This window comes from Vipera berus (assembly GCF_964194415.1).
Source record: "Vipera berus genome assembly, chromosome: 1".
Lineage (NCBI taxonomy): Eukaryota > Metazoa > Chordata > Lepidosauria > Squamata > Viperidae > Vipera > Vipera berus.
In genome coordinates this window covers 28749578-28893756 of record NC_138202.1, presented here as the reverse complement: position 1 = coordinate 28893756, position 144179 = coordinate 28749578, and the positions used below count along the sequence as shown (strand labels likewise).

General features: G+C 40.3%; 1 protein-coding gene across 1 annotated transcript; it reads right to left on the bottom strand.

Moving 5' to 3' along the window:
- Window positions 1-27908: 27908 nt before the first annotated feature.
- PRKCH (protein kinase C eta) lies at window positions 27909-130982 on the bottom strand. Its single transcript, XM_081313807.1, has 14 exons — window positions 130047-130982; window positions 101339-101402; window positions 94669-94819; window positions 92048-92082; window positions 90506-90594; window positions 87541-87670; window positions 85414-85541; window positions 83285-83428; window positions 82030-82203; window positions 75182-75336; window positions 52874-53012; window positions 51753-51941; window positions 31057-31200; window positions 27909-29722 (listed from the first exon to the last, which is right to left on the bottom strand). The coding sequence occupies exons 1-14, from the start codon at window positions 130404-130406 to the stop codon at window positions 29576-29578; spliced, it is 2049 nt and encodes a 682-aa protein (XP_081169933.1). The 5' UTR covers window positions 130407-130982; the 3' UTR covers window positions 27909-29575.
- Window positions 130983-144179: the final 13197 nt, after the last annotated feature.

Below are 144179 nucleotides of genomic sequence, written 5' to 3'. Positions count from 1 at the left end.
AAGAAGGAGAAGCTGAAGCAGAGTTGCCCAAATCTAGGCTTGGTTAGGTTCTGAAGCCAAGAGTTGCAAATCAGAACCTTAGTCACAGTGCTAGGCCAGCTCAGCTGGGACGTGACTTGTTGTTATACTGTATGTCGGTCACATGAGCAAGCTTAGCGTGTGTCATCCCAAAGACTAGGACATTCAAGGAGAAGATTAATAGAACACGATACTGAACTTCATTTGCACACTTCACAATTATGCCAACTAAGCTTTAGCAAGATCCACCCAACGCTGTCTGGAAGAAAAATCCAATTAAACCTTCATTGACTTCTGCCTTTAATCTATAAATAATGCTTTCAACTTGAACCAACAGAGATTTATCAGTGGTTGCTACATTTCTCCTCCCCAGCCCAAATTCATATTTCCACCCATTAATGTTTGGCGAAACCAACAAGTTGGACACAAAATTAGAAAGTCAAGGAGGTAGGAGGAACTGAATGACATTTTATAGAGGAAGGTATGGCCAACTGGCAAAAACGTAATGAAGGAATACCCCATGCTATAATATTTTATTACAGTTTCCATCCATCACCTGTGACTTTTTCATATGAAATTCAGGACTAATTGAAGAGATTTCCATGGCACCTCTGTGCTAGAACATTTTTTCTGTAAGCAGAAAAATGTTTCAAACCCAGAATGAATAAATTTTTTTATTTTTTTTTTAATTTTAATTCCATTTATATCCCGCCCTTCTCCGAAGACTCAGGGCGGCTTACAAGCTTAGCAGTAGCCTTCATTCTATGTGTATGCCTGCTTATTAGGGCTTTCACCCCCCCCAAGCGGCATTATTACAAAGTCAGCTTGATTGCCCCCAACAATCTGGGTCCTCATTTTACCTACCTCGGAAGGATGGAAGGCTGAGTCAACCTTGAGCCTGGTGGGATGCGAACCTGCACTAATTGCAGGCAGCTGGTGTTACTGAAGGAGGCATTAGCCCACTGCTCCACCAAGGCTCATTTTAATAAGGCTGTCATCTTATAAATGATCTGCTTTTATATTGATTTCCACCTTGCTAGGTAAGATTTTTTAAAAATTTGGTGTTATGTTAATGTCTCCATTTTACAAAAACCCAACCTGTTGCATTGATGTTTTCTACAATGCCAAGAGACTCTAATTGCAGGGTGAAATACCACAGAAATCAACTCCAAGTTTTCTTTCCGCTCCCATTTCCACCCAGTTTGCATTGTAAATACTTGCACTCTCATCATCTTTTGCTCCCAGCAAAAGAAAAAAATGACAGGCTATCCATGGAAAGAAATGTTGCTTATATTGGGTATAATCCAGAACCATTTTAAGCACGAAGAACCTTGCCACTGATTTTTAAATAGAATCATGAATTGCAGCCTTTATTAATGGCTGTTTGTTTGCTTGATTACATCAGTCGTAACCTGCTTTGACATCAAAACGCACAAGGCAACCAAGAAAAATATCTTAGAACCAAAAAGAAAACCAGCAAATAAAGCATCATAAAAATAAAACAACTGGCCAATTGGACAAATATATGTGTCAATAATTCAGTAAGTGGAGAAGAATATATTAAAGGTACATTGTAAAACAATATTCACCCTTTTTAAAGAAAAATTAAACATGATTTTTATGATATTTTGTAAGCTGCCCAGGATTACAGTGGGCAAGTAGCCATATACATTTGTTAAACAAAGAAATAAAATAAATTAGTTAGAGAACTAGTTTGGTGTAGAGGTTAAGGCACCAGGCTAGAAACAGGGAGTCCATGAGTTCTAGTCCCACCTTGGGGGGGGGATGATCACTCTTAAAGTCATTTAGGAGTGACTTTGGGCCAATCTTAACCTCTTAACCTTAGAAAGAAGAAGTCAATGGCAAACCATTTCTAAAAAAAATTGCTAAGAAAAAACTGAGGGGCTTGTTCAGGCAGTTTCCAAAAACTGGACACAACAGGGGGAAAAAGTCTTGGTAAAGTTACGTGCAGCATATCATATTATGCAAACTCAGCTCACTTGATGAGTTTATGTTTATGATGCAATGTATTATACAAGTCCAGAATTGAATTAATTCAATAACTAACAATCATCTTGAGTAAATGTGACTACTTGGACATACATTTCCTAATCTGGCAAGGCCTTTCTTACTAAATGAACTTTTTAAACAGTTCAAAAGGTTTTGTTGAGGCATCTCAAGCACAGCAGGCTAAGCAGAGATATCCATGTCACCAAACTGACAATATGAGTTCAATGATACACAAATGCCACAATTACATACATGTGTTGGGACATCTGACACCAATACAGATCTCTCAGTAGTTTATTACCCCTCAGTAATTATTGGCCTCCCAACCCCACAACAAGAACCCAAGAAGAATCTGCATTCCAGGCGATTCTAACTTAGAACCAAGAAACACAAAACAAAGCCAACTTCCTAGTCCTAAAGCATGCAGAACACGGATGATGTGTGATGAAACTTCAGAAGCCAATGAGCTTTTGTACAGAATGCACTACTTTTAAGTACAAAATGCTCCCAAGTAGGCATGTTTACAGCCAACAGCAGCATCAGCAGGCCTCTGTGATCAGTGAGAGGAGGCTTTTATTAAGAGTCTGATAAAAACATTTACTGAAGACCCTCCCTCCATGCATTATTTTCTCATTGTGGTTTATTTTGTGGGGAAGATGGAGGGCAGTACATTTTGTGGGGAAGAAGGAGGGCAGTAAATGGATACGTGGAAAAACTTGAAATATCAATCTCTTTGGATTGTATTTTACTGCTGTGAATGAAAAAACATTGATCTATTCGGTCTTTTCAGATACACTGCCATTCTTCTTCCACCTAAGTGAAATGCAGCATGGGAAGCAATTGTAACTTGCATCATCTTTCCCAGCAGCTATTTTTTTCCATAAGTATTGCCTTCACCATGCAAAAATGAAGCAATTGGCACAGACTTGATTGTACTTGATTCATGGATAGGAACGGTCAGATGATGTTCTGGGAAACTTGAATTGCAAGTTACAACAAGGGCCAAACTAAACAATTTTCTAACTGAATTTAAAAGGGACATCTGGAGTTAAAGTGGAAAGGAAAAACAAGCAGAAACAAGTCAAAACATTTTAGTATCTGAGGCAGAACTTTCTGCTGTTATTTCTGCATTCCCCACATAATCTTTGCAAGTAGAAATAAACAGTAGACTGCATCATTAGTATGTATATTCCTTTCCCTCTTTTGACCACTTCAGAAGGCATATAATTTGTATATATTATGATTCTAAATACTCCCGTGTAACACCTCTTCTCCGTGAGCTGCATTGGCTTCCGGTTGCCCTCCGGGTGAGATTCAAGGTGCTGGTAATGACCTATAAAGCTCTAAATGGCTTGGGTCCGGAGTACCTAAGGGAACACCTGCTGCCGGCATCAACTTCCCATCGTCCCGTGCGCTCCCACAGGGAGGGCCTTCTTAGGGTACCGCCGGTCAAGGAATGCCGGCGGGTTATTCCCAGGGGAAGGGCGTTCTCTGTGGGCGCGCTGGCCCTTTGGAACCAACTTCCCACGGAGCTTAGGACTGCCCCCGACCTTCGCTCATTTCGCAGGGACTTGAAAACCTGGTTTTTTGAGCTGTCTGGCCCAGAGTGAGGGGTTTTAATTATTTATTAATGGGGTTTTAATTTAAATTCAGGGATTTAATTTAATCTTAGTTTTAATCGATTTTAACTTTGTATGTTATGTATTTTTAATTTTTCCCTGTAAACCGCCCTGAGTCCTACGGGAATAGGGCGGTATACAAGTTTAAATAATAATAATAATAATAATAATAACAATAATAATAATAATAATAATAATAATAATAATAATAATAATAATATTATAATAATAAATAATGTAGAGAGCAATTGCTACAAGCCCGAAGACACCCCAAAATATCTTCAAGATTTTGTAACCAAATGAATGTGCGTTCCATCCAGGGGGAAGGGGTATAATGTATTGGCCTTTATTATATGTGTAAGTGTTTGCTTATATTGCACTGCTTGCTAATTGCTTGAATTCAACTGCTAAGTGCTAGTTCACGTGTATGCTTGTAACAGTTGCTAGCCGGCCCAGACTGGTTGTCTCCAGTCGGCTAAGTAGGTCTTTGGGCGGGAAACCTCAGCTTCAAACCTATTGGTCGCAGCCTATCAGCCAACCACATAAATAGTTGTGCAGCAGCTCCCTTGTTGCTTCTGTTATGTTCTGACCTTCAATAAAGCCTGTTGCTGTTTTGAACCTTCCATCTCGCTCAATGCCTGCAAAGAACCGGCTACACAACATAAGTCCTCGAGTTATGACTGTTTGTTTTATGACAGTTTGAATTATCAATGGCTTCAGAAAGGGTACTTTACATCCTATAAAGCACTTCTAACTGTTGCAAAATATCAGAGACTCTTTTGTTAAATTTTTAAAAGTCAGCACGCTAGCAGAAAAGGTGTGGAGGTGTTTATATTATATATTCCCCACTCCTCTCTCTTCTCCCTCTTTCTCCATATACACACAAAACACACATTATGAGAAGAGTTCAAGTGGAGATGTGAAATTAGTCAGAATAGTGAAACTGAAATGTACACCATGCTATTCTCTTTCAACTAATTAACTGAAATGTAATACCTGATATGTCTGCATTTCAGTTTAAAATACACTGATTAGTATATTAATACGTTTTTTGTTGTATACATCTGGACTTTTTATTTAATTGCAGTTACCAAAACAAGCAAAACGAGGAATGAGTGTGGGAGAGTGGATTTCAATATACCATATATATCTGTGTTGTGTTATCTGTTTGTGAAATGGAAATTAACTTTATGGAGAAACAGATAAAATGAGCACCGAGAATATTATACCCATATTCAGAGGTACTTACACATCAAGCAATTGTGAACTAGAGCAAAGGTTAGATTTTGGTACTCGCCATCTTTGTAGATAGGAGGCAGAATAAAGTAAAGGGATTAAATTAAAGGATGGAAACTTCTTGATTGTGTGTGTGGGAAACAGCTTGAAAATAACTAAGCAATTAAGCCAATGGCTGAAAGGAATAATGGACCAGAAGCCTTCAACTCCAGTCCCATCTTCTAGGAGAATCTAAATACCATAAAGTGAATAGCGGATTAGGTAGTTTACAAGAACAGAAGTGGACAAATGGTGATCAGCATTTTTAAATTAATTCTATCTCCAAAGGCACAAGAAACATAATAGTAAAATAGTGAAAGCATCAAAAAGCTAGCCATATTATTTATTTGATTGACTGATTGTTTGAGCTATAGTTTGCCTTTTTTATTATTTCTTCATCTGATGGTAATCCTTCATTTTTTCAGTATTGCGCAAATATAATTCTTGCCACTGTTGTGAAATGCAAAATCAAATATAAGCTTTGTTTGTTAGTCTTTTCTGCATTATTCCTAATTTAAAAAAGTTCAGATTTAAAATCTACATATTCTCCCAACATCTTTTCTAGCCAGGTATGTATCTTTTTTTCCAATAATTCTTTACTTTGTCACATGTCCACCAAACATGATAATACATGCCTGACTTATGTTTACATTTCCAACATCTATCTGACATATTTTAAAACATTTCTGCTAATCTTGCTGGTGGCAGTGCCATCTATAGAACATTTTATATAGATTTTCTTTGTAGGAAGTTGACATTGTCAGTTTGTAATTTCTTTCCCATAAATTTTGCCATTTTTCTAACTCTATATTATATCCCAAATTTTTTGCCCCTCTAATCATTGTTTCTTTAAGTTGTTTGCTCTCCATTTTCAGAATTATAGAAAATTATACATTTTCTTAATTAGTTTCTCATCCAAAGTTAACCACATCTTATCAAACAGTTTGTTCCTTGTAAATCCATACAGTTTAACATCTTTATCGTATCTAGCTTGCATTTGTAAATGTGCCTACCATGATAGATTGATGCCCTGACTCTTTTTAATCTTTTTCTGTGAAGTGGGAAAATTAATCCAAGTTCAGAGAGAGATAGAAACTTTGGACCAGTCACTATTTCTGCAGCCAACTTATTTCATCAGATTATTGTGGAGAGAGGGTTGTATATGCTGCCTTGACCTACTGCAAGAAATGTAAAAAAATACCTGATAATTAAATAACTAAATCTGCCATCCCTAACAGATATATCCTAATTTTTGCTTCCTCTACTGTCCTAATGGCAAAAATCATGCTATCCAAAGTTGGTGATTTTCAGTCAGATTTTGGCAGCTTCATCTTGGAAAAGCTCTAGGAACATAAAAATAGAGCCGAGGCCAACCATTTCTGGCCTAATTCTCCAGAGGTATAATTCCTCTTGGTCCACAAAAACAATATGTGATTGGGTTAAGCTGCAAGAATGTGCTATCATTGCAACATTTCTCAAATGCTTTCTCAGTTTGTTATGATTTGCGGATTACTGACCTGTTGCCCAATAACCACCCTAGAAACATAATAGACCACTATTTGCAGTTTCTCTTCACATGCTCTGTCCATGAGGCCTCAAGCTTACACAGATGTTTCTGTTTGTGAAGTTCTCAAAATCTAAATTAAAATATAAATAATTCTCTTTAAACTTGCAGCACTTGTTATTCACATTTCTCCCCCAGTAACATCTGCCCATCCAGCAAGCACGGAAAGATTTCAGGATTGTAAAACTGATTTCATTCATTATAACAATACCAAGACCCTGCCAGAGCTTAATGAAGAATGACTATCTTGAGTCATGCCAAATCCAGGCTGAACATCTGGCTGACTGTGCAATGATCAAAAACAACAACAACAACAACAACAATAGAGTTGGAAGGGATCTTGGAGGTCATCTAGTCCAACCCCCTGCTCAGACAAATGGTTGTCCAGTCTCTTTTTAAAAACTTCCAGTGTTGGAGCATTCACAGCTTCTGGAGGCAGGTTGTTCCACTGATTAATTGTTTTAACTGTCAGGAAGTTTCTCCTTAGTTCTAGGTTGCTTCTCTCCTTGACTAGTTTCCATCCGTTGCTTCGTGTCCTGCTTTCAGGTGCTTTGGAGAATAGCTTGGCTCCCTCTTCTTTGTGGTAGCCCCTGAGATATTGGAACACTGCTATCATGTCACCCCTCACCCTTCTCTTCGTTAAACTACACATACCCAATTCCAGCAACCGTTCCCTATATGTCTTAGCCTCCAGTCCCCCAATCATCTTTGTTGCCTTTCTCTGTACCCTTTCTAGAGTCTCAACATCTTTTTTACATCGTGGTGACCAAAACTGGATGCAGTATTCCAGGTGTGGCCTTACCAAGGCATTGTAAAGTGGTATTAGTACTTCACTTGATCTTGATTCTATCCCTCTGTTAATGCAGCCTAGCACTGTGTTGGCTTTTTTGGCAGCTGCAGCACACTGCTGGCTCATATTGAAGTGATTATCCACTAGGACTTCGAGATCCCTCTCGCAGTTACTACTATCGAGCAAGGTATCACCTATACTATACCTGTGCATTTGATTTTTCCTGCCTAAATGTAGAACATTACTTTTTTCACCATTGAATTTCATTTTGTTAGATAGCGCCCAGTGTTCGAGTCTGTCCAGATCCTCCTGTATTTTAAGCCTATCTTCTGGAGTATTGGCTATTCCTGCCAACTTGGTGTCATCTGTAAATTTAATGAGTTCCCCATCTATCTCCTCATCCAAATCATTGATGAAGATGTTGAAGAGCACTGGGCCCAGAACAGAGCCCTGGGGCACCCCACTACACACTTCCCTCCATATAGATGCAGTTCCACACACTGAGTATGGCCTGTCAGCCAGCTACAAATCCATCTGGTGGAGATGCTGTCTAACCCACATTTTTCTATCTTATCAAGTAGTAGGTTGTGATCTACTTTATCAAATGCCTTACTGAAGTCCAAGTAAATTATATCCACAGCATTCCTCTCGTCCACTAATTTTGTCATTTGGTCAAAGAATGTAATAAGATTTGTCTGGCATGATCTGTTTTTGACAAACCCATGTTGGCTTTTAGAAATGACTTTGTTTGCATCTAGGTGTTTGCTGATTTGTTGTTTGATTATCTTTTCCAGAATCTTCCCAGGTATTGAGGTTAGGCTGCTAGGTCTGTAATTTCCTGGATCTGTTTTTTTCCCTTTTTTGAAGATGGGAACTACATCAGCTCTCTTCCAGTCCTCTGGTAGTTCCCCAGTGCTCCAGGATCTTTGAAAAATATAGTTCAGTGGTTCTGAGATCACATTTGCCAGTTCCTTGAGAACTTTGGGGTGTAATCCATCTGGTCCTGGTGATTTGAACTCGTCTAGGCTGGACAGGTGCTCACTTACCATTTTCTTGCCTATCTTAACTTGGGTTTCTATTCTGTTTTTTATGGCACTGGTTTTGGTAGGTTGGGCTGTTTTTTCCCTTTGTGTAAAGACAGATGCAAAAAACAGATGTTATGGAAGTGGTTTCATTTTGCTTATCCCTCCCACCCCTATCATTCACCCCCCCTCCCTAACCCCCTAAAACAACCGGCTAAAAAACATAGAGGGGCTTATTAATCCGCTTCAACCAACAGCCCCTATCTATGCCCAACCACCTCTCAGGGTCCCAACAATTGGGCCCGTCCTCAAGGGAGATAGAACACAAGACGGTAGGTTGTGCCCAGGTGGCAGGGGCTCTCCTAAGGGCATATAAGTCCGCAATAGAATAATATAAGCGAACCATATGCCAGAATGTCCGCATTGGGCTATTTGTAAGCAGCTAGATGGTCTCAGGGTTGGTGGTTGAGTTCCCCAAACTTATAGTTTTGGGTGACTTCAACCTACCATCCCTGGGGGGATCATCTGAGTTAGCTCGGGAGTTCATGGCTTCCATGACGGCCATGGACCTGAAGCAGGTTATTCTGGGCCCAACTCACGGGGGGGTCACACGCTCGATCTGGTTTTTCTATCTGGACGGTGGTTAGATGATCTTGGGGGGGTTCCCCAATTAATTCACCCCTGTCATGGACCGATCATCATCTCCTGCGGATGGTCTTCCATTTTGCCACTCCCTGTCGTGGGGTTGCTGAGCCAACAAGATGGTTCCGCCCTAGGCGCCTTATGGACCCTGAGCGGTTCCAAACGGCGCTTGGGCCCCCACCTGCCTCCTTTGCTCACAGCTCGGTCGATGCCCTGGTGGAAGCCTGGGAAAGGGCAGCCACAGAGGCACTCGACCAAGTTGTACCCATGCGGCCCTTGACCCGACGCAGATCCCAACGGGCCCCATGGTTCTCCATGGAGCTCCGCGAGATGAAGCGTCGGAGACGGGGCCTAGAGAGCTGTTTGGAGGTCCAGCCGATCCGAATCCGACCGGTTACGACTAAGGTCGTTTACGAGAACTTATCTCGCAGCATTGAGGGTGGCTAGGTCTAACCACTTTGCCACCCTCATTGCGTCCGCAGATAATCGCCCGGCCGCCCTGTTTAGGGTGACTCGCTCTCTCCTTAATCAGGAGGTGAGGGAGGAACCCTTGCAGGGTTGAGCCGAGGAGTTTAGTCGATTTCTGTCGGACAAAATCGCTCGGATCCGGACCGGTTTGGACTCCGACTGGGCAGAGTCTGACGAAGAGGATACGGGCGGTCTTGTTGATTTAATCTGGGAAGAGTTCGATCCTGTGACCCCTGAAGAAGTGGACAAGATCATGAGGAAGCTGAGCTCCACCACGTGTTTGTTGGACCCGTGCCCCTCCTGGCTGACTTATGCAGCCCGGGAGGGGACACGAGGCTGGCTCCAGGCAGTGATTACTGCTTCTTTGAGTCAGGGTAGTTTTCCCGCCGCCTTGAAGGAGGCGGTGGTGAGACCCCTCCTCAAGAAACCTGCCTTGGACCCAGCAATTTTAAACAACTATCGTCCGGTCTCCAACCTTCGCTTTTTGGCGAAGGTTGTTGAGAGCGTGGTGGCGCATCAGCTCCCTTTGTTCTTGGAGGAAGCTGACTACCTAGACCCGTACCAATCGGGTTTCAGGCCCGGGTACAGCACGGAGACGGCATTGGTCGCGCTGGTGAATGATCTCTGGCGGGCTCGGGACAGGGGTTGTTCCTCTGTCCTAGTCCTTTTAGACCTCTCAGCGGCTTTCGATACCATCGACCATGGTATCCTGCTGCGACGTCTCAGGGGGTTAGGAGTGGGAGGCACGGTTCTCCAGTGGTTCTCCTCTTACCTCCTGGGACGTTCGCAGTCGGTGTTGGCAGGGGGGCAGAGATCGACCCTGAGACCTCTCATTTGTGGAGTTCCTCAGGGGTCGGTTCTCTCGCCTCTCCTGTTCAACATCTATATGAAGCCGCTGGGTGAGATCATTCGTGGTTTTGGAGTTGGGTATCACCAATATGCTGATGATACCCAACTTTTTATTTCTACCCCAAACCACCCCAGTGATGCCCTCGACGTGATGTCCCGTTGCCTGGAGGCGGTCCGGGTCTGGATGGGGAGGAACAGGCTTCGACTCAACCCTGACAAGACTGAGTGGCTGTTCGTGCCGGCATCCCGGGAAATTCCGATTATCCCATCATTGGCCATGGGGGGTGAGCTATTACCCCCCGTAGATAGGGCCCGCAACTTGGGGGTCCTTCTAGATTCACAGCTCTCTTTGGAAGAGCATATTGGAGCTGTGACTAGGGGGGCCTTTGCCCAGGTTCGCCTGGTGCGCCAGTTGCGGCCCTATCTAGACCGGGATACCTTGCGCACAGTCACTCATGCGCTCGTGACCTCTCGTCTAGACTACTGTAATGCTCTCTACATGGGGCTGCCCTTGAGGTCCACCCGGAGACTCCAGCTGGTGCAGAATGCAGCCGCGCGAGTCGTCTTGGGAGTTTCCCGATACTCCCATGTTACACCTCTGCTCCGCGAGCTGCATTGGCTACCGGTTGCTCTCCGGGTGAGGTTCAAGGTGTTAGTTATGATGTACAAAGCCCTTCATGGCATGGGTCCGGATTACCTACGGCAACACCTGCGACCGGCGTCAACTTCCCTCCGTCCAGTGCACTCCCACAGAGAGGGCCTCCTCAGGGTGCCGCCGATCAAAGAATGCCGATTGGTGACCCCCAGGGGGAGAGCGTTCTCTGTGGGCGCGCCAGACCTTTGGAACAGCTTACCGGCTGAGCTCCGGACGGCCCCCGACCTTCGCTCCTTCCAGCGCGATCTTAAAACATTCTTTTTCGAACAAGCTGGCCTGGTCTGATGGTATGGGGTTGGGTTTTTAAAATTAGTTTTTAACTTAATATGTATTGATTTTATGGGCATGATGTTTAATGGTTTTTTAATGTTTTTTTAATTTTTGTATCTGATTTTTATTATGTATTGCCCTGTTCACCGCCCTGAGTCCTTCGGGAGAAGGGCGGTATAGAAATCAAATTATTAAATTATTATTTATTAAATTAAAGCAAAAGATGTTAAAGAATATTGTTGACGTTATTAAGCCAGGGCGGCAAAACAGAACCATTAAGCCAAGCCAAGCCAAGCCAAGCCGGCTCTACTCTCACCAGAGCTGGCTGCAGATATAAAAGCCATGGCAGTTCTCCCACAACAGATGGCAAATCGATCTGGGCAAAACTTGGCTAAAGACAACCAGGATAAATCCACCTCAGCTGATCTCTCACATCAGGGGGTGGATTGATAGTTAATTGTTCTGCCCTCTCACTGCAGTCAGATCCCGGGTCTATCAGATCCATCCTTGGTCAACGATGTTCTTAAAGTTGTTGCCAAGAAGGCTATTAACATACATTCAGAAAGGAGGATTTACCAAAAGGAAGAGCATATTGAGGAATAATGATTTTAAAACTGAACCAAAAACTCCTATGGCGTGATTGTTATCAATATACCCATCCAGTGTACAAAGACTTACCTCAGAGCTTTAAACCAACAAATATTACTTTGGTGATTAAAGTGGTGTAAAAAAAACTCTTGCACACAATTCTCTCATGCATATAAGTCAAGGTAGTCCTTGACTTACAACAGTTCATTTACTGTTTTTCACCATTTTTCACACTTATGACCATTGCAACATCCCCGTGGTCACATGATCAAAATTCAGACTCTTGGCATCTGACTCATATTTATGACCGTTGCAGTGTCCTGGGGTTATGTGATCACTTTTTGTGACCTCCTGACAAGCAAAGTCAACGGGGAAGCCAGATTCATTTAACAGCTGTGTTATTAACTTAATAACTGCAGAAAGTATGGGTTCAGTTGTGGTCATAAACCAAGGACTACCTGTACAATTTTCTTCAACATATACATACATATATACATGCATGCATACATACACACGTAGAATTTTTGGCTTTCTTATTAGCAACATCAGCTACCCTAGGAGCCTAGGCTACCTCGCTTTATGCAAATTGGCTACCACACAATCATTTTCAATTAAAATTTTGCTTTATGTGGAAAATTTGCAATTTGTGCTAGCATCATCCATTTCTGCCTGTGGTCCGGAAACATACCAAGACTTCTTCCTGCCAAAATTGCTTGAACATTTACCCACCCATCCAAACCCCCTTTCTTTCCTCACTCACACATTAATCATCATGTGCTCTAGCTGTGCATCCTGTCTTCCACTTACTTGTGTTCCTGCAATAGTTACTAATGTTACTCTGGGGTTAAAATGGCCATTAACATCTTGTTCATTCCTCTTATCCAAAAGGAAAAAGGAAAAAAAGCCTCTCCAACTCTAGAAACAAAGTTGGACATATTACGCTGCGCTGAAGCTAGTGAAGCATCTTCAGCCCCAGGCCAAGCTTTCAACCTGAGTGAATCTCTTGTGTGCAACATGATAATGTGAACCAAAATTGTGGTGCTGTGATTCACCTCTTTGTCTGCGATGATAAGCACATGCATTATATATTCAGCTGTGGAAAAGATGAAGAACACATTTTCACAGTATGATAGAACACAACACTGGGGGAAAAAACAGGTATGAGTAACATAGTGTGTAGGAATAATTGTCTAAAAATTATGAGCAAATTTGTCAATGCATTTGATTTTAAAATTTTACACCAATTCCACAACCCCCTTTTTTCAATTAGTTCAGTGTCTTGTTTTACATGAGGCTTTTGTGGAATGTAACCCTGGCATAAAGTGAGAAAGTAAACTCTAAAAATTTGCATTGGCAGCTGTCAAGAGAAAAAAATAGCTTGAGGGCGCGTTGGTTTGGTTTCCTTCGACTACTTCCTTCTCTGTGTCAAGAGGATCAAAGAGACCCCACCTTAACATAGTCATATGTAACATAAAGTGGGAGCCACATGACACATATGTGATTTTCAGGATTCTGTAACCCAATTTGTGTTTCCATTCAATAAATCTGAAACATGAGAATGTGAGAATACACCTTTCTAGGTTGTGAGCAGCTGGCTGAAGGTTTGCTGTATTCTTATTTATTTATTTATTTATTTAATTTATATACCGCCCTTCTCCCTAGGGACTCAGGGCGGTGAACAGGGCAATACATAAAAAACTAGATACAAAAATTAAGATTATTAAAACATAATTAAACAATGCCCATAAAATTAATACAAATTTAAGATTAAAATTCATTAATTAAAAATCCCACCCCGTCCCATCAGGCCAGGCCAGCTTGTTTAAAGAGATGGGTTTTAAGATCGCGCCGGAAGGAGCGGAGATCGGGCGCCATCCGGAGCTCAACCGGAAGATGGTTCCATAAATCCGGTGCACCCACAGAGAACGCCCTCCCCCTGGGGGCCACCAGTTGGCATTCTTTGACCGGTGGCACCCTGAGGAGGCCCTCTCTGTGGGAGCGTACTGGGCGGAGGGAAGTTGACGCCGGCTGCAGGTGCTCCCCAAGATATTCCGGACTCATGCCATGAAGGGCTTTGTAGGTCATTACCAACACCTTGAACCTCACCCGGAAGACAACTGGTAGCCAATGCAGCTCGCGGAGCAAAGGTGTGACATGGGAGTATCGGGAAACTCCCAGTACAACTCTCGCGGCTGCATTCTGTACCAGTTGGAGCCTCCGAGTGGTCTTCAAGGGTAGCCCCATGTAGAGAGCATTGCAGTAATCAAGACGAGAGGTCACGAGCGCATGAGTGACCGTACGTAAGGCATCCCGGTCTAGATAGGGCCGCAACTGGCGCACCAGGCGAACCTGGGCGAAGGCCCCCCTAGTCACAGCTACAATATGGTCTTCTAAGGAGAGTTGTGAATCTAGGAGGACTCCCAAGTTGCGAGCCCTATCTACAGGAGGTAATGACTCACCCCCCCATAGTGAGGGGTGGGATATCCTGAATATCCCGAGATGCTGGTACGCACAGCCACCCAGTCTTGTCAGGGTTGAGTCGAAGCCTGTTCCTCCCCATCCAGACCCGGACCGCCTCCAGGCAACGGGACATCACGTCGAGGGCATCACTGGGGTGGTTTGGGGTCGAAATGAAAAGTTGGGTATCATCGGCATACTGATGATACCCAACTCCAAAACCACGAATGATCTCACCCAGCGGTTTCATGTAGATGTTGAACAGGAGAGGCGAGAGGACCGACCCCTGAGGGACTCCACAAACGAGAGGCCTCGCGGTCGACCTCTGCCCCCCTGCCAACACCGACTGCGAACATCCCAGGAGATAGGAGGAGAACCACTGAAGAACCGTGCCTCCCACTCCCAATCCCCTGAGACGCCGCAGCAGGATACCATGGTCGATGGTATCGAAAGCCGCTGAGAGGTCTAATAGGACTAGGACAGAGGAATATCCCTTGTCCCGAGCCCTCCAGAGATCATTCACCAGCGCGACCAATGCCGTCTCCGTGCTGTACCCGGGCCTGAAGCCCGATTGGTACGGGTCTAGATAATCCGCTTCATCCAGGACCAGAGGGAGCTGATGCGCCACCACACTCTCAACAACCTTCGCAAGAAAGCGAAGGTTGGAGACCGGACGAAAGTTATTCAAAACAGTCTTATTATCTCTCAGTCAGATCCTACAGGATACTAGGAGTAGAGCTACTATATAGGGCTGCCAATATCCCTATAGATGCCAACAGAGAGATTTTGAAGCCATCTAGCAATCATCTTTATTTCTGAAAGTCCTATAGTAGTTCTGTGGGAAAGAAAGCAGTCACCAAGATTAAAAAAAAAGGCACACCAAAGGTTATTTTGCTGAAACGTGGAGGCAGACAGGGGGCAAATGTTAAATGGCATGATTCCAAATGTCTACTCACCCTAATTGCTGAATTGACCATAGGTTCAAAATAGTTCACAGTATACCAACTTACATATCGGTCGGCTTATCAATACAAGATGCAGGTATCTCATGGTGAAATATATTGAAACCTTGAAAATTCTGTCCTGACTGTAATTAAGATGCTGGTGTTAAAACCTAAAATGGCTTAGAGCAGAGCACCTTCCCATCTGTCATTATGAGCCTGCACAGGCATTAAGATCTACAGAAGAGGGCCTTCTGAAGTTGTCCCTGTTGTCACAGAGGTTTACTTCTTTGGCAAGTGGGAGAGGACATTTCCCAGGCTAAGGAAGGTACAGTACAAAGTAATGTTTCTCATCCTTGGCCACTTGAAGATGTGTGGACCTCAATTCCCAGAGGTTTCCAGTCGGCCATGTAGTTGGTCCACACATTTTCAAGTGTCCAAAGTGGAGAAACACCTGTACAAAGAGACACTGTGTTCCACACTTATTTCCTGCCTTTAAGAGTCCTCAAGATCCATCTGCTTCACCTGGCCTTTAATTGTTAATATTTGATTTTGAATTATTTCTTTGAAGTGTCTCTGTGTCTGTCTGTATGTTTGATGCTTTATATTTTATTGGTGCTTAGTCAGCTTGGGTGCTTCAATTACTGGAAAGGCAGAATATTCATCAAATCAAATATATTGAAATAAATAAACAGACTCAGCATATTGTATGAATGCAGCCACAAAATTATCATCTCCAATTACAAATTAGAATCACGGGGAGGAGGGAGCCCTGGGTGGTGGTGGTGCATGACCTATGGCATTCTGGCTTTCTCAGTTTTCTTCTGACTACAGTTGTGGCATTCTCCCTAGAGGTCAATCTCCCACGCAAGAAGAGAAAGCGCAGTCTTTCCAAAAAATATAGCACAGAATCTGGCTCCAGTGCTTAACCTTCAGAATTCATGCTTTCAACCACAATTTCCAGACAATCTTCCTGAAATTTCACTGTTGATTAAGGGACTGCCCCAAGGCAACTTGTGGTTTGGAGATTACAGTTTTACATCATATCCTTCAAATGACACTAGTAGTTCAAGCATAGGTGACTAAACCACTCCTTTTTAACTCTTACTAGACTCTCCTTAGATTGCCATGATAGCTTTTTAGTCTTCTGTATATTTTTACAACTATATTTAGCAGATTACAGCTCTGCTGAAATGCCTGCCAATTAACCACTAATTTATAAAGGAATGTTAGGAAGTGGAGTCCCTTTCTGAAGAGTCCTACTTCACAAAACAAACAGGTAAGCTCTGTAACGTCCTATACCAGGGGTAGGCAACCTCGGCTCTTTTATGACTCATGGACTTCAACTCCCAGAATTCCTGAGTCAGGAATTCTGGGAGTTGAAGTCCATGAGTCATAAAAGAGCCGAGGTTGCCTACCCCTGTCCTATACAATAGACTTGCTTTTTAAACATGAGTTGAGTGTTTTTTGAAAGAGGGTTAGATTTGTGTCCAAAAAAATAGTCTGACTGACAGATCACAGAGGAGGGACTCTGAGGAGTGATATCAGAGGTACTTCCTCTCGATTCACCTAGCATCCCTCTTCTGTTCCTGGTGATATGTCACTGACAGCAATGTACATGAGAACCTGCAACACTCTGCTTATTCTGCAGTGCACTGTAACTGTGATTTGCTGCAAATGAGTGGCAGTGCTAATACCGGATGATCATACTCCAATTCTGACTTGCTTATGGAAAAAGCTTATTAGGGTATGCAAAATGTTGCTGCTGTTCCCCACCCCATTAAAAACAGTCAAACATACGGTATGCAAAATTCATTGTCAACAGAAGCAGCAGAAAATTGACATGGTTGAAGATCTAGAAAATATTATTGAATTCATGGATTACAAACTTAGGGAGAATAGCAAACTTCCTAGAGGGAAGTCTCAAGATTCATTATAATTCCCTATATTCCTATATTTTGAAAGACAATCAAAGGCTGGATGAAAGATGGGGGAACATTTTGTGCATCAATACATGTGAAAATGTTCTGGAGGTCTTAGTGGATTGCCAACAGCACAAGAGCCAATAGTGATGCAGCTGCCAAAATAGGGGGGGAGGGATATTGTAATTCTAGGCTACAATACCAAACATTCACTTCTCTAATCTCTGATGCTTAGATCACAGCTGGAATATTTCATTCCATTCTGGAAGCCACGTTTTGGGAAAGACATTGATAAATTAAAGTGTGTCCAGAACAGAACTATAAACATGATATGGGGCTTAAAAGGAAAAATGTATAAAGACTGGCTATAAGCATAGGCTGTGTTTATTCTGGAGAAGAGAAAACTTCAGGAGACATAGAAGTACCATAGAAGGACTGTTATGTAGAAGAAAGAGCAGTCATCCTCAGAATATTCTCCAGAATATAGGACAAGGGACAATAGGGTTGAGCTGAAAAATGCAGATGTCAGTTGGTCATCTTAAAAAATAACTCCTTATGGTAAAAGCTGTTCAACTATGGAATACAGAAGACAGTGAGTTCTTCTTAGTGGAAGTGTTTAAACAAAGTCTGGATGGTCAGCTATCAGGGATCCTAGCATGGTGGGTTCCTGCAGTGGACAAGTTTTGACTAAAGGATTTCCAAGATCACCTCCAACCTTACATTTAATGATTTTATGAAAATGTATAATGCACTTATTTGGGTGACAGCCAGCAATATGCAGATGGTCAAACTCTGTTTTCTTTCCTGGTTTAAAACAGCTTTCTGAGCAACTTAGAATAACACTATCCTGTTTTTTAAAATACAGCTTTTCAACATTACACTCATATTTAAAAAAAAACAGCTTAAGTATTGTTTCATCAGAGTACTAAATCTGTATATAGAAGAAGCCCATGTAATGTCTAATCTGTGATTTCAAAAGTGATGATCAGTCGCCAGCACTTGACCTCTGGAGGAGGTCAAGTTATTTTCCAAAGCACCAGAAGGCAAAACAAGAAACAATGCATGGAAACTAATCAAGGAGAGAAGCAACCTGGAATTGAGAAACTTCCTAACAGTGAGGACAATTAACCAGTGGAACAGCTTGCTTTCAGAAATTGTGGGTGCTCCATCACTCAAGGTTTTTAAGAAGAGACTGGACAGCCATTTGTCTGAAATGATATAGGGACTCCTGCTTGAGCAGGGGGCTGGATTAGAAGACCTCCAAGGTCCCTTCCAGTTCTATTGTGATTGATTGAAAGCCAGTTGTCCAGTTTATCCTGCAGCCCAAGACAGTGTCCAGTTTGCAACAGTGGAGCATGCTCACAACAGTCTAAAGTAGCCAGTAGAAATTGGGCAGCTCTCACCACTCTGTCATCAATCACAGTGTCAAGGAAGTATGCAAGATAGTATCCATGGCAAAAAAAAATGTATTAGGAGGAAAGTGCAAACCACACTCTAAAACCGGAATAGCTAAATATAAATTTAAGCTGCCTTCACTTTGGGCTAGAGATGAGACAACGTTACACCTTTCATCGCGTTATTTAAAAAATGATTCATGGGCCATCTTCATATTGTGATTCAATGGATGTGAAGTTGAGCCCCAGCTGTTGCTTCATCTTTTCGTCATGAAGGTGTATAGAGATATGTGGAAGCACGTTTATTGCTGCTTCATTTGTATTTATAAGAACCACTGTGAAAAATAATCTTAAATTAAATTTAAGTTAATCTTAAATTAAATCCAAGGCAAACCATTCAATGTCACAGTAGTCCAAGTCTATGCCCCAACCACCAGTGCTGAAGAGGACAAAATTGATCGGTTCTATGAAGACCTACAGCACCTTATAGAACTAACACCAAAACATGATGTCCTTATCATCATGGGGGATTGGAATGGTAAAGTAGAAAGCCAAAAGATAACCGGAATAACAGGCAAGTTTGGCCTTGGAGTACAAAATGAAGCAGGGCACAGGCTGATAGAATTTTGTCAAGAGAATACAATGGTCATAGCAAACACTCTTTTCCAACAACCCAAGAGACGGCTCTACACATGGACATCACCAGACGGTCAACACAGAAATCAGATTGACTATATGCTCTGCAGCCAAAGATGGAGAAGCTCTATACAGTCAGTAAAAACAAGAGCAGGAGCTGACTGTGGCTCAGACCATGAGCTTCTCGTTGCAAAGTTTAGGCTTAAACTAAAGAAAGTAGGGGAAAGCACTAGGCCACTCAGGTATGAATTAAATCATATCCCTGTTGAATATACAGTAGAGGTGACAAATAGATTTAAGGAATTAGATCTGATAGACAGAGTGCCTGAAGAACTATGGACAGAGGTTCACAATATTGTACAAGAGGTAGCAACTAAAACCATCCCAAAGAAAAAGAAATGCAAGAAAGCAAAATGGCTGTCTGAGGAAGCTTTGCAAATAGCTCAGGACAGGAGGGAAGCGAAAGGCAAGGGAGAAAAAGAAAGATACACCCAATTGAATGCAGAATTCCAGAGAATAGCTAGAAGAGATAAGAATGCCTTCTTAAATGAACAGTGCAAAGAAATAGAAGAAAACAATAGAATAGGGAGGACCAGAGATCTCGTCAAGAAAATTGGAGAGATGAAGGGAATGTTTCATGCAAAAATGGGCATGATAAAAGACCAAAATGGTAGGGACCTAACAGAGGCAGAAGAGATTAAGAAGAGGTGGCAAAATTACACAGAAGAACTATACAAGAACGAGCTTAACATCCCTGATAAACACGATGAGGTGGTCACTGACCTCGAGCCAGACATCCTAGAATGTGAAGTGAAGTGGGCCTTAGAAAAGCTGAGCAACAACAAAGCTAGTGGAGGTGACAGTATTCCAGCTGAGCTATTCAAAATCTTAAAAGACGATGCAGTAAAAGTGCTACACTCAATTTGCCAGCAAATTTGAAAACTCAACAGTGGCCACAGGATTGGAAAAGATCAGTTTACATTCCAATTCCAAAGAAAGGCAGTGCCAAAGAATGTTCAAACTATCGCACCATTGCACTCATTCCACATGCTAGTAAAGTTATGCTTAAAATCCTACAAGCTAGACTCCAGCAGTATGTGGATCGAGAACTACCAGAAGTACAGGCAGGATTTTGAAGAGGCAGAGGAACTAGAGATCAAATTGCCAACATACGTTGGATCATGGAGAAAGCTAGGGAGTTCCAGAAAAACATCTACTTCTGCTTCATTGACTATGCCAAAGCCTTTGATTGTGTGGATCATAACAAACTGTGGCAAGTTCTTAAAGAGATGGGCGTACCAGACCATCTTATTTGTCTCTTGAGAAATCTATATGTGGGCCAAGAAGCAACAGTGAGAACTGGACACGGAACCACTGATTGGTTCAAAATTGGGAAAGGAGTCCAGCAAGGCTGTAAACTGTCGCCCTGCCAATTTAACCTATATCCAGAGCACATCATGAGAAAGGCAGGGCTAGATGAATCAAAAGTTGGAATTAAGATTGCCGGGAGAAATATCAACAACCTAAGATATGCAGATGATACCACTCTAATGGCAGAAAGTGAAGAAGAACTAAAGAGCCTCTTGTTGCGGGTGAAGAAGGAGAGTGCAAAAGTTGGCTTGAAACTTAACATTAAGAAAACCAAGATCATGGCATCCGGCCCTCTCATTTCCTGGCAAATAGATGGGAAGAAATGGAGGTAGTGACAGATTTTATTTTCCTGGGCTCCAAGATCACTGCAGATGGGGACTGTAGCCAAGAAATTAAAAGACACTTGCTCCTGGGGAGGAAAGCCATGGCAAATCTAGACAGCACACTAAAAAGCAGAGACATCACCCTGTCAACAGAAGTGTGTATAATCAAGGCTATGGTCTTCCCAGTTGTAATGTATGGCAGTGAAAGTTGGACCATAAGAAAGGCCGAGCGCCAGAGAATTGAGGCCTTTGAACTATGGTGCTGGAGAAGACTCCTGCGAGTCCCTTGGACTGCAAGGTGATCAAACCGGTCAGTCCTAGAGGAGATCAACCCTGACTGCTCTTTAGAAGGCCAGATCCTGAAGTTGAAACTCAAATACTTTGGCCACCTAATGAAAAGGAAGGACTCACTGGAGAAGAGCCTAATGCTGGGAAAGATTGAGGGCAATAGAAGAAGGGGACGACAGAGAATGAGGTGGCTGGATGGAGTCACTGAAGCAGTAGGCGTGAGCTTAAATGGACTCCAGAAGATGGTAGAGGAGAGGAAGGCCTGGAGGAATGTTGTCCATGGGGTCGTGATGGGTCGGACATGACTTTGCAGCTAACAACAACAAAATTTATTTGCAAAACTTTATATTGATCATTTTAATTCTTATTTTTGATCTTCTTACCTTTAGATCTTAATAATATTGACTTTCTTTTCTTTAATCTTCCTAGTAACCGTAAATATGGTTTACTTTTGGGAAAATAAATTGAAAAATTGCTAAATTGCATGTAAGTAAGACTTCTTTGTTTCCTTTTTCTTGATTTATTTTCTAATATCTTTGGAGGAGGATTTTTTCATCTTCCACAATAGCATTATGCAACTTTCTCAAATTTTGAACTTAACTTTTATTATGGACCTTTTATTCAGGAAACCGTTTTAACTTTTTAATATCTTCTCTTCTGTTTTTGATATTGCCTTTATCAGGACGAGTTTAAACTGCAGACATGTCTAAGGTATTCTGAGAAGTATTTATTTTATTTTATTCTTTCTAATAGCAAAGTAGGGCAATTAATAGTTGATATAATACAAATCCCATTAGTTCGGTACCAACAAAATTTATTGGATTATATTGTCTCTTGAATCCTGCCCTGCTTTACTTCTTAATTTAATTGGCTTCTGCCACATCTTCGGATCAGAATTCTAATAGGGTGTCATGTTAATTTTGCAATATCTGAGCAAGAACACGTGAAGTGTTAGTACTGCTTTATAATGCCTTCGTAAGACCACACATAGAATATTGCATCCAGTTTTGGCCCTGTGATATTAAGATACTGCAGGCTAAAACATTTGAAGAACAATTGCAGGAATTGGTTATGCCTAGTCTAATAAAAAGAAGAACTAGGGGTAACATGATAGCAGTCTTCCAATATCTAAAGGGCTGTCACAAAGAAGAGAGAGATCAAGCTATTCTCTAAAGTAGCTGAAAGCAGGACAAGAAGCAATGGAGAGAAATTAATCAAGGAGAAAACTCACTTAGAAATAAGGAGAAATTTCTTGACAGTAAAGACAATTTATTAGTGGAACAGCTTGTCTTCAGAACTTGTGGGTGCCCCATCACTGGAGGCTTTTGAGAAGATAATGTGCAGCCATTTGTCTGAAATGGTGTAGGGTCTCCTGCCTGGGCAGGGGATTGGACTAGAAGACCTTCAAGCTCCCTTACAAATCTGTTATTCTGTTAATTTGTATGCTAGCAATGAAATAAGAAAAAAAACCTGACTTTCTGGATACATAGTAGATCTTCTCAGTCTATGTATACCAACCTTACCTAGGCTAATGTATTCTAGAAGTGTTGGATTACAGCTCCCATCTATTTAAAATAACTGGCAATGATGGTTCATGATCCAATTCATCTAGAGTGCCAGAGTTGGAAAATTCTAAGCACAGGGTTGGATGGTTCACAGGCATGGTTTTCCCCTGTTTCAGCTAGTATTCTGGGACAACTCCTGACCATTAAGAAGCATGATAATAATGCTTGGAAGTATGCATGGAGCAAGGAAAGAACCAAAAATTTATAAAAGTGGATGTAGAGTTTAGTTCATAGTGACCAAAAGTGCCAGCAGGCATAGTTATGAGCTTAAAAGATTAAATTCAGGGTATGATAGATAAGTGCATTGCCTGGAACTGAACTTAAAACACTGACTCATTGTTAGCTGCAATGTTTACTCAACTTTTACTGCTCTCAAACCACACAGTGTACGACAGCAGGCAAATCTCTTTGGTGAGAAATGGTGTTGTAATATTTATGGCAAGATTCAGTAAGAGCTGGTCTGATGACTCTTCTGAGCTTGTGATTTGGAATAAGGGTCACTGAAGCCTTCTTTGAGAGTTGTACGCTGTTAAGAAAATGGGCAGTTCTGTCGCCCTGTTGATTGAACAAGTATTAGCATAGCTATAATGCTTAGGCCAAGTCACGTGAACAAGTACCCCAAAAGCAACAGCCATGAGAGCACTTGCTTCACAGCCAACAGCAAATTTACTCAGTCAGGATGGACAGGCCAAGGAAATAAGGAACAGCTCTCAATGCAACAAAAAAAGTTTTTGCATGCTGCTGTATAATCCATAACCTCAGACGGCGGAAGTAATATCTGATCACTAATTAAGCAATAACTTATGATGGCAGCAGCCAAAAAAGCTAATACAATCTGTGGTTATATAAACAGAGGCATAGAATTAAAATCATATGAAGTATTAATGTTGTTGTTGTTGTTGTTAGTTGCGAAGTCGTGTCCGACCCATCGCGACCCCATGGACAACGTTCCTCCAGGCCTTCCTGTCCTCTACCATCTTCTGGAGTCCTTTTAAGCTCACACCTACTGCTTCAGTGACTCCATCCAGCCACCTCATTCTCTGTCGTCCCCTTCTTCTCTTGTCCTCAACCTTTTCCAGCATTAGGCTCTTCTCCAGTGAGTCCTTCCTTCTCATTAGGTGGCCAAACTATTTGAGTTTCAACTTCAGGATCTGGCCTTCTAAAGAGCAGTCAGGGTTGATCTCCTCTAGGACTGACCGGTTTGATCGCCTTGCAGTCCAAGGGACTCACAGGAGTCTTCTCCAGCACCATAGTTCAAAGGCCTCAATTCTTTGGCGCTCGGCTTTTCTTATGGTCCAACTTTCACAGCCATAAATTGCAACTGGGAAGACAATAGCCTTGACTATACGCACTTTTGTTGGCAGGGTGATGTCTCTGCTTTTTAGTGTGCTGTCTACATTGGCCATTGCTTTCCGCCCGAGGAGCAAGCGTCTTTTAATTTCTTGGCTGCAGTCCCCGTCTGCGGTGATCTTGGAACCCAGGAAATAAAATCTGTCACTACCTCCATTTCTCCCCCATCTATTTGCCAGGAAATGAGAGGGCCGGATGCCATGATCTTGATTTTGAAGTATTAATACCACTTTATAAATCTTTAATAAGACCACACCTGAAATGCTGCATCCAGTTTGGGTCACCACATTACAAAAAAGATTGTTGAGACTTGGAAAAAGTGCAAAGAAGAGCAACTAAAATGATTAAGGGCCCAGAGACAAAAACATATGAAGAACGCTTGCAAGAATTGGGTATGGCCAGTCTAGAGAAAAGAAAAGAGGTGACATGATAGCAGTATCCCAGTATTTGAGGGGATGCCACACAAAGAAGAGGGGGCTCAACCTATTCTCCAAAGCAGCAGAAGGCAAGACAAGAAACAGTGGGTGGAAACTAATCAAGGAGAAAAGCAACTTGGAATTAAGGAGAAACTTCCTAACAGTGGAACAGCTTGCCTTCAGAAGCTGTAGGTGCTTCATCACTGGAGGTTTTTAAGAAAAAACTGGACAGCCATACCTATTGGAAATGGTATAGGATCTCCTGCTTGAGCAGGGGTTGAACTAGAAGGCCTCCTCCATTCCCACTCTATTCTGATTGATTGGATGCATTTAAGGATGGAGCTGTAGTGGTGCAGTGGTTACAATGCAGTATTGCAGGCTAACTCTGCCCAGATCTTGGAGTTCAATCCTGCTTGGCTCATGGTTGAATCAGCCTTCCATCCTCCCAAAGTTGGTAGAATGAGGACCCAAATTTTGGGGGGCAATATGCTGCATTTGTAAATCACTCAGACAGTGCTGTAAAGCACTATGGAGCAGTATAAAAGTCTAAGTGGTATTGCTAAGTGCTATTGCTCAGTGGTGGGATTCAAATATGTGAACAATCGGTTCTCTGTGTGGATGCCGCTTGCGGAAGTCTATTCTGGCCTGGGCAACAAAAAATTGGCTACCGGTTCTGCCGAAGTGGTGCAAACCGGCTGAATCCCACCACTGCTATTGCTATATAAATATATAGAACAGGGGTGGCAAGCCCAATCGCACCTCAGGCCATATGGCGATGTATCAGGAGTTTTTTGCCTTTGTGGCACCAGGGTGGGCATGGCCTGCGTGATCCAGATGTGGCTCACGGGCCACGAGTTTGACATCAATCAAGAAGGTTGATTGTGCAAACAAAATACAGATAGCCATAAACTGCCTGAAAAGGAGACATATCTACGGAGGAATGAATTGTGTTACAGACAAAGTCTGCAAAAGGCAACAGTTTAATCCAATTGTTCTGGGGATAACAGACAGAGATGATTGTTTCATGTCCTGCAGTTACCCAATAGTGCCCAGCTAATGACACAATAACAAATTAATCCAACATAACCGGAGATGGTCCTCACAAAACCTGGATGTAAGTTGAGAGCCATGATCCAGGTTCCTGTGTTAAAAACAGGGTTGTACAGTTTTCTGAGTAAAAGGGAAGCCTTTGCCAAAAATGAAATGAGCATTTTAGTAAACAAATCCACTATAACAGAAATGGTTTATAACGCTTTATCTGTAGAAGATTTGTAGTAAAAATACATGGATACTGTGTCTCAGGGCCCAAGAGAGGGAGAGGCAGGTCCTAAATTAAATTAATCAGGCTACCGTGACCCAATGACATATATGGCAGCATGAAATATGGACCTTGACTTCTGCTACCTTTGACTGCCAGAACTCTGTCAATACCCATGGCAGTTTTAAATACTTCCTCTTGTCCAGCATTTCTATTGTCATAGCAAAGTTGCAATATTTCTTCCCTTATACCAAGGAGAACATAAAAAATGCCATTATGAAACAACTGTCTGTCAGTTATAGAAAAAGGGTACAAATCAGTCTTTAAGTTGCCCTGGAGGTCGCACATCTGAGTCCTGACATATGGATCCTATTGTTGTAATCTAAACCTATCCTTCTTGGCCCCAACCTTTCTGGAAGAATTAGAAGAGGGACAAAGTTGTTCAGAATCAAGTTTACATGATAGTGCATCTGGTAGCTTCTTCTGTGATCCTGGAATATAGATGATGCAAACCACTGAAATTAAAGAAAAATTGCATTGATCCAATCTGACAGGGTATGCGCCCCTGTGTTTTTTGGAAGTGCTCTAAATTTTTGAGATCTATGTGCACTTGAGTGTTTACACTGAGTAGATGCTCTTTCCAAAAAATATCTCCATTAATGGAATGCCGCTTTTATCTCAAGCAGTTCTCTTGAAAATGCCACAATTCCTTTTACCTGGAATCTGGTATAAAAATCTGGAATAAAATACACAAGGCAAGAAATCCTGTCCTCCCTTTGCTGAAGCTTGAAGATCAACCCTAAAATAGCCTGAGTCATCCGTTTGCACAATAAAGGGACAAGAAGGATCCAGCTGTTTGAACAGTGGCTTGGGGAAATAAGATTTTTTTTTCAGTCCTGATAAATTGCTGTTCAGTAGATAGTTTAAATTTATGTCCTTTCTTTAGAAGTTGAGAAAGTGGTCTTGTGTATTCAGCAAAATTGGGGCTAATTCTATAGATATTGCACAGACCAGAAAGATTTGGACATCCTTCGCATTTCTAGATGTCTGAAATGAAAGGATGGACCTTATTTCTGAGGAAACCATTTGTATTCCATCTGTAACCCAAATAATCCAATTGGGGAAGATCACACAATCACATTTTCAACTTAGTAAAATGTTTGGGAGGTGCTCTAAGATATTTATGAGATGGGACTTTGAGGGGGGGGGGAAATCATTTTGTCATCCAAGTACACCTCTACTTATTTGTTCAAAGCACCAGAAAAAAATTAATTCATGAACCCGGAGAAGGCTGCAGGGCAATTAGTTAATCCAAACTGTATTCCTGTCCATTTGAATTTGCCATACTGTTATTTAACATCTGTTAAATATTAATAACCCTCTTTCATTTTGTTCAAATATGTGCTTCTCAAGATGAGCAAAACAATTTTTTGAAGGTGGCCCATTTCTTTACAATCCATTAAGCCAGGGGTGTCAAACTCCTGGACCGCAGGCCAGATGCATTATCCACGCCCACCCCATTGGCAGCAATGGCAAAACTGTCCCGATACATTGTGCGATGTCACGTGACATCACGATTTTGACATGTCTGCATTAAGCTGAAGGTTTACTGTAATTTAGTCTTCTCTCAAAAATGCCAGCTATTAGATTTCCCCCCTACACACACCCTATTATGCAGGAAGTCTCTACATCCTCCTCCTGTAGCCTAAATTGGTGCATTCCAGGAAACAGTTGTTCTTGTAAATTAAATCAGCCAAGTGGGGGCAGTTATCATAGACCTGTAATCAGTCAGATATCTGAGGAAATGAGGGAGCTCTCATCTCACCATTATAAGTTGACCAAGTATAAAAAATGAACTAAAGTTTACACTTTAGCTGTACATTTTCATAAGCTAGCCCTTGAGAAATCGCTGCTATATTGATTTAGGTACAGCGGTCACCAACAACAGATCATCATAGGTGACAATTTATAAAGAAATAACTTACTGAACAACGTGCAAGTCCATTTAAGGAGAGTCCTAATATTAGACAGAATGAAGCAATCCCCTCATATCATTCATTTTAGGTGATTTCATGCTTCCCATTTCAGTAATGTTCAGGGCAGACATGAGATATGTATTGTTGGAAGTAGGAAAGTAATGGAGAATCTCATTGTCAAGACAAAGTATTTTCAATTAAAGTTGGATATAACCCTATTATTTTATTTCCCAAGATTGTTCCTTATGATTTGGTTGGGGGGGGCAAGGGTTGCCTGACACTCTAAGAGTAATTTTGGATACCTTTAAATATAATCTGATTTGAGGATTTCAGTAGTATCATCTTGCTACATGCTAAATGTTACTATATGTTTGTCTTCTGCAGAAATTTAGGAACCCTGTTCTATATTATTTCTTGTATTTTACCAAGCTTCAAACTTCCACTCATCTTTTCAATATTTTGATGAATTCATTGTATTACTTTTATAGTTCAAATTGATTTATAAATAAAGTTGACATCTGGTTTAATTAAAGTGTGGATTGATATGCTTGAAGAGGTATAAAGCAGAATCTGGTAATACCAGGATACTTGCATACATTATTACATGCTTTGAAAATGATAATAGATAGCAACAATAAAAACAGATTAAATTCCCTGACTTGAGCATAACACTCTCAGCTCCATGTTACTATTGAGGCAAAGAGATCACATGATCACAATATGTCAAATATTGTGTGGATTCTCTTAATTCAGGTTTAGTATGTGAATTAAGTTACAAATAGCTTCAGTGTATTGTCCTTCATACAGGTGGACAAATAATTTAACTGCTACATTTTTAAATTTCCATATTTTAAAAAAATGAGCAGCTCAGAAATGCCATCAGTTTGTAAAGGGAATCCAGAGTAAAGTTGTCTTTGGATAAAAAACAGAATCAGTTGTACGTTGTTCTTCAAATTCAAGAGAGAAGAATAAAAGTCCTAAAAAGAAGAAAACCCTAAAAACTAAATTAGCCAAATTTTACAAAACCTCGATATTTTACAAATCTGCAGACAGTATTTTCCACATTCTAATGCAGAGGTAGCAGGTGGATTGATTCTCCTGTTCCTTCACATGGACACATATCCATAGCATGAGAGCATATCATAGTGTTCCCCTTTTTACCTGATTGCCAGTATGTAGTGGATAATGATAAAGATGGGCACGGTGGAGCATCCCACCAAATCCCATACATACAGTATCATCAAACATCCTCAGTAGAATTCAATGCAGAATTCCTTCCTTCCTTCCTTCCTTCCTTCCTTCCTTCCTTCCTTCCTTCCTTCCTTCCTTCCTTCCTCCCTTCCTTCTCTCCAACCCTCCTGCCCTCTTTTCTTTTATTTCCTGTCAATGTGTATAATTACATATATTTGTAAATGGACATCCAAAATATTTCTAACAGATGTGTACTCACTCAGATTTGAGGAAACCTGAACCTATAACCTCTAAGCAAAGTAGTAGCACACATAACCTTTCTCTAATACAGTTCAAATCAGTCAGCCCTATTCTCTTTTTGCTTCCTTGATTGTGGAAGGTAGTTCAGCCAAGTTATTTAATGGGAAATCAGTGCTGCAAAAAGGTAGTTTTGGCTCAGAGTTGATTTTGTTTTTCCAGAAATTCCCCACAGTTACTGCAGAATTACTTCAGTAGCCATTCAGAGCTAACAAGCTCTACCCATTTGTCTTTTGTGCATCATTCATTTACTGGAAGAAATATTTGTTCATGCTGAGCTCCTCAGTTTCATTTTTCTCCTCTTTACTCTGATGCATAGTATAAGTCTGCCTGTTGGATGGTCCAGTTGAAAAAATGACTAGGCAATCCCATATTCCAATCCTTCTTTGTTGCTGAACAGAGAGCCCAGTCAACATGAAGCTAAGACTCTAATTCTGGATCTGAATAAGAAAAGTTTCTAAATTCCTCTTGGTTGATCATGGATAGTATTCCTTCTTCAATGGGAGTCAAGATCGGCTCTTCCTTTAAAAACTCAGGATCAAAGTTACTCACATCTTCTTTTGATTTCTGGAAAATGAAAACAAAATAAATATTAGATGACATTACTTGGAGGATACTATGTTGGCCAAAGTCTATAGTCTGAGCTATAGATAATAGCTTCTTATCTCCCCACTGGAGTCAGGAAATGTGACCCGATACACAAATGTGAAGAGTTCTTCTTGCTGACAGTATATTCTATGGAATATGTTCTGAACTGATGCAGTGTTTAAAATATTGGTCTAGGATCAGGAAAAACCAGATCCCTCACCTACAAATTTTGCTGAGGGCCTTTGGGCCAATTACTCTCTCATAGCCCAATCTACCTCACAACCTTGTTGTTGTCACAAAAGAAAATTGGAGAAGGAACTGCTATGTAGGCTGCCTTGAAGTTTGGGCAGAAAGACAAAATATAAATTTAACTCTAAAGAACAGTTGCAGGAACTGGGTATGTCTAGTCTAGTGAAAAGAAAGGATGAGGGGTGACATGATAGCAGTATTCCAATATTTGAGTGGCTGCCACAAAAAAGAGGAGGTCAACTTATTTTCCAAAGCACCAGAAGGCAAGACAAGAAGCAATGGATGAAAACTAACTAAGGAGAGAAGCAACTTAGAGCCAAGGATAAATTTCCTAACAGCTGTGGAACAGCCTGCCTTCAGAAGTTGTGCGTGCTCCATCATTGGAGGTTTTTAAGAAGAGACTGGACATCCATTTGTCTGAAATGGCACAGGGTCTCCTGCTTAAGAGGGAGTTAGGCTAGAAGACCTCCAAGGTCACATCTAACTGATGACAATAACCAGTGCTTTTTTTGTAAAAGAAAAAGGTGCCGGAACTCACACATGTCATACAACCTGCCTTGCCTACCCTACAAGGTTCCATCCAAAAAAGGTGCCGGAACTCCGTTCTGAGCGTTCTATGAGAAAAAAAGCCCTGACGATAATGATGTGCCAGATGCGCCTGGACCCCTTGTGACCTGACCTGACTTTGACAACTAACAAATAAATAAAACAAACGTTTCTTTCTTTGGTTAAATTCTGCTGGTCATGCAAACAAATGCAAACCTGGTATTTCTCACGTTGGAAGCAGCCAATATGAGTTCTGAAAGTGGGCAGCATCCCAGCCAAAGCACATAAGCACAACTTGGGCAATGCCCATATTCATTAAAAAGAAAGAAAGAAAGAAAAAGAAATGGCCAGGAAGTCACCTCAGATCAAGTAGGTACTAGTCCATTTCTCTACTACATTGGCTGGACCCCGATTGAACCTCTGACATTTTGCATATAATGCATGTATTCCTTTACCGGATGTGATCTGTCCTTGCATGGACTAATATACACACACAACTCACAGTTTTAAACACTTACGATTCGAGGTCGGAAAGGTGGCTCAATCTGGCGCTGGTTTAGCAGGTCCCAATCCAGTGCCTTAAAGTATGGATGCAGGAGAATTGCTTTCTCTCCACCCAAGGCACTGCTGCCTAGTCGCATTTTAGGATTCTTTGTCATGAACTATTAAAAAAAGGAGGCAGAAAGGGGAGAGATTAACTCTCAGCCATGCAATATTTCATTAATATTGACCCAATATCTGAATTCAGGTAGTCCTCAATTTATGGCCACAGCTGAGAGCAAGATTTCTGTTGTTAAGTGAAACATTTGTTAAGTGAGTTTTGCCCCATTTTACCATCTTTCTTGCCACAGTTGCTGAGTGAATCACTGCAATTGATAAGGTGTTAATCCGGATGTTAAGTGAATCTGGCTTCCCCATTGACTTTGCTTGTCAGTAGGCTGCAAAAGGTGATCACATGATCTTTGTGATCACCTTTTGCAGCCTTCGGTCATAAATATGAACCAATTGCCAAGCATGTGAATTTTGATCACATGATCATGGGGGATGCTGCAAAGGTCGTAACTGTGAAAAACGGTCATAAGTCACATTTTTCAATGCCGCTGTAACTTTGTACAGTGACTAAATGAAACTGTTGTAAGTTGAAGACTACCTGCATCGGCCTATCTCATATGCAGATCAAAGCTATTATTAAAGCACATTGTGATAATAATTTGTTCTGAAAGCTGATGAAAGGTTACTGAAATCTGAAATAAAACGAAATGACTTCCTCCTAGGAGCTACAGTACCATGTTCAGAGTTATATTTGTTTCTATTTGCACAACAAAATGATCAAGGTCCATTAAAGACCCAGGGGCTGCATTTTATATTGCAAAAATCTTGACTAGTTTTAACCATAGTTTGCTTTGTGTTAGCACGCAATGCAAACTTAGCTAGATTGTGTTTATGTTTTATGATTCATTGTATACAGGTAGTCCTTGACTTATGACCATAATTAGAACCAGAACTTCCATTGCTAAGTGATGTGGTCGTTAACTGACTCACACCCAGTTTTACAAGCTTTTTTTTGCCACAGTCGTTAAGCAAATCTGGCTTCCCCCATTGACTTTGCATGTTGGAAGCCAGCTGGTGGCAAAAAGGGATCACTTAACCTCAGGACACTGTACCCATCGTAAATACAAGCCAGTTGCCAAGCATATGAATTCTTATCACATGACCAAATAGAGGCTGCAATGACTGTGAGCACAAGGACTAGTTGTAAGTCACTTTTTTCAGCACTTACTGTAACTTTGAACAGTTGCTAAATGAACGGTCGTAAGTTGAGGACTACCTGTAATGTAAACTCAAAAAAATTAGTTAATTCAATAACCATATTGAGTATATGGTACAAATGAAGACATAATATTGGCATGTTAAATCATTAATATATGCAAAGAACAAAAGTGATAAAGATAGTTTAATCCTAAATCCCCTAACACTGTTCTACTGCTTATTGTAAACACTGGAGCTCTTAATGTGCTTTGTGGTACCAAATGAAGCTCTTTAAAAAGCAGTGGCCTATATTTCCAACATTTTTGGAAGCTATCCAAAAGTTTGGTTTCTCCAGTATCTTATAGACCTATGCACACTTTGAAAATGATTGGAAAAAGTACTTTGTGTCTTACATAAATACATTACTCCTCTGCTATTCATAAGCTTTTTCAGACTCTATGCAAATCTGGAAAAAAGTTGCAGCTACCTTAGGAAACTGATTTAATTGTAATCAGTTGAACTAATGTTTTCTGAAGCTCATGAAAATCTGCTTGACACCCATTATTTCAAAGGATGAACACAGAACATTTTTCTCCATGGTAGGGAATAAGGGAGCCACTGCAGGTGTGAGAATGTCGTGTACAGATCAAACTATATACAGTTACCTCCATTACAGTTTTCATGGAGCTTCCTAATCAAAAAATTAAATATATATGGGCCTTTAACTTGAAAAATACTGCCTCATTTTTAAAGGATGTACCAACTAATTAGCATTTATCTACCTGTCTATCTTTCTATCTATCATATTTATATGGCCTCCCATTTCCCAAGACATGACTTTGGGTGGTATACAATTTTTAAAAAGCATATAAAATAACAAATATTCCACAATTCTAAAAAATAATAATATTATGTTTATATTATTATATTAACTCTTTTTATGACCATGTAATTCCTTGATTTAGGGCAGAGTCGGGGCAAGCATTTACTGGCTGGATGCCCTTCCTGATGCCACACAGAGTTCAGAACAGATTTTTTTTTTTGTGCCTGGGAGAGAAACAACTTCTGCTGCTTAGGATTGAACTCTCAACCTTTCAAGTGGGAGGTGAGTATCTTCACTGCTAGGCCACCACACCACTCTGTTTATATTATTATATTATTTTTATACATTATTGAAAGGCTTTAACTCTTGATTCAAAAGAACACAAGACTGAAAATGTAAATATCTAGAGCCAGAAATTTTGCATCAAAGATGTGATAAAGATTCGGGGAGGGGGGGGGGGTGAGAGGAAGAAAAGAAAAAGAAGAAGGCAGGGAGATTATTACAGAGGAGACGTGACAGAGAACAGAGAACAGGTACATCATAGAACCATTTTGTCTGTTCCGAATGGCTTCAACTGAGGCGACTCTATATAATCTGGGTTCATAGTTCCATTTGAAATAAAAAGAAATAATTGGTCTCGAAGCATCATTCATAGTTTGAACTGGAACTGAATATAAGGGTGATGTACTCAGCCTTCATTCAATAGGATGTTTTGAATAAACAAACCACTACTTTTGAAGGATTTCTCAGTAAAATTATCCATTTCTTGATCACATCTCCTTTCGTCATCACTGGTGTCATTCCATTTAACCATCTGTGCAGTTTCTACGTAGCTCTTAATTCTCAGAAGAAACCAATTTCCTTACAGAGCTTACTCATCAGAGAAGGATTGGTTAGTCCCTGCTCTTAAAACAGTACGTTTTAAAAAAGATATTTGACACTCTGCTTCCATACAAACCCAAAAACCAAAAGAACACAAATCTGTACAACAATCATACTGTGTGTGTGTGTGTGTTTGCAGATAGATATTTAAAAATTATAATTATAAATCTAAAATAATAGCAAGCATGTTACAGTGGAAAAGTCTGTGACTGGAATTGCTGGGTGCCTCCTGCTCAGTGTATGAAATGGGTGCCAACTATGGTAGGAAATTTCAGGTCCCTGTTTTTCTTTATTCAGATGCTTCTTGGTGTTAATATCTGAACAGGACAGAACTTCCAGGAGATTATCTTCTACAAAGAGAAGTCCTTCCAAGGGCAGAACTGTTCATTATTTTTTTTTAAAAAGGGGCACATGGCCACCTGAGAGCCCTGAAGCAAAATTATGTCCTGAACTTAATCAAGGTGAGTTTGTCCAGAAAGTGATCCAAAGTAATGACATTCATTCTCTTTTAAACGGCTTCTAAGTTTCAGAAAAACAACTGTGTTGAAAAGGAAGTTCCACATCCACATAAACATTGAGGATATATATCAAGGTATTACATAATTACAACCTCTTGATAATAATAGTTTGATTGCTGAAGGACAGTTGGGAGTGCTGCTTTGTCACATAACTCTCAAAAGTGCCTGATAATTAGAATCTCACCACCAGCACTTTTTGCCAGCCCACAGGTTCCCAGCCCTGGAATCTAAGCCTGCCTTTTAGTCTGCAGTACAAGTCTGCTAGGCATTATTGATGACTGCAAGACAAACCTGGTCCAGCAAGTGCCAGAAAAACCTGCTTCATTTGCTGTTTTTGTCTCTAAGATGAAAGTATAAACTTTTAAGCTTTTTCTGTCTGCTACTTAGCCTTTTCTGCCTTGATGTCTATCTTGTCTCAATGGTGTAACTGCCTCTGGAGCTGACTAACCACTGTGGTTTGTTTGACCTTGTCCTGAGCCAGTTCAGCTATTCAGGGGCTTATCTCCCCTAATACTCCAGATTCTTGTGCAGCCAAAAGGAAAATACAACTAACCATCTATGGATTGTAAGTGCTTTCAAGTAAGCACAGGAAATGTACTGTATTTTAAAAGATGATCACCAGTTTTGATCATAAACGAAACCAGCTTTGAAAAACAAAGATGTTTCCCAACCATTGACTTGTATGGTTATAATCAATACAGTCCAATGTTATGTATTTGTACTAAGCAATACTCACACAGAGCCTTATGAATATGTGTTTTAGGTAACCTGACAACAAGCATATTAATTAATCTTGTTTAATTAAACTCTTACCATAATGCCCAGGCACTGACTCATGTAAAAGCTACCAATTAGACATCCCCCAAAGTTTTCAGAATTCTTAGAAAGGGAGGAAATTAAAGGATTCTGAATTGATTAGATAGAAAGAGGCAAAGCTTAATCACAAACATTTCTTCCTGTTTTAATATTTCTGAAAAACAGGTGTTTGATGTTCAGGGCCTTTTTATAAAAAAAAGTATCCTTTGTATCAAATAGTGACCCAGAAAAAGAAGAGAAAAGGTTTAGTTACTGATATGCAGGTTCTGAGGTTTTCCTGGTAAAAAATACAGGAAACCAGAAGTTGCCTTCAAGCTTTACGTTTTTATTCAGCTGAACAAAAAACGGGCTCCTCTAAAAGAGAGCAGCCCCAAAAGACAAGAAATCCTTGTATTTATTCTTTCTTGTTACATAAGCAAGCCATCCAGCAAAGCTGACATGCATACAATAAAGATTTTCACCCAGTAAGTCTGGCATACTATAGATAAGAGAGCAGAAGTAACAAATATGTTCCCTTTTGGGTGTTTCCCTAAAGATATTGTATGTTCTCGGGTGGGTTAGGACATTGGGTGTTTTCCTTGCTGGCCTTTCATGTCCCTGCATCCAGGACTTTGCAAGAGCCGAAAGACAGTAGGGCCATCTGTACATCACAATTGATATTTCCTATACTGTCCCCTAATTCCGGGTCAACATAATCCCCCCTTTTCATACTTAGAGCAGTGCGCAAAAGTATGAACACGGGATAGGCTTCCGCAGTATGCGGGCCACATTGTTGAGGACAGGCAGAGGTGAACAGGGGCAAGCAGTGAATGACACAACAGGATACAAGAACAAGGAATACTACAAAGAGTACCAAGAATAATTCCCTAAACCATCCCTATACAGTATCAGTAGAAATCTTCCTTCCTCCATGAGATGAATGGTATCCTTATGTTGGATAATATGAACAGAGGGAAAGATAATCCCTATGGTACACATACCAGATCAGTAAGCTGGCAAAGACTTACAGGCAAACCAACCACAAAGGAACCACCAGTCCGGGTGTTAGCAAGATAAATGCCTGGTTTGCCTTCCAACCCCTTAGGCATATAAGCTCTAACACCAGACATATAAATCATGAGTCCCATTGCTGCAAACGAACTACAAAGAGCAGAGGGGACCATCTTGTAGTCAAGGCCAGAGGTCTGATGACATCTAGGCCAACCATCCCACATGCCAGTACTGACCTCCCGTGTGACTGTGCAAGGTGTATAGATCCCTAACTTATCTCTGGAAGAACTTTCCTGCCCCAAACAAAGAAAGAGCCCAGCCCCTTGTTGAATTAGCCATGCTGAACATGAAGGCTTCCAAGGGTGTAGTTTCCATGGCCAATCCATGTATACCAGTGGGGGATATAAGTGCGCAGATTCACCAATCTGTTACATTCAAAAGCTTAACCCATGTTTGCATATCTAGTATATGGGTGTTGGAGCCCCAAGTCCCAAAGAGGGCCTGGGAAATTGGGGAGCACCTCCCATAATTGAACCTGACCACCGCCAATAATTCCCCCTGCAAAAGAGACCATGGAGTAGGGAAAGAAAAATAAGACAGAGAACCACAAAAAGAAAGGATTTAATATTTAATTTAATAATTTGATTTGTATACCGCCCTTCTCCCGAGGGACTCAGGGCGGTGAACAGGGCAATACATAGTAAAAACCGAATACAAAAATTAAAAGCGATTAAACCATTATGCCCATAATAATTAATACATCTTAAAATTAGAGCTATTTATAAAAACCCAACCCCATCCCATCAGACCAGGCCAGCTTGTTCAAAAAAGAAGGTTTTAAGATCGCGCCGGAGGGAGCGAAGGTCGGGGGCCATCCGGAGCTCAACCGGTAAGCGGTTCCAAAGGTCTGGCGCGCCCACAGAGAACGCTCTCCCCCTGGGGGCCACCAATCGGAATTCTTTGATCGGCGGCACCCTAAGGAGGCCCTCTCTGTGGGAGCGCACCGGACGGAGGGAAGTTGACGCCGGTCGCAGGTGTTGCCGTAGGTAATCCGGACCCATGCCATGAAGGGCTTTGTAAGTCATCACTAAGACCTTGAACCTCACCCGGAGAGCAACCGGTAGCCAATGCAGCTCGCGGAGCAAAGGTGTAACATGGGAGTATCGGGAAACCCCCAAGACAACTCGCGCGGCTGCATTCTGCACCAGCTGAAGTCTCCGGGTGGACCTCAAGGGCAGCCCCATGTAGAGAGCATTACAGTAGTCCAGACGAGAGGTCACGAGCGCATGAGTGACTGTACGCAAGGCATCCCGGTCTAGATAGGGCCGCAACTGGCGCAGCAGGCGAACCTGGGCAAAGGCCCCCCTAGTCACAGCTCCAATATGCTCTTCCAAAGAGAGCTGTGAATCTAGAAGGACCCCCAAGTTGCGAGCCCTATCTACGGGGGGTAATAGCTCACCCCCCATGGCCAATGATGGAATAATCGGAATTTCCCGGGATGCCGGCACGAACAGCCACTCAGTCTTGTCAGGGTTGAGTCGAAGCCTGTTCCTCCCCATCCAGACCCGAACCGCCTCCAGGCAACAGGACATCACGTCGAGGGCATCGCTGGGGTGGTTTGGGGTAGAAATAAAAAGTTGGGTATCATCAGCATATTGGTGATACCCAACTCCAAAACCACGAATGATCTCACCCAGCGGCTTCATATAGATGTTGAACAGGAGAGGCGAGAGACCCGATCCCTGAGGGACTCCACAAATGAGAGGTCTCAAGGTTGATCTCTGCCCCCCTGCCAACACCGACTGCGAACGTCCCAGAAGGTAAGAGGAGAACCACTGGAGAACCGTGCCTCCCACTCCTAACCCTCTGAGACGTCGCAGCAGGATACCATGGTCGATGGTATCAAAAGCCGCTGAGAGGTCTAAAAGGACTAGGACAGAGGAGCAACCTCTGTCCCGAGCCCGCCAGAGATCATTCACCAGCGCGACCAATGCCGTCTCCGTGCTGTACCCGGGCCTGAAACCCGATTGGTACGGGTCTAGGTAATCAGCTTCATCCAAGAACAAAGGGAGCTGCTGCGCCACCACGCTCTCAACAACCTTCGCCAAAAAGCGAAGGTTGGAGACCGGACGATAGTTGTTTAAAATTGCTGGGTCCAAGGCAGGCTTCTTGAGGAGGGGTCTCACCACCGCCTCCTTCAAGGCGGCGGGAAAGCTACCCTGACTCAGAGAGGCCGTAATCACTGCCTGGAGCCAGCCTCGTGTCCCATCCCGGGCTGCATAAGTCAGCCAGGAGGGGCACGGGTCCAACAAACACGTGGTGGAGCTCAGCTTCCTCATGATCTTGTCCACTTCTTCAGGAGTCACAGGATCGAACTCTTCCCAGATTAAATCGACAAGGCCGCCCGTATCCTCTTCGTCAGACTCTGCCCAGTCGGAGTCCAAACCGGTCCGGATCCGAGCGATTTTGTCCGACAGAAATCGACTAAACTCCTCGGCTCGACCCTGCAAGGGTTCCTCCCTCACCTCCTGATTAAGAAGGGAGCGAGTTACCCTAAACAGGGCGGCCGGGCGATTATCTGCGGACGCGATGAGGGTGGCAAAGTGGTTGGACCTAGCCACCCTCAACGCTGTGAGATAAGTTCTCGTAAACGACCTTAGTCATAACCGGTCGGATTCGGATCGGCTGGACCGCCAACAGCTCTCTAGGCCCCGTCTCCGACGCTTCATCTCGCGGAGCTCCATGGAGAACCATGGGGCCCGTTGAGATCTGCGTCGGGTCAAGGGCCGCATGGGTACAACTTGGTCGAGTGCCTCTGTGGCTGCCCTTTCCCAGGCTTCCACTAGGGCATCGACCAAGCTGTGAGCAAAGGAGGCAGGTGGGGGCCCAAGCGCCATTCGGAACCGCTCAGGGTCCATAAGGCGTCTAGGGCGGAACCATCTTATTGGCTCAGCAACCCCACGACAGGGAGTGGCAAAATGGAAGACCATCCGCAGGAGATGATGATCGGTCCATGACAGGGGTGAAATAATTGGAGAACCCCCCCCAAGATCATCTAACCACCGTCCGGATAGAAAAACCAAATCGAGCGTGTGACACCCCCCCCCCGTGAGTTGGGCCCAGAATAACCTGCTTCAGGTCCATGGCCGTCATGGAAGCCATGAACTCCCGAGCTAACTCAGATGATCCCCCCAGGGATGGTAGGTTGAAGTCACCCAAAACTATAAGTTTGGGGAACTCAACCACCAACCCTGAGAGGATATCGAGAAGCTCAGGCAGGGCTGCTGCCACGTGTCTAGGTGAAACATACACCAGCAGCAAGCCCAACTGAGCTCTGGGACCACATCTCAGGAGGAGGGACTCACACCCGACTATCTGGACCATGGTGGCCTCCCGTGGACATAAGGTCTCCCTTGCGACTACTGCCACTCCACCACCCCTACCCTGAGCCCGAGGCTGGTGCAGCACCCGGAAGCCTGATGGGCAAAGATCAACCAGGGGGACCCCGCCCTCTGGGCCCAACCAGGTCTCCGTAATGCAAGCCAGGTCCGCATGCTCCTCCTCAATCAACTCCTGAATGAGAGGAGCCTTATTCATTATGGACCTGGCATTGAAATACACGAGCCTGAGCTCAGGTGGCTGCTCATCCTTGCTCCCGGTACCACGAGCCGAAATCAGAGGGTCGGAGCGCATCACCGCTTGAAGACAGCGGGGACGCACTCCCGGGTATTGATACAGCCCTCTGTTCATACACCTGCGGCCATTCCCTACCGCCGTGGGAATAGGCAATCCCACACCCCGCTCCGGGGCCCCGTAGGCCCCCAACCCAAGCCCCACCACGGCGCGAGCAATCCCCGGCCTGGTCTGAGAAACGGTTGGTGGAACCCCCCCAGTCTCCAACCGAACCTTTTTAGAACCCTCCCCTCTCCCTAACCCCATAAAAAATCGAGATAAAAAATGCACCAGGGGCCTCTTATTAAATTTGTGGTGGAGGCTCCTGTCCTTGCCCTTGCCCAACCATCTCTCAGGGTCCCAGTAATTGGGCCCGTCATCAAGAGGATAGGTTGAAATGAAGGCGGGTTGCACCCAGGAAGGGGGGGCACCCCTGAGCACGAGTAAGTCCGTGTCAGAATAACGTAAGCGTGCCATAACTGGCCATGTGAGTTCGGGAAGTGGCAGTCAGATGTTGAAAGATGATGTCATATCAGGAGGAGTATATGAGTCTAAAAACCGCCAGTCCAGCACCACTCTCACTTGTGCTGGATACCCCAGAAACAGTCAGCAGTCGATCTCTCACCCTGACCTCGAGGCTGATCTGGGAGGCAGATGGAAACCCCATCCAGGGAGAGAGAACATATCCCTCACGGATCTCTCACATCCGGAGAGGTTGTAGATGAAAAGAAACTGAGCCGCCCTCTCACAGTGACTCTTCACCCCGGGTCCTCCTGAGTCTATGGGGGATGGGAGAGATAGCATACAAGAGTCCATCTCCATATGGGCGATAGGCAAGCCCAGCTCAACTTGGAAGCCGTAACTTCAGGCCATGATTGAAAGCTGCCTCAGATCTCTTAAGGCAGCAAGTCTTAATCAACATAGGAGATCAACACCGTCCTGATCTTTCCCACGATAGTCTTCAATGGCTGCTTTAAACCAGCAGTGGGTAGATAGCAGCAGGTAGCAGCTAGGAGAAAGCGAGCAGCTAGGAGCAAGGAGCAAGCGAGGAATCGATGGAATTATCCAGCTCCTCCAACAGCATTCACCCATGCCGCGGTTTCTCCAGTTAATCCGGCCATTTGGAGCCATGGCTCTATCTGCCCCAAAACTAGGGCGTTTCAAGCCATGGCTCCTCCGGCAACAGTCGCTTAAGCTGCAGTTCATCCGGTTCCCCCAGCCTTTCCAAATATTCCAGGCTGGAGCATTCACTCCCTCCGCAGTTCCTCCAGCCATTACGAGCCGTTTCTGGTTAAGTTCAAACAAATACAAGCAGATTCAAGCCGTGGCTCTTTCCACCCCGAAAATCAGCTGATCGGGCGTTTCAAGCCGCAGCGTTTCAAAACGGCCACAATCTCCCGGCAAGACCTCCTCTGCAGTTCCTCCAGCTATTACAAAGCAACTCTGGTCAAATTCAGGCCGTTTCGGTCTAATTCAGGCAGATGCAAACAGATTCAAGCCGCGGCTCTTCCACCCGAAAATCAGCTGATTGGGCGTTTCAAGACGCGGTGTTTCAAAACGGCTACAATCTCCTGCCCAGACCTCCAGCTGCCTCTCGCCGATATGGAGGGCACCAACGCCCCCAAAAACAGGGACGACAAAGCAGTCTAGTCATCCAGCCCTAACGTGGAGGCATTATGCACTCCAAGGGCGCCCCCAAGACCACCAAACCACACCAAACTCACAGAGCTCAGCTCGACACGTCCGCCATCTTAGTTGAGCACCTTTCACATTTGCTCAGGGGTATCACTTTTCTCAGCCCTCTGCATGAGCCTTTATTGCAATTCAGATGACGTTGTACAGCATTTCCAAGATATTCCCGAGGTGTCTCCAAGGTTAGAAGATGATAATGCTCCCAGGGTCTGCATATTGGGACCCCATGTTTTCTGCTAATGGATGAATAACCCAAAGAAAAAAACCAGATGTCAGCCAAGAGAGAGAGAAGCAACGCCTGCGGTGTAAGTAAGCAGGAAGCCGGTGAGAGGAAATCGCCCATGTAGAAGCCCAGTGGGCACAGCTATCACAATGACCAAAACATCCCAGCATACAGATCAGCATTGGCCCCCAAAACAGAAGCTTCAGCCCAAGGTCTTCCTCAGCACCAGGAGCCACAGTCCAAGCAACTTGGTCTTCAGTGTCAGAAGGTGGTGAAGAAGAGCGAAGACAAGTGTGATGAATCCAAGCACAAAGGGGGGGGCACCTCCAGGAAATCCCAGAGTGCGCTCGGTGCCTTCCCCTTTCCTGAGCCTCCCTAGGACCAACCAACCACCTCTCCTGCCTGGCTCGCCAAAAATGATACGCACGTTCTGAGGTTTTGCTGGTAAAAAAAATACAGGAAACTAGAAGTTGCCTTTACGCTTTACATTTTTATTCAGCTGAACAAAAGACGGGCTCCTCTAAATGAGAGCAGCCCCGAAAGACAAGAAATCCTTGTATTTATTCTTTCTTGTTACATAAGCAAGCCATCCAGCAAAGCTGACATGCATACGATAAAGATTTTCACCCAGTAAGTCTGGCATACTGTAGATAAGAGAGCAGAAGTAACAAATATGTTCCCTTTTGGGTGTTTCCCTAAATATATTGTATGTTCTCGGGTGGGTTAGGACATTGGGTGTTTTCCTTGCTGGCCTTTCATGACCCTGCATCCAGGACTTTGCAAGAGCCCGAAGACAGTAGGGCCATCTGCACATTCACAATTGATATTTCCTATACTGTCCTCTAATTCCGGGTCAACATTACTATGCCTGCAAGGATGAGATGATTTAATTTATGGCACTGGTTTATTACACCCAATCCTTCTGGTTACTGTCATACTGTTATGATTCTTACTCATTTGGTATTACAAACAAACACATGTTTTTATTGCTGGCTGAGTAAAGTAAATTGAAAACAGAAGAAAGAAAACTCTAAATAACAGAATCTAACCTGAAAAAAATTCTGATATTTAACTCTTTAACACTATAACATTCAACACTATTACAATGTTTGTATTTTTAAGGTAAAGGTAAAGGTTCCCCCGCACATGCGTGCTAGTCGTTTCCGACTCTAGGGGCCGGTGCTCATCTCCGTTTCAAAGCCGAAGAGCCAGCGCTTTTCCGAGGACGTCTCCGTGGTCATGTGGCCGGCATGACTAGATGCCAAAGGCGCACGGAACGCTGTTACCTTCCCATCGTAGTGGTCCCTATTTTTCTACTTGCATTTTTACGTGCTTTCGAACTGCTAGGTTGGCAGAAGCTGGGACGAGTAACAGGCGCTCACTCTGTTACGCGGCACTCGGGATTCGACCCGCCAAACTGCCGACCTTCTGATCGACAAGCTCAGCGTCCTAACCCACTGAGCCACTGCGTCCCTTTTTTTTTAGGATAGTTTTATTTTTAGGATAGTTTTATTTTTAGGATAGTTTAAATTATAACTAAAGACCCAACATGAATCAAAGGAATTTTGAATTGAGTAGACTTTTTGCATTTTTACTGCAACAATGATACTTGTCGCTTTATGAAATCTAAAATTGTTCTTGTTCTTAAAATAAGCTCTTTAAATGGAATTTGCCATTACCATGAAATAAATCATAAAGACAATTTTAAATAAGCTAAGCCAGGGGTCTTCAAACTTGGCCCTTTTATGACTTGTGGACTTCAACTCCCAGAATTCTTCAGCCAGCACGCTGGCTGAGGAATTCTGGGAGTTGAAGTCCACAAGTCATAAAAGGGCCAAGTTTGAAGACCCCTGAGCTAAGCTATGGCATTGGAAATAACATTGGCTTATAGGTTAAAAGGGGTTTTTTTTAAAAAGTAACACCTTTCTGTGAGTAATGACATCCATAAACTGCTCAAAGCAAAAACACTGAAGTAAGGAATAAGACAAGAAAATTAATTTTAATCTAATTGCCCTTCTAAATAGAGTCACCTTAACGAGATGGGTGGCATAGAAGGCTGATAATAAATTTAAACAAATAAAATAAATAAAAAAGGGATGAAGAATCCAGCAACCTTGTTCATCCAAAAGACTTAAAGGGCTCTTTAGCTAAACTAAAAAGAAGAACCTAATAACTAAATTAGCACTAAAAACAAGAAACGAGAGGGTTGTTTTTTTTTACCCAAAAACTATTTTCTCTTAAAAAAGAATAGTTATTTAAACAAAGCAAAGGCTGTAATTAAAACTAGTGGCCGAGTAAAATGTAAGAAAGAAGGAAACATAGTTCTTCAATGTTCATATGCTAGAAAATGGGAAAAAGGCTGAAAGATGGAAACAGCACATAGTAGTCAAATTTCTACCTGACTGCAAAAAACTGCTCCCCTTAGTACTTACTACCAGAGTTGGTGATGTTGTGGGAGAATTGTGTCAGTTTATGAGAGTTTCAAATGAGGACTCTGGTAGCAAAAATCATTTCAGATTCATTAGATTCACATTAGATTCATATCCTATGATTCCTCCCCTTCAGCAAATGATAGTATACTTCCACACCTTCTCCAGCCTGGTGGCCTGGAAGTTGGAAAGGCACCCAAGATAGCATGACTGGTTCTGGGAACTTATTTAGGGGTGAGTTGAAGGCTTTCCCCAGTTTCACAACCTCTTTTAGAAGCTGCGGTAGTGACACAGATTGGAAAATTTCTTTCCGTGCCCAGTCTCATTTCATGAAAAATGTCTGATACAGCTTTTGGCTCAGTCCTATTATGAAAATGAATGTATGAACTTCGAGAAACAATTGTTTTTTAATTGTCTCTGTTGCTATTTCCACAGCTTTATTGCTGGCCGTTGTTGGTGATGATAGCTTTAAATTATTTTACATTACTCTGGAAGGTTATTGAAAGGCATAATAAAAAAATCTTTAATTATCTAGCCAGTTCCTAGTTGTATTCATTAAATAATTAATTATAGGCACCAGTTATAATCCAAAGAAAATTGTAGCATGTTGCAGTCCTCAACTTACAATCATAATTAAGGCCAAAATTTCTGTGGCTAAGTGAGACATTTGTTAAGTGAGTTTTGCCCCTTTTTACAACCTTTCTTGCCACATTTGTTAAGTGAATCACTGCAGTTGTTAAGTTAGTAACACGGTTATTAAGTGAATCTGGCCTCCCCATTGACTTTGCTTGTCAGAAGGTCACGAAAGGTGTTCACTTGACCCTAGGATGCTGCAACTGTCAGAAATATGAGTCAGTTGCCAAGTGTCTGAATTTTGATTATTTCATTTCATTTCATTTCATTTATTGGATTTCTATACCGCCCTTCTCCCTAGGGACTCAGGGCGGTTCACAGGGCATATATAAATAACTGTACAAAAATTAAAAAAGAATTAAACCATGCCCAATTAAAATACAGCAATAGTAAAAAATAAAACCAATTAAAAACCCATATTCCCCTTCAGGCCACACCAGCTAACTCAAACAAGTGGGTCTTCAACCCGCGACGGAAGGATCGGAGGTCCGATGCCATCCGGAGCTCAACCGGCAGTTGGTTCCATAGTGCCGGGGCACCCACAGAGAAGGCCCTCCCCCTGGGGGCCACCAGTTGACATTCCCTGACCGGAGGCACCCTGAGGAGGCCCTCTCTGTGGGCACGCACAGGGCGGAGGGGAGTTGACGCCGGCAGCAGGTGGTCCTCGAGGTATCCCGGACCCATGCCATGTAAGGACTTAAAGATCATAACCAAGACCTTGAACCTCACCCGGAAGACAACTGGTAACCAATGCAGCTCGCGGAGCAAAGGTGTAACATGGGAGTACCGGGAAACTCCCAAGACAACTCTCGCGGCCGCATTCTGTACCAGTTGGAGCCTCCGAGTGGTCTTCAAGGGAAGCCCCATGTAGAGAGCATTACAATAGTCTAGGCGAGAGGTCACGAGCGCATGAGTGACCGTACACAGGGCATCCCGGTCCACAGGGAAGCTGCAATAGTCATAAGTGTGAAAAATGGTCATAAGTCACCTTTTTCAGTGCCATTGTAACTCTGAACAGTAACTAAATGAACTGTTGTAAGTCAAGGACTACTGGTATTTTTATCATTGGGGAAATCCTGGATTTCAGCCACAGTTTGCATGATAATGGAAGAAGAATGTGTATTGGGAAGACTTTTTAAATAAAACATTTTTGTTCTTAGTTGCGAAGTCGTGTCCGACCCATCGCGACCCCATGGACAACGTTCCTCCAGGCCTTCCTGTCCTCTACCATCTTCTGGAGTCCATTTAGGCTCACGCCTACTGCTTCAGTGACTCCATCCATCCATCCACCTCATTCTCTGTCGTCCCCTTCTTCTCTTGCCCTCAACCTTTCCCAGCATTAGGCTCTTCTCCAGTGAGTCCTTCCTTCTCATTAGGAATAAAACACAAGATCTTTAATAATTATTTCAATGTATCTGGGAAACTAGGTCAATGAGGTCACTGAGTGAGTGTTTTCAGAGGCTAGAGAAATCTGGAAACCAGGTGGGTTTCATTTTGGTATTTAAAGCCTTTACAGCTGCAAATGTTTGAAACAGATGGGAAATCTCTGAGTTCTTAGAAGGCAGGGTACATCCCAAAATAAAATTCTCAGTGGTGGTGAACCAGGGCATCTGTGGTAGAGGTTAAAAAAAAGTCAAGAGGGCACTGCCACCATGCAATATCACTACAGCCAGAGAGAAAATGCAATTAAGAATCCCGAGATTGTAAATGCCACCACTATGAATATAATTTAAAGCACAGACAGCAATTTTAATCATGCATGAAACCAGCCTTATAACAAGCATGATGATAATCAGAACAGTCCAAAAGTTTTTTTTTTTAAAAAAAGGCCTGGGTCTTTGAACATGGTCACTATCCTTACTTTATTGACCCTCCCCAGCTCCATTCTCCATGTGGCAAAGTCAAAGCTTTTACTCTATCCTTCGGCACAATGAGAGCCGCAATTTTTGCATTGCTTATACCTGTAACATCTCTAGATTACAGGTGTAAAGGCCACCTAGCTGGATTGGATCCTATCTTGCATAAAATGTTAATTAAATACATAGAATGAAGGCTACTGCTAAGCTTGTAAGCCGCCCTGAGTCTTCGGAGAAGGGCGGGATATAAATGGAATTAAAATAAAAAAATAAAATAAATAAATAAAAAATGAACTGAGTAGATGTGAAATACAAACCAAGTGAACTTTTTTCTTCTCTGATGCATCTTTTCCCATCTTTGAAATGGCAATATGAATCACCATCTGGGATGAGATCCCAATATTATGAAAGTACAATTCCCAGCAATATTATAATTCTGACAATTATAATTCAGCCCAATTTAGAGGGCCATGAACTCCTTAACCCCGATTTAGAGCATGCTGCTTATAATTGGACTATCATATCACGGAGCATGATGGATGGATCAGGGAGAGGGACATTCTTCTGTTGGCCTATGGGTCAACATTTGCACTACTCAGGTGATCCTGACAACAGAGATAAACCTGTGGGTTCTCTCTGAGCTTGCTTGGTTTCTTGCAGTCATTTTCTTGTAGGTAACATCACCAGTGCTAGTAAGGAGTGCTGTTTGCTGTCAGTTTATATTCTGGTGTCTTGCCTGTCTGTGTGGGTGTGGGTTGTCTTAGGAATTCTTTGATTGGGCTCTTTACTAATGGCTTTTTAGCACTTTCTTGATTGGGGTATTGATTACTTGATTGTTGGTCTGAAGTTGACCTTGGAGCTACTGTATGCTGATCTGAGTGCTGATTACTGGTGGAGAGATGCTGGAGTCTTTTTCTCTTTGGGGCTAGTTGATTGTCTCTTTTGCATAGTCTATAGATGTGGTTAATGTTTATGTGCCTATTGATGGCTGATTTTTTTTTAAATTCCATTTATATCCCGCCCTTCTTCGAAGACTCAGGGCGGCTTACAAGCTTAGCAGTAGCCTTCATTCTATGTATATGCCTGCTTATTAGGACTTTCACACACACCCCAAGCAGCATTATTACAAAGTCAGCTTATTGCCCCCAACAATCTGGGTCCTCATTTTACCTACCTCGGAAGGATGGAAGGCTGAGTCAACCTTGAGCCTGGTGGGACTCGAACCTGCACTAATTGCAGGCAGCTGGTGTTACTTAAGGAGGCATCAGCCCACTGCTCCACCCAGGCTCTTTTACACTTTGTCAGAGTGCCAGGCTTCTAGAAACAGATAAACTTCCAGGTGGCATCAACGACTCTCTAAAAGAATGCAAATGCCCAGATGTCTGCAACGAGTATAAATCCTTCCATTCCCTACCATCCAGTCAGAGCTGAAAAAGCTTCTTGGATGAGAAGTGAAACGTCTTCAAAGGAAAATAAGAAAGTCCAGTTGCCTTGTAAAAAGGTATCTTTGAGATACCTATGGGTCATTGAATTTGAAGAGATCTAGCATAGCTTTAGAACTAGGCTGAAATGGGAGGTGAAGGAGATCTCTTTTGGTTGGGTGGCTGTTGTGGGAGTGCTAGATTCATAATCCTGAAACTGGCAGGCTGAGTTCTCCAGAAATTTCCTAACTCAAAACAATAAATTTCATAGCAAGAACATTTCCAGAAACAATATATATGTATTGACCCCTGTGAATGACTGGAAATTCTGATGATATAACCTACTGGAGTATTCTCATAAATACATTTCTGTTGAGGAAAATCCTTATTAGTTTCCAAAGGCCACTGTGTTACCTTTCTGCATGGGCATTGCTAATTAGGCTAAAAATGCTGCAAATATTTGTCTGCAAACATAACCTCCATGAGGGTCTGCTCAAAAATAAGTCTCATTGAATTCAACTCAACTTATTCCCAGAACCTTAAATAAAAATGACAGCACAAACGTGTTAAGAGGCAAAAAAAATGGCAACTTTGAGAAAGCAGAACAAGCGCATTCCAAAATGGCTTGAGAAGACAAAACATTAGGGTGGCAGTGACAGGTGAGATTTATAATACTAATTTTGTTTTAATTTAATGTTTAATTGATTTACATTATTTCATAACTCAATTGATTAGAACAGATGAGGACTACTAGGCATTTAAATAAGCTATTAACAAATATTAATAATATTAATAATAATAATTACTCGGTGCCTTGGGTGAAATTCCAAAACATCTGGAACATTGCTTGAATGCCATCAGCATTAACAACATTACCATCAATCATGAAAGGCAGCTTTAACTTGGAATAGCTTACACCCTACGTGGATACCTTTAACATCATCAGACAACATCATCTGCCTATCCCAAGTCCTTGGAAAGGACTTGATAGACAGAAAAAATACCAAATCCAGTCTAAACATCTGGCTGATTATATAAATAACACTTTCACATAGAGCAAAATTTATATGTCATTTCAGAAAACAGTGTAAAGACATTTTGTTCCAGAATGAAATTTATTTTGTAAATACTAAACTATAATTTAGCAGGATATTGATTTTGAGCATAGTATATGCCCTTAACATACGTTAGACCCAACTAATTTTAAGTCCACCTATGATGATTATTCAGCCTGACTGACACCTCACTCAATTTTCCAAATTGTTGGGTTCTTTGAAACAGAACAAAGATGAGTAATTTGGTAAAATCTGTTACTTGTGCATCTCTTCTGCAAATCAAAAAGACTAACTCTGCTTCAGAATTTGTACAGTAGTTTCAAAAGGAAGTTTTGGTAAACATGCAGTCTTAAATGAGAAACCATAATTTCAAGATTGAAAACAAGTTAAAACACATTGTAACTACTGAGGAGATAAAAGGAAAACCTTCCCCTGTACTTCCCCAATCCTAAATCTTGTAAAGTTATTCTCCAAATAGAACAAGATGGGTCAAATGAGGCTCCAGGACCTCATTCTGTCTTAAAGTCAACTTTCTGTGACCCTCAAAGCTCCCAACTGAACTTGCAAGTTGGCTCATTTACAGCCATTGTTTCAAGTGGAAGATGTGCAAAAATGTATAAGCCCTAAAATAGGATTCAAATAGTTAAAAAAGAGGAAGAAAGACAGAAAGAAAGAACCTAAAACAAGCCTGGCCTTGTCTCTCTCTGTGTGTGTGTGACATGGTCCCATCTGGTTTGCATAACTGCCCTACCTGCCATACTCCTAGTTTGCAAGAAAAAACCAAGTTCAGAGAACACCAAGAAACCCTCTTTTTCATCCCAGTTGTTATGTATAGCCTTTGGCATCAAAAGGTTGTTCTTCCCTGCAATAGAGCATTATTTCTAGTCCTCACCCTATCCCGGAACAATGGAGTCAAAAGGTTGCTGTAAGGAATGCAAAATTAATTCAACTTCTTTCAGCCACACCCTACTCTACCCTACTGCATTATTGGCCTTGTAAACCCATTACAAATTTGTTCGTTAAAATAAGTCATTGGTGGGAAAAAGCAAAAGAAGAATTTTTTTTAGATCCCAAATGAACATCCCCTTGTCATCACTACTGTTTTCCTCCTGATCCTCCTTTCCATTCAAAGGATCTTGAGAAAGTTATGTGGTTCTAAAGAGAAAATTATTATTTTGTCTCAGAGGCCACCTCCAAAGAACATAACTTTATAGACATCACCTATCTTGTCCTGTCTTGTTTTTGGTTTAGTTCTCATTTTTCATGAGATAATATTCATGGCACTACATGATTTGCATTTGACTTTTCCAGCTTTAACATAATTTGACATTGTCTTAAAGAAGCGGTTCGTAGCTCCTAAATAAACCCTGGGTACCATTCTTTTCAGATTACTGAGATCTCCTAAGAGAATACCAAGATCTCATGAAATATACGATTAGATTTCACTGGTTCTATGAAATTTTCATCATTTTATTATGTATATTATTTTCCTTTTGGAGGTTGGCACACAACATTTTTGGTGTACAAAGCATATCCTTAAAGTCAGAGCAGCCATAAAGATAAAGAAGGGTAGTAGTGTGGTTCAGTTACACAATTATAATTATACTACAGAAATCCTAGATGAAATTTAGCCCAAGTCATTCCCCACATGAGTAGCTGTGCCCATGGAACAGTTATTCTCTCTTAACAAAATGTGTTTCACGTTTTGTTAAATAGGGAGAAGCAAAGAGAGAAGTATAAAATATCCATATAGTGTTGTTGGCCACAATAAGGAAACAATTTGCTCGTTTTCCCAAGTTCATCTCTATAAAATGAAATATGACTCCTCTTGGTAGCACTTTGAGTCAACTATTCACAGGCTACAATAAGGAGTCATAGAAGAAGGGAGGCAGGGGATTATAAACCTATCAGGACAAAAAACCATCTGGAGAAACCTTTTTGAAAATGACCTGTCATTTCAGGGACATTTAGAACAGGACCTTTGTTTGCCTTTATTGCTGCCATTCTACAGAATATATTTCTTCAGAAATGGAAACTGGCCCCAGCACTCTCTGCTTTTGCCCAGCTAAGACTAAGCAATGGGTGGGACCAGTTAAACTTAGATGGAGCTAACCAGGAAATTCCAGGACCGTGAAATAGACTGGAAAATTTAAAAAAAAAACGACAGCAAAGTGTTTTCTTATTGTGGCCAACAACACTATATGGATATTCTATAATGATACCAGGAATTAAGGCCAAGTCGGAGATTTTACCATTATTTTTACTCACTATCTAGCTAAGATAAATCTCTTTCCTAGGCTTTATTTTTGCATTTCTACTACATTGTTTTAGCTTGTATAAGTTTGTGTATTGTCTTAACATTTAAGCTGACCTCAGTGTTTTCATGTCAGTCTAACAAAGCACATTAAGCAGATGAAACTACTTCAGATAAAAATAAAAATAAGGATATACATACGGCTTTCAAGATTGTCACTGCATCTTCCTGGAGCCATGATGGGTAGGCAATTTCATCATTGAGGATAGCTTCAAAGAGGTCATCCTCATTTTCAGCTTCAAATGGAGCATGACCACAGAGCATCTCATAGAGGAGCACCCCCATCGCCCACCAGTCAACATCAGGACCATAAAGCATTTCCTGCAAAATCTGCAATTAAAGAAAGAAGTAGAAATCATTAATGCTCCAAACTCTTCTGAGTCTTTACTATTCTTCACCTGATAACCGCTTTGCTACCTTATGACTTGTATGTGTCAAATACAATAGATAAACATTTCATATTGATTTAGGGATAATTTTACCTCAAGGTTACAAAATATTTTATTTACAGTTGCTTAGTCTTCATTTGATAAATGCAGCATCAAGCAATGACATATAGTAGAAAGGAGTCATCACAACTCTAATTTTCACAGATAGAACTTTTATATCATTTAATTTTCAGGGAAGTCAATTCATGTGACATCAGATATAAGGAAATCAAGAAGTATATGAATGTGTGGGCCAAATGAGAGAGACACATTATAAGGATCAGAAAACCTATTCCAAAATCTGAAATCATACTAACCCAGTGTATGATTTGAGATATCCAGACATAAAATGATATTATATATGCTTAATGTGCTAATATACATATATGTTATATCTAGTGGGAAATCACCTATTCTGCACTGGATTATTACTGTGTTTGTTCCAATACCCAAAGAGATTTATTTCCGCTTATAAATGTGAAAAACAATTCCTTTATGATACATCATCATAAGCCAGCCATATATGGGCTATGTATTCAGAAGTACATGAGTACTCCCATGAATACATCATCTCTACTACTTATATATAAGACATATAAGCATGGACATATACCGGTAAGTCCATGAAAACATATCCAAATGCTTTACACAGCAATTTTAAGCACCAAGTTGATGATAAGTGTACAGATTATGTAGCTATTTGCTTATGTTGAATATTTTATTTTACCACCCTAACCAAGTAGATTTTACAACAAAATTTGTTCAAACTCCATTAAAATGATGGAAATTTGGGTTTTAAAATCCATTAAAAGAAAAAGGGAACCATTCTTGTACCTCTGGAGCAATATAGTCAGGAGTTCCACAGAATGTTGCGGTGGTGATCCCATCATGGATTCCTTCTTTGCACATTCCAAAATCTGCCAGCTTGCAGTGGCCCTCATGATCCAGTAGCACATTATCCAGTTTCAGATCTCTGTAAGAGTTATTGATATTACATCAGTTTGTCAGTGGTAAACTGAGGCAGAAACAAACTAAAATGAATCAACAAATCCAAGTTCAACATGATCACAGCTGCTTAGTTCATGAAAAGTTTTTAAATATGATGTTACTGTATAAATATGTTCCTATGTGCTGAAGTTACATGAACATTATGGAAGTTCAACAGAAAATGGAAATTACTGCCAATATAGAAAAACCAACAATCTCAGCATTCTAAGTAAAAGTACAGTAGATAAATATACCAAACTTGAATACATTACAGCATAGAGTCATGTAGTTAGAGGGCCATATAGATTATCAAACCCATCCAAATCTGAATAACCCATGATCAGAAAGAGTAGAATCCCTACTCCACTATCCTAGCATTCACTAAAATTGTTGATGTTGTTAGTTGCGAAGTCGTGTCTGACCCATCACAACCCCATGGACAATGTTCCTCCAGGCCTTCCTGTCCTCTACCATCTTCTGGAGTCCATTTAAGCTCACGCCTACTGCTTCAGTGACTCCATCCAGCCACCTCATTCTCTGTCGTCCCCTTCTTCTCTTGCCCTCAATCTTTCCCAACATTAGGCTCTTCTCCAGTGAGTCCTTCCTTCTCATTAGGTGGCCAAAGTATTTGAGTTTCAACTTCAGGATCTGGCCTTCTAAAGAGCAGTCAGGGTTGATGTCCTCTAGGACTGACTGGTTTGATCGCCTTGCAGTCCAAGGGACTTGCAGGAGTCTTCTCCAGCACCATAGTTCAAAGGCTTCAATTCTTTGGCACTCAGCCTTTCTTATGGTCCAACTTTCATAGCCATACATTGCAACTGGGAAAACCATGGCCTTGACTATACGCACTTTTGTTGGCAGGGTGATGTCTCTGCTTCTTAGTGTGCTGTCTAGATTTGTCATTTCCTCCCCAGGAGCAAGCGTCCCTTTCAATTTCTTGGCAGCAGTCCCCATCTGCGGTAATCTTGGAGCCCAGGAAAATAAAATCTGTCATTACCTCCATTTCTTCCCCATCTATTTGCCAGGAATTGAAAGGGTCAGATTCCATGATCTTGGTTTTCTTAATGTTAAGTTTCAAGCCAACTTTTGCACTCTCCTTCTTTACCCGCAACAAGAGGCTCTTTAGTTCCTCTTCACTTTCTGCTATTAGAGTGGTATCATCTGCATATAGTAGGTATTCACTAGAATAGGAAACTAACAAGCTTGATAGAACACTGATAGATGATTCTGGCTGATTTCTCTCTCCCCTACATTATTTAAACAAAGCTTTCTCCTGAGCTTCATAATCACTACAATATTAGAAAATTAAAAGTAAATAAAGATAACATAATGACAGCAATAGGACATGCTTGCTGATTTCTCTAAATCCTCAGTGGTATATTGGAAAGAAAATTTTATCTTAAACACTGAAAGCAAGAATTTTCAAAAAGGAAATGTATCATGATAAACAGAAAAATATAAGTAATACTGAGTTGGAATCAAAAGATAAACAGGAAAGTTCAAAATAAAAAGTGATGTTAAGATAAGACATTGTTAGATAGAAACAAGAACATTACAGAAAGGATGTCAGAATAATAAAGGAAAAAAAGTTAATATTAAAGTAATAAGAAAAAAGAAATGAATATTTTTGGAGAGAAATAATGAAGAACCAGTTGACCTCAAGGGAAACATAAGATAGCGGTGTATAAATTTGTCAGAAGGCCTATAGACATGATAAAATGACCTTTCATGGTGCCCCCTCTTTCAGCATAAATTTGAAGTTCTAAATAATTTTTCTAGAGTTATATTCCCGGCGGTATATTATTTTATAAAAATTCTTCTTTAGTAACATTGTAATATTGTAACATCATGTAAATCTCAATCGTTTTAACCGGATGTTTTCCCATTGTTCCATTATTATATTATGTCCAAAGTTTTATTGGACAAAGTTGTGCCCACTTTGTTCTTCTTCCATTTATAGTTAAAGTTTATACATTTTACAATTACATGTTCATTATTTCTCCATAGTTCAACTTCAAATTCTGTTTTCTGCTGCTTAATTTCAAGTGTCTGATTATGTATTTTAAATCTTTCTCTTAAAATTAAATTAAATTAAAATTAAATCTTTCTACAATCGCTTGTTGTCTTGATTTCATCTTTTTTTTCCCCATGTTCCTGTCTAAAGGCATTTGCAGGCACAATCTGGGCTTTTTATCTGTTCCATATTCTCAATAAGGCACTTCTATTATAATGTACTTAAAATCTACATTGAGCTTAACTTTATCATACCATAGAAAACCATGTCATCTAAACCTCAGATCATACAGTATTCTTCTAATTTTAAAATTCTTTTATTTCTCAGCAAACCCAACATTCATACACATTAAGCAGCAGGGCGTCAATCCAATTTTAAATTAGATAAATCCCAATATTTTCCCTCCTTTGCATCTTGAAGTATTTTATAGTCAACTCTTTGTTTTACCCCTTGCTATACAAACTGAGATATATCTTTCTGCCATTATTTAAATCAGGGGTCCTCAGCCCACGGTCCGAAGCTGCATTTGAACAAGTGGTGCGCACATGCATGAAACCATCCATCTCCCCCCCACCTCACCACCGCTGGTCCATGGAGCTAGAAAGGTTGGGGACTGCTGGTTAAATAGTACATCAGTTATCAGAATAGTTATTGTTTGAAACAAAAACATCATCTTGGCAAAACATTTTTACCACATAAATTCTCTCTAGTATTGATAATTGTAATTTCTCCCATATTTACATGTCCTTTTTAATTTCATTCCACGTCTTAACATAATTATTCTGTTATAGTATATAATTCATTAGTCATTGTAATACCAAAGTATTTAAGTTTTTGTCAATATTAAGACAATTTTTTCCATTTGCTTTTCGATGTTCATATTCTTTGTGAACATCCTTCTTTTATTTCTTAATTTTAAATCCAGCTAATATCCCAAAGTCTTAACAGTTTTTCCATTAGTATTTCTACAGAGTAGAGTAGAGTAGACTAGACTAGAGTAGAGTAGAGTAGAGTAGAGCAGAGTACAGTAGAGTAGAGTAGAGTAGAGCTGGAAGGGACCTTGGAGGTCTTCTAGTCCAGCCCCCTGCTCAAGCAGGAGAACCTATGCCATTTCAAACAAGTGCCTGTCTAGTCTCTTCTTAAAAATCTCTAGTGATGGAGCACCCATGATTCCGAAGGCAAGATCCTTCCAGAGGATCTTCTAAAAGTATCACCAAGAAATCAGAAAATCCTCATGATTTTAAAGTTTCTCTTTTAATCTTCACTCCAGCAATTATCTCATCTTGTCTTATATCTCTGTCCCATACTTCCTTTTTAATAATAATTTTTATTAAGATGTACATGTACAAAGATATAAAACTAATATGAAATGTGGAAAACATAAACATAAAAAGTTTTACAGAAACTTTTTCTATTTGTTTTTTATATGTTTCTATATATTTTTAGAAACTAGAAACCATTTAAGAGTTATTTTATGGCCGCTGAATACAGCAGTCATATTGAAACCATCTGTAATCTGGAAGGCATGATTTGATTTCTATAAACCTTCAGTAGTGTGGTTTTTACTTATTCTTGGCTAAGATAGGAATTCATCTGAACAAATGTTTACATTAGACTCATGTAACATTATGATGTACTGCTAAATCACAAAGAAGGCATATCTTTCCATTTGCTCAGCAGTTCCATGATGGACGAAACAATTAAAGAGATCAAGTCTAAGAGCTTTTAGGTCTAAGGACTCTTAACCAAAAGGACACAAGAAATGCTTTGTTAGATTAGACTAGGCTCACCTTGTTCAATAAACAGTCATGGCTCAGATGCTTCCTAATCCACTGTCTCTGTCTGATTAAGCCCCACTGAGAGCCATTTTAGTATAGTGGTTACAGCACCAGGCTAGAAACTGGGAGAGGGTGAGTTCTAGTCCTACCTTAAAGTCAGCTGAGCGACCTTGGGCCAGTCACTACTCTCTCTTTCTGGAAAAGAGGAGGTAATAGCAAACCACTTTTGGAAAAACCTTGCCAAGAAAAACTAGTCCAGGCAATCACCAGAAGTCAAAAACTGACTCAAAGAGACAAAAGAAAAAGCCCAATTAAACAATTATTTGCCTCTTGAAATACTGGAATTCCAGAAATAGCCAAAGAAATTGATGGAAACTCTAGCTCAGTTCTCAAGTTAGGACTTGGAAATCCAATTCAATCCCTGCCCAACTAAACTCTGGAACACTGCTGTCAATCAACAGAGACTAAGAATTAGCAGCACGTGCATTGCAAGAAATCAGTTTAGGCCTGTATTATGGGTATTCTTTTCTTTCCTTCATCATACAGTGGGGGGGGGGGGGGTTGAAAGAAAAAAAAGTGTGCCTGAAAGCAAAAGTAGCATCAGAGGTAAGAGATATCCTGATTCATTTGGGACACTGGATTTGTTACACTCATGGTGCAATTCCCAAGAGTGGCCATTGATCCCCAATATAGACAGTGTGAACTAAACAGGTCAGTGGTCTCTAATGCCTTAAATAAGGATGGGACAATGTCATAGACATCATTTCTTGCTATTTATTAGTAACAACTAATGTGGAACCTACAGATTCAGAGATAATATATGCAGTATATGCCTCCCAGCATACACAAAGGACAGCACAGCAGGAGGCTGATGGTGCAGATCAGCAGAGGGGTTGGACAGCTCCGGGCGATAACTGCTCACTCAGGATAAGCCTAATGACTTAAGCTGTTGACAGCCCCAGGCATGGTCAGCCTGGTGGGAAGCCAGGATCTACACCCATTGTCACCTGCACTGGCAGGAAGCCCAGGTTTGAACTGATTGGATGCCATCCACCTGGGCAGGTACAAATAGACGCCAGGCTTCCCTGTTTCCCCCAGTTCGTTCTGTTCAGAATAAACTCATCTTTACCCCAGCTCTGTGTCCGTCTCTATGTGAAGCACGCGACTTTACAATATATTGCTGAAAGCCAGTTGTTGAAAGATGGCTATTCCGCACTTAAGGACATCCATTGATTGGCCATTATTGGAAGTTTGACATAGGATTATATATAAGAACTCCAATACAGATTTTTGATATTATTCTTTTAATCTGAATTGATTGGATACTTTTTGGATTCAGATAGTGACCATCCAGTCCAGGATACTGTGTTACGAAAGAGAAATCAGCAGTGGTCATCCCTTTTGCATAACTCTGTTTTTCTCAGGTATCTGGAATCTGTGACAGAACCAGGGGACAGAATGGCAATCTGTCTTCTTTGAAAACCATAGGCACTGAGGGCTTAAGTCTAGGGAGCTGAATTAAATAGGATTGGCTTTGCTGGTTCTGTGTCCTATTCTCATCAAAAGGAAGAGGTTTGTTCGTTGGTAATTTGAGAGCTAATTTTGGATACACCAAATATTCTAAATTCCAGGTCACTGGAAAAAATTGCTAAGTGGTCCCAAGGAATCTAGTCAGCCTGAATCCTGGGGAAAAAAAACTAAAAAAAAGAATAGCTGTTTAGTATTACTGGACAGAATGCTGGTAGCTTAATTTTCCAAGGCAGTTCCATTTATTGGAATAGCAAAGAAAATGCAGCTATTGAATTTTTGCTGCAAATATTGTGACATACTGAACAAATTAGGAATGAATGTGTGCTTTGTAAATAGTGAATATCTAGGAAGCAAGATTATTTCTACAGTAAAATTAATTTATATAAATTTAACCTGCTGCCAGAATATTATGGAAAGAATAAGGAGGAAAATTTGCATGGCAAGATACACATGCCATGAAATGTGTATACAACTTCTATAAAAGGTTCTGTTTAAGGTATTGCCAAAACATAGTACGTTATAACAAGATGCAATGAGTAACGTTGAACACAGAATTCTCGTATAGTCTCTCCTATGTTCTACTCAGATTCTACTCAAAAAGATCTTAGATATCTCTGTAATTAGAGACCAATGAAGTTTCATTGATTTTTCAAGTCAAGAATTTTCAACATCACAAGTTCATCCTAACTCTTTTATTTAACTAGAGATTCCACCTATGTATCTAGCCATACTGAGTGTTAAAAACAGGTTCTCTGCTGCTAAAGTATGGTCCCTAACCAAATATACATATTAAACTGAAATTCACTGCCTACCTTAGGAGAAATTCTAAAATTGATATGTTTATACTATATTACAATATTAGATTCATTCATCTTTTCAGGATGAAATATAAAGATGGGCAAGAATATATCACAGAACAAATCTGTTCCTGGGGGAAGCTACCCTTTCCACTGAGGGCCTCTTGTGACACTTCCCAGCAAGCAGAGACACACAAAGCATCAAGAGAAAAATGAAAGGGTGCAAATAAAGAAATACTATTCAGTGAAAGGGTCTCTTTGTTTGCTATCAATTACTTCCACTACAATGAAAAAATATTTTCCCTTAATAATTTTAATAAGTAAAAAGGGCTAATAAACTTGGCTGGCTGAAAGGAGAATGATCTGGGTTATCTAGATTAACAAGAGGGAGGTAAGTCACTCACCTCCCAATAAGAAAACCAGTCCGGTCTAGCAGCCAGAATTGATTTTACACCCTGCTCTTTGTACTGAGGAACCACAGTGTCCCCTACAGCCATCAAAATGGCAAGGAAATTGTCAAACTGACATTAGTACAATTGCTGCTTGTTAAAGCCACACAGTCTTGGCTTCCTTTCCAACTAATTTTTCATAATACCAAGGACCCTTCACGCAAGGAAGTGGTCTAAAGAATTGCTGTGCACCACGAGCAACTGTAGACTTCTTTTAAATGCGGTTTATCAAGGTTTAAATTAGTTTCTTTTTCAGCCAAGGGGAAGATGGTGGATGTTAAAATAACTTGTCAAATATTTTTGGAGACATTTTGTTCAGGATACAAAGATTTTGTCCTTTTCTTCCAGTTTTTTTTTTATAACACATGTTGTTATAATCATCAATCTGTCTGTTGTTGTATAATAATGTTCCTTAGAAAGGAGTCACATTTTAAAGAAAGAATAATAGTTCTTTCATGTAAAATGAGATTTCCCAGAACTGCAAGGAAAATACTATTTCACTGAATGTATGATGAAAATTCCTTCCAGAAAGTTGATGGCATGTTGACTGGGTAAATCTCACGGTGCTCAAACAACCGAAGTCCAACAGATTCTTTCATTCCCCTGGATGGAAACAGTGGAATTTTCATAACCTACTTAATATCCTGTAACTCATTCATTCCTAACAGCACTGCTATTCATAAGATTTGTGGAGGGGGAGGGAGAGAGAGAAAGAGAGAAAACCTTCCTCCTGGAATCATTGATGCAAATGACATTAACTCCAGAGCAAAAGGACTAATGACTCCTAAATGTTTGTTCTTTGGGCACAATCATTTCGCTGCACAGAAACTAGTGGTAGAAACTACTGATCATTTATATCTCCAAATTAAATAAATCCATTTTCTCAGCCAGCTCATAGGACCATTAAGAAAATAATTCAGGTATTACGACCTGATGTGCCCTTCAACAAGAAATTCAATTCACCTCTCAGCCAGTGTCTTAGGAAATCCTGATGCATTGTTACAACTACCTTAGAATATAATAATTGTCTACATATTAGAAAAAGAAGGAATCAGTGTAGTATAATTCCCCCCTCCATTCTAAAACACTGAACAATAGATACCTCTAAAAGGCTGATTTAATTATTCTACCGTGTATCATCTCTTCTAATGACATTGAAGCATGGCCCCATTATACAGTTTGGGAATCAAAAAGGCAGAAGTGTTTTGGACTAATTAAATAACAGCCAAAGTTTGAGAAAATATTTTTATTTCAAACAACTATTAGTTTGGCCTATGTCAGGAATTGTGGGATCTACATGCAGCTTCCTCATGTGAAAATGCTGCAGCTGCCAATGGACTGATATGAAAAAAGGGATACAAATGTTATAAATCAGTTGACTAAGTCAATAAGCAAATAACTGAATAACTGAATAACTTAAGGACAAAAAGGACAAGTATAAAAAGTGGAAAGAGGGACAAATAATCAAGGCAGAATACCAGCATATAATCTCCAAAGATGAAGTCAGGAAATTTAAGGCTCAGAATGATCTAAGACCTGCAACAAATGTCAAAAATAATAATAATAATATTCAGGGTGAGATTCAAGGTGCTGGTAATGACCTATAAAGCCCTAAATGGCTTGGGTCCGGACTATCTAAGGGAACACCTGCTGCCGGCATCATCTTCCCATCGTCCTGTACGTTCCCACAGGGAGGGCCTTCTCAGGCTACCGGCGGTTAATGAATGCCGGCGGGTTATTCCCAGGGGAAGGGCGTTCTCTGTGGGTGCGCCTGCCCTATGGAACCAACTACCTATGGAACTTAGGACTGCCCCCAACCTTCGCTCATTTCGCCAGGACCTGAAAACTTGGCTCTTCGAGCTGTTTGGCCCAGACTGAGGGGTTTTTAATTTTAATTGGGTTTTAGATTTACTTTTGGGGCTTGAATTTAATTAATTGTTTTAATTGATTTTGATTTTTGTATTTCATGGTTTTAACTGCCCTGTAAACCGCCCTGAATCCTACGGGAATAGGGCGGTATACAAATTCAATAAATAAATAAATAAATAAATAAATAAATAAATAAATAAATAAATAAATAAAGTTTCTTTCAACATATATAAAAAAAGAAAAAACTCAAGGAAATGGTTAGAGAAGATGGCAAGGAAGTGACAGTCAGCAGGGAGAAAGCAGAACTGCTTAATTCATTCTTTGCATCTGTTTTCATGCAAAAGGAGAAAAATAGCCTAGCTCACCAAATGCAAAACCATAAAAGACAGACTAGGAATACAAGTTAAAATAAGCAAGAAAATGGTAAGAGAACACCTCTCTACCCTAGGTGTTATGTACTGGGCTCATTAGTAATACCACATGGGTTGCTGGAGCAGCTAATGGCTCTCCAGCAACCCAGACTACAAGTCTCCAGTGCTATAATTGACTATCCCTAGGCGGCAATGGTTACTTCAAACCTATTGGCTGCTGCCTAGGGGCTAGACTATATATTGCAGCTAGTTGCAGCCATTTGCCAGTACAGATTCTGCACGAAATAAAATATGAGTTTCCCTGTACTCAGTTACCTCGTCTTCATTCCTGTGCCAAAGAACCTGCTATTTAACATTGGCGAAGAAGGTGGGATCCTGCTTCACTGAAAAAAAAAGAGTTGAAGTCTATGTGGGAAAGGCAGCGCACGCCGGAGGGAAAAGGCATTTCCCCCTCCCTCTCTCAAGGTCCGTTAGCAAGCTACGCTAGCGACCTTGTGCTCAGTGGACTCATTCCCTGAGCCTGGAAGCAGGATTCGGAAGGAAATGCAGGAACCAGCAAAGAAGAATGCCGAAGGTCGTAAAACTTCGAGAATTCGATGTGAAGCACCCGGAGGAATGGCCATCCTATTTGTCCCAGGTAGAGAACTACCTGAGGGCAAATCAGATCGTGGAAAAAGGACTGAAGGTCACAACGCTACTCTGTGTGTGCGGCCTAGCAACCTTTGACTTGGCCGAAAACCTTTTCGCGCCAACACCGATTGAAGCGGTCTCCTACGCAGACCTCAAAAAGAAGCTAACTGGACATTTCCAACTTAAGATGTCTGAAATGGCTTGGCAGTTCAAGTTCGACCAGACAGTGCAGCAACCTGGGGAATCAGCTTCAGAGTTCATAGCGGGCCTGAGGCAGGCTGCACACCTTTGCAAATTTTCAAATTTAGAGGAGCGACTACGAGACCGGCTTGTCTGCGGCCTATGGGACAGAATGCTTCAGTAGAGACACTTTGCTAGACCAAACTTAATGTTTTCTGAAGCACAAGATGAAGTGATGGCCAACGAAGCCGCCGGGGGCGCCATTCAAACAGTACAGCCTGCCAAAATGACAAAGTTTGAAGAAATGGTCCACCTTGAGGACGCCAAACACACCGTGGAATCTTCCGAGGAAGAAGAGCCCGAAATCAACAGACTCCAAAAGCAACCCAACGTGCAACACTGCAACAGCCTGCAGTGAGAGAACACTTACAAGGCAGTTCTCTTACCTAGATGTAAGGGGTGCGGCGGCAACCATTTTCGCACTGATTGCATATTCTGATCAGCCACATGCAGAGCTTGTGGAAGGACAGGCCACATCACAGTGGTTTGCAGAGCCTGCCAGAGAGACTGGCCACCCAAACACCTGTCGGAAGAACCGACTAGGAGAGGTACTGGGGCCCAGGGTCCAGTTAGTGTGAGGGTTTTCAGAAGCCATAGAAGTGTGTGCCACACTGGGGCTCGACGCCCCCTCAAACCCAAACTCAGGCTCTTGGTAGAGCTACAAGGAGTTCCATGTAAGATGGAATTGGACTCTGGCTCTGGAGTCTCAATTATTTCTCAAGACACTTTTAATTTTGTGTGTAGGCATAGTAACAATTGGGCCAAACTAAGGCCCTCAGATATAATCCTAACCGATTTTCAAAATGCTCACATTAAAGTTAAGGAAGAAGCTACTTTGACGGTAAAATTTAAGGGGGGTTTTGGGCACCTGGATGTCATTGTAGTAGGGGGCCAGAGAACAAGTCTCATTGGACTTGATTGGTTTGATGCCTTAGGTATTCAGATTACTGGCATAAACCAGACACAAACTGCAAACCTCGCTTCAGTATGTGAGGACTATGCAGATGTTTTTGATGCAGCCCTAGGAATATACACAGGCCCGCCTATCTCATTTAAGCTAGATCCCAACGTAGTCCCAATCAGGGTTAAGCCTCGCAGGGTCCCCTTTGCCTTAAAACATAAAATTGATTCAGAAATTGATAAGCTTGTAGAACAGGGCGTGTTACAGCCCGTTGATGGTGGGGAGTGGGAAACTCCTATAGTCACTCCACTTAAAGCCAACGGGGAAATTCGCATTTGCGCTGACTATAAATGCACACTAAATAAAGCTCTCAAACAACACGCTTACCCGGTCCTAGTGGTCAACCACATTTTAGCCTCCTTGCAAGGGGGTACTATTTTTGCTAAACTTGATTTAGCACAGGCCTATCAGCAATTGCCGGTTGATGAGGCCACAGCTGCGGCTCAGACGATCGTGACTCACAGGGGGGCTTTCAAAGTTAAACGCTTACAGTTTGGAGTCAGTGTTGCACTGGGCATTTTCCAAGGAATCATGGAGCATACACTTAAGGGTATTCAGGGCATCTGCCCTTATTTTGATGATGTTCTTATTGCAGGGGAATCCCCAGAAGTGTTAGCCAGTAGGCTCAGGGCTGTTTTGCAGAGGCTTCGCGAAGCAGGCCTCAAATTAAAAAAGAGCAAGTGTAGTATTGGGGTTCCTTCAACAGAATTCCTGGGTTTCCGAATTGATGCTAATGGCATTCACCCTGCTGATTCTAAAGTGAAGGCCGTTAAAATGGCTCCTAGGCCCAAATCCAAAGCAGAGCTACAAGCATTCTTGGGCCTCCTAAACTTCTATCACACATTTCCACCTCATAAGGCCACACTAGCAGAGCCCGTCCACATGCTTCTAGATAAGAAAGCTCCATGGAAATGGACTAACTTACATGAAAAAAGTTTCCAGGACTTAAAAGCGCTATTGTCAGAAAAGTCCACTGTAACTCACTACAAAGAGTCTAAACCAGTATGTCTTGCATGTGATGCATCTCCATATGGGGTGGGGGCAGTTTTAAGCCACGTAGAAAAAAATGGGTCCCTATAGCATTTTACTCAAGAACATTGTCCTCTGCTGAGTGCAGCTATGCTCAGATTGACAAAGAGGCCCTAGCCATTGTTGCTGGAATAAAAAAAATCCATGACTATATATATGGCAGGGATTTCATGGTCTTTACAGACCACAAACCTCTCTTGGGACTTTTCACAACACACAAACAAACCCCCCACATACTTTCTCCAAGAATGCTGAGATGGTCTATTTTTCTATCTGCATACACTTTTAAATTGATTCACAAACCGGGCAAAGAAATGGGCCATGCTGATGGCCTTAGCAGACTACCACTGCCACTAATGGAACCAGATCCGGCTCCAGCTGCTAGAATACTGTCCATACAGGACATACCTGAACTTCCTCTCCATGCAGGGGACATTGCTGCTGAAACTGCCACAGATAAAATACTTAGTAAAGTATTGTCATGGGTATACATGGGCTAGTTGGATAAAAGCCCAGGTTCTGAATTTCAAAACTATTTTGTCAGAAGGCATGAGTTAACTGCCCACAAGGGGTGCATTTTATGGGGAAACAGAGTCATAAATCCCACTTCCCTAAGAGACAGGGTCTTACAGTCATTACATGAAGGCCATCCAGGCATTGTCAGAATGAAAGCTTTAGCTAGAAGCTACCTTTGGTGGCTTGGCCTTGATAAGGACATTGAGAGTCAAGTCCGTGGTTGTTATACATGCCAGCAATCTAGGCCTGAAATGCCACAGGCTCCAATTCACAGGTGGGAGGAAATGCACACTCCCTGGTCTAGGATTCACATAGATTACACTGGGCCTTTTCAGGGACAGCTCTTCCTTATAGTAGTGGATAACCACTCCAAATGGCTGGAAGTAATTCCAGTTCCTAACATGACTACTGCTAGGACCATCCAGGTGCTGAGAAAACTCTTTGCCACACATGGATTGCCAGATGTCTTAGTTTCAGACAATGGGACCCAATTCAATGCTGCTGAATTTCAGGCCTTCCTTAGAGTTAATCTCATCAGACATGCAATGTCTGCACCATTTCATCCATCTTCCAATGGTCAAGCTGAACGCATGGTGAGAACAATGAAGGAATCACTCAAGCGCATTGTCACAGGTGACTGGCATCACAGATTGGCAGATTTTCTACTCTGCCATCATTCTACGCCGTGCACTGCTACAGGCAAATGTCCTGCAGAACTACGTTGGGGGAAGTGATTGATCACTAAACTGGACAGGTTGCATCCAGATAGAGTGGCAGCAGAAGCCTCTCAACCAAAATCCCCAAGGGGGCTGCACATGGGTGATTGGGTTTGGGCCAGGAACTATGGTCATGGGAATCTGTGGGTTCCTGGTCAAATTACCAAGGCATCCGGACCCCTATCTTATGAAGTAAGGTTGGAGGGAGGGCAAGTTGTCTGACGACATATTGATCAGCTCAGGAAATGGTTTCTAGAATGGCCACTAAGTGAGGACTGCATCATAAGTCCCTCCCATGGTCCTCAAACCTGCGGCCAAGCCAGCCCTCACATGGACTCTCTGAACTTTTCTGTCATAACTGAGGTGGAACCAGAGGGAGAAGTGGGGAGTCCTGGAATGCAACATGGAGCCCCTGAAGGAGCAAGCCATCTGAACTTCAGCAACCACTGCACCTACTCTGCTGATCAGTCTGACTCTGGGGTGGGTCAACCTGGAGAGGCCAGCCAGAGAGCATCTAATCCCCTCGACTCAGTAACACAAGGGGACGCAAGTTTACCCAGCCCACTGGGTAAGCTGGTAGACCACAAAGTGAGTGGAACTCCGAGACGTTCCACTAGGGCACACAAGCCTCCTTTATATCTCGCTGATTACGATGTAAAATAAAGAGCTATAATATTGTTGTATTGCTGTTTGCCACTATACTACAGAAACTAGTGCTATAACTGTCTAAATGTGCTATCTTTAAAGCCTATTCATTCAGACGTTGTTTAATAACATTGGGTTGTTGTTTTTCTATTACTTTTATTTTAGTGTGTTTGATAATGAGTCTTTGATAATTGCATTGAGACTAATTTGTATTAATATTGTCTGATATAAGAGGGGAGGGGTGTTATGTACTGGGCTCATTAGTAATACCACGTGGGTTGCTGGAGCAGCTAACGGATCTCCAGAAATCCAGACTACAAGTCTCCAGTGCTATAATTGGCTATCCCTAGGTGGCAATGGTTTCTTCAAACCTATTGGCTGCCGCCTAGGGGCTAGACTATATATTGCGGCTAGTTGCAGCCATTTGCCAGTACAGATTCTGCACAAAATAAAATATGAGTTTTCCTGTACTCAGTTACCTCGTCTTCATTCCTGCGCCAAAGAACCCGCTATTTAACACTAGACAAGTTCAAATCTTGCAATGTATGGCAGTGAAAGCTGGACCATAAGAAAGGCTGAGCGCCAAAGAATTGAAGCCTTTGAACTATGGTGCTGGAGAAGACTCCTGCGAGTTCCTTGGACTGCAAGGCGATCAAACCGGTCAGTCCTAGAGGAGATCAACCCTGACTGCTGTTTAGAAGGCCAGATCCTGAAGCTAAAACTCAAATACTTTGGCCACCTAATGAGAAGGAAGGACTCACTGGAGAAGAGCCTCATGCTGGGAAAGATTGAGGGCAATAGAAGAAGGGGACGACAGAGAATGAGGTGGCTGGATGGAGTCACTGAAGCAGTAGGCGTGAGCCTAGATGGACTCCAGAAGATGGTAGAGGACAGGAAGGCCTGGAGGAACATTGTCCATAGGGTCGCGATGGGTCGGACACGACTTCGCAACTAACAACAACAAAGTTCAAATCACTTAGAGCAGATGGATTACATCCCAGAGTTCTGAAGGAACTGACAGATATTATCTCAGAACCACTGAAGCATATCAGGAGCTACCAGAGAACTAGGCTAGAAAAGTCCAGTTAATCTCCTTCAGCTTTGATATTAAATGCATAGTTTTGCATAAAAAACATGGCAAAAATGGGTGATTTTTTTTCCAGGCTTGATGACTTAGAGCAGACATGTCAAACACAAGGCCCGGGGGCCGGATCCAGCCCGCGAAGTGGTTTCATGTGGCCCGTGAAGCCATCCTGGAAACAGTGAGGGAACGGCCCCCACTGCCTTGGCCCTGGCCCAGAGACCCTCCTTCTGCCAGAGACCCTCAGATCTGTCCCACTCCTGCCCAGGCCCCCATAGGGACCCTTGATGCAAACGATGTATAGTTGGCCATGCTCACCTAGTAGGCCATACGCACTCTAGCCACGCCCACCCAGTAGGCCACGCCCACCCTGGCCATACCCACCCGGCCCCCTGAGGGCAACCGCAGTGCTGATGCAGCCCTCAATGAAATTGAGTTTGACACCCCTGACTTAGAGGCTTAGACTAAGTAATGCAGAGCCATATTTGAGGGCCACTACTTTAACTGACCACAATAGAGACTGTGACACACACACAGACACACCCCTGCATTTCTCCACCCCACCTCATGTTTAGATGAATCTGCAATGAGGGTTGATACGAGAAACCTGGCACAAAGCTCCAGCATTATCAAGTTGTGCTGATTTCAGCAAGGTCACTAACAAAAGCTCTTTCCTTTGGTTCCTGTTTCTTCTTGCCTCCTGTGCAAACCCAATTATATTGCCTTGATGTGGGAAAACATTTAAAGAAAATAGATGCAGTGATATCACCCTTTAGGAGTGCCAAAAAGTGACTCACTGAAATTACTTGCAGGTGGCCATTCAGCTTAGAAAACAATCTGTGGCTACACAAGAAAAATCCCATGTCAGCCAAAAAGAAAAAAAAATCCATGCATGTTAAATTGCAGAAGTTTCTTTTAAAAAAGAGAGAGAGAGGTTTTCTTTTTCTTTTTTTTTAACCCATTAAAACTGCTTCCTATTCTTTGGAGAAATGAGTTTCTGGAGACTGTCCAGATGTTACTCTTGCGTTTCTTGGAATACAAACGGGGGAATAAAGATGGGGAAAAATAATCTGTGACGTACTTGGAAAAAAGATGTTTCACTCTAGCCCTAAAATATAGGCTTGAGCCCTTCAGCTGAGCTACTGTAATACCTATCCTAGGCCCTAATTATAAAGTGTAATTAAAATTATAAATCCTGCTGTCAGCAAAGGCTTCATGTTTAGACATTCAGCAACCTCCACTGGTATTTTGGATTCTGGTTTGGTTATCACAATTGTTTAATTAATGCCTATTACTAGGAGTTCTGCCAGGTCATGCCAAACTTAGCCTTGCCTTTCTGCCTCAAACCTCCTACCCAATATTGTCTACTTTAATTGAAAATTTCACTCAGCATCTTGAAGGCTCTCAAAAGAGTTAGCTGTTGGGAGAGATGAAATACATGTAAATACATATATACTAATATTCTAATATTCTACAGAGCTGACCTTATAGTTAACTTCACAGAAAATTTGATAAGAAAGTCTCCCGGAGTTGCGGGTGTTCCATTGCTGGAGGTTTTTAAGAAAAGACTGGACAACCATTTATCTGGGATGGAATGAGGACTCCTGCCTCGGGCAGGGGGTCGGACTAAAAGACCTCCAAGGTCCCTTCCAGTTCTATGATTCTATTTTTATTTCTATAAATATCTGGGAAGAGAAGGAGGAGCTGGATCAAGAAAAGGGGCATTAGAAGATCAAACACCAAGTTTCATTTCACTGAACATACCGTACAAAGGTATCTTACCCTGTCAACCTAATTCTTCCAGGCAGCATTACCTATTTCAACATTCTTCAGTGTGGGCACCCTCCAGAGGTGTGGACTTTTAACTCCTGGATTTTCCTAAGTGACGTGGTCATTGAAGAAAACTGTGGAAGTTGAAGTCTACATATCTGAAGGCATCCAGGCTCAGGAAGTTTAGAATTCCCTATGCTGGCTGGAGTATTCTTGGAGTGGAAGCCCGCACAGCTTAAATTTGCAAAGGCTGAGAAACACTGGTCCTCAATAACTATCTATGTGGTTCAAGACAGAGAGATAGTAGCACCTGAACATTGTATTTTTATTGCCTTAAATAAGTACTCTATGGCTGAGTTCTGGCCTGACTTAGTGATATCCAGTTCTCAGCAATCACTAGGAGTGCAGTCGCTCACAAGGTTAGGACACTGGGCTGATGATAGGCAGGCTCACATTCAAGACCTGGTTGCTGCCACGGGACGGGGTAAGCTCCCGGCACTCACTCCAGCTGCTGACAACCCAGCAGTTTAAAAGCAGGTGACCCTGAGTAGATAAATGGGCGCCACTTTGTTTGACACCTTTATGGGGATGTGAAAGGAACCCCCGGCGTCCCCTGGGCAACGGTAATATTACCGCTCAATCCTTTCAACTTGGAAGTGTTTCAGTGCTCCCGACACAGCTGTAGTAGTAGCAATCACTGGCTACTCACCTAATGGTTTATTTATTTGTTAGGATTCCACTCTCGTGATATATTTCGTTTTATTTGAAAATTAAAAGAGAGAAACAATATCATGAAAAATAAAAAGACACAAACATAAGAAAGCCCTGGTGGATCAGACCAAGCCCATTTTAATCCAGCGTTTTGTTTCTTGCACAGACAACCAGATACTTCCAGGGAGTCTTTAAGCAGAAAATCCCTCTCTCAGCCTTATTTCCTCGCAACTGATAGTGTTCCCTATGCAACTGGGAATTGTTGTTGTTAGCTGCGAAGTCGTGTCCGACCCATCGCGACCCTATGGACAATGTTCCTCCAGGCCTTCCTGTCCTCTACCATCTTCTGGAGTCCATTTAAGCTCACGCCTACTGCTTCAGTGACTCCATCCAGCCACCTCATTCTCTGTCGTCCCCTTCTTCTATTGCCCTCAATCTTTCCCAGCATTAGGCTCTTCTCCAGTGAGTCCTTCCTTCTCATTAGGTGGCCAAAGTATTTGAGTTTCAGCTTCAGGATCTGGCCTTCTAAAGAGCAGTCAGGGTTGATGCCAAACTTGGAAGAAATACACATTCTACAAATTTTATGAATCAAGAGTAGATCTGTCCTCTGTCACTTTATCGAATCTCATTTTACAGCTACTCAAAAGGGTGGTCATCATCACCAAGAAGCCATCCTCTCAATGTAATGTAGATTCATGCCATGAAAAACTGGCTGGAAGAAGAGGAATGCCTCTTCCTGCCACTATTACTATCAGAATCAGAATAGAGCTGGAAGGGGCCTTGGAGGTCTTCTAGTCCAGCCCCTTGCTCAAGCAGGAGATCCTATACCATTTTAGACAAGTGACTGTCCAGTCTCTTCTTCAAAATCTCCAGTGGTGAAGCACCCACAAGGTCTGAAGGCAAGCTGTTCCACTGGTTTATCAATGTGGGAGTAACTTCTGCCTGGTTATGAAAGGCTAACAAATACCCTCTTAGGAATAAAACTGGGAGCATGAAAGACACTTTCCCACTAAATCTTACTCACATTCATATGTGAGCCAGGGTAAAGATTCTTCAGTCATTTTTACAGGAACTGTGATCATAAGGCCTTAGAGGACAAAAAGCAAAAAACCCTTCCAGTGGAAACTTACATACCTCCAATCCATTCTTCTAGTTGTTTTTTGCCACAGTCATGTTTTCCAGAGTATTTCTTGAAATGCACAGCCTACTAATTGAGCTAATGCAAATTGCTTACCATTGCAGTAAAACTAACACATTCAGAAAGCAATTTTCTGGAAGGAATAAAAATGCATCTTACTTAAGAGAGACAAACCAATTCTATAGACCTTGTACCAACAATCCATTTAGCCTAGTATTAACTTCCTTGACAGCAGAAACTCTCCAGTCTCTTTGGTAGAGTATCTGCCAACTCATTAGCCTGGCTTGAACCCAAGTTGATGTACATGCAAAGAATTTGATTAATGGGCTTTCTCAACCCAATGCTCACAAGTTTATCATGAAAATAATAAGAATTCTTGGTACATTCATAGGATCAGAAATATGGAATAAGATAAGACTAACAGAAAAAGCAATAAAACTGTTAAGAGGTGGCTATCCAGCTTTTTCTTTAAAAAAAAACTTCACGAGATGGAGAAGCCACCATCTCTGTAGGTAGACTGTTCCACTGTTTGCACAGATCATCTCAACAGGACGTTTCTCATATTTACACAAAATATTGTACTTGCAACATATACCCATTATTTCTATGCCAATCAAAATAATTCCTGACCATCTTCTCCATGTCACCCTTTGGTGAACAAGTATGTATTTCCAGAGAGAGCCATTAAAACTTTGTGTAGAACCTGCCCAAACAAGGAAGGATGAGCAACAGTTTTTAAAAAGTAAGGTGAACAATACATAGCTTTGACTTAGAGGATGCCAAGCCTTCAATAGATGTATGCCAAAAAATATGCAAGTATTATGTCTAAACAGAGAAGAAAGGGAGGGGGAATACTGAGAGTGACTTTATTTTCAGAGCAGTAAAACATAAGAGATTCAAGCTGCATTATGTGCTTAATAAACTTCTTTGCTGCAGATCTCTAATTTATCAAGAGGTAAGGAAATCATAGGATCCAAAATTGCTGCTACACTACCAAACGACCATGCTTTCTGCATGCCACCCAAAACGTGACGATACGTGCTTCTTTTACCTAAGCCTCTGATTTAGACATGTTCAAACCTGTGTGTGATATCATCAAGAAACATTAATAGTGAAAACGTTAAGAGCGCTGCCAGCAGTACAATAGCCTTTTATACAAAACAAATCAGTCCCAGTCTGATGCCCACACCAAACTCTCTTATATGACCTATAACATTACACCTCTCACATACACAGTTGAAGAGAAAGATCTGCGGCAATGTTTAGTAAAAAATAAAGTTCAGACTGATTTCAAAGGTAATTTCTGCAGTCCTTTATCCTTCACTGTCTACCATCACAGCAACTAAACCATCCCACACGATGCATGCATCTTGAATTTCCAACATGCCTAGCAAATTCCATTCTCCGCATCTTAAATCTGTTGATAGTTTTCATATCAGAACATAATGAAAAGCTAGCATGCTGCAAAACAATAAGCTAGCTTTTGTTATTTACTTCTAGTTAGCTGCAGCCCTCTGCTTTGTTTGGAATTGTGTCAACCTGCCCAGGAAAAGGATTATTAAAGATGAGGCAGTCAAGAGATTCTTGGGAGACAAGAGGGAATGACAGAGAGCAAGGGTGTTAGCAGCCTAACATTTTGTGAAAATGTCCATCCTATCACATACTCCCTAAATTCCAGATGGGCTCAGGGGTTCATAGAGTTTGGAAATAACAGTGATTCCACTTCCATTAGCATAAAAAATATGTAGCTCAAGACAAAACAGTTGGAATCTTGATGTTTTCTGGCAGAGGTTTCATTATCAGGATGAGTAATGCAACTCCACTCTCCCAGGCACTGATAATATTACCTAGCCTGGTAATGAAATGTCTGCCAGAAAACATCCAAGCTCAGAGAACATCCAGAATCCAAGGATTAGTAAGCATGATTCAAATGCCCATAAATGCATACGTTATTTTGAGTATCTTCTGCCTGATCTTGGAACAAATGGTTTGACTAGAGTAAAAGTATCTTATCTTTGACATCTTTTCTACAATGTAAAAGAATGTCATATAATATGTACCGATTAATTTATTTTATTTTATTTTTAATTCCATGCCAGATAAAAATGATTTGACTACAGACTGTTTCCACAATGTGTAGCAATTCAGGGCTGGGAGAGTCTCCAGCTTCATTCCATGCCCTTGGCCACTCAGCCAGATTTTTTTGTTTTGTTTTGGAGGACTATTGATAAGGAGACATCTTCCTTGAAAAGCCAAAGATGCTTTTTCACGAGGCAACTGGACTTTCTTGTTTTTTCTTTGAAGACGTTTCGCTTCTCATCCAAGAAGCTTCTTCAGTTCTGACTGGATGGTGGGGAATGAAAAGATTTATATTCCTTGCAGACAGCTGGTCATTTGCGTTCTTTTAGAGAGTCGTTAAAGCTACCTGGAGGCTTATCTGTCTTCAAAGAAAAACAAATTCCTGGGAATTTGCTTCATTATTAGTTATTAGCTTTGTGAAGAGTTGCACATTTGTTTTAAATAAGAGATTTAAAGAACAATGTCCAGGTTGCAATACTAATCAGCTAACCAAAACTTTTCTTGAACTTAGTGATGGTTCCCAGTAAACATGCAAGTCTCTCTCAAAAATGTTATATATGGGATTCCAGAAGAGATTGCATTTGTCTTTTGCAACAAAAAGATGATTTAATCAATTCCAAGAAAGGGCTTAGCTGGCACACACTGTTTCCTTATTTCCTTATTTATGACTTATTGGGTATCTTTTTCTTCAATTAATTTTGACTGCATGAAAACTGGTTCTTCACTCTCCTTCATTATATGTTTTCTACATCAAAACCATGATTATTTATGTAAACTAGAGATAGTTCTCAACTTATGACTACTATTGAGCCTAAAATCAATGAATGTCAAGCTCTATAATAAAGTGAAGGAAGAATGCAAGAAAACAGAACTGAAGAAATAGACATTGTGTCAACTCATATTATGCAAACAATTCAATCTGCACATTTGACATGGTTTTAGAACCATCTGATTGACAGAGTCCTGGGATAGATTAGATGCTGAAATCAAAACCTACTACATTTAGGGAGAACAATGAGCAGTTCTCCAACTTTATTACATACAATTGTTCAAAGGTTGTTTCAGTTATGCTGTGTGATATTGCAATATACAATGAAAACAAAAATCATCTTGGCCTGCTAGCATGTAAGGCAGCCTAAGAATCCAGAGAGGTGTCGCATAAGTTAACACACAGGACAACCTGTTCCAGAAGTATTTTTTATTATGCACATGGATCAGAATTCAGTGGAAATACTTTGCATAATTCTTCCACTCAAACATAACATTTTGCTTCCAAATATGCAGCAAATTATTGCTAAGCACATTGGTTTGTGCTTAAATTGTAAGCCGCCCTGAGTCTTCGGAGAAGGGCGGGATATAAATGGGATTAAAATAAAAATAAATAAAAATAAATGTTGTGCCTCATGGTCACCATGTCTCATTTCCCTTCTCACAGACTATGCCATTTTCCCAAAAACGTAGATTTCAAATTGCTACACAACAAGCATTTTTAAAATAACAGTCACCAACATTTGAAGACATTCAAGCAGACCTCCTGAATCTTCTCCCAACTCAGATCTGAACAACTAAAAAAGTTGGGATTTGATTGCTCATGTAGCTGCCCATGTCTGAGCAGCTCCCAATTAAATCCCATCTTCCACAAAATGCTATGCCCTCACTCAATTAAATACATCAAATTTTCTCTTTCAGTGCAACAATAAATACAAAGAAGCCATCTCATTTATCAGCTCCAGCAGGTATTTTAATCACCACTAAGAATCCTCTCCAACAAAAAGCAACTCTTGATTGAACCTAACAACAAAACAACAAATCAAAAATTCTTTTTGCTGACCTGTAAATGATGCCACTCTCGTGAAGGAACATGAGAGCTGAAATGATTTCTGCAGCATAGAATCTGGCTCGGACTTCATCAAAGCGACGGGATTTCTGAATGTGGAACATCAAATCCCCTCCATTCACAAACTCCATAACAAAGAAGAGGCGATCCTGATCAAAAGCAATACCAGATACCATCATCAGTGGAAAGATATTAATTGTATTTCTTTTTCTCTCCCCAAATCTAATTTTTTTAAAAAAAATCCCTTAGAATTGAAAGAGCAGCAAAAACAGCAAAATATTTAGAATTTTACCTTCATAGACCAAACTACCTAGTATTTGACCAACCTAATTCAATCCTTTAATTGGACATTGGAAATCTGGGTTTGCTCTCCTTGCAACCCCAGTTCAGACTTCCTGCCATGCACTCAGAACTTGTATTGACAAAGAGAGGTCAGGTGTCCTGTTTTATTGAAAATAATTCTTTGTTTGAAATGCCACTGGAGGTCTGACCTCTAATTTGAAAGAGGGTTTTATTTGAATAGCTATCAAATGCAAGTCTGGTTTAAAGAAGATAGAACAAATGGTGGTTCTCAACCTGCTAGTCAACTGGTAGCATTTGGTCAGAAGACTAAGCAAGCATACCAGTGGTGAGGTAGTCCCCTCTGTAAAGTGAATTGTTTTATATTTCTATTTTAATTATAACAATGGTGTCTACATACAAAATAAATGCACTTCCCACTTTCATACTGGTTGTTGGTAAATGCAAGAAAAGAAGAGATATCCCTTAACTGTTAAAGTTGAGAGTCAATGAGTTTGTCTGGCCATAAGAGTTACACAATCAATGTGTAGATATGACTAAGTAGTGGCAAAGAAGCCAGGCAATTTGTTCTACAGGGGAATGAAGTACTTATACTGAGATCAAGCACAGATTATATAGATGACAAAGGTTATTCAGCCCTACAAAATGTCATTTGATCCTTTACTGCCTGGAACAGACCATGTGACATGGTCCAACTATAAAAATATTTGTCAGTTATGCCTGTTCTAATGAGAAAACGTCTAATTCTTGTAGCAATTTGCCTTTTCCCAAAAATGTATCTTTGATGACTTGGCAGGACCTAAAGCTGACATTTGACCATTGTCCAGGTCTAATTCCGTTAATTATAGGAAGCAGACCGGATTATTTGTGTTCAGTTGCAGCTCTACCTGGTTATGTCTTCAGTATAAATTAAAAGAGAAGATGCATTTAGTTTAGAGGAAATCGACTACTAGGTAAGCAGAGATACATACACTTTGTCAGCAAAAGACTCACAGAAACCACTTTACAAAATTTCAGTGGGTACAATCCATTGGTGAGTGAAGCCAAAATACAAAGGAATCTCATTTGGGTGGCAAGACTTAGGTACCCATTTCTTCCCTTAAAATTTGCTTAAATTTATCTTTGTCTGAAGGCCCCTAAAGAGACAAGCCTGGTTGACGGAGAAGAGGGATTCTATGGTCTACAAAAAGAAGGCAAGTGAATTATATTTTCTGCACTCCTGAGATAGACAGAAGTACCTGATTTTAAGTGCCACTGAATTACTCAATACATCTAGAAAAAAGGAAAATTTGCTTGTAAGATTTTCTCCCTTAAAATGATATTGCCTTGGACACTCTGCATCTTGACTTCAGGAAAAAGAAAGTATCTCTTAAGCTTGGCATGGATTTGTGGAAAAATGTCCAGATATTTCCTCCAAACTGAGTTATTTTACTTAATTAATATTTCCAAAGAAAATCAAAAGCTTGGTTTGTGTGTGATCTTGGGAACTAGACCAGGAAATGTCTGCCAAGATCTTTCTGGATCTTGAGTTTATCTTCTAAAGTGTTGACTATTGCCCCAACTTGGTGTTGTCTGAAAATTTTATGAGTTCCCCTTCTATCCTCTCAATTAAATCTAAAGCTTTTGAAGATGTTGAAAAGCACTGGGCCCAAGACAAAATCTTGGGATACCTCTCCCCCTCCAGGTAGATGTAGTTCCATTGAGGACTACATGTTGAATGAGGTTTGTTAGTTGATTTTGAATCAATCTGTCTATCTCACATTTTTTTATCTTAACAAGAAAGAGGTTGTGGTTAAACTTGTGGTCAAATGTCTTACTGAAGTCCAAGTATATTGTACAATATCCACAGCATTTTGCTGATTCACTAATTTAGTCACTTGATCAAGGAATGCAATAATATTTATCTGGCATGATCTGCTTTTGAAGAACTCATGTTGACTTTTAGTAATAGCTTTGCTTGCTTCTAGATGTTTGCAGATCAGTTGCTTGATTATATTTTCCAGCACCTTCCCAGGTATTGATGTCATACAGATTTGGTCTGTAGTTTCCTGGATCCATTTTTTTTTAAAGATGGGAACCACATCAGCTCTTTCCCAGTCCTCTGGTAGTTCCCCAGTGCTCCAGGATCTTTGAAAGATACAGTTCAGTGGCTGCGAGAACACGTCTGCCAATTCTTTCAGAATTCTGGAATATAATCCATCTGATCCTGGTGCTTTGAACTCATCTAGGGTTAACAGGTGTTGTCTTACCATTTTCTTGCCTATTTTGACTTCTGTTCCTAGTCTGTCTTCTACAGCTCTGCTTTTGGTAGGCTGAGCTATTTTTCCCTTTCCCATGAAGACAGATGTAAAGAATGAATTAAGCATTTCCACTTTCTTCTGCTGCCCATCACTTTCTTGCCATTTTCTCCTATTAGTGGACTAATCATTTCATTGATTTTTTAATATGTTGGAAAAAAACATTTTTTTCAATTAATGAGTGGTAACTATGTTAACCGGAACATGAGTTCTAGGAGTAACTCTTCTTTTTTTTGAAGGACCTGAATCGGTTGCCAATTGTTCTCCAGACACAATTCAGTTTGTTGATGCTAGTCTTTAAGACTTTAAATGGCTGAAGAGTTGATAATATATATTTTGATACAAATATCTAAGGAAATCCAAGTAATTCTACACTGACCTGGTGAGCCCCATCTATATCCAACTCTGGGAACCACAATTCAGACAGGACGGTGTCAAATTTGATTGAATTCAAAGGAGGATAAGCAAGGTGAGGAATCTGGAAACCAAGTTCTATGAGGATCTGATAAAGGATCTGGATATATTTAGGCTATAGAAGTAATACTAAGGAGAAATCGCTTTACATATGTTCACACAGAAGACTATTCTCTGTTATTCCACAGAGTAGGACAAGAAACAATGAGTTAAAACTATAAAGACATTATGAGGAATGTCTTGACAAAATGAGTTATTAACCAGTGGAACAAGCTAGAACATAAAATGGTGACTTCTCCTTCACTAGAGCTCTTCAAACAAAGACTATGTACGTAGTGATTTGTAAAAGAAGCTGTACTGGAAGAGGAAAGAAGACTGGATGACCTCTGAGGATCGTTCTAACTCTATGATTCTATGATACTTTACAAAATTTGGTTAATGAGCTAAATTTATTTATCATTTGCTATCTGCATAGCTATATAATCTTTTTTTTAAAAAAAAATTACAGAATAACAATATCAGGGTTGGAAGGGACCTTTGAGATCTTCAAGTCCAACCCTCTGCTCAGGCAGGAAACCCTAAACCATTTCAGACAAATCCTTGTCCGATCTCTTCTTAAAAATTTCCAGTGTTGGAGCATCCACAATTTCTGGAGGCAGGCTGTTCCACTGATTAATTGTTCTCACTGTCAGGAATTTTCTCCTTACTTGCTTCTATCCTTGATTAGTTTCCATCCATTATTTCTTGTCCATATTTATACAGATATCTACATATTTATGGACTTTGAGTATGATGAGCATAACACCATAATAATGTTGAAACAGTTAAAACAGGTATCTTGGAATCCTTTTTTTCCTGATAATTGGCCCAAAAGCAAGATTAGACAAAGAGCTTATGCTGCCAATTTTCTAGAACTAATGATATGCAGATTTAAATATATACGTATGACAAGGGCAGAGGAATTAAAAACAAGTCTAGAGGAAATGTCATCATTAGAACACATTGTGCCAACTTCCTAGGCTTGGGCGGTGGCAAGACAAGGACATCATGGTGCTTTGGCAGGAACATGAAAAGTAGTGAAACCGAATTAAAGAGTTACCACTGACTCTTTGCAACTACTGTAATCTCTTTCTCCATTAAAAAGGCCATGTGATGACAAACTGTGCTTTTTCACATGCAGGTACTGCCACCTAGTGGTCACCCTCACTTAAGCCACAAGATTTGAGTGGTAATTTAAAGACAAACCAAAACCTTTTTTACATTGTACATATTTTGTGGATCAGATTCATGGAGTTTAATCTCAAGGAAGGAATATCCTATGTACACTGCTTTATGGGAAGAGCAAAGGAAAAGGAAAGAACAGTAAAAGTTGAGGGGGCAGAAAAAATTCTCTGTAAAGTGGCAACATTAACAACATAGCAGCTGGCTAGATGCAACACCAACAAGCTTATATAAACAGGTTAATAACACGTGTGATAAGAGGTCTTGTTTTGTGCTTAATCCAGGAGATATAGGCAATTCTCAATGCTAATTAGGACTGGGAATTCCGTTGCTAAGTGACACAGTTATAAAGCAGGGCATCATGTTATGGCACTGACTTACGACGGCAGTTACAGCAGTCCTAGTTGCTGTCATTAGGCAAATCCTACACAGCCAAAGTGTCATGCAGTTATAAGATCACTATTTGTGACCTTCTGCTAACTTCCCCTTGATTTTGCTTGCCAGAAGTCAGCTACGAAGGTTGCAAATGGTGACCATGTGATATTGGGACACTGCAACATCATAATTGCCACAACTGAGCAATTGTGGTGCAAAGTGCCCAAACAGAGATCAGATGACCATGGGGACATTGTGCCGACTGCCACTATGAGGACCTGTTGTAAGTCTCCTGGTACAGCATTGTCATAACTTTGAATCGTTGCTGAACAAGTAGCCTTTAAGCAAGAATTGCCTCTGTGCAATTAAATGACCTAACAAATTCCAGATTGGTTGTTTAATTATGAAATTAGTCTTTCTAATCCCTTAGTTCAAAGAAAGCTGTCTTGAGGGCATTGACCTTTGTGTCTCAGGAAACCAAAATGATTCCCACTTGAATAGACACATATACAAATATTCTTTTAAATTCTATAGAAAATGACAAAACCTAGCCAACATTAGCTGATATCAAAAAAGCTAAGCAGGTGAGACCTGGTTGGTGCTTGGATGGGAAACCATCAAGATATCCCAGACCTATAGACTAGACTGGGAAGTCAAAAACTATCCTTTATGCAACAGACAGTTATTGTATTGTTTCTAAGAAAACAGCATGGATATGCTGTCAATAGGACTTGTCTCAACAAAGAAGCTAACATTGTATGCTGGTGAGTAAGGACTGATCAGTTTGTTCAGTGTCTGCATATTCCTTATAATTGATGGCAAGTATCACAATGCAGGATCAGCAGGTCCTCTGAAAATATGAATAATATTCTTTGTAATGATGATGTCAGAGTAGACATAGACACATTACAATCATCATCATTATCATCATCACTTTTCTATTTTGTATAATTCAAGGTGGCACATATAAATACTCCCACTACATGAACAGTGGAAGGAAATGCAGATGCAAACATATTTCCCCTTCTCCTAAGTAAAGCAACCTCAGCTCAGATGGGTTGGATAACATTTTGATTTCAAGGAAGAAACGTTTATCAGAAAGGAAACAATTTTTAAAAAGTTGGAATGAAAGATCAAAGGCCTGGAGACTGAAACATATGAAGAATGGCTTCATAAAAAGAAGAAGAAACAGGGGTGACATGATAACACTATTGCAGTATTTGAGGGGCTGCCACAAAGAACAGGGGGTCAAATTATTCCCTAAAGCACCAGAGGACGGGACAAGAAACAATGGATGGTAACTGACCAAAAAGAGAAACAATCTGGAATTAAGGAGAAACTTCCTAACAGTGAGGACAATTAACCAGTGGAACAGCTTGTCTTCACAAATAGTGGGTGCCCCATCACTAGAGGTTTTTAAGAAGAGACTAGACCACAGGTCTGCATCCCGCGGCTCCGGAGCCGCATGCGGCTCTTTCAGCCATCTCCTGCGGCTCCCAGTCCTCTGCCATGTGCAGTCCCCAAAAAAAAGTGGGACTAAAAAATTTCAACAAATCAATTCAAATATGCAGGGTAGGTGCATATTTCACCTTGGCTCCACTCTTCAGTCAAACCCTGGTCTGCGCATGTGTGCATGTACGCGCATGCGCGCACATTTTTTTGCGGCTCCCAGTTTTTCCTTTTGTGAGGGAACCGGTTCCGAGTGGCTCTTTCACTGTTTCAGGTTGCTGACCCCTGGACTAGACAGTCACTGTCTGAAATGGTATAGGTTCTCCTGCTTGAGCAGGGGGCTGGACTAGAAGACCTCCAAGGTCCCTTCTAGCTCTATTCTATTCTATTTGTATTTTATTCAAAATCTGGGTACATCTGGCAGATACTCCAGCTCAACATTTTTGTATCACATAAGAACTAGTTGGTCTCTAGGGACTCTTCAGTTTGTAATTTCATTTTGATTCTAGAAAAACTGCAGGATCACTGCTTACACAAAGTCTTATGTAAGTCTTTTTTTCAAAAAGTATTTTTATTTTTTGATCATGCTGATGTTTTCAGTGTGGAAAGGAGGGAATGCAAGACTCCTTATTCAGGTCAATGAGAATTCAATGTCTTTTTGATTTGTGAGTTCGTGATTTTCTTCTTTCTACATAAAACCATGAAGAAGGTTAAAAAAAAAGAATTGCTGCAATGATTCATAACTGGTAAGCCTTCACCCCTCCTGAAGTTGTAAGGAATACTTACAGCGGTCTGAAAACAGCAGAAAAGCTGAGTGAGGAAAGGATGCTTTCTTGCTAAAGTCAGGATCCGCTTTTCTGTCAGAGTACACTCCACATCATCATCTTGCAGAATTACATCTTTCTTCAGCACTTTGATGGCATAAAGATATCCTGTCTCTTTTGTTTTAGCCAGCATTACCTAAGTTTGCCACAAAGCAGGATTTTTAATTCAAAGCAAAAGAAAACAAATAATTATGGAAGTATCTCAGAAACAGCAAGACATGCTGTTTCCTGCCAACGGGTCAAACCTAGGTGTACTTGTTCAGAAATTAAGTAGTACTCAACTTACGACTGGTTGCTTAGCAACCGCTTGAAGTTACGACAATGCTAGCAGTTGGGGACTCCCACAGTAATGGGACTGCATTTCAAGCACTCCACAACCGGGCCACATTGATTGCTGTTTGCAGAGTCCCACAGTCACATGACTGCTTTACAGTGGTTTTGCTGAAAACCAGCATTTAATTCAAACCACACCCACAGCAAACCATTGGTTCATTTAATGACTGCAGTGATTCACTTAACAACTGTCACAAAAAGGTCATAAAATTAGGTCAATCACATGGGGGACCCGATTTACAATTGTCACGGATTATGAGCAGGCTCCATTACCATCATAACTCAAGGACTACCTGTAAGTCACATGACATTAGATGGGGCTCTCTGAATAAAAAAACACATTGGCTGAGTCCACACAGGATGCTAAGCTATAAACAAGGGATATGCACCTTTATTTGGTTTGAGGACCACAACAGCTTTTAAATAATGACCTGTTAGTAGTTGCATATGAAGAACAGTTGAGGCCTAAGACTCCACTGAAAACTTAGTGAAAACAATGTAAAACACAAGAATGAAAGAAAACTTCATTTTGATTTAACATTTACTGAAGTTTTAATAACAGAAAACATCTTTACAATTTAAAGGGACACGATACAGGGTCTCTTAATGAATGTTATGCCCTTAATGCTATTTCTTATAAAGGTGGAAGAGCTAAGCAGGTGTCATGGTTCAAAACAAAAATCCTGCCAAGATTTTGTGCTTGTGTTATAAGAAATAATTTAGAAGCTATTACTTTTTAAGACAAAAATCAAACTACAGTCAGAGATTACCACAAAACATGAATGCAGCCTGGTCCAACTAAACCTTCCTTTAATGCAGATTCATTTCAAACAACCAAAGGTAACACCAGTATGGAAACTTCAAATCTCAACAGAAACACTTACCTTTCCAAAACTGCCCTTTCCCAGCACTCTGATGAATATTAGATCTTCAATTTTAAGCCTACTGGCTGAGACTTCAACCATCCCATTGCCATCCTTTGTGCTGTCTTTTTTCTGACGTCTCAGGGTTGATCTTGAGACTAATTTCTGTAAACATTAAATAGTCATGAGTTGCTTTTTGCAAGACAGCACCCCAAATTTTCTCAGTGCCTTTCAAGTTCAGAAACTCAATTTTTTTTTGGGGGGGAACCTGTCTGGGGGGGGGGAGGAATAACACTTTGAACATGGCATGAACTGGAAGTTTTGGACATCAAACCTCATAAATAAATTGGCTTGACCTAATGGGAATTGTAGTCCAAAATTTCTAGTTCACCCAGTTCCGCTTTAGAGAGTAGAACTATTCTTTAAGGGGGGGGAAGCCCAGATATGAGTGGAAAATGTATTGTATGTTTGTTGATCTAAAGCAAGTGTGAAATAAACTGAATTGACTTGAATTACAAAACATATGATACAAGTATGGAGTTGAAGGTTGATTGCTAAATACAATAGGAGTGGTATATGATGGAAATAAACCATGCATGAAAATTAATTGAAAGCTCAGTGAATGCTTAGCTCAATAATGAATAATTAGTAAAGACAAGGGTGCTTGATATCACCTTTAAGGTGTAATGAATTTATGAATAAATGTATAAGGAATGCTTATGGTAACATACTGCTCAAGGACGTAAACGTATATGGATTTGTATGTAGATGATGACTTGTTCTTGGCTGAAAACCTGAATGATTCCCAGAATTATGCACAAATGTATCAAACTGAAAATTAAAGACTGAAAGACCAAGGTAGTAACATTTGGTAAATACATGAAATCAATAATTTCTAATTATACAACAGGTCAAAACCTAAAGCAAGTAAATGAATGTGTACCCTGTACCTTGATAGAATGTTTACTAAAGATGAGGAAAGGAATAAGACATTTTAAGATGTGAAAATGCTGATAGAAAGGCAGCAGGGGTGTGTGCATCCCATTGCAAAGAATGAATGTTTGTTAAAAGAAGTGAAAATTGGTGGGTAGAGAAGAACAGTTTTCCCCACTTTGTCATACAGAGGTGAGAACTGGATATGCCAAGAGAAACACAGAAGTAAGTTGAATGCAGTGAAAATGGTACACTTAATAAATGTGTGTAGTAAAACAAAAAGAGGGAGGGAGGGAGGGAGGCAAGAAGGCAGGCAGGCAGGCAGGCAGGCAGGAAAGAAGGAAGGAAGGAAGGAAGGAAGGAAGGAAGGAAGGAAGGAAGGAAGGAAGGAAGGAAGGAAGGAAGGAAGGAAGGAAGGAAGGGCCAAATGAATGTGGACTGAATATCACAGTGAATAATTACTTAAATGGTTTGTACATATAAGGAAAACAACTAAAGATCAAATTACAAAACAAATAAATGAAGGGAGAATGAATGGGTGGAAAGGAAATTCAAGAAAGTCATGATTAAGAGGGGAAGTTTAAAGAACAACAGGGAATGGACGATGCAAGATTAGTTTCCAAGGATAGAAAGTCAAGGAGAGGGAAAGAAAATAGTCTTGGATTAAACTATATCAGCTATGTTTCCTTTTCCTTTCCTTATTATTGTAATTTCTTAAGGCTACTATTTCGTATTCCTTTCTGTTGCTTACCCTGAAAGGGAATAACATGCTGGGTATGCATGAACAGTCATGATTCTGATCTATCCTGCAGTTCATATCCAAAGTAACATATGTACAAAGGATTTTTTAAATCCAATTCACTGTGGAGAAGAAGAGGAGGGAAAAGCCTTGGTGGAGCAGTGGGCTAATGCCTCCTTAAGTAACACCAGCTGCCTGCAATTAGTGCAGGTTTGCATCCCACCAGGCTCAAGGTTGACTCAGCCTTCCATCCTTCCGAGGTAGGTAAAATGAGGACCCAGATTGTTGGGGGCAATTAATCTGACTTTGTAATAATGCCGCTTGGGGTGTGTGTGAAAGCCCTAATAAGCAGGCATATACATAGAATGAAGGCTACTGCTAAGCTTGTAAGCCGCCCTGAGTCTTCGGAGAAGGGCGGGATATAAATGGAATTAAAATAAAAATAAATAAAAATAAAAAAATAAAACAAAGTCCTTACCCCATTTGGAGAGATATTTCCAGGCTGCAGTCCCATACATGCCAACGTCTTGGCTAGTTCTGCTGCATTCACCCCGCAGTTTGGGGCTACATTGGATTCACACCGAATATGTACATTTATTTTACACACTGAAAAGTGAAAACAAAAGAAAACAAACATGGACATTGGAACAAGAAGTAAATGGTGTTTCTTTCCTAAAGACAGCATGGGAATGCATGAGAGAAATCCAATCCTTATTCCTTCCATTTGAATCACAAATCAAGGTTTCTGCAGAGTGTTCAATCATATCACATGAATCCAAGCAGTTGTGTTTTATTTAATGAGTATTAAACAAAATATAGGATGCTCGCTACACACCAGTTTGATGAATATCATTTTACCTTCCCTGTTTAATAGTGAATCTGCAGCACAAGAGTTGAGTACAATATCCCTCAGCTGCTATTCATCTAGCTCAGGGGTCTCCAAACTTTAAGACTTGTGGACATGAAGGATGGCTGGCTGAGAAATTCTGGAAGTTAAAATCCACAAATTTTAAAGTTGCTAAGTTTGAAGACTCCTAGTTCCATGAAAAGAGACCCCATCACTTCCCCTGAATTTGTTCCATATCTGAACTTCATGTCTATGAAGATTCTCAATCATCATACTTATTTATAATACTTAGTCTGTACATACTTTAAAACCCTCAGTTCACATTTAACATGCAAATCAATATCTACCTTAATTGAACACAATATGGAAATAAAGAAAATCAAAGTCCCTTTCCTTGCCATTTCTATCCTTTATTCTTAAAGAGCAAAGGCATTTCAGCAGTCCCTTAGAGCCCCAGGAATTTAGCAGTAAAATTCGGCAGCATATTGCTGAAAAACGTCAGATGTGATTTCCTGTGCTGGGAGAGGAAATTAAAATAAAAGGCAAACAGTGTACAAGTTTTCATTTATATACCAGTGGGGGAAAACCTAGCTCTACCCAGATATCCTGATATCCCAGCACTCTCAACTTCAGAATAAAAGAGTTGGAAGGGACTTTTTTCTAGTCCAACCCCCTGCTCAAATAGGAACTCCATACCATTTCGGACAATGGTTGTCCAATCTCTTCTTTAAAATCTCCAATATTGGACCATCCACAACTTCTGGAGGAAAGTTGTTCCACTGATTAATTGTTCTAACTTCTGGGAAATTCCTCCTTGGTTCTAGTTTGTTTCTGTCTTCAATATTGTCCTGCCTTCAGTATTGTCACTTTCTGACTGCTCTGCCAAATAACAGTGTTTCAATATCTCAGGGGCTGCCACAAAGAAGAGGGAGCCAAGCTATTTTCCAGAGCACCTGAAGGCAGGACAAGAAGCAATGGATGGAAATTAATCAAGGAGAGAAACAACAAAGTACTAAGGAGAAATTTCCTACACTGGAAGTTTTTAAGAAGAGCTTGGACAACCATCTGTCTGAAATGGTATAGGGTTTCCTGCCTGAGTAGGGGGTTGAACTAAAAGGCCTCCAAGGTCCCTTCTGTTGTGATTCAGGGTCAGCCTGTGGGTTCGGCAGTTGGGTCGGACAACTCAGAGGAGGAGGGGGGTGTTGAAGACCTTGCTGAGGGGGTTGAAGATCTTGCTGATGAGAGCCCTCAGCCAGGCCCCTCCCACTTGGTCACCACGGAGACCCAGCTGTGTGAGCCTGACAGCGTGGATGAAGATGACCCACAGCTGGCCCTGTTCAAGGACGCCCGACGCAGGAGGCAGTCAATTAGGAGTAAACAGAGGAAGGCAATGGGGCTCCTCGGAAGGAGGCAGAGAGAAGCCACGCCCTGAACTCTATATAAGGGGAATGTGTGGGAGCACTGGTTTGCTGAAGGCAACCGCTTGGATAGTTCCTGTTTCTTAAAGCTCCTGTTTCTTGGTTTGTCTTGTTCCGTTTGTTTTTGTAGCAATAAATTTGGCAGGCGTAATTCCAGCCTCTTGCCTTCTTGTAAAAGGGGTTGTCCCTGCCTTTTCTGCAGGGCCGGTAGCAGGCTGGTACAGAACACCTTCCAAGTTTGTTATTCTGTTGTAGTTATCTTTGGAAAGTATGCCCCCCACCCAATTCAGGACAGGAAAACTAAACAAATTCCCCAGAGATGTGCAGACTTTCCACTTACTTTTACACTGAAGCCCTTGTCGCAAGATTCCCCAGAGGAGAGAACCACAGTGATCACAAAAGGTCGGCACTTTGTAATTGTGGATTCTGAACTTGTGTGGGATATTGATTCCAAACCTCTGCTCAGAAATCTGAGGAAGAAAAAGCAGTGAAAGAAAAAAGTTGGTAATAAGTGATAAAATAATAACGGTTGACCAAATCCTTATTTTTCAATTTGCAGTTCTTCAAGCAAGGCAGATGGAGAATGTTATTGCCCCCATTTGATAGGTAAAGGAAGAAAAGAGAGAGCCAGGGTGAGTTGGCCTAGGAGTTTTTTTAATGTTTCTATGGCATAAAGTTGGTCTCATGAGTTTTCTCCTCACGGCAAATAATTTGGGCAGAAGGAATGAATATCAGTTAGGAATACCAGTTAGGACGAGAAGTTAAAGTTCCAAAAAAGAGAATATTTGTAATTCAGTATTGAACTGTGCAGTCCTTGGTGCTCTCCAAGCTTGGTTGTTTTCTTGCATTATATTTCATTATCAATGATGTTACCTATTTGGGTAATGAAATATCTGCAAGAAAACAGAGAGAGCACCAAGGACCCCAAAGTTAAAGTCCTACCCCCACCACCAGTCACAATTTGTGTTTTTGATTCAACTGGTCCCAAACATGCCAGTTATGGTTACTTGTTAAAGAAAAAAACAGGATCTGCCATCTCTTCTCACAAAAGAAATCAAATCATATCTAGCTTGATTTTGAGGCTGAAAAATGGCTTGCCCAAAACAGAATAAACCCAGATGCTCTCCCCATCCAAACAGTAAAAATCACCATCTGATTAGCGTTCAGACTTTTAATTGATGTCAGCACAAGTTTCAGGTAACTTAACAGCTACTCTAAAATAAGGGCAATTTTATGCTGGGCTGTCAAACAGTTCAGAGTCAATTAAATTACTTTTACATCCAAACTCCCCACATTCAGAAAACCAATATTTCAGGGTATTCAAGCTAGATTCTTCTTGATCTAGTTTCCACATGAAGGAATCCTTAACCTGAGAAACATTCAGTCCTACTCTTTCCCATCTCTCTTCTCAAATGATACAATGATCAAGAAAACATCCATGTGTCCTTTTGAACATGACTCCTAAATTCATCCAGATGGTAAAATAAACAATTGTTTTGCAAATACCATGACATAATTCCACATCAGATATAATGCTTCAGCTGAACTCCTATACATAAAAGTAGCACAAAAGTTGTAACACTTTGGTACAACCCTGATGTCTAACTAATCCATGGATCTTTAGAACCTGATACAGAACTAAAGTCCAAGTGCATAATATAAGACATAGAAGTAATACAAGATTAAAAGATAAAATAAATAAAACAAAATGAAACAAAAAAGGTAAATTGAGCATTTGACAGCATGGGTTATATTTTCTTAGTTCAGATAAACCTCTTTGAATGCTGAGGCTATCAGTGCTTAGTAGTAAGAGACCATAATAAATATAGGTAGAATAGTCATCGTTATTAATGAACTTGGAGCAGATTTAATCAAGTCAAAATTTTGTAAATAAATCTTGCTGGCTATTAAACAAAAGTTGGTGACATTATAAGGCAGTGTATCACTTTGATCAGCTAAAGGATAACTGAGATTTTAAAAAGTCATTATGGTCTGGAGATCAAGTTAATGATGGTGTGCTAAATTTGTGCTGTTGATCTTGATAAGATTGACAAAAATGGATGTGGGACATTTTCAGTGACTTCTGATTTAAAATAATAAAGACATTGATTACATGGGTCTTTCTGGAATTTCTGTTTGCAGGGCATTACAATGTGCAAATATGAGAGCTCTTTGAAATTTTGGTATAGTGATCAAATAGCTATCTACCAGGCTTATGATTGGTAACCTGTTTCCCTAAAAAGGCATCAGGATGAATGAAACTGTGCTCAGTTTGGTGCTCAAAGGTATTCATTGTCTGAGGTTCTTCCTGGCCAAGTCATATCCCACTATTTTTAGCGCATGAGGAGAGCAGCCATACTGGCATAGTAACTTGTTAGACCATCTATTCTATTTCAAGATGAAGAGGTCACATACTAGAACATAGTGCACTCACAAAATGTAAAGATTGCTTACTTCTTTGCAAAACAGAAATGGCATTTAAAAACAAACAGGGAACGTCTTGGACTTAAGCAAATTTCAAGTATAAAATCTAAAAACCAACCACGGCAAATATTTTCATCTAACACTGAATTAAATTAACCAATCATAAAAGGTAAAGGTTCCCCTGCACATGCGTGCTAGTCGTTTCCGACTCTAGGGGCCGGTGCTCATCTCCGTTTCAAAGCTGAAGAGCCAGCGTTTGTCCGAGGACGTCTCCGTGGTCATGTGGCCGGCATGACTAGACGCCAAAGGCGCACGGACCACTGTTACCTTCCCACCGTAGTGGTCCCTATTTTTCTATTTGCATTTTTATGTGCTTTCGAACTGCTAGGTTGGCAATCATAACCAATCAAAGCTATAAATAAAATAGAATAGCAGAACATTCTCTTTCTCTGCACTTGGTTACCTTGTTTTAATTGTTGCTATGACTGTACACCACCCATTACATTATGTGCAATGAATGGCCATATAAATTTGTTAAATAAATACATTTGATATTATCTTTATTAGCACTGATTGGCTGATGCCTTTACTAAGTCTTTGCATTGCCACATAAACTTTTCCCAAACCAACAGAGTTAAGTAGCATGTCAAGAGAGGATTGTACCTACTTCAAAATTAATCAAATAAACCCTATTATCTAAGGAATAATAGATTATGTCATAATGCTGCAGTTGATAATATATTTAATTAGTCAGATGCTGCCGAGTTTGGTTTTGACTCCTGTATATGTTATCGTCTTGATCTGTCTTTAGTAATAGTAATTCATAGCCATTCCCATAATTAACAACATGCAAACATCCAAATGTGTATCTGTGACTTTACCTTCATATCCACCTTCTTTTTATTATTCTGGCATGTGCAAGCTGTAACTATGAGATGGTGACAACGCTTGTGCACAACACATGTGCAAACTGGAAAAAAAGAAAAAGAAAACAAATAAAGCTATTGGAAACTAATACAGAAAAGTATGATTTGCTCTTAAATGGACCAGAATTTTTATTGCCTCTGTGTTAGGTCAACATTTTTCCTAGGTAGACTCCCACGTGGCTGGAAAACTCCCTTCAAAAGCACTCATCAAGAGCTCTTCTTCAACCTTGGTTCAAACTAGGACTGGGAGTTTTCAACATTTTAATTAACCGGATAAGGAAAGCTTATCAAATTTGCAGATGTTTCAAAATTAAAAGGAATAGTTCATCTTGAGAAAGCCAGCTTTGTGTAATTAAGGCAAGAGGCTAGAAACCTGGAGTTTGAAAATTCTAGTCTTGCTTTAGACATGGAATCCAGTTGGATTACTTTGGGCCACCTTGCACTTTCAGCCCTAGGAAGAAGGCAATGGCAAACTACTTCTGAAAGATTTGCCAAGAAAATTGCAGGGACTAGTCCAGGTAGTCAGCAGGCATCAACATTGGCTTCAAGACACATACTCAGAGACACATATAAACAGACACACAGCATAATCTAAAACAGACATGTCAAACACAAGGCCCGGGGGCCGGATGCGGCCCGCGAAGTGGTTCCATGCGGCCCACGAAGCCACCCTGGAAACAGTGAAGGAACGGCCCCCACTGCCTTGGCCCTGGCCCAGAGACCCTCCTTCTGCCAGAGACCCTCAGATCTGTCCCACTCCTGCCCAGGCCCCCATAGGCAGCCTTGATGCCAGCGATGTAGAGCTGGCCACGCCCACCCAGTAGGCCATATGCACTCTAGCCACGCCCACCCAGTAGGCCACGCCCACCCAGGCCACACCCACCCGGCCCCCTGAGGGCAACCGCAATGCTGATGCAGCCCTCCATGAAATTGAGTTTGACACCCCTGATCTAGAAGATTGAAAGAAAATTTAAAAATATTTTAATAGAGAAATAGGATAATAACAACCAAATGTAATTAACAGAGATCTTTACCCAGGAAAGAGAAATAATGGATTGGACAAGACTTGGTTTCATAAAATTGTGAAAAAGATGTTGGAATTGTACTTTATCATAAGCTAAGTAGGAGTCAGCAACATAAGATGGCTATAAAAGTCAACTGCAATTTTAGACTGCATCAGCAGGCAATCAATTTCCACATCATGAAGAAATCTACCCTATTCTTCATAGGTTGAACTCCACTTTCAATAGTTTATGTAGGGCTAGCCAGTATACTTTAAGAGAGATTCAGACAACCTGAGGCAAAGAAGGACAATAAAAAGAGGTCAGGACTGGAAACTAACCCTTCAGGCAGAGAAATGTTTAAAAGGCAGATAAATGTTTAAAACATTTAGTGATCCAAAAAAAATTCTCCCATTCACTGCAAGCAGATTGTATAAAAAGGAGAAAATGACAAATGTGTAATGCACGATGTAACCTTAACAATGAGTCACTGTACCTTGGCATTGGTATCCTTGCTTTCCAAATACTCCCCTGTTGAAGATAAAGCAGAGGCAACATATGACTCAGGATGAGATCAAACACTTCAAAAGTAGGTCAGGTAATCTGACACAAGAACAAAACAAAGGTTAAGATGCAGCTGCAAAGTTCAAATGTATATCGTATCAACAATATCGGGAGAGGTAAACTCAGCTTAAACCCTAAGAAGACAAAGCTATTGTTCATCCAGAAACATTCAAGCACTCTAGAAACTTTAGTACTAGTGGTGGAATCTTCCTCCCCTTAACACAGCAGGTGTGTCACTGGGGCTTGCCTAGGATTTATAGTTACTGTTGGAAGAACAGGTGGAAGCTGTGGCTCAGGGATACTTTGACCAGGTTTAACTGATGTGCAAAATATGTCTCCACCTGGAGCTGCAAGCCTTTTACCACCCTGTCTTGACTACTGCCATGGACTAGGTGAGACTGCCTTTAAAAATAACTCAGAAGCTACAGTTCTCACAGAATGCAGTAGCCAAATTGCTGGTGGGTGGAATCTGCCATTTCAGGATAGAACTTATTTTGCAATGTTGCACCCAGTTTAAAGTGTTAGGTATCACTTATGAAGCCCAATATGGCACAACACTGGGTTTCATCAAGAACTGCCTTGCCCAAAATGCCTTCCTGTTTTGAACATTGAGGGAGGCTTGCTCAAGATCCCTTCATTATGAGAGCTGAAAGGGATGTGAACTAGAATGGATCTCTGTAAGTTGCCCCCATAAGGTAGAACATGCTCCTTCATTCTTGCCATTCTCTAAAGGTCATTTGAACTGATGGACACCACACAACCATTTCCTTCACCTAAGACCAATTAGAGGTGATGAGTTTTCATTTATGGGTTGTTTATTTTGCTTTCATTGTTAAATGCCAAGTCAATTGATTAGGTTACTATAAACATTTTGTAAATAAATTTAAGAATACATAAAATCCAAATGTAGATGATGATAAATATTGATAAAACTCAGAATGAATTCCGACTAAAATTTATAATCAAAACTTTAAGAAATAAATTTAGACATATACAAAATTCAGTGCAACCTCTTAGTAGGAAGTAAACACCACAAATCTCAGGAACATGTGCATCGTCATAACCTATCAATCCCATCCTTTCCACAAGAATTGAGATAGAAATCCTGTTAGGTTTGATATAGCTTACTTAGAAATAGATGAGCTTTGGCTTATAGCCACAATGTTGTTTTATTTTGAGGATCAAACTTTATGAACATATTTAAATAAGTTGTAATAAATGTCCCTACACTAAGCAGTTTACATTATTAACATTTTAAGGATCAATTTCTATGAACCCATTTATATAAATTGTAATACATGTCCCTACACTCTACTGGCTGACTGGCGCCCAAAATGTTTCAACCCACTCCAACAAACAATTTTGCAATTCATTTTTCTTTTTTCAGCTAATGAATAATGGAAATATAATTATGAAAGCATGCACTCATTGTCTTGTGTTGAAAAAGTGAGAGCATTTCACAAAACTGTCCTGAGTAGAACACTTTAGGATATTGCAAATATCATCCAATAAGCAGTATACATTATTAACATTTGATGGAAATAAACATTTTGTTGGCATATGCATTGGAAGCATCTTGGGAACATAACATGGTAGAGGGCTTTAATGACTCTTCTCCTCTTTTGCCAATCAGGTCTAGTCAACTGAATAGATAAAATCCATGAAATCCAATGGAAGCTTTTTCCCCAATGCAAACAGAGAGGCAAGGGCTCAATCTAGGATTGAGATTGCCATGGAGAAAATAGAGGGGGGAGTTATAGTCCCAACTCTCCATGCCTGAGTCCTAATTCTAGACAGTTATTAGTTGTGAAATTGGTGGTTTGACTAGTTTGCTCGAACCAAAATTATTTTATACATATTATATAATATATAATTAATAATCAACGGTTGTAATAAAACCAGATGATGTGAACTTAACAGAATAACAGAGTTGGAAGGGAAGTGGAGATCTTCCAGTACACCCCCTGCTCAAGCAGGAGACTCTATACTAGGGATAGGCAACCTCGGCTCTTTTATGATTTATGGACTTCAATTCCCAAAATTCCTGAATCAGCATAGCTGACTCAGGAATTCTGGGAGTTGAAGTCCATGAGTCATAAAAGAGCCGAGGTTGCCTACCCCTGCTCTATACCATTTCAGACAAATGGCTGTCCAGTCTCTTCTTAAAAACCTCCAGTGATGGAGCACCCACAACTTCTGAAGGCAGGCTGTTCCACTGCATCAACCATCTTAATCATAATAATTTGCACGTGTTAAAATGAAAGCTAAAACTGATGCTGAAGCCTAAACTTCAGATCACATTCTACAATATCTACATTGATTCCACTATCTCCCACCTGTGCAGGAAAGTACCTCCAACTCTTCCCCTGCAGATTTGATAGTGTGCATAGTTTTTATTAAAGTGGTTTTCAGGGAAAGTATCAGATCTTAAGTCAGTAACTGCTCCTGATGTAACCTCTTTTTTTTTATCTGAAGAATAATTGGGGAGGGAATTATGGAAGCAACTTCCTGGATGAAAGCTCCCATTCAAGCCTGTTTTCATTTCAAGCATACCAGATAAATTCCCGACAGTGTGAGCAGTACGTTGGTTGCCGCAAATAAGTTGCCATAAACTTGTGCCCGTTGACTTGATGAACTCTCCTGCGCATGGCCCGTTGGCGTTTCCGTGTGAAGTTTTTAAAGATCCTGTCCCTCTGGAGTGTTCCTGGGCACCCAAAGAGAGTGGTTAAACAAGTGAATAAATTGCTACCTATCATTCAAATGTTATGACTTCTCTATTGCTGCTTTCGTTTAATTTTCCACCCATGTTTATCCCAAAACAATTTATCTTTAGCTTTCCCCATTACTTTGCAATATCCTGTTTCCTTTAGTTATCACTTCATTCTCCCAGTTAATCTGGGAGACCTTAAAGCAGGGCAAACCTTAAAGCAGGGCTCCTACCAGACTGCGTGGGCTTCTTCTAGCCAATCTTATTTTTAGTATTCTTTTCCTTTGGTTTCCATCTCCTGTTTGAAGTCTCAGTTTCATACGTCAAAATGCAGAACTTGATCTGAGTGTAGGCACATGAACCAGTTTTACTCTTTTGGTGCTAAAATGCCTTAGATGACGATTGACAAAGTCATTTCCTTTAAGTCAGGGCTTTTCAACCAGTGGTACAGATAGCACCTGTGGTACATTGGCTCCTGGCAGGTGGTACGCGACCATCCTAGAAAAGTGGTAGCAGGAGAGGGGAATGAGCTGAACCAGTGGCAGAATGCACAAGCCTGAGCGAGAGATGGTTGCAGCTGCAGGGCTGTCAGGGCTCAGAGGAAGTGCCAGGATCAGCGCCAGGCTCCAGCTGGAGCTCGGCGCTGATCTTGGTGCTTCTGCTGAGCCCAGAAGAAGCGCCGATCAGCTGGAATGTTACAGCCTCTCCAGGGTCTTGTGATTTACATTCAGATGCTTGGCAACTGATTCATATTTATTTTTTATTTTTTTTGGTCATCAAGTTTTTGACACCTTGCTAGGCGACTGGTGGTATGCGGATGTTGCCATATCCTAAAAGTGATACAATGGGTGAAAAGGTTGAAAAGCCCTGCTTTAAGTCTCATCAGGGTCTCCTTAATTCAGGAAGTAGCAAGTCCAATCTTTATTCCTTATGAAGTATTTTGAGTATTGAAATATATCCCAAAAATGCAAAACATTTCATAGTACATTATATTTATTAAGGGTTACCTTGATTTATTTTTTTAAAAAACCTTGAATTTATGTTAATGCTGTTATTGATTAAATAAACTCAACCACAGTTCCTGGAATAACATTAAAAAAAAGTATTCCTGAACTGAATGATTAGTCTTTTTTCCCTTTAAAAAATATTAGCATTAATTTCTTCCAGTTCTTCAAACCAGCTATTTTAACATCCACATGGTGCGTATTTCCTACTTTTACAAGTCACATGGTTTATATGCTGGACATGGCTTCAAGGCTTTCGGTCCAGTGAATTAATTTGTAAACCAGTTTTCTTTAGAAGGAAAGAGAAATGTTATCTCTCTCTCTCTCCAAATCACATGCAACAACACCACGAAAGAGACAACCCTAGGAACAGTGAAGTGGTGATGAACTTAAACTGGCATTGGGTGCGCCAGAACCTTTCCAAGACATTGAGTTGCTTGGGGGCATATCGTTCACTTGAACCCTTTACCACCTCCATCCTCTTTGTCCTTGATATATCCTATCTTGATATATTTTTTGCTCCATTGTCTTTGTCCATTGAAAATAACAGCCTAGTAAGGATTGGAAACCTCAAATACTGAAACAATCTGCCACTATATTTTGGAGCCTTGGTGGAGCAGTGGGCTAATGCCTCCTTAAGTAACACCAGCTGCCTGTAATTAGTGCAGGTTCGAGTCCCACCAGGCTCAAAGTTGACTCAGCCTTCCATCCTTCCGAGGTAGGTAAAATGAGGACCCAGATTGTTGGGGGCAATTAAGCTGACTTTGTAATAATGCCGCTTGGGGGTTGTGTGAAAGCCCTAATAAGCAGGCATATACATAGAATGAAGGCTACTGCTAAGCTTGTAAGCCGCCCTGAGTCTTCGGAGAAGGGCGGGATATAAATGGGATTAAAAAAAATATTTTATCTGATTCATTTTGCTATCTTCAATGAAAAGTCTGGATTCATCTCATCATTCAAAATTCTAAACTATACATCACATTGACCACCACCTTGTGGAAGGTCCAGAGCCACTCCCCCGACTGAAAAAGACTCTGATATGTCTCTATTATATTTTGTAAGATCAAGACTGGGACTATGAACAGGCATAATTTTCAACAGGAGCAGAATCGCTGCAGACCATGCATGGTGAAGGACATGAAGAGCAGCCACTGGTCTTATTGACTATAATGTCCTTCCTGTAAAGGAATTTGGAGTGGAGTTTTTGGGAGGGAACAAGAAACCTGTTAAGTGGGGGGGGGAGAGAACCATAATGAAGGACTTGGAGAAGAAATTACACAGTTCAGTGAAAGATGTATGAAAGAGCAACTCAAAATAGTCCCACTTTCATTTTCTTTGGTATGAAATTGAACAGGGCTTTTCAACTTTTTCACCCACTGTACCACTTTTAGGATATGGCAACTTCCGAGTACCACCAGTTGCTTAGCAAGGTGTCAAAAACTTGATGATCAAAAAAAGGAAAAAGGAAAAAAGTGATGAAGTACAGGTAGTCCTCGACTTACAACAGTTCACTTAGTGACTGTTTGAAGTTAAAATGGCACTGAAAAAAGTGCCCCCCAAGCCACAGCCAAGCAAGACACCTGCCTGCCCGCCCAGAGGTGTTCTTCCTCCTGTCCAAGGTTTTCATTGTTGTGAGCATTTCTGTTGAAGATTGGCGGTGGGGTGGGGTGGGGTGTTTGGTTTTTATCCCCCCCCTCTGCTGGGTGGTTGCAGCAGGTTTTGGTCACTTCACATGACCTTGGGACACTGTGACCATCATAAATATGAATCAGTTGCCAAGCATCTGAATGTAAATCACAAGAGACGCTGCAACATTCTTCTGGGCTCAACAGAAGCTCCAGGATCAGGGCCGAGCTCTGGCTGGAGCCTGGCGCTGATCCTGGTGCTTTCGCTGAGCCCTGACAGCCCTGCAGCTCCAGCCGTCTCTCGCTCAGTCTTCTGCGGTGCTACCACCCGTTCAGCTCATTCCCATACCCCACTACCACTTTTCTAGGATGGTCGCGTACCACCTGCTAGGTGCCAATGTATCACAGATGGTACCCGTACCACTGGTTGAAAAGCCCTGAAATAGAACAGTGAGAAATTTGGAACAGGCTTTCAAAATTCTGCTCATTTGACCTACAATCTCTTCTTCTTGATCTGGCTTACCTGGAAGGACTGACATGAGATTTGTGGATGTGTTTGGGAAGTCTGCAAGAACTTGTACACCTCCAATTTTGTATTTACAAGCAGCACCCTAAATTAGCCAAGAAAGATCCCTGTTGAGGCCAAGCCATCCAGATTCAAGGACAAGGACAAGCTGATGTCTCCAGCTTCAGCCTTCAGTTTTCCACACTGAAGTGCTTGCTATGCATTTATTGTTTCATAGGTGAATTTATAGAGCAAGCAGAAGTATAGAGCAAGCAGAAGCTACTGGTTAAAGCACGGTCACTTAGATCCAACTTGATTCTACTTTTAAAGTGTTAATTCTTTATTTGAAAAGCTGACAGGTACAAGTCTGAATTTTGGTTGCCCATCTACAGAAGGAAACTGAAGACGACAACCCTGGCTTGCAGTCTTTCCTCTACTAGGGCAAGATGTCTGCATTTCTGTTCGATAATAATAATGATTTCTCATTTGGTGCCCATATATAAAATTTGTACAGGAAAATTTCATGCAAACTATATTCCCCTTTTTCTTCTTTTCAGCAACGTGGAATTGGCCATTCTATTCTGTTCTCTTCATAATCTGGTTTTCCGTGTAAAGAATTTCCCATTTTCATAAGTGAGTAAACTTTTGTTTCTTCCATATCCATGGCAGGTCAAAGGACAGCAGGAATAAATCATGTCTAGCATTCCACATTTCATTACAAAACTCCTAACTTTGCAAAATGTACAAGGTGATCAGGATGCCAGTTTGTTTTTCTTTTAACAGCACCCCACCCCCAAAGCAACACAGCTCTTTCTGCAGAGGCTGCTTTTCCTTTGCAGCACCTTCCTGGAATAACCACACAAACAAACATTTTTGCTTCTAAATAAAAGACCAAGAGGTCTGCATTATGCATTTTCAAATGTGGGTCTGAACTCTTCTCCTCCTGTGTTATTTCTTACACATTGTTAGTAATTTTCTCCTTTCGACATAATAAACATTGCAATTAGCAGCATTTGTTTGCAGAGAGCATGTGGTTTGTGCATCCCTCCTTTGTAACTTGATTCATTCCAGGTTTCAAGTTCATCCCAGGCTTAGACTGACAACCAGCTTCTGTTCCCAGATGCAGCTGCCTGATACCAAAACCTTGCTGAAGGTTGAGATGACTCAGCAGCCTTCAGTCCTCAGTCTCTTTATACACACTTCAGTCCTCATTGAATTGAATTGAATGGCGTACACAAAGCTTCATTTTCAACCAGCAACCCAACAGCTTTCTTCAACAAACACGGTGAAAGGTTGGGCTTATACTGAACTGAAAACAGGACTGCCTACTCCTGTGCCTTTACAAAACTGCTGCTCCCCTCCTGAGTCACTAATTTTCTTCTCCTGCAACATCCTGGATTCTCCCCAACGAATCCAGTGCCAAAGAAAACCCATCCCAGGCTAGCACAGTTGCATACTGTAGTGAGATTTTGTTATGGAAATAAGATTGTAATACAAGTTTCTCTAGTTACACATTGTTTACTTTATATCTTCTTCCTCTCCTGCACTCTCCCACACACTGAAGAATGGAAGTAGAAATGCTTTTCTCCAATTTGGATTCATATGGAAAATTCATGGTTTGGGAAAAATTAAATTAAAAATTCAATCCCCTCTTTAAATTATAGCACTTTTTTATAGAAACACTATCTCTAAGGTGTTTTTTTTTTAAAATAATGACACTCAGCCTGTCCACAAGCACATCATCCTGCCTACTTCCTTTCTTTTGTAAAGTTTGTCCCTTCCTGTTCAGGATCTGCTATAGAAACATGGGGGGGGGAATAAAAATTATTTGGAGCTCTCCTTTTAATAATTCTTTCCATAAGAAATGGAGATGTAGAGCAATGTATACTGAGTGTGTCTGTACATGCATAAATCTCCAAGTTGGTAGAAAATGAACTCTACAAGGTAGAGATTGAGGCTTACATAGAATATCATAAGTGTGCTTGAGGAAAATCTGGGCTTTAAGGTAAGACTGGTAGCCTAATCTATAGCTTCTCTATCTATAGAGTAAGAAAGGAGATGGATACAAACAGTAGGAGTAAGTAAATAAATGAAATGCCTCATGAGAAAGCCTCCATTTATCAAAGCTATGATTGGTGAAGGAAATCAATCAATGACCTTTCTAGTGATGGCAAATGGAAGAGTGAATTAACAAATGAAAGGAAGAAATCTCATAAGATATCTCATGCATCTGTGAAATTAAGAGAAAAGGAAAGGAGAAGTCTAAAAGAAGGTAGCCTGAACTTTTTGGAGTGGCATTGATGAATTACCCACAAGGAAGTAAGATGTAGGCATAATTATGAATAAAAAGGCTGCAGTGTATGGCAAAGAGTACAAACTGACATCATCAAGGATATTATGGGCCTGCAAAAAAGCAGGTCCACACTAATTATTGATTATACCCAGTGCTTTTTTTGTAAAAGAAAAAGGTGCCGGAACTCACACATGTCACACAACCCACCTTGCCTACCCTACAAGGTTCCATTCAAAAAAGGTGCCGGAAATCTGTTCTGAGCGTTTTATGACAAAAAAGCCCTGATTATACCACATCTGTGATAGAACAATCCATAACAGTTCAAAAAAATCACTATAACTAAAACTCCCATCAAAGTTCATCCAACCCCTGTTGCAAGATGACCTTCAATCACAGAGGTTCTTCCAGAAGAAGGATGTCTTCCTTGCTTTCTAGATGGCCTGTACCAAGGAGGTTAGTGAGGGAGACACATTGGAAGCTAGAGAGTTTCCCTATGGAGAAATGTCAAATATATCACTAACTAATGGCAATTTTACATTAACCATGAGAAATGCAATACAATGTGTTTGTTAAGTTCTGGAGAAGGTAGAAGAAAGCAGCACTGAAGAGGGTATAAGGCAGTAGGGCAAGCTTATTTTGGCAGTAAAAAAAATGTTGCTATGGTTTCAGTCTAGGGTGCAATAAATAATTTTAAATTAACTACATCCTGTGGTTTGTCTGGGAAGTTTCAAAAAGCCCAACTAAGAAGGAAATGGACAGCTAGATATGTGAGCCACCAAGTCCCTAGTTCAGATCTTCCTATGAATTACAAATCTGCTTAGAGGTCTTAACCAACCGCCGTTTCTCAGCTACCCTATTGTGAAGATAAGGCTCAGTGTTCTGAACCCAACTTAAGGATTTCTGAAGATGTCCAATGCAAGTTTTCCTCCATTCCAACAAAGCATACATAATTTGGCAATTATGACATTCTTCTGTTTATTCAACTTTTACATCTGTTGCAATTGGAGCTTAATGACATGCTATGGTGTGTGGAAGTATTGGTAATAACAATTACTAGACTAGAGAGAAAAGGTGCAGTATTCCTCTTACCTTCGGTGAAGCTGCCTGAGAGGGTTATTGCTAGAAATATTTTCCCTTCAGGTTCCAGGTCCACCTGTAAGAGAAGAGAAGAGAAGAGAGAGGGAGAAATTGTCAAATGTGCTTTGGGGAGGGGAAAGGCCATATTAGGTGTATCCCCATTAGTAACAATTTGACATTGACCTGGAAGATAAGTGTGGATGCCAGGAATTAGAGTTGGATCTGTGTTCAGGATTTCACCACAAAAAGTAGAGGCATTTGTCCAATGAGGCAGGTTCATCCAAGCAATGAAACAAATGTGATGTTGCAATATAAGCACCTCCCTTATCTAGATGCATATCACAATGCATGTTCAAAAGTGGTGGAGACTGCATCACAACATTGTGATCATTTCAGTATTTGATCCCCAAACCCTATGGATACCTATTCAGAAAAGATCTACGTTAATTGTAAATGCTGTGGAAAGCATTTGAATTTACCCATGCACAAGCAAAGCACTCCTTCTTGGGAAAACTGTCCCTACTTGTCTGCATGTGCATCCACGAATATTTTGTTTTGTTGGTGATCTCAGTAAAAGGGCTGTCTTTGCAGTGTCAAAAACATTATAGAAACTTTGAAGTGAGTTTTAGTACACCAGATGGGGGTTCACTTATATGAGCATTTGTGAAGCATCTCTTTTGAATGGATGGCAAAGTCTTAAGCCCTCATACCTGGACCTAAAAAAATTTCTGTATTTGATTGGTAAGCTACGAAAACTCTTGGAGGCTAGCCAATAAATATACTGTATATACCACAGTAAATATAAATAATATACAAATTAATCAATAACCATTCCCCCAAACAAGCAAACAAAAAATAAACACTAAACCCAGATGTCAATCAATCTACAATTGGGTATGTTTGCATTTGGCATCTTGATTGCCAAATTCAGATTCACACACAATATTTCAAAGAAAAGAACAGTGCACTGTTTAAGTCCATACAAATTTACATCTTGAATCAAGATGTATCTACTCCTCAAAAGGTTGAGATCCTAAAGCATTCTCTACAGCAAAGATATTTTGGATTACAATTTTCAGAATAAATACGGTAATCAGAGACCATACTTGCTGGATCGTACATGTAGAAGATTCCATGTTCCCTATACCATATTCTAAGCCATCTTTCTACACAGGATGCTTCCCATTTACAATTGTCATTGCCTCTATGAGCATATAAACCTCTATATATGGATTGTGAGAATTGTAATGTCAGTATCTAGGGGAACATTATGCTGAGGAGGTTTCCTCTGGAGTATGTAAAAATTAATGCATTTTCTAATGGATTCCTAGCATTTAGACCCTAAAAAACAAACCAAATGATGTATAGGGGAGGAAGGTTATTTTATCATATATAATACTGATATATAAGCATGTTCAGGTAATTACAGCTTGAATAAAGGCTTCCAAGAAGGAAGCCACACTCACTCATTTTAAATCTTCTCATTCCTTCCTGACCCGCTCCCCAATCATTACAAATCCAAAACTGGCAAAATAAAATGATAGTAGGAATGTACTGATAGAGAATGGTTGTAAAAGCAGGTCCAGTTACACAATGATTTATGATGGGAGATTCCAGGCTCCATTGTGATCCCAAAGTGAAAGACTACCTCGACTGTGTCAGAATCTTTGTACTTATAATATATCAAAAACAGTTTGATATTTGTGTGTGTGTTTGTGTGTGTGTGTGTGTGTGTGTCCACTATTTTGCAGTTTAGATAAAAAGACAACCCAAAGTAATTATATTTCTGTTAAAGAAAATCAGCCCTTGTTTTCCCCAAAAAGATCATGTTTTTTAACAACTCTTTATTCAAAGATTGCAGAATTGGGAGTTTTGTTTGTCATTCCATTTATAGCAATTCCAAAAATGTCTGCTGAAGTTCAAGTCACCCCATCACATGCCTTCTATAAAAAGCTTCCTCTTATTCTTCTTGATAAAAAAATGTGACAGCTAAATGTAAATATAAATCTAAGACACCACGTGTAACATTGGCAACAATTAAAACAGTCTGAAAATAGGGTTCTCTGGAAAGGTGACTCAATGATTTCCAACAGCCATTCCTCGTGGCTGAACTTGCAACCAGATCCAAAATAAGCATTCTGATAAGCCATTGTAAAAGGGGAAGGAACAGTCAACACAATTTGCAAACTCAGTTTAGTATGGAGAGATATGCACAGTAGAACCACTTATGAATCCTCAAGTTTCAAAGTATGGTTTGATGTCAGACTTACGGAAACAATTACTACCACCAGCACCCAGATAACAAATGAGTAAAATGATGAGTTCTAAATACGCAACCAGAGCAGTGAAAAGCTTGACTACAAAATAATCCCTGTAAAATTCAATAGTACTTAAATTACTAAGTAAATTCCTGTTTTAAGCCCTGTAAAATCTCAAGATAAACCACTACAGAAACTTTTTTCTCAGATGAATGCATTTTTCTCCTTTCTCATAGAAAGCAATGAGGCAATGTCTCTGATGTTACAAACCATGTAAGAAATGAGGGAATGGGGATTTCCAGTGAAAATTCATGGTGACCTAGACTTCTCTGAAGGAGTAAAGATGACATTGAGACAAGACTCACAGCTAGACAGAGATTTCTGGTTGGCCAAGGTAAAGGAGAGATCCCAACAGCTGCTTCTTGTAAGTAAGCTGCAGGAATGGAGGTGCCTTGGAGTCAAGGAATTCCCACCAAGTTCCTAGCTTCGGTGTAGCCTTATGGACACAAAGTTCTGCCAAGCTTCATTTCCTAATCAGTTTTGGATATTGCTTCTTAACTGCTTTCAACTATTAAAAACCTTTCAAACAATGTGCACCAGGAGATTCCTTTAATCCTTAGAAAAAAAGAAATTTTAAAGATAAGTAAGAATATTTTTAAAACATTTTTTAAGAATAAACAGTAAATAACATTGATTTTGGGAAGTTATAAATAAACTAAGGGTCCTGATGGATTTGAAATAAGGTTTTGAAATTAATAACAATCCTTCCCATGGGAAAATGCTCTTGTTTTGGAATTCTTAAAAGAAAACAGGATGAGAATTTGAATGTTGGATACTAGAAAGAATCAGAAAACACTGAAGGTTCCAATTAAAGGAGAAGAATGCATATATTTGATTTACTAACACAGAATGGAGCAAACACTGGACATACTGTAGCATGCTTGTGAAATATGGATCCAGAAATTAACCTTAAAGGTGTCTACCATTATAATTGGACTGATTTTAAAAGATGTTTTGGAAGAGGAACAAGTTTTACCAGACAAGAATGAGTCTGATATGAAAATTTAAAAAACTGACAAGCTACAAGAATGGTATGGAAAAAGATGTTAAACTGGATATATAAATGAAAGCAGCTCTATATCATAATTAAAAAGAATGTACAAATGTCAAACCCAAAAAAAAAATAACTTGGATAACTTCCTAATATTGGATTTCCAAAAGACTTCTGTTAAAAGTTCTAGAGAATTTTATGAGAAGAGACAAAACAGAAATTTAAAAAACAAGCTCTAACATATTATTTGAAATGATTAAAGATCTAGATTATTAAAAATAAAAGGAAGACATAAAAAGTGGTTTTATTTTATCAAGATTAAAAAAAGATGTTATCTCTGGTAGCCCTTAATGGACTTTTGCTGACCAGGACTGAATGACAAGGCTGGTTTTGTTTTGATTCAAGATCACATGAAGTGTTAATACCACTTTATAATGCCTTGGTAAAACCACACTTGGAATATTGCATCCAGTTTTGGTCACCACAATATAAAAAAGATGTTGAGACTCTAGAATGTGTGCAGAGCAACAAAGATGATTAGGGGATTGGAGGCTAAAACATATGAACAGTTGCAGGAATTGGGTAAGTCTAGTTTAATGAAGAGAAGGACCAAGGATGACCTGACAGCCGTCTTCTAATATCTAAGGGGCTGCCACAAAGAAGATGGGATCAAGCACTGAAGGCAGGACAAGAAGCAATGGATGGAAACTAATCAAGGAGAGAACCAAGCTAGAACTAAGGAGAAATTTCCTGACCAATTAATCAGTGGAATGAGTTGCCTTCAGAAACTGTGGGTGTTCCAACACTGGAGGTTTTTAAGAAGAGATTGAACAACTATTTGTATGAAATGGTACAAGGATTCCTGCTTAAGCAGAGGATTGGAATAGAAGAATATATATTCTTTTTCTTTGCTATATGCTTACTTTTATATTTTTATATTTTTCTTTCTCAAAGAGCCTTGGTGGAGCAGTGGGCTAATGCCTCCCTAAGTAACATCAGCTGCCTGCAATTAGTGCAGGTTCGCATCCCACCAGGCTCAAGGTTGACTCAGCCTTCCATCCTTCCGAGGTAGGTAAAATGAGGACCCAGATTGTTGGGGGCAATAAGCTGACTTTGTAATAATGCCGCTTGGGGGGGGGGCGAAAGCCCTAATAAGCAGGCATATACATAGAATGAAGGCTATTGCTAAGCACATTGATTTGTGCTTTAGATTGTAAGCCGCCCTGAGTCTTCGAAGAAGGGTGGGATATAAATGGGATTAAAATTAAAAAATATATACATATCTTTTTCACACTTTCTTATTTTCTTTTTATTCTTTTATTTTTTGTAGTTTTTATTAGTCTTTAATGATTTGTTTTAATGCTTAATAAAATTATTATTAAAAAATAAATGAGAGGGAAGGGATAAAACAGAGCCCATGGTCAAACAATAAGCACTGTTTGAAGTGACAAAAATATATGACAGAGGGTTTACACTTTGTGCATTCCTATTCCTCTCTTTTTTAATGCAGCAAAGTTTAGAATTTATCAACTTATTAAAGTGAGCTGCTATCATAACCCACCATTTGAAATTTATTACAAACAAACAAGATGAGCCACAGATGGTCTGCAATCTGATGGCCAGAAACTATAATCTAAAGAAGAAAGAGCAGCTTCTGACGCCTTTCAATAATAGAAGGGACAAATGAGCAAGCCTGATGCTTGCTCCGGATTTTTATTTTCACACTAATTTCCAATTTAGAATTCCCAGACTACAATCATCCTTGCTCCCAGATGGAAATAACAAACCAAAACTCTCCTTTCATAAAAATGCCAGCTTGTAATTTCTTTTGAAGCCTTCATTTCTTTTCTTCTTTTGCATTGTGACCAACTATTGCTCCAGTTAATAACTATTTTGCTGAATTCATTTAGAGATTCTTCTATTCTGCGACATATGTGCCAAGTAGATCCGTTGCCATGTGCGACATTCCAATTACAAATTGACAAGCAAACAGTTGACTAATACAGACTGCTTCAGAAAGTAATACAGCACAGGATGCACTGCATAGTACAAACACACCAAGCAAAACACTGGGACTTTGGCAGTCTGCAGTAGTCTGGAAATAAGAACTATCTTCTGGAGGAAGATAAGGACACTCCAAATATAAGGGGTTGTAATCTCCTTCAATTACAGTGTAAAAGTACTCCTCGATTTAGGATCACAATTGAGTCCAAAATTTCCATTGCTAAGCAAGACAGTTTTTAAGTGAGTTTTGCCTCATTTTATGCCTTCAGTTGTTGTGAATCACTGCAGTTTAGTAACATGGTTGTTAAGTGAATCTGGCTTCCCCATTGACTTTGCTTTCAGAAGGTCACAAAAGATGATCACATGATCACTGCAACTATCATAAATACATGTCAATTGCTAAGTGTCCAAATTTTGATCATGTGATTATGGACATGCTGTAACAGTCATAAATGTGAAAAAGGGTAATAAGTCACTTTTTTCAGTGCTGTTGTAACTTCAAATGATCTGTAAACAAATGGTTGTATGTCAAGGACCACTTGTACACAGATAAAGTAGCATAGCAGATTATCCTATTATCCCAAGATGCATCACGCAATCTAAAGAGTAAATTTATAAGCAGAATTAGCAAAAGGTATTAATCTTAGATGTGGGAATCCAATATCCAACATATTATATAAGTAATCCTGAAACGTGCTCCCCAAATCATATGCAGTCCCACTGGCCCACTTGGTCCAGAGCCAATACATGGGCTACTTGCCCAATCAAGGAACATAGGTGTATACTGCTTGTGCATAAATTTGACGCAATTCACATTGGCTGCTCTTCCATTTCTTTTTCTTCTATTAATCTGTCACACAAAAATGAGGGGAGGCAAACCACATGATGTACTAAACAATCACAGATCCTAATACTTGTGTTAGTAGAGTCCAAAGTTCGTTTTGAATGCCAGTTTGGTATAGTAGTGAATGTGCTGGCCAAAAACCAGGAGACTGTGAGTTCTAGTCCTGCCTTAAGTATGAAAGCCAGCCCACTTCACAGAGCTGTTGCTGTGTAGAAAAACAAGGAGAGAATATCAGCTATATATGCCACCTTGAGTTACTTATAAAAGTAATAAAGTAATAAAGGCAGGATAAAAATCTAATAAATAAATAACAAAAAATAAATACTTGGCTCCCCAATGCTATATTCCAGCTACTAAAAGCATTTAGCTGCCTAAGTTATGTCGGGTCACACTTGGCTATTATTTGGGCAGGAGGAAATCCCAAGTTTGCAGACTAGATTAGAAGTGAAAAAACATCTCAGAAAAAGCAATAGCAAATCAATTTTGTATTATTGACAAGAAAAAAAAACTGGTATGTCCATGTAATCACCAGACTTTTGCATTTAATTCAGCAGTTCAGAGATTGTTTATAAATTAGTAAATTTCCTGGTTCATGTATCACTTCTATTATGAAGTCAGAATACGGTCTTTCTCCACCCCAAGCCTCAAATCTCCATCTGCAACATGGGGCTAATAAGTACTAATGTAATTATTCAGATTAAATGGATGCAGTCCTCTAAAGTATTTTGTCAAAATATTACCAGCCTGCAGGCAAAGATTCATCAGAAACACCAGAGTGGAGAAGGCTGGCATATACCTTTTGCTCATCTCATCCAATATTATCCATTTTCAGGGTCAAACCTAAAGCGACATTTCATGTACTTTTGTAGTAAGATGATTGATTTTTATTTTACAACACAAATACATCAAGTGATGGGGCAGATAATTATTTGGGTTATTTCTCCCATTCTTCTCTGATAGTCCCTGAGAAGGAAAATCCTCCTGTGAAGCTGGCAGTGGCATCAAAAAGAAGTTTCTGTCTTACTAAATGGTGTTGAGCCATGTGTAATGCCTCATTCCCTATATCTGTGATTGGCAGTGGCTGTCTAGAATCTCACATCAAGAATGGGCTAGAAAAACATATTATACACAATCAAAGTATGGAATAAAAAAGTCATAATACCCAGGTAATGTGACTATAATACTGTACTGCAAAACAAGACAAAAATAATCTTACAGTTTATAGAAAAATGACAATCTCCATGAGTTTGCTTATTGGTCTTAGGTTACTCCAATCTTCCTAACCCAATGATGGCAAACATGCGATGTCATTTTTGATGACATGCCAGGCCTCTGGACTCTCTGAAAGTCATGCAAAAGGCCCTCTAAAAAGTGTGCAGAAACTAGACTTGCTCTCCTGCTCTTTTTGGAGGCTGCAAGACCACACAAAAGCATTTTCTGACATTTCTGGGCCTTGTGCAACCTGGAGCTGCTTCAGATAAGCAGATAAATTATTATTTTCAGGTCCTGCCACACCATACTTACCATGAGGGAAATAATGGTGCTTTTTGTTCTCTAAAAGCGGGGTTTCTCAGAAGCTAAAGGTTGTGGCTTTTGCCACAATCTCTTAAAAATGCAGCATTTCTCCTCTAGGGAGATCTATATTCTTTAAACTCAGAGTACGTATCTTCCTAACTTAGGCAAAAACCAGAAGACTGGGTGAGAAAGAGTATGTCATTTATTTTTTCTATTTCATCACTTTCCTAGGTGAGCACAGTACTTTTACAGTCTAGTTTCTGGAAATATTTTAAGTAAAGGTACCAGGGAGTAAACAAAACATTTTTTGCATGCAAATGCTAAACTTGATACTCTGGAGGCAAGTGGTAGGTGGTAGACAGGCAGGAATAGGCAGTCTAAATGGAGCTCAGTGTGCATTTGAAAAATGAACTGTTTAGATGGAAGTGCCAAACCTGGATTACAGAGCTGGTGCAGATACAATGATTCTTGGTGTCATTGCTAGGCTGGAAATTCTCTCTCTCTCCATCACAGTGGCATCAAAAGACAGCAGAGATCATGTCAATGGTTTCCTTTATCCAGAAGTTGCCACTATGAAGTCACTGGTATGGCACTGCTGGAGCTCTAGCAAGGCTCTAAGCACTTGAGAAATAAAATAAGGGCATGTCTTATGCTACAACATATTATTTGTCCATTTGATTCAGTATGGCTGGCAATGGCTCTTCAAGGACAAGCAAAGGAGGGGGGGGGCAAAGGGTTTCAGCTCAGCATACAAAATGTCCCAGTTTCAATCTGTGCCATCATGAGTGTCAACATGGCAGGTAATAAAAAAAAATCACAGATGATGGAGAACTGAAGTCAATATTCCCAAATTGTTTATTTGCAGATGAATGCTGTTTCATTATCCTCTGCCACAATGGTCATTTCATCTGGTACCCAATACATCTGGAAGGCATCAGAAGTTAGTAGGTGAACAAAGAAAATTCTGGGTACATAATGAAAATGAGTATCCCTTTCAATCACAGGACAAACGTCCCCCTCCAACTGGCTTAAATAACAACTGCTTAGCCCTTGGCTTAGTTTGCACTTAAAACTGTCCAGATTTTGAATAAACTCTCTCCTTTTTAAATTTCTGAGCTAAGAGAAAAACAGGCAGAAACAGTCTCCCTAAGCACTGTTTTTCCATAGAGCCTTGTGTGCATAGGAAAAAAAATCATTACCATCATTACACTGATTTTCCCTTGACAGACTTCTCTGTTTTTCTGCATGCTGTTCTGTGTGTCTATGAAGATTGAAGAGAGGGAAAGGAAATCAGTTGGAAATTATTTTTACATTAGGCCAGCAATTTCTCTTTACAGATTGCTTTTGTCTGATTGGTAATTCTGCAGGGCCCGAATACTTCATCATTCCATCATTAAATTTCCATCACTAAATCAAAGCTAGTTTGGTGGGCCTTGGACAGAGGCAGGAGTGGGATTCAAATATGTGAACCACCGATTCTCTGTGTGGATGTCGCTTCCAGAAGTCCATTCTGGGCCTGGGCAACAAAAAATTAGCTACCGGTTCTGCCGAAGTGGTGCGAACTGACTGAATGCCACCACTGGGCAGAGGTCTTCTCTGTGGCACAGCAGGGCCCCCCCAAATCCAGATGGCCCCAATTCTGCTAAGCTTGAGAAGACCTGCTCTTTCAGCAAACCATGGGACAGCAGGGTGAGTTGTAACCACACTTTTGAGACCGATTGTTTGTTTTTATGCTGGTTATTTCCCAAATGCAAGGTGCTAAGCTTAGTACTGAATATTTTCTTTGTTGCTGTCATTTGTAAAAGGCTGCCTAGAGCTGCTACAGTGATTGAGGCATTTTATAAATTGATTACATTAAATAAATATGTTTAAATTAAACTAGAGTAATTTAGATTTCTAAACATTTTTAGAAAAGATATTCAGATACTGTGGTATATCTCTACCTATAGAGATCAGAGTCATGCAAGAAATGATATTCCCTGTGAGACACTATGGAAGTGATTGCTGGTCTTTGAAGAAGCAACACAGAAAAAGTATTGATGCTTTTGAATACTAGTGTTGGACAAGGCTCCTGGAATGCCATATATTCCATATAATCAATCAAGTCATTTTAAAATTATACCTCTTTATTTTCAATGAGAGCTTTAATAGGGACAACTGGATTCCAAAAGCTGAGTTATGCTACTGAAATAAATAAATATAAATATAAAAAGGATTAATTTCCTGAACCCTTTGGATTCTGATAATCATAGTTTCCTATATGACAAATTTCATTAAAAGGCATAGGTTTTCATGTAGTTCAAGAAAATGTATGCCTTTTAATAAAAATTAGCTGGTCTGAAAAAGTACTACAGCAATCTGACTTATGGTTCAGATATAAAATAGAAATTAACTAGGCAATTAACTAAGGAGCTACATAACCATAGCCCACAAACATGAGGTGCACTGACTAATGTAAGATGTGACTCAACCCAAACATCATATTACAGGATCTTTTCTCTTTCTTTCTTTCTTTCTTTCTTTCTTTCTTTCTTTCTTTCTTTCTTTCTTTCTTTCTCTTTCTTTCTTTTCTTTTTTTCCACATTAAATAAGGTTTAGCTGCTAGCATTTCATTTGTTCCTCTCATCTTCATCAGTATAAGAAATATTTTAATGGAAAAATGCCAAGTTTAATTGTCTCACACCAACTGGTTGTACTTGATCTTCCACTTCAGTGGATCCTTTGTACAAATACCAGTATCTGTCCACTTTTTAGCAAGAAGTGTTGCATGCATGTATTTATGTATATTGGAAATCCTCTGCTGCTGATGACTAATTCAGAGTTTCTATTACGTACAACGTCAAATGCGTGATTAACAGGTTCTTTCAATTTGGTCAGACACCTGTTCTTTGGGGGCTAACTGGCTTTTAACTGGTGTATTTAATCAGTGAAGGAATTACTATTCTGGAAAAAGGCACAAAAGGCCACAGATTTGGCATGCAAATGTCAAAGTCAATCATATCAGACATATCTGCTAATACAAGAGTAGTGGTGAAGTGTTCACAGATAATAATGTGTCCCCAGACACATCCCTTGATACCCCCAAAGGTCCGTCCCCTAGCTTCCTTTACACAAAAAGAAAGAAAGAAAGATGAACAAGTAAATACGTTGCATTCAAAGCAAATATACGTGTTTCAGGATAATGTTGCAGGATCCAGTCTGAGTCAGTCACCGGGACCAGAGGTTTATTCCTCCAGCTCTCAGAGTTGTGCTGGAGCTCATCCTCCAGGAACTTCTCTCTCACACACACATTCTGTATATTTGGGAAGCTGGGGTACTACCATATCTCCAATGCCAACTCCTACTCTGTGTATATGTTCTCTTCCCAGTCATTCCTAGGCATGTCAAAAATGGCTTTTTTTGTTGTTGTTACATTGTTTCTTGTGCCTTCAGGTCAGTCTTGACTCTCATGATTACATGGACAAGCTCATGCAACTTTCTTAGTAATGTTTTCAGTAGTGATCTGCTCTTATATTTTCTCTAGGGCTGAGAGAATCTAACAAGCCCAAAGTCACCCAGCCAACCTCTGTTAGGATTGGAACTCATGGTCTCCCAGCTTCTAACCTAGCACCTTTAATAATTACAATGAGTTAGCTCTCCACTTCAGGGATAATGGATTACAGAGCCTAATACACTTTGCACTTGTTAAGGTGCTGTTGGAAATGGAAATACCTAATGGAAATACTATTAAAGAGTATTTAAGCAGTCCATATAATATAAAAATCAAGACAGTGGTGCAGGAACACAGCAGAAAAATGATTATTAAGGCATCTTTGTGACAAAGCTCTTAGTTTGCAGCATGGCGTGGTGGCTAAAAAGACAAATGTAAGATTTGGGATATATCAAGAGTAGCACTGTTTCCAGACAACAGGAAGAAATAGTTCCACTCAAGCTTGGACATGAACACGTTTTAAGAAAGTCCAGACATCCGGAGTCAGTGTGAAGAACAAGAGCAGGAATGATCAAAGACCTGGAAGTTAAATCCTACACAAAGCAGTAGAGAAAACGTAATGTTTTGAGAATAGATGATTGAGAAGGAAAGCACGGAAGTGTCTCATGGAAGCCCATGACCTCTTCTCTGTGATCGTTAAATACAGGACATGAAACAATAGATTCAAGTAGCAGGAAGACAGATGTTAACTGAAAGTTAGAAAAAAACTTGTTAAAATCAAAAGGATCAATCATGAAGGGATCCCTACCCTTACCTAGATATGTTCAAATAGTGGTTGGATAGATATTTTTTTTAGAAATGCACTAGATCCCTCACTGAGCAATCAGTTAGGGCCAATGATTTAAACTGTCTCTTCTGCACTAGGTTTCTATGTTAAATGGTTATATTGTTTCAAAACAAAATAAATCAAATAGAAGATAATTTTACAAAAATTAGTAATCTGCTATCTGAGTGTGCTGAAGTGGGTGCCATTTCCTTAGTAATCATTTTCAAGGCTGCTAGAGGCATCTGATTGGCCACTGTGGGAACAGAATGATGGACAAGATCCACTATGGTGTTTATATTTGTGTGTACAGAGAGGCACACAAGCCTGAAATATATCTGATTAAGCCAAAATATATGTGTAGTTACCATGTTAAGTGAATGAAATATGTCCTTTCCCAACCTGGTACCCTATAGATATGATGGACTACAACCATTGGTGGGATTCAAATATGTGAACAAATGGTTCTCTGTGTGAATGCCACTTCTGGAAGTCCATTCTGGGCCTGGGCAACAAAAAAGTAGCTACCGTTTCTGCCGAAGTGGTGCGAATCAGCTGAATCCCGCCACTGACTACAACCTACAACTTCCATCATCTTCAAGAAGCAAGGCTACGTAAGCCATCATGAACATGCTGGCTGGTGATGACAGGATATGAAATCTCACGTGGAAATTGGGAAGTCTGATTGATTTATTGAAGTTATCCAACAGGTATAAAATAAGGGAGGAGGACTTCCTCATCAGCTTTTCTCCAAGAGAAAGGGAGATGCCATTTCATTTTCAGGAACAAACATAGATTCCATTTTCTACAGTATAAATTTTCAATCTGTTTTATGTCAGTGACCAAAATCAGAACTTCTCAAAGAAGAATTTTGCAAGTGGTAGAAAAACGAGCTGCCAAGACTCATTAGTGAACGTAGCCTTCTTTAATGGCACCATATTCCCACAGCTCCAAGGGCCATGGAAAGAACATAATTGTGTATGTGTATAAATATATAGATATAGGTAAAGGTAAAGGTAAAGGTTCCCCCGCACATGCGTGCTAGTCGTTTCCGACTCTAGGGGCCGGTGCTCATCTCCGTTTCAAAGCCGAAGAGCCAGCGCTTGTCCGAGGACGTCTCCGTGGTCATGTGGCTGGCATGACTAGACGCCAAAGGCGCACGGAACGCTGTTACCTTCCCACCGTAGTGGTCCCTATTTTTCTACTTGCATTTTTTATGTGCTTTCGAACTGCTAGGTTGGCAGAAGCTGGGACGAGTAACAGGCGCTCACTCTGTTACGCGGCACTCGGGATTCGACCCGCCAAACTGCCGACCTTCTGATCGACAAGCTCAGCGTCCTAACCCACTGAGCCACGTACATACAAAATTTGTACTAAAATTCAAAATCTAGAAAAAAAACCAATTAGTAAGTAATAAGACAAATGGGAATGTTGTTAATGTTATAAAGATAAGGGAAAAAAAGCCTTTAATGCTTAAAAAAACAGATTCAGCTGACATCCATATCACTTAAAATGCTTCTGTACTTACAATCAGTAATCAAAATTTCTTTTCCAGCCCTGAACATAATGAAGCCACGCACTGCCTTCCCCCCTGTCCTTCCCCACATACTTTGTTGTTTCTGAGACTGTTACTCAAGAAATCTGTCCAGCTTTTGTGGAGAGCTTCACCCTACAACAACATCTACAGTATTCACATAAATTGCCTGCACCACTTGATAAACCTGTTTGATCAGCCCCTTGAAGCCTATTTCAAAGGAGCTCAGAGCAAAATGTTACAAAGCTTTTTATTAAGAGATCTAATTCAGCAGCCACTGACTTCAGTGACAGCACTAGAGGCAAATGTACTGTGAATTTCCACACTTCTTCCACCTTTTATATTTTTATATTCTCCCATGCAACAGCAAGTGGATTTTACATATGATAAATAAATAAATGCTCTGTATCTCCATCATCTATGAAGCTAACTATGGTTGTATTCTAAAAGCAGAGACATCACCCTGTCAACAAAAGTGCGTATAGTCAAGGCTATGGTCTTCCCAGTTGCAATGTATGGCAGTGAAAGCTGGACCATAAGAAAGGCTGAGCGCCAAAGAATTGAAGCCTTTGAACTATGGTGCTGGAGAAGACTCCTGCAAGTTCCTTGGACTGCAAGGCGATCAAACCAGTCAGTCCTAGAGGAGATCAACCCTGACTGCTCTTTAGAAGGCCAGATCCTGAAGCTAAAACTCAAATACTTTGGCCACCTAATGAGAAGGAAGGACTCACTGGAGAAGAGCCTAATGCTGGGAAAGATTGAAGGCAATAGAAGAATGGGACGACAGAGAATGAGGTGGCTGGATGGAGTCACTGAAGCAGTAGGCGTGAGCTTAAATGGACTCCAGAAGATGGTAGAGGACAGAAAGGCCTGGAGGAACATTGTCCATAGGGTCGCGATGGGTCGGACACAACTTCGCAACTAACAACAACATGGTTGTATTCTATGACTGAATGCTCCCCTTACTTTAAATCCCTACACACAGAACTTTAATAAATCAGGAAGAAGAGTTATAAATTAGTTCTCCTCTAGGCAAAAAATAAAATTCTATGCAAATAAAAGTATAGCATGTTAGGGGTAAGAGTTTTAGCTAAATGTTCTACTCTATGCAAAACTGAACTTCCCTATTAAACTAGACAGAAAGAAATTCAAGAGGATCTTGGCACAATAATTTTAATGAAATGAACAGAGAGCAGTACATTTAGTTAGGAAAAATCAGAAACAAAAACAGAAGATGGAAGACTTTGTCTTGATAGCAGCATAAATAAAAAGAATGGAGGGGGGAGAGAGAGAAAATAAGCTGAGTGTCATTCACAATGTAATGCAGTAGTTGAAACTTTAATGCAATTCTACATTAATACAGGTACCCCTAAATGATAAAGAAAATTTAATTACGCTTTGGTGAATTTTCCTTGGGAGGACTTACCCATTTCTAGGGACAATACAGTAGTTTGTTATCAATAAAATGGAAAGCTCCAGAGATACCAGTAGCACTGAAGATATTGTGAGGTTTGGAGAATATGTTCTACAAGGTAACTAGGAAAGAACTGGATCTGTTGAGCCTAGAGAAGATCAAATGAAAAGGTAACATGAAACTGAAAATATCCAACCAAGTGTTTCTCAACTTTGGCAAGAATTCCCTTGCTAGCATCTTGGAAGTTGAAGTGCACACATCTTAAAGTTGTCAAGGTAGAGGAATACTGGCCTCAGGTAGCAAATCTATTTTGCTCCACAAGATTTGTAACAAATGCTTCACAGTAATAAAGTCAGAAGAATGTCCTGCAGAATGAGTATTTGACAGCAAGACTACCCTGGAAAAGAATGGATTGTTGTTGTTTTAGTTCCAGAAACAAAATTGAAATGAGATTACTACCTTTGTGTTACTTAAAAACTCCCTTTAAATATAAAAATATTTTAGTATGAGCAGAAAACTTTTGCTACAGAAAAGGGAATCAAATACTGTGAGTCTTCTCCTGAAGTGGTCAAACACAGTATAGATCAATTCAGGATTGAGAACTGCAATCAGATAGAATGATAAATGAATTTTTGCAATAACCTCCTGAATAAACTAATGGTTTCAGCAGGGCTTGGCTGGGCAAGAAATACATATACGCTTCCAATAATATTTCAATCTGTATAACACAGGTTTTCTCCAACCTTACAGTACCACCCTTCCTGCTTCAGGTTTGCCCAGTCAAAGCATGAAACAAAAACTGGTGTGAGTTTTGTGAACTGCTGGGGAGGTCTTGACTTGAGAAGCCCTTAATTAACTTCCTCAAACTGAATGTTTGAATGCATTTTCCCAAGAGTGTCTCCTCTTTCATTTTTGTTTTCATTTTCATTTACTATTAAGCAGTCTTCCCCATTCTCATACCTTTCCAAATGTGTTGAACTACAACTCCCAGATTCCTAACCAGCACAGTCAGTAGGAGTTGCATTCAAATACACCAGGATGGAAAACATAGCTCTATACTTACAGAAGGTACAGATTGGAATCTTTTCCATCTCTACCAAGAGATGCCATGGAGGAAATAGAAAGTCTTCAGCATAAATGCAAATATTTTACCTATGAGCTAGAATCCTTTGGCAATGTAAGTCACACTGAGAATACTATGAATATTAAGAATTAATAGAAGTGAAAAAATCAAGTACTGCACGTAAATTAAAAACATGAAAAACAATGAAAGTGCCTTGCACTTTTAGAGGTTTTTTGAGAGTTTGCCTCTTTCTTTTACACAGGAAAAAATAACCAGTGTAAAAATGCCTTAATTAGTAGAGTGGAAGCACCCTTCCTTGTAATCATTTCATTGTCCTGTAGCACAATTACACCGTCTCTAAAATGCAGTTCGTACCACAACATGACACCTGAGTAATTGTAGGGTGTGTTCACATTCCTTGGTGCCACATCACACATCTTGGGCTCTTCTGCTAATAAGTTTAGAACACCTCATAAGGAAAAGGAGAGAGGAATGTACTTGTTCAAATCATAGTTGGCGAGTATCTTAACCTTAAAGGTCATCTACTCCAATCCATGTTCATTTTGATTTTTTTTGCATGGAGAGAATTAATTACATGCCATTGAATCAAGCCCAATCCCTAGCAATCACATGGACAAATGCCCAGTATCTCAACCTACACCTATAGCTCTTCCAAGCACATTTTAGGAATCTCCTTGATCCTGACTTGTCACCCATAACAGCAGCAAGATTATTATATGCACAAGAGGAAAAGTATTGAAATTTCCACAATGGAAAAATGGACTGTAAAATGATCAGAATCAGTGGAAATGGCAAAACAGACTTATTTGATCAGAGAGAATAGGATAAATGTGTCAGGAAGGAAAAAAATGCTATCAGGCTAGAAACCAGGAGACTGAGTTCTAGTCCCACCTTACTCCAATGAAAGCCAGCTGGGTGACTCCATCCCAGTCACTCTCTTTTGGCCCACCAACAAGCCAGTTGGTCTATTCCTGTTGCAGCCAACAGATTGACACTTGGTCATTCTGAAAAAAGCAGACCCTGCATTTGCAAGAGAAGAACATGGCATTCTTAGAGATCGACTACTTAATCTTCTTGAGCCAAAAGAATAGGGTGAAGAAATAGGTTAGCTTCCATCCTTTCAAGCTGAGAAGGTACAGATCATAAACTGCATTCTTGATAAGCAGATACTCAGGGGATTTGCTGCCCCTTCTTTGAGATACACTAAAATACACATTGATACTGGACACATCACTGCAATGCCATTAATGAAGAAAAAAGAGCAAATTTTGTATCAAATTGGGCTCTGTTGATTTGTAGAAATGAGAGATCTGTTTTTAACTTCAGTTGCAGAAAAAAAACAAGGCCCACTGTGTGAACAGTGTAAAACATTTTGCTCTGTCTGTCCTAAATTTTGCAACCTCCCTGCATATGTGAACTTTGCAACCTATTGCAGATACAGGTATATCTTCCTCATTATAAAAAAAATACAGTTCTATTTAGTGCAGATTTCATCCAGCCAAAACACAAATCAAAAAAAAGTTGTGGGCAAGTGTTATTATATCTCCAACTAGAATATAAGAAATATATAATTTCTCTTCCTGAAATTATTTACAGGCATTAGGCACAGTAATCCATCCCATTATAAGAGATTGTAAAATGGAGTTATTTAAGTTGTAAAAATACTTTAGTAACACAAAATTGTTTCATATTATCAGTGCAGTACAATATTGCACCGATGATGTTAGCTATTGGGTAATGAAATATCTGCAAGCCAACAAGCTCAGAGAACACTAGGGACTCCAAAATACAGTATTCATTTCAGATGATTTTCCATTACAGTTTTTAACATCTTCCATAACTTTTTGGAATGGAGCAAACCATCAATTTATATGCCTCATATTTGAACAGAACATCAATATTATTAATAGTTGGCTGTTAGATAATCACAAAAGAGAAGTATTCAATTCTTCATTTGGCTATGTAGCTCCCAGTGTAAACTTAGGCCACTAAATCTTCCTGAGCCTGACCTAGCTCATAAAACTGTTGTGAGGAGAAATGGAAAAAAGGTCATATGCTGCCCTAAGAAGACTGGGATGCAATCAAATTAAAATTTTAATTAATTTCTCAATAATCCAGCAAAATATGTTACACATACTTGCCTAAAAACAATATGGAATTTTACAATTCCAGAGAGCTGTCTAAGTTCCCTTCTACAAGACTCTTCTACAAACTTGCTGGTTATTTATGGTTATTTATTTGAAATCCCAAGGGACACGGTGGCTCAGTGGGTTAGGACGCTGAGCTTGTCGATCAGAAGGTCGGCAGTTTGGCGGGTCGAATCCCGAGTGCCGCATAACAGAGTGAGCGCCTGTTACTCGTCCCAGCTTCTGCCAACCTAGCAGTTCGAAAGCACGTAAAAAATGCAAGTAGAAAAATAGGGACCACTCCGGTGGGAAGGTAACAGTGTTTCGTGCGCCTTTGGCGTCTAGTCATGCCGGCCACATGACCACGGAGACGTCCTCGGACTAGTGCTGGCTCTTCAGCTCACCGGCCCCTAGAGTCGGAAACGACTAGCACGCATGTGCGGGGGAACCTTTACCTTATTTGAAATCCCAAGCAATATTTCACCAGATGGAGAGTAGGAATATTTGTGTTTTTCAATGGTTTGAAGCAAGGGAACACTTTATATTGTCTGTTGTTACAGAACTCATTTCAGGCTCTGCAGACATGCTTGAACTGGTTGCTCTCTCAAGGAGAAAAAGCAGCTTTGTGCCCCGGCCAACCCAAGACTATTTGCAACCTGAGGCCAAGGACAGGAGGGCACCTGCTTCCACTGATGCTAGCAGATTAAAGTATCTTAGTCTTGCTGATAAGGCAACACCTTGTCCCACACCTGAGAACAATAGGCTAGCTTAAAGGTTGCAGGACAACCACATAACTTAAATCATCTCTAATATTTTCCTGCTATATTCCAACATCTGCTGTCCTAAGGCAGCCTTTTAACATTTTATGCAACTAAGAATTGACTTTTTCTGCCACAAATCAGAATTGTCTGTTGCCCAGTTTCTATCAGAAGTATATCCTGTGTCAAGGCCACATGGTACCTCTTGCTTCACAACAAAAACGTGTTCCTTATATTATTTCCTTTGATTCCCACGGGTGATACTCACCATCCCCAATGGTGCTTCCACAACCAGAAGAGGAAGCTTGTGATTGGGATAACACATCATACTAAGTCATAGGTTATTTAACTGTGATTATTTATTTACTTATTTATTTATTAAATAGATTTACTGTACATGTTTGCCCATAACTTTTCATAAAACACTAGTGACTGGATTTATGCAACATGCTAAGTCGTGAATTGTAGTATATAAATCATAGTGATTGAGTTCATGCAACATTCTAAACCAAAATCAAACAAAAGACACTATGTGCAGTGTGTAAACTCTGTGTGGGAGGACTGAGTTTAAAAGGAAGAATGTGAAACTGGTTCATATTACTTAATCCATCACATTTGTTCAACCCATCTTTTTTTTCCATAGAATCATACTTATTTCAATTGAACAAGTGTCTGCAAATATACTGAATATGCATATGGTATACAGCAAGGAGATTTGTCTAGATATGCACCCCTTATTTCATATGTGCAACAAAAATAAACTTGGAACAGTACTACACAGAGTTGGAGCAGGTAACAATAATGAGCTAGAAATTCCCAGTCCCAATTTTAATTTCACTAAAACAAATAATTTTGCACAAGCTACACAACGTAGACATATCCCTTTCTTCCTTTGAAATAAATAGTTGGAATATCATACAGAGTCAGGGCTTTTTTTCTCCTAGAACGCTCAGAACGGAGTTCCGGCACCTTTTTTGGATGGAACCTTGTAGGGTAGGCAAGGCGGGTTGTATGACATGTGTGAGTTCCGGCACCTTTTTCTTTTACAAAAAAAGCACTGTACAGAGTTATTACAAAGATTCCAAGAATAATATAAATGAAGAATTCTGGGCATTTCAGTCCCATCAATGAAAAAAGTGGAACACGGGAAGTATGCCTATTCTGTCCCAATTTCTGTCCTCTGGAATGATCTCTCCAACCCTTTTGTTGTTTTCCCAGGCCTTGGAGGCAGGGTGATTAGGGAGATCCCTTTCTGTTTTGTTTTGCTTTTTTTTTTTTGGTTTGATGTCTCCAGGGGGTTTTATGTATTTTGTTCTTCTAGTCTTCTTCTTCTTTTTTGCTGTTAGTTTTTATTATAAGCTGCCCAAAGTTGTTTGGGAGTTAGGCAGTCAATAAATTAAATAAAACCAATAAGTTATTTATATATTTCATATTTTCTAAGGCTACTTCTCCACAGCCCGGACTGAGGGAAATTATAAACAAGATACCACTGTGTAGGAAGGCAAGGGTTAAGACAAAGATTGTTAAGGAAGGCTTTAGGCTACCTCAGATTCAAGCAATTATAAGTGTAATAAGCTAATGAGAAAACCAGAAAATGAAAGAACTGAGAGATGGAAAGAATTCAGAAACTTGTGAAATTCTAAACACCCACACCACACATCTCTACATTGTGGCTTTATCAGTGAGCGACATGGGTGCTGGGTTGAGTTCCTGTGGAAACAGTTACTGCACAGTTCAAGAAACGAAAGGCCCCAGCTTCTGAAGCTGCTTAGAATCAACAAACCTCAACAAACTTCTTTCTCAATTAATTAACTTCAAATTTTATGCTGTGCTTTTCAGTCCCCATGGGATTTAAGGGCTGGTTATGGTTGTCTTGAAATATTCTAAAAGTTTTCAACATCATCTCGGTATGGCTAATGCTTATGTTTAACAGAACATAACTGCAAGATAAATATATTATCTTGATAAATAAGATAAGTCATTAGCTGTGCCCATAGACATGTATGTTTGTATATAAGATCTATATTCCACTTTCCTAAAAATCTGATATCTACAGGGCAGCTTGACAATATCACACAGGTAGAAAAGGCAAAGAAACAAACAGACAATACTGATATAAAATTTAAAGCATTATAGTGGCACACACACAAAAAAGTGAACTGTGTAATGCTATGGATTCCTACAATCTGGTACCCCCAACCTTTTCAGGCTACAATTTATATCAACAATAGGCAGTATAGACAATGATCAAAATGATAAGAATTCAAAGTTTTGGTTGTGACTCTTCCAAAAGCACCAAAAGATGTTTCTATATTAGAAGACAAAAATGAGGAAGCATATGGCTGGTAAGTTATTTATTTATTTATTTTTTATTTTAATCCCATTTATATCCCGCCCTTCTCCGAAGACTCAGGGCGGCTTACAAACTTAGCAGTAGCCTTCATTCTATGTATATGCCTGCTTATTAGGGCTTTCATACACCCCCCAAGCGGCATTATTGGTGATGGTTTTTAAGTCCTTACATGGCTTGGGTCCGGAATACCTCGGGGACCACCTGCTGCCGGCGTCGACTCCCCTCCGCCCTGTGCGTTCCCACAGAGAGGGCCTCCTCAGGGTGCCTCCGGTCAGAGAATGTCGGCTGGTGGCCCCCAGGGGGAGGGCCTTCTCTGTGGGCGCCCCGGCTTTATGGAACCAACTGCTGGTTGAGCTCCGGATGGCACCGGATCTTCGCTCCTTCCAGCGCGGGTTAAAGACCCATCTATTCGAACAAGCTGGCCTGGCCTGATGGGGAATGTTAGGGTTTCAATGGGTTTTATATTTTGATTGTTTTAATTGGGCAATTATTTAATTCTTTTTTTAACTTTTGTATTTCTATTTATATGCCCTGTTCACCGCCCTGAGTCCTTCGGGAGAAGGGCGGTATAAAAATTCAATAAATAATAATAATTATTATTATTATTATTACAAAGTCAGCTTAATTGCCCCCAACAATCTGGGTCCTCATTTTACCTACCTCGGAAGGATGGAAGGCTGAGTCAACCTTGAGCCTGGTGGGACTTGAACCTGCACTAATTGCAGGCAGCTGGTGTTACTTAAGGAGGCATTAGCCCACTGCTCCACCAAGGCTCTTTGTGTGGATTATACCTAGCTTTAATTAAATTAAATTAAACCACATCTTTTTGGTTGGCCACATTTACTATTTTTGGAAGGCAGTCTCTGCCATTGCATTCAAAGGCCAAACATGGCCTTTAGCTCAGAAAACTAGGTGCCCACCCCCAATCCTGCAGTCTAGAATACCTAAAGGTTGAAGAAGATAGAACAAATTATTGGACTGCTGAAGTAGAACTGAAGAAACCTTCAATCTGTTCCAAAGGTACTTTGGGGACGAGGAAACAAGGAAACAAGGCCTAACAATTTATTAAGTGTATTTATCTTATTCTCTGACAATAAGGTCAAATTATTACTACTTGGCATGCCTTGGTGATACCAGCTGGATTTTTAGCAAATATGGTCTCAGCCCAACTGGAGGGCACCAGACTAGGAAAAGCCTAATTGAGATTTGAAGAGAATCTCAAGAACATCTACCCCTAGAACCTTAACCAAATGGAAGCTGTGTATCAAAATAGGTAAAAAATAATTTCCTAAATGTGACCAAGGTAAATTACAGAAGGTGAACTTTTAAATATCTCACCCTCAGGCCATCTGATTGTGTGAAGAAATGGAAAAGAAACTAAGAGAAGCCCCTGATATCCATTCCAGTTGAGGTCTTTCATGACCGATTGTTCATCGGTCTTCTTTAGCCCAAATATGCACAACCTAATGACCCATTAGTATTGTTGAATACAATAAAAGGGAAAGAAAAGGATACTTGGAAAGAAATGGAAAATGCTTAGCAAATTGTTTAACACTAAGCACGGAGTAAGTCAAGGAGATATGATGGCCAGTTGGTTGTTTTAACGTTTTTATGGAAGAATCTATACAGAACACTTCTGGTGATACGGAAAATGTGCTGATTCAGAATGTGAATGTACATGTACTTTTATGTTGGCTGAAAGTAGAAATGATTTGAATAAAATGTAATCACCCTTGTTCTAGTTGGTTATAATTGATATAGAGAATGGAGTCAACAATTGAAAATTATACATAAAAAGTAAAAAAGAAACAGAGAAAGTTTCTATACCTTGGTAGAAAGTTTACTAAAAACTGGAGAAATTTTATAATATGCAAACACTTGTGGAAAGATAATAAGTGATCTGCTGTAAGAAATGAATGCTTGTTGAAAGAAGCCAAAATAACCATCCAAGAAGGAGCTTCCACCCTCCTTGTTATATGGAAGCAAGAGTTGGGTATGTCAGAAGAAATATAAAAAAAGTACAATATAAAACATTAGGATTTTGTGTTGTAGTATAATAAAGAAGAGATAGGATGTGTGATAAAACAAGAAGAGACAGAATTAGTGAATGCTCAATTAATGTGAATTGAATACCAAAGAGACATGTGTATGAAAGAACTACATCTAGATAGTTTAGTCAAACAGAAAGAATAAATGAAGATGAAACTGCAAAATAAATATATGAAGGCAAAGTAAGTAGAGAAGAGGAAGACCAAGAATGTCTTAATTGGATGGAGCTGCGAAGATCCTCAAAAAGACCTTTTTTGTCTGCATACTCCCATCTCACAAGATCTTATAAGTATATAAAATCACTTTTTAATAATGAGGTGCTGTAGGATCTAAAGGATAGAGCTGTACAATTGACAACATATGACAGTTCACAAATTAGTTAAACTAAATAAAAAATCCAAAAGATGCAAGATAGTAGTGATCTGTTACAATATTCAAAGAATTTATTAGGAAAAAATTATGATCCCAAGTGATTTGAAAGAAAGAAGTAGCTTCATGTACAACCTGCTATATCATAAAAGGTTGAAGTTTTATCCTATAGAGATAATAAAGAATAATGAGTTTGAGCATAGAAAAAATAAACTGTATGTTCATGCAATTTCTGCCTAAAGCATTTACCAATGATTTAAGAGATAATCTAATCCCAAGCAAAGCTCTCTTCTTTTCCCCAAACACCTCAATTTCTGACAGTAATGTTAGCTATTTACTAAAGCTATTGAAGCGGTGGCTCAGTGGGTTGGGACGCTGAGCTTGTCGATCAGAAGGTCGGCAGTTTGGCGGGTTGAATCCCGAGTGCCGCGTAACAGAGTGAGCACCTGTTACTCGTCCCAGCTTCTGCCAACCTAGCAGTTCAAAAGCACGTAAAAATGCAAGTAGAAAAATAGGGACCACTACGGTGGGAAGGTAACAGCGTCCTGTGCGCCTTTGGCGTCTAGTCATGTCGGCCACATGACCACGGAGACGTCCTCGGACAAGCGCTGGCTCTTCAGCTTTGAAACGGAGATGAGCACCGGCCCCTAAAGTCGGAAACGACTAGCACGTATATGCGGGGGAACCTTTACCTAAAGCTATTGAAGAGATGATACATCCACTTCTTTTCCCCACTCAGGTACAGTAACGTCTTCTCTCTCCTCTCTGCTTTGGATTGACCCTTCTACCTGATCTCACAGGACTTCGAATATTTTTCACTGTGTAAACACAGTCCGGATCTCCCTGCTTTGCACCAGAAGTATAAATGTCTGTAGGACAACCTAACTGAGGGAGCAATATATGAGCTAGTCTTTATGCCACACAGAGTCACTTGGGATAGTGAGATGGGTGGCATATAAATTAAACAAACAAAGTTTTACTGCCAGATAGATACTGTACAACCAACAGGCAACTTGTAGGAGGGAAAGCAAAAAAAAGAAGGGCTGGAATTTGGAATTGTGGAAAGCTTGTCCTGGGGGACCTTCATCAAGCTTATTTTTTTTAATGTGTACAGTGTGGGATCATTCCCAAAATCTTACTCTTTCATCAGAAAACAAAATTTACAATATGAGGAATACTTCAAATAAATAACATGTACATGAGAACTACTCTGTTTTAATTTGGGGTCTTTTAAGCATAATTATTATAGTTTGTAAAAAAAATATTTGTGGTTGTTATTTTACTTAAACTCAGAACCAAGAAATATATTTGTACGTATGAAGATCAACTTCTCCAGCACCCTACCTCTGATGTTTAAGTCTAGCATTCCTGCCTTAGCATGCAGACATAAAGTATTCTCCTTAGGTTTGATGCTGTTTGATAAACCTTTTCATCTGACAAAACATCCAACCCAGCCTTTTCCAAGTTAGGATTTTATGTAGACATCTTGGATTATAAATTCTTTGACCTCAAGCCAGGTGGTTGGAAACTACGATCATTGTAGACCAGGATACCTATCTTTGGAAAGGCATTTAAGATTACTATTAATAGTGGCAAATTGCAAGGATTAACTGTGTGCTGTGTGACGAAGCCCTCCATTTTGTACATCCTTGGTGGAGCAGTGGGCTAATGTCTCCTTAAGTAACACCAGCTGCCTGCAATTAGTGCAGGTTCGCATCCCACCAGGCTCAAGGTTGACTCAGCCTTCCATCCTTCCGAGGTAGGTAAAATGAGGACCCAGATTGTTGGGGGCAATTAAGCTGACTTTGTAATAATGCCACTTGGGGTGTGCGTGAAAGCCCTAATAAGCAGGCATATACATAGAATGAAGGCTACTGCTAAGTTTGTAAGCCGCCCTGAGTCTTCGGAGAAGGGTGGGATATAAATGGAATTAAAATAAAATAAATAAATAAATCCTGAACTGATCAATAATTTCCCTATTATTCCCTACCCACCTTGGCATTCATGGCCATAGTTGCAGTATGATTCATTTATCCCATTTATAGCATGGGTATTAATTTCAACAGTAAAATATAGAGTTTGTACATTCATCTGAGGCTGAATTAAGACCACTTCTGCCATTGGTGGGGAATTTGTGTGTCTGTAGGTGTATGTGTGTGGGTACATGCACTGGAAGAAAGATGGGAGAGTCAGAATTAGCACTGAGACTGGAGAACGGATTCCACAAGAGTTGTGACCAGTGTTACATTAAATGGCAAGGACTCATGAACTGGAATAAAGAATTATCCAGAGTATAAGTAACATAAGGATGCTGAACAGAGGTAATTAATCCTGAAATAATTATTATAGAATGTAGAGGTTGCAAGAGACATTTAGGTCATCTAGTCCATTCCCTATTCAATGCAGGAATACTCTAACTAACCTCTAACTGACAGGTGGCTATCCAGATCCTATTTGAAAAACTCCAGGAAGAAGGAATTCACCACTATATGGACAGTTTCACCACTTAACTTCATCCAACTCCTCCTAATGTTTAGCCTGAATCTTTCCTCTACTAATCATGAAGACAAAAGGGACTTCATGAACAGGTCCAACAAGTTAGCAACCTGAATGGACCTGACTTACCTTTTAGCTTTTTGGATTTTTTCCCCAGTCTAGTTCACAGCCCCAGGATTTTCTAATGGTCTCCATCCATGTACTAACTAGTGAGTGGATGCTTAACTTGGTCACCTGGGTACTGCCACATAGTTGGGAACTATGACATAGGAATAAATAAGAGAGACAATACACATTTATATTCTGGTAATGTTATTGCTTATTAGAATTTACAGACAACTAGCAAAGTTTTCCATAGCCATTATGGTAATGGATTCCCTCTGTAAGGGGGAATCTATGATCGATTTCAGAATCTTCCTGTAATATATAGCTCATTCTCAGGCTTAGCTGACTTTAGCAGCCGCATATTTGAGCAACGGAGCAAAAAAGAGGAGAAAACTATGCACCCATAATAGGCCTTTGGGGTCCACAGAGTGGTTGCCCATTTCTGATTTAGAAATATTTCCCTTTGAATGGAAGAAGCAAATCTCCCTTGACTTGGCTGTGATCAGATTACAGGCACCATCTTTATTTAAAGTTGGAGCAGAAGACTGATTTTGAAGGATCACATTCCCCAATGCCAAAAATGGGCATGGCCATTGTTTTTCTCTCGTTCTCCTAGCCCAGCTGACCCATTTTTGCCAGAATCACAATGGTTTGCCATGGACCTATGAAATAGGTCTGAGGGTTGTAGGTTTCCAACTCTGGGTGTACAAGCCTCATACAATCAATGTGACAAAAGGAAAGAGGGACGGAAGAGGAAATTTCTATAGTAGGCTCAATCCTGGAATCTAGATTAGAAGTGATCTTATTTTATTATTTATTTTCCATATTTATTACTTTTATAAACAACTAAAGGTGGCAAACCTATCCAACACACCTTTCTTCTCCTATTTTCTCTACAGCATCAAGTCTGTGAGGTGGATTTGGCTGAGAGAGAGTGACTGGCCCAAAGTCATCCAGCTGGCTTTCATGGCTAAGTCAAAATTACAGGACTTCTAGTCCAACCCCCTGACTTATAGAAAAAAATCCTCCTAGTACCCCAGACAAAATACTGCCCCAAAACCCTCCAGTGATGAAGGACTATGATTTCAGGAAACAGACTGTTCCACTGCTTAATAGATCTCAATGGTTCTTGCATGACAAACTGCACTATGCTTTGATTTTAGAGAATGGCTGATGAGTGTCTTTTCCCTCACAAGATTTTAATTGCTAGACAACTTCCCAAGGTTTCCAAGGAAAGACAACTTTCCCAAGGAAAGAGGTTTCTAGTCTCTTTCCTACATTTCCTATTAGTGGCAGAATCCGTAGGCAATGCATCTGTAGTTGCAATACACAAACATAAGCATCTGTAGTTGTAATACACAAACATACTACCTCACCTCTTTGGACATGCAACTTACCATTTTAAATAACTATTTTGCTTGATGAGGTATGGGCAAGGGAGAGGAGGGAAAAGCATGAAATCTGCTTAGAAGTCAACAATATTGGATTTATTTTATGGTGGATAGTACAGTCAAGTTCAACAGTCTTGCAGAGACTTGACTCCTGTCTCTAAAAAAGTTGAAAATAAAAATACACTATATTTCATATTTCAAGATCAGCCATACACTGGCCTATGAAGAAACTGAAGAACTAATGCTGTGGGCCAATGCTGAGCAAAAGATTATCTTCAAGAAATTAGCAAGATTAAGAGCAAGAGTAATAAATGTTTCTTGGAACACATCATTAGGTTATGTAATTTATTGCTATAATTTCCAAATGGCCTTGAAAAATAAGAAATAAACACAACTACCTATAGTGCAATCTTGGAAAACAGAAGAAGTTTCTAAACTTATAGATATCAAATTTGTTAGAGATCAACAGAATTTGGTTCTGTAAAATAATTTTACAGAAAATGATAATTATCTAATAATTCTTAGAATAATGCATTCTGAGAGGATTCACATTTTTTCCTCTTATAGAGTCATGTTTATATTTTTGTATATTTCCTTTTTACATAAATGTATGCATTTTCATTTATTTTGTCAATAAGAATTAATTAAATTTATATGGCCACCCATCTCACATATGGAGATTCCAGGTGGCAAACAGGATTAAATAAATCAACTACGTAAATAATAAGTATATCTGCAGTTATTAGCCAGATACACTTTGAAAATCACATGCCAGATGATAAATAGGAAAGGGCTATCTTATTAATCATCCTATGCTTATGAACTTCTCCAAATCCAGATAAGCATACTGGACTAGATGCACTTCCGGTAACATTCATATTATTAAAAAGAAGAAATAGAATGATAAATCATGGATCCCAATAATAAAGTTTTAGGTTCCCCAAAGATGAGGGCTTGGTATGTCCTCCGGCCTTGCAGAATAACTTTGATTCATCTCCCAAATCACACAATCTGCACAGGCAGACCAAGAGGATGCACGCCCATATTTATGCTGCACACCAGCCCAGGTGAACACTCCATGGGAGTTCCTGTTCCCAAAGAGAGTCAGCTACTTACCCATCCTTCAAAGTTGTCAGAAGACCCTGTGCCATGAAGCAGATCGTGGAAGGGCACGGTGCAATTGGCCACAAAGTCATCGTAGCCAATCGGAGTGCCATGGAAGACTGCCAACTCCAGCTGGCGCCCATCGGTGACAGGAGCAGAAAACTCCTCGTTGTAAGTAGGTTTGTTAGTCTTCTGCTTGGTGCTGGTTTGTCCCACTCGTACCTGATCCACACTCACTGTGATGTAAGGGTCCAGCACTTGGTATCCCTTTTTGAACAGTGAATGCCGGAGTGACCAGCGGGTGGGCTGGAGCCCCACAGCCTCCCCAATGCGCACCTTCATGTACCCATTAAACTTCATCCCTCCGGACATGGCAGGACCCGGCTAAGCTGAGACGAGGAGGCTTCTTCCCTCTCAAATAGGAAACTTCAGCTTGGGGCACTCCCGAGTCTCAGCTGACTTGGGACACTATAGTCCTCAGGGGTCGGGGCAGCCCAGGGCCCCCGGTCTCCGGGCCATGTTGGTGCGTACACACACACACACACACACACACACACACACACAGCCCAACTCAGTTCCTTTCTGCCTTCGGAGCCGGGAAGGAAACGGGCCAAGCTGCTGAATCACTTCACTCGCTGCTTTCTTCGCCTCTGGCGAGAGCTGCTGGGATCAGGGATCCAGAACACAAAGGAGAGACGGTGGGGAGCAAACCATTCTTTCAGAACCGCCTCAACTCCCGCCAGGCCCCGAAGTGGCTGCCGGCCCTCCCTCGAGCAACCGAAAAGCCTTTCCTTCTCTCCGGCTCGGGGGCTTCGGTTTCCTCCCGCCTCGTTCCTCTCGCTCGCTCCTCCAGCCCAGGAAGAAACTGCCTCAAAGAAAGCGGCAGGGTGGCTTTTCCTGTCGGCGCAGCTCCTCCGAAGTGCCCGTTCACCCACACAGCCGCCTGCGGTTCAGGTCCTCTGGCTCTGCCTGCCTGCCTGCCTGCTTCCGTTCCTGGCTGTTTCAGAGCAGCTTCGGCTGAGAAAAAGAGGCAAATAGTTATTAAAGGAGGGAGATACCTGAGGGATGAGGCTGAAGAAGGGGAGGGTCAAGAGGCGGGACTTCCCAGCCGTCCTGCAGAGACTTGCTCCGAGCCGCGGAGACAGCCGTGGGCCGCCGCCGCCCAGCGCTCCTCTTTGAAGGCGCTCCTCAATCTTGAATCCGCAGCACAAACCCTCCTTTTTAAATGTCCCCAATAGAAGAGAAGATCTGTAGCTCAAGATTGCAAATAAGGAGTCCTTGGTGCTCTCTGAACTTGGTGGTCTACTTGCCGACGTTTTATTAGCCGACTAGGTAACAACATCAGACATTTACCTAGTCAGATAATGAAAGGTCTGCAAGCAAACCACCAAACTCGGACTCCACAATTTTTAAATGTTTTTTCTGGTCTCAGATCTTCACTGGGCAGCCCCATCCACCGAGTTTTACCTTCAGATTTCCCCCAAAAGGCGACTCCCAAAGTCACATTTTAATCTCTACAGGCAATTTCCTTCTTTGGAGAACCTCAGCTGGAAAATCCACTTCTTACCATCCTCAGGTCCAGCCCAAACAAATTAGTATCTAGTCAGAGGACAGGAGTGGCCACAAAGACAGGATGATAGGATTTCTCTGATCTATTTTGAAGCTCAACCCACGTGGAGTTGACTCTTGTTTTTGTTCTACCTTTCAAAGAAAAGTATTTCAATTGTATCTTTCACTGTTTTCTAGACAATTTTTTACATTATTGGTACGATATGGAGGGACAGCATATTCATGTCTCTTAAAATTTTAACTCCAAGTTAATGAGCAGAGGTACTACTGCTTTGGAATGAGGTCTACTTCACTGACAGAGTTCACACTATGCTAAGCCATGGTTTGCTGAACAAGCCATGGTAGTTATGGTCACACATATCAAGTTGGGATCACATAATATCCAAGCCAAAACTAAAAGTATTGCAAGCAGCAGCCATCTATTTATGTGGTGGCCAAGAGTCAACAAAACTTGATGGTCAACAAAACTTGATAATCGTCATAATCGAGCCAATACATGGCTAACTCATTTGCCTCCCAGACCACCTTTCCCATCAGTCAAAATTTGGGGGGTAAAACAGCTACTTTGAGAACTAGTTTGCTGTAGCATATAAGCTGCTGACTTACAAAGTCTACAGGTACTACAGAAACTACTGGGGAAGGCTGATAATTAACAAGATCAACAGATTGGAAAGGGTGGTTTCATCCTTTCCTCCATTATTGGACTTTGAGGGGGAAAAACCCCTATTCCTTGAATCTATTATTTGCATTAGGAGAAAATCCTCTGTTATGATCAGTATAATTTAACCTAATTTAACAATTTCTTTAGGATTTTTAGAAGTTTCTTTTTCCCCTGCCATAGTGAGAATATGTATAGCTTAAGACTGAGTTGTTGGGTCCTTAGCATTCTCTTAGCTTGTTTCTCTTCCTGAAGATGTTTATTACCAGTCTAGATAGCATTGTTAGTGCATGGGGGAGTAGAGTCAGCTGGCTGTTTTTATGTATTGTAGCTTGGCCTACCAGCTTTGATGAGTTATGTGAGCTTAGACAAACATTCTTCCTCATCATACAGCTATTAACCTACAACCAGATAAGCAGAAATTATCACCAGATATTAGAACAATCACAGAAGAAACAATGCCCCACCCAAAAAGCTATGAAGAAAACAAGAATAAAATTATCAGATATGAATTAGTAAAAAAAGCTCCACCATCACTCCGCCCCCATCCACTGATGATGCTTCATAGTCTAGTAATGAAATGTCTCTGTGAAAAGAAGCAAGCTGTTTTTCCTTTGTTATTACTACGTTAGTGAATAAAAAAAGGAAAAATTAACCAAAGTATTACGGTTCCACAATCTGAATATTCTTCTAATATAGAATTGGAAAATTACAGCCATTTGTTTCTGAAATACAGCTCCCAATATACCCAACCAATATATCCAATGAATTACCTAATCTTTTCAAGACTGGATTGCTGTAATACAATGTTCATGTGACTATCCATGAAGACAGTTCAAAAGTTTTGGCTGGCTCCAAAAGTGAATGTCCTTATTGTATAATTTCACATTCCAACATTAACCTTCCACAATTAGGCCACAATTCCTATAATGCCAAAAGCAAATGGAATTATCATATAATATGGATAGAAGATATTAGGTTGATATTATGGTTCCAAGTTACTTCTCAGGCTAGACAGTTGGCCCATTTTGACCAATAGTGTATTAGCTAATTGTCTGCAAATACTAGGCCCATGGACCATTTGTACAGTTTATCATGTCTTTTAGTATATGAAGACAATCAGCCAAAGTAACACTGGATGTTCTCCATTGGTGGCAATAAATTTTCCATAAAAAGATCCCCAGACAACCCTTTTTATTGGTTTTACATAGGTAGTGATGATTACAATATTTGACTTTAATGAGACTTCAGCTGTAATCATTAAGTTTCTTTCTTACTACATGGGTAAAATATCACATTGCAGAAGCAGATTTCCTGCTTACAGGACATTTTCCCCCTCTCCTCTACCTTGCAGCAATCCTCAGGAGCCTTCAAACCCTGCTGTGGGTGGTCTCCCAAACTTCCAGAGCACATTCTGAAGACAGGAGGAAAGGACTGACTCTTGGCCCAATCCTGCCTGCTGGAAGGTGAAAACCATTCTTGGATTCCACCCATTACATACAGGAATTTTTAATTTTCATAGGCTAGATTCATAACTTTTAGTAAACAAGTAGGGGAAATACAAATAAAACATAAATATTCAAAGTAAACAGTTCCATCTTTCATAATTCCTCTATTCAACCAATGTCCTGTAGTGCTTCTGAAAAAGATGGAAAGAATTTCACTGCACTATGAATCTGTTCAAGGAAACTTTCAGAGCTTGGTTTAAAGTGTTTTGCAGAAGACCGCCAATCAATTAGAGTGTGCCTTTGAAAAAATAGGTGGGGAAAATGAGGATAACAGATTACGGTTAAATGTTAAAATGTAATGTGGGATTTTGTTTTTAAAAATCAAGTTCAGGCACATGCTGCAACTGATCTAATTCCCATCTTTTCCTGGAAGAAACCATAGCTTGTGAACAAATAGAAATTCCCAGGATATCGTGAGTTCCTAAGAATACAATAATGAGAGAAACAGCTGTAGGAGGAAACAGAAAGCACATGAGACATAAATAGTCAATGACTATAGTAAAACTCAGTCAAGTTAGTTCCTGTTTTACCGAATTATGGTTTTACAGTACAGTAACTTTATTTTTAATCTTGACTTCTTCAATTTCACAAAATGTTCAATAGCTGCAGTGGTAGTTCCAGCCAAAGTCTTCTGTTCAGCATTTCAGATAAGCAGATGTGACTTTTTTAGGACCATCTATTCTTTCTTCCCTAAACTCTTATTTTTTATTCTGTCCCCATCCTCAAGCAGAACATATTCAACCCTCAATGGGATTGTTTTGCAAGAAAGTTGCTCTGCCATTATCCTTTCTGTATCCAATCCTTTCCCAAGACTGTGGATAATCTCAAATGGTACTACTTTGGACCTAAGTCATAGACTCAGTCCTGAAGTTTAAATGAAAACGAACAATAGGGAAAACTGTTTGTTTGTTTGTTTGTTGGATTTATATAGCTGCCCATTTCATGTGCATGTGACTCTAGGTAATGTACATAATTAAAACAAGACTAAATAATATATTTTATCCATTGAACAGTTGAAAACAGTTAAAAGCAATCATGCTGAAGGAGTTTCCACACTACCAAAAACAACAACAGTGGAATTCCTAGGCCTGGGGCTTTCAAACTTCAATTCCCATAATCCTTCAGTCAACACAGCTACAGTACCAAATCCACCTCTTCTTGCTGAAGCAGCGTTAAGCAAGTCTCTGCCTGTGGGATTTTGCAGTGTAGACATAACTGAATCTTTTCTCTCTTTAAAATAAAAAGAAAAACCTTTCCTACACATACAAAGCCAGCACTTCAAAAGAGATAGATGAAACCTAGCTTTTTACTCCCACAAACATTGCATTGGAATTCATTATTAAATGTGATTTTATAATGTTCAATCTATCATTTTACAACAGCACTGAAGCTTTCTTACAGTATTAATCAGTTATGCAAATAACAGACAAAAAGTCACATTATAAAGGCTATCATTTGCTTTTTTCTATTAATAAACATGCTAGCTGTTATATTTAATGAACTGTTAATTACATTCAGTTATTCTTAATTTGCTGAAGTTTTTTTCAGAAAAAAATGGAGATAACTTACCTTTTCAATTTGATGAAAACTTGTGTGTGTGTGTGTGTGTGTGTGTGTGTGAGAGAGAGAGAGAGAGAGAGGGAGGGAGGGAGGGAAGGGAGAGAGAGAGAATGTGTATGTATGAGTGTGTGCATATTTTGGAGAGGTAGATTCTAGACATTGGATTCTTAATGTAATGCTCAATAGGCTTTATTGCTCATTTGATTTTATTTGCCTAATATTTGTTAATCTTTTCAAATGTGAATAATGATGATGATAGATAGATAGATAGATAGATAGATAGATAGATAGATAGATAGATAGATAGAAGCATCCTGGAGAAAAAAGTGCCAGTCTCTTGCATCATATTTCTTTCCAAGAATATTTCAAACTTTCAAGTAGGGCTTAGAAGATTCTTAGAAAACAAAAATGGCAATAGTATCACAATGTGTCTCTCTGCCCAGAACAAATATAATTTAATTAAATTAAACTTTGGAGATCATGTGGGAGGCATTAGAAGGAGCAGCAGAGTCTAACATCTCTAATTTGACTTCTGAGAATAGTGCTTAATAATTTGCTATGCTGTCCATGGAAGCCATTTTGTGGAGTATACCCAAATCACCTACCAAGACTATGGACACCTGATTTAAGTCTATTAGACGACATCCATTCAAATCAGTAGTAGCTGATTCATCCATGGCTGCTCCCACAAGAGCATTTTTATTCCCAGCACTGTCCAGGGCAGTATGATCCAAGACCCAATCCTCTGTACAAGCATACAACAATGGAGCAAGTACAAAAGGCGCAGAGTTGGGGTTGAGGTTGTGCTGGCCTTCCCACCCACCCGCATCCCAGATACCACACATGGATGCTGCTATCCATTTCCCAAGCTCCTTTTTAGTGCTTCAAACTGACTTGCATCATCTTCACTTCAGCTGACATTGAAACCCTGAGCCCATGCTCAGGTTGATCAGTAACCATCAGAAGAGGGCAAGGAGTGGCAGTAGAGACCATAGTCATTAATGACCCCATTGAGGAGAACAGGAGGCATTCTTGACTTGGTGATGTAACCAATAAACACCAGAGTTAGCCTGCAAGGAGGAAAGTAAGCATAGCAGCCAAAACAACAGGAGCACCCAAGCCAAAATAGAAGTGGGAAATATGATTTTATAACCACGGCAGGAAAACATGTCCAGAGTTGCATTTATGAGTACAGAGCAATGTTACCATTTGTACCCTCCAATATGGTTCTGGCAGTAAAACAACGGGGCAGTGAACAGAGAGATTCCTAGTCTGCAACTGTGCACTTGTCATTTTAAGCCATAGCAATATCAGTAGCACTTAGACTTATAAGCCGGTTCACAGTCCTTTACATCCCTCTCTAAGCGGTTTACAGAATCAGCATATTGCCTCCAACAATCTGGGTCCTAGGATACCTATTTTATTTTACTGGGCTTTAATTGGGCTTTGATCATATATTTTATTGTACCCTGTTATGGAATGTTTAAAATGAAGTGGCATGAAATTGTTCAAACTAAAGAAATAAATAGCATGCATTTCAGCTCTAAGGACAATAAAGAGGCTAAATGGGCCAGCTCATTGCAAAATTATTGTCAGTTCTCCCAGGTAAACCAGACAGGAAACCTACTTAATTGTAAAGATACATTAAGAGAATCTTGCAAGTCTGAAGGCACAATTCTCCAACTGCCACTTTTAACATCCCGATCTTTTCTAAGTTTCCTTCTCTGACTACTAAGCCACCAGGAGCTCCTCCCTGTCTTGTCTGATTGTTTTCTAGACAGCATCTTTTTCCCTCATCCCCCAAGGTCATCCACACATTCCATTACAATTTTGGCAATGCCCTTAAACTAGGTATGATGGCTTCAGCCAACAAGCCATTTCTGTCGCATTTCTTTCCATGTTTATCAGCTGGTGATAGCAAGAGGGAGAGAAAGGAGGCATGGGCAGTGAGGTAGGGTGGTTTGGGCAGAAACAGGAGGAGTGGGGAAGAAAATGTCCTCTGGGAAGAAGGAGCACTCAGGCACTTTTGATGATTAGCAGCCAGATATTCTAACATGACATCTTGCTCAGGGCCCCTTCAAATATGGCAGTGTTACTAAGTAGATTTCAACTTCCCCACCCCCATCCAGATGGCTGGAGATCATAGGAGGTGAAACCTAACAGTTTAGCAAGGCATCACTCAGAAGACAGCTGGGGTGTAAATGATTTCGGTCTAAATCAGTTCTCGGTCAGCTTAAAGAAATGAGATAACTGTTTTTTGCCAAATAACAAAGACGAGGGTATATATTGGAGGAGGGTAGAAATACACCTGCTCTGTATATTTGCAATTTAGAGAGGATATCAAGGATATTTCCAGAAACTGATTGTTGAAGCCTTGTCCACTCAGAAAATCATTTGGATTTATTTTGATTTGAGGGTCTTTGGTGCTTTCTGAGCTTGATTGTTTCTTGCAGAAAACATTTCAACCATGAGCTACAAATATTCTTCTTTATTATTTTGATTTATACACTACTTTTCTGCTATGGCCTATCCTATCTGGCCTGGCATATCACAGAATAATTCTTTAATAGCAGGCAAAATGTGAAGGCTAAAGAGAAGTAATTTGTGCAAGAAGCAAAATATAAGGGAAGCTACTAAATCTGAGGTTTTAAAAATTCAAACAACCATTAAATAGCAGCAAACTGATACAGAAAATAGTAATTATTTTCTGCCAACTGTAGCAAGATCACAATTATTGTGAGTTTGAATAATCTTATATTCAATTTAGTGCAAACTGTAAATTGATACCAGGATACATTTGATGAAAACCAAAATTTAGTTAACGCAGTTGCTGTTGGGGTTTTAGAAACTGCTAGTATTTGTGTGTGTAAAATGGAGGAAAGGAAGATTCTATCAGAGGAACACTAATGTGAAAGTAATGGAATTCACTCTCAAGATATCTTCCAGTTGCAGAAGTCATGAGGTAAAAGTTATAGATGCTGATGCTAATCTTGATTGAAGTATGCAAATTTGCTGAGATTAAAGCATTATGCATCCACCAGCATATAAATGAAGATTTAAAGAAAAAGAAAACAGTCTGCACTGCTAAGATATTTGGAAAGACAATATAAATGTAGATTTTTTTGTTTTTTATAACTATTCTGTGACTTTGTTAAGAATGAATTTAAATTATAAATGTATTATTTTATTCTTTACTGAAGTATTTCATTAATCTACATAGAAATAATTATATTTTAAAAACTTTCACCTATTTCTGTGGAGCTTGAACCAATTACCATGTTTTCCATAGAAATATCATTTTGAACAGTGTGAATTCAAATAATGTGATTTAGTAGGAGTCATTATGCACACTAATGAAGACATAGCTAGTAATCTGGATCTTCACAGTCCAGATCTGATCTCTACCTCTAACCCTAGTCCTAATATAAGGCAGAGCTGGGACCTAACCCTCAAATGCCAAACTAAGTTATGGCCACTACAACAAAACTAAAATTGAATATGCTCAGAAAAATATTGGCAGTATGCACACACTAATCCCCCTCTTACACACACACATACACACACACACACACACGCTGGTCAAACATATACAACCCATACAAATGCATGTAAAACAAGGAAGACACAACTTTATGAGGGAAATAATTAAGGCATACACCTAGAAAAGTAAGAAAACAATGCATGTGATGTGAACTGAGAAATGTACAGTACGATGCAGGGGGTGAACCCCCTTCTTTCCTAACCTACTTCTCTCTTTCCTTCTCCTTTGGTCCCGTCCTCTCTCATCCCCTCCCCTCTTTTTCCTGGACAAATATATTTCTAAGCAATGCTTGGGCAGCAGCTACCTTCCTGTTTTATTTTCTAAAAAAAATTCTTTTGGGGCATAAAAATGATATTGGAGGATGGAAGTTTGCTTGCTTAAAAACTTAGATGGGCTGAGAACTCAGAACTGCCTGGCACTAAGAAGGCAATTCATAGACATTTGGAATTAGATAAAGAATCAGTAGCAAGGGATTAGTTTGAGATTACGGAGAGCAGCCGTGATCTTGGGCTGGTGTTTCTCAAGGTACAGGGGATACACAGAATCATTTATTTAAATCAAGGATTAGCCCTCAGGAACAGATTGTGAGGTGTGACCTTCTTAGGAAGCCAAATATTATCACTCAGTAGAGACAAAGGAGTTTGACAGAGATTGATGAAACAGTGCAATGCCATCCATTCCCAGCTTTTATGAAACATCGGTAAACCGGTCAATCAAGCCTAATTACACAGTCCACAAATATACAATAATAATAATAATAAACCACTTCAGTAAGAACAGGAAAATCTGGAACTTGCAGATTATAAATGTGGATCTGTCACTAAGCAGTCTGGAATCAGATGTAGGAGTTATATTTGGAAGAGTGTCTTTCCGAGTGGAAATTTGCCACCGAGTGAGCTGTTAGCCTGAAATTTTGATCCGCACCACGAGATGGGGATGTTGGTCTCATTTTGAAAAAGATTGAGCAAATCTTAAGGAAAATCTTTCCCAGCCTTGAACTCTCTGGAAGGTTTAATGGAGAAGAATTCCCAGAATAGACATTTGGGCTTTGAGTATGCAGAAAGCTTCAGCATAAAGAAAGCTGTTTCAACTAATTCATCTACTTACACAATTTATTTTATTAATCTACCTATTTTGAAGCAACCTTGTCTTCCTTGTTCCTCTCTAAATGATGGCTCTAGGTGGAGAGAGCTATTGTCTCCTGTAACAGGGAAGATACTATATTGGAAAAGATTGAAAGAAATTTCTTTTATATTGAAGCTTTCATGTTTAAAATTATGCAGAATACAGGAAAGCCCAAGATATCATCATCTTACAATGCAGGAAATACTCACTTTCATTTAAAAGTTGACTTCTTACTGAAGTGTGGTATTTTCTGGCATAACAAGATGCTTTATTCTGATGTTCAAAGAGTTCCAAATTGGTTTTTTTCCCTCAGGGAATTTCAATTTTTTTCCAAAATAAAATTTAGAAACAGATATATATGCTTGATAATAAAATATCTAAAGTAAAAGAAAGTCATGAATTAAAATTAGCATTTTAAAGAGAAGTTCAATATCTAATAAAGATTAGATATACAAATTACATAGTACTTGTATTGGGTGTGCATATCCATGCATGCATGATTGTACACATACACACATAAGCATGCATATGCATAGATGCTTATACTTGAAATTTCATGTAAAATTTCTATAAATCTGGTCCATACTACTGATGGATAAACATTGCATGATTCCTAAATAAATCATAATTGGCTAAATTCACAAATATGTCAATCCATAAATCGTATTTTATGAATCACATTCAGTGGCTGGATTTAACATTGCAAACTAAAACAAACCAGACCACCTTATGAAAACTAGTCATTAAAAATAAACAGAAAAATTGGCATCTTTTTTAGAATAATGAGGAATTATAGTATCATCATATTATATCATATCATAATATGGTTCGGTGCACAGATGTTCAGACTGGATTTGGCATTTTTATCCATCTATTTAATATAAATAAAAAAATAAATAAACCTTTATTGTCAAAGTACAACATGTGTACATTGAGATTAGCTGAGCCTCCCCCCGTGCTCTCTCCCCCCAACACACAGTGACAACAAACCCTCCATCCCACCACACCATGTGAACCAACTACACCACACATCGGCCTCCCAAGTCAATTCTGCATAAGATTATGTCCCATTTAAAAGCCTAACAGCCCACGGATAAAAGCTATTTTTCAGCCTGTTGGTAAGGCTGGCTATATTCCTATATCTCCTACCGGATGGTAGGAGAGTAAAGAGATACCGTCCAGGGTGTGAGTCATCCCTGAGAATCTTCCTCACTCTTCCAAGGCAGCGAGCCCTGGCGATATCATCCAGTGGTGTCAGGGAACAGCCCACAATGTCTTGTGCTGTGCTCACTACCCTCTGTAATACATTCCTATCCGCGGCTGTCAGACCAGCATACCAAACCACAATACCATACGAGAGGACGCTCTCTATAGTAGACCGGTAAAAGAGTGTCATTAGCTGTTGTTCTACCCTGTTCTTCCACAAGACCCTAAGAAAGTGAAGCCTCTGTTGGGCCTTTCTAGCCACCTGAGTTGTGTTAACTTTCCAGGTCAGATCTTCACAGAGGTAGACTCCCAGAAATTTAAAGGAGGAAACTCTCTTTACACAGTTCTCCCCGATGTAAAGTGGGGCAGGTTCCTCCTTTTTTCTCCAGAAGTCTAACACCATCTCTTTCGTCTTGCCGATGTTTAGGTGCAAGTTGTTGTTACTACACCATATGGATAAGTTTTGTACCTCCGCCCTATATGCTGTCTCATCCCCACCTGTAATAAGACCCACAACAGTTGTATCATCTGCAAACTTGATTATCGCAGTGGATGGGTCAGATGATACACAATCATAAGTGTATAAAGAGTACAGGTAGGCGCTAAGCACACAGCCCTGTGGCGTGCCGGTGCAAAGCTTCAGGGGGGTGGACAAAGCAGACCCGACCCTCACTGTTTGTAACCGATCCGTAAGAAAGTCTTGAATCCAATCGCAGATGGCAGGGGAGAATTTCAAGTCAGTCAGCTTCTCGATGAGAATGCTCGGCAAAATGGTGTTGAAAGCCGAGCTGTAGTCAACAAAAAGCATCCTGACGTAACTTCCAGGCTTCTCGAGATGACTTGTTACAGAGTGTAAAGCAGTAGCTATGGCATCGTCTGTCGACCTATTTCCCCTGTAGGCAAATTGATGTTTATCAAAGTCCAGTGGGAGGCATGTCCTAAGATGTTGGAGAACCAATCTTTCGAAGCATTTCATGACTACAGACGTTAATGCAATAGGTCTGTAGTCATTCAGGCACTCAACTGCAGTTTTCTTGGGGACTGGGACAATGGTAGCTGCTTTCAAGCACAATGGTACACATGCCGTTTGCAAGGAGATGTTAAAAATCCTTGTCAGGACCCCTGCTAATTGATCGGCACAATTCCTGACCACTATCCCCAGCACCCCATCTGGGCCTGCGGCTTTGCTGGGATTCACAGCCTTCAATACAGCTCTCACTTGGTGTTCACACAGGGTGAGTGGCTGAGAGTAAGAAGGCCGGCCAGCAAAGGCTACGGGGTCTGGTCTTTTAACCTCATAGCGGGCGAAGAAGATATTCAGCTCCTCAGCCAACGAGGCATCGGTGTTTGCCATGCTCCTCGTGCTGCCCTTATAGTTGGTTAAGTGCTGCAGTCCCTGCCATACTTGCCTCAGTTCGTTGTTCGCTAAATGGTTCTCCACCTTTTGTTTGTATTGTTGTTTTGCCATCCTAATGCCTCTTCTGAGATTTGCCCTGGCCTCTCTGTATCTGTCCCTGTACCCCGCCTTAAAGGAAGAATCCCGGGCTCTCAGGAGTGTTCGTATCTCTGCAGTCATCCAGGGTTTACAGTTCCCGTAAACTCTAATGCACTTATCCATTGTTACACTATCAGTGCATGTTCCAATATAAGAGCATCTGTATATGAATTTAGATCTTGTTCTTCAAATATACTCCAGTCAGTGGTTTCAAAGCAGTCCTGCAACTGACTGAGAGCACCCTCTGGCCAGGTTCTGACCCTTTTTGTGACTGCCTGAGTCCTTTTCCTGAGAGGAACATACTTTGGGCACAACAGGAGTGAAAGATGGTCAGATGTACCCAGGTGGGGAAGAGGGAAAGCTCTGTATGCCTGTTTCAGATTGGAATACACATGGTCCAAAGTGTTCTTCCCTCTGGTGGAAACTATTAAGTCCTTCCCAAAGACCTGGGGTAGATAGATATGGATGTTTGTTGGTATTAAAGGTTATCATCACAGAATGTCAACTGTTCTGAGTAAAGCCGCCTTTTGCAATTGACTGATGGTGATTTTGTTAATGCCAATAGTGTTCAAGTAGTGCTCCACTTGTTTTGGGATTGGATTGGATTCCATCCAAGGTGGCTATTACTATTGGTACTACCTTTTCTTTCTTTTGCCACAGTCCTTTTATTTCTATTTGCAGGTCTTTGTATTTTGTTATCTTCTCTGGTTCTTTCTCTTTTTTTCTACAGTCTCCAGCTATGGCCACATCTACTATCCAGACTTCTTTGCCTTTCCTATCAAGAGTTGTTAAGTCCGAGGTGTTACATGGCAGGAGCCTGTCAGTTTGAATTCTAAAGCCCCATAGCCTCTACATTTTCTATTACTTCATCTATTTTATGGTCCCACTAGTACTTGCTTGCAGGCAAGTGGGTATTTCTTGCAGAATTTATTATATTATTATTATTGGTTCATCAGTCAGATGTTCAGACTGGATTTGGCATTTTTATCCACCTATTGAGTCCTTCCCAAGAATCATTATATACAGTCAGTTCTTGCTTAACAATAATAAAGCATGACACTGTGTGGATGCACTAAATTACAACAGCATTGTGGCACTCCCGGTTGTCACTGTTAGGCAAATCTCATGCAATGGCACCATCTCATGGTCATATGATCACCATATGTGATCTCCTGCCAGCTGCCCCATTGACTTTGCTTGTTGAAAGCTAGCCATGAAGATGGGCAAATGGCAGTCACATGACCTTGAGATGCTGCAACTTTATAATTGTGAGCTGATTGCTAAGTCCCAGAATCATGATCATGTGATAGCAATGACAATGCTGTGACAACCACAACCACTAAAGGAGGACCAGATGTAAATCTTCTCCTTCAGTGCCATTGTAACTTCAAACAGCCGCTGAACAAATGGTTGTTAAGGAGGACTACCAGTATATCCCAAATCTATGAATTGACAGAGGCTTTTATTCCCTGAACATACTGAT

What these genes read in the sequence shown, in the direction of transcription:
- PRKCH (XM_081313807.1), bottom strand. Translation starts at nt 130,406, where the DNA reads ATGTCCGGAGGGATGAAGTTTAATGGGTACATGAAGGTGCGCATTGGG. An exon ending in CTGACTATATTGCTCCAGAG is followed by an intron (nt 51,942 to 52,873) that starts GTACAAGAATGG and finishes CTTTAATTGCAG; the next exon opens with ATTTTGCAGGAAATGCTTTA. An exon ending in CACCTTTCCGACCTCGAATC is followed by an intron (nt 29,723 to 31,056) that starts GTAAGTGTTTAA and finishes TTCATTTTCCAG; the next exon opens with AAATCAAAAGAAGATGTGAG.